Source organism: Dendrobates tinctorius, unplaced genomic scaffold (genome assembly GCF_039654945.1).
Source record: "Dendrobates tinctorius isolate UK_male_01 unplaced genomic scaffold, ASM3965494v1 ptg000394l, whole genome shotgun sequence".
Classification (NCBI taxonomy): Eukaryota; Metazoa; Chordata; class Amphibia; order Anura; family Dendrobatidae; genus Dendrobates; species Dendrobates tinctorius.
Genome location: NW_027362060.1, coordinates 2195234 through 2339412, shown reverse-complemented (window position 1 = coordinate 2339412; position 144179 = coordinate 2195234).

Genomic DNA, 144179 nt, shown 5'->3' with positions numbered 1-144179 from the left:
TCACTATCTTTCTGTTTATAGTTATCCTGGATTCTTCTATTCCCTTAATAGGACAGTGAAGAACAGTTGATGTTACATTTCCTTTGTCAGAGAAAACAGATGCAAAATAGGAATTTAAAAGTTCAGCCTTCTCAGCATCCTGTCTTACCATTTCATCATTTTCATTCTGTAAAAATCCTATAGCATCTTTGACTTTTCTTTTACTTTTGACATATCCCCAAAATCCTTTATTATTGCTTTTGACATCTCTTGCAAGCCTCAATTCATTTTCAGCTTTAGATAATCTGATCTATGCCCTGCAGGTTCTGCAGACAGTATTATATTCTTCTTTAGATATGCCTCCCTCCTTCCATTTTATAAACATTTTTTCTTCCTTTTTAGCATGTGCTTAAGTTCTGTGTTCATCCATCCTGGTTTCCTTAAATGCTTCCTATTCTTCCCTCTTTTCGGAATTGTTAACAACTGTGCTTTGAGAATTTCATTTTTCAAGATTTCCCATCCTTCCTGGACATTTTTGTCTTTAAGGATATCCAGCCATTGGATCCCTCCAATTCTCTTTCTGAATCCCTTAAAATCTGCCTTTCTGAAATCTAACCTTGACGTCTTCACAGGTCTTCCGCCTCTAGTTATGCAAAATTCTAAAATAGCATGGTCGCTACCTCCTAGGGTCCCAGCCACTTTTACCTCCTCAACCATTTCCTCCCTGTTTATAAGGATTAGATCCAAGGTAGCATTTCCTCTTGTTTTCTCCCCTACCTTTTGGAAGATAAAGTTGTCAGCAAGAGAGGATAAGAATTTCCTTGACCTGTTAGTTTTGCCTGAGAGAGATTCCTAACAAATGTCTGGATAGTTGAAATCTCCCATGACAACTATGTCATATTTTTTGGAGAACTTGGCCATTTGATGCATAAAGAGTCCATCCATATCTTCAGCTTGCACAGGCGGCCTGTAGTAAATGCCTACAATGGTGTCCTTTCCATTGTTCTGTGCTTGTATTCTTACCCAAACAGTTTCCACAGAACTCCCAGTCTCTGAAGCTTCAATCTCTGTGCAGATATACGCGTTTCTAACATACAATGCGACACCTCCTCCTCGTTTATCAAGTCTGTTTCTTGCAAATAAGTTGTATCCTTCTAGTCTTGTATTCCAATCATGTGTAGCGTCCCACCAAGTTTCAGTGATTCCAATGACATCATATTTCTTTTCCTGTGTTAGTAGTTCCAATTCTCCTTGTTTGTTGCCCATGCTTTGTGCATTAGTATAGAAACATTTTAGTTTGTGATAGGTTTCTCTTTCTCCAATATTTTTATTAATTAGATTCTTTTGTCTTTGTTCTTCCTTTCCACTTCTAATAGCAGAGTTCTCAATAGCATTTGTCAGGTGTATGGCTTTTTCTGGTCTTTTGCTTCCCTTTCCATGTTGTTCTAGTTTAAATCTCTCCTTACAAGTGTAGCAAGGCGACTTCCAAATACATGCTTTCCAGTCTTCGTAAGGTGCACCCCATCTCTAGCAAGTAGTCCATCGTATAAGTAATTCACTCCGTGATCCAGAAATCCAAATAGTTGCTGACGGCACCATCGACGTAGCCAGTTGTTCACCTGCAGAATCTTATTCCACCTCCTTGTTCCATGGCCATCCACTGGGAGGATGGAAGAGAAGACCACCTGCGCTCCCAGTTCTTTTACTTTCTTGCCTAAGTCTTCAAAGTCTCTGCAGATGGTTTCCAGGTCATTTCTTGCGGTGTCATTTGTCCCCACATGTAGTAGCAGGAATGGGTATTCATCTGTAGGTCTGAAGAGTCCTGATATTCTGTCAGACACATCTTTAATTCTTGCACCTGGAAGACAGCACATTTCTCTTGAAGTTATATCTGGTCTGCAGATAGCGGCCTCTGTTCCTCTCAACAGGGAATCCCCCATGACCACCACTCTCCGTTTCTTCTTCACAACATTTTTCTTTCTCCATCCAGGAGGACTCTGAAGGCGTACAAGGTTGCTGTTTGTTGGCAAAGTCTTATCCTGATGTATTTCTTCATCGTTTTCCTGCGTGAGAGCCTGGTACTGGTTCCTGAGAAGTATGGGTGCTGACTGCCTCCTGATCCTCCTGCTTCTCTGGGTCACATGTCTCCATTCCTCTGTTTCTTCAGGTGCACTACGAATTTCTTCTCTTTCTGTAACATGAAGAGATAATTCTGCTCTGTCCAAGAACTCTTCACCTTCCTTAATGATCTTCAACGTAGCTAACCTCTCTTCGAGATTTTGCAACTTTTCCTCCAACAGGGACACAAGCTTGCATTTGTGGCATGTGAAGTTTGGCTTTTCCACTGGTAAGTCTGTGAACATGTAGCATGAAATGCAGCTCACCAAATGGCTCCTGGCCTCTTCCATATTGAGATTTCTTAAAAACAATGAAAGATGAGCCAAAATTTGCGCGCCGATAGGCGCGCGGTTTTCCGATTTCCTCTTTTCAGCTGCAACGGCCAAAACCCAGTGATCGTTGAGCTCGCGGAGACTCTTCACTTATCCCAGAAGGCACTGGGAATATGCAAATGATCTCCTCAAGACTCTTCCCCTGGTTTTCCGATTTCCTCTTTTCAGCTGCAACGGCCAAAACCCAGTGATCGTTGAGCTCGCGGAGACTCTTCACTTATCCCAGAAGGCACTGGGAATATGCAAATGATCTCCTCAAGACTCTTCCCCTGGTTTTCTGATTTCCTCTTTTCAGCTGCAACGGCCAAAACCCAGTGATCGTTGAGGTTGCGGAGACTCTTCACTTATCCCAGAAGACACTGGGAATATGCAAATGATCTCCTCAAGACTCTTCCCCTGGTTTTGGAGAGCCCCTGATGTGCCTAAACAGTGGAAACCCTCCACAAGTGACCCCATTTTGGAAACTAGACCCCCCTAGGAACTTATCTAGATATATGGTGAAAACTTTGAACCCCCAAGGGCTTCACAGAAGTTTATAGCGTACAGCCGTAAAATTAAAAAATCATATTTTTTTCCACAAAAATGAACTTTTCACCCCTAATTTTTATTTTCCCAAGGGTAACAGAACCCTAAAAGTTATTGTGCAATTTTTTCTGAGTACGCTGATACCCCATATGTGGGTGTAAATGACTATTTGGGCACATGGCAGAGCTAGGAAGGGAAGCAACGCCATTTGACTTTTTTGGCTGGAATTGAGATGGGACGCCATGTCGCGCTTGGAAAGCCCCTGATGTGCCAAAACATTGAAAATACCCCATAAATGACACCATTTTGGAAACTAGACCCCCCAAGGAACTTATCTAGATGTGTGGTGAGAATTTGAACCTCCCAGGGCTTCACAGAAGTTTATAAAGTACAGCCGTAAAATTAAAAAATCGTATCTTTTCCACAAAAATGATCTTTTCACCCCCAATTTTTATAATCCCAAGGTTAACAGGACCCCAAAAGTTATTGTTCAGTTTGTCCTGAGTACACTGATACCGACATGTGGGGGTAAACCACTATTTGGGCGCATGGCAGAGCTCCGAAGGGAAGCAGCGCCATTTGACTATTTTGGCTAGAATTGGGATCGGACGCCATGCCACGTTTGTAATGCCCCTGATGTGCCTAAACAGTGGAAACCCCTCACAAATGACACCATTTTGGAAACTAGACCCCCCAAGGAACTTATCTAGTTGTGTGGTGAGCACTTTGAACCCCAAGGGCTTCACAGAAGTTTATAACGCCAGGACGTGAAAATTAAAAAAAACATATTTTTTCCAGAAGCATGATCTTTTAGTCCGCAATTTTTTTATTTTTCCAAGGGTAACAGGAGAAATTGGACCCCAAACTTGTTGTCCAATTTGTAGTGAGTACACTGATACCCCATATGTGGGAGAAAACTACTGTATGGGCACACATCGGGGCTTGGAAGGGAAGTAGTGACATTTTGGAATGCAGATTTTCATGGAATGGTCTGAGGGTGTCATGTTGCGTGTGGAGAGCCTCTGATGTGCCTAAACTGTTGAAACCCCCCACAAGTGACCCCATTTTGGAAACTAGACCCCCCACGGAACTTATCTAGATGAGTGGTGAGCACTTTTAACCTCTCGGGGCTTCACAGAAGTTTTTAACGTACAGCCGTAAAATTAAAAAATCACATTTTATCCAAAAAAAGATCTTTTCACCCCCAATTTTTATTTTCCCAAGGTTAACAGGACCACAGAAGTTATTGTGCAATTTGTCCTGAGTACACTGATATACCACATGTGGGGGTAAACCACTATTTGGGCGCATGGCAGAGCTCCAAAGGGAAGCAGCGCCATTTGACTTTTTTGGCTGGAATTGGGATCGGACTCCATGCCGCGTTTGGAAAGCCCCTGATGTGCCTAAACAGTGGGATCCCCCCACAAATGACACCATTTTGGAAGCTAGACCCCCCCCAGGGAACTTATCTAGATGTGTGGTGAGCACTTTGAACCCCCAAGGGCTTCACAGAAGTTTATAACGCCTGGGCGTGCAAATAAAAAAATCATATTTTTTCCAGAAACATGATCTTTTAGTCCTCAATTTTTTTTTGCCAAGGGTAACAGGATAAATAGGACCCCAAAGCTTGTTGTCCAATTTGTACTGAGTACACTGATACCCCTTATGTGGGAGAAAACTACTGTATGGGCACATGTCGGGGCCTGGAAGGGAAGTAGTGACATATTGTAATGCAGATTTTGATGGAATGGTCTGAGGGTGTCATGTCACGTTTGGAGAGCCTCTGATGTACCTAAACTGTTGAAACCCCCCACAAGTGACCCCATTTTGTAAACTAGACCCCCAAGTAACTTATCTAGATGTGTCTAGATGTGACTAGATAAGTGAGTCTTCAGCAGAAATGAGAGGAGAGGGAGGAGGTGCTCTGGGATGGAGTAGAGAATTGAAAGTGTTGAAGAGCTGTTTAGGGTTGTGAGACAGTGAGGATATGAGAGATGCAAAGTAAGTTTGTTTTGCGGCAGAGAGCGTGTACTTGAAGCTGGCAAGGGACTGCTTGTATGCACTAAAGTGCTCAGTAGAACGGGTTCTCTTCCATCTCCGCTCAGCGGCCCTGGAAGCCCATCTCAGTTCTTTAGTCAGGCTGGTCAGCCAGGGCTGCCTGTTGATTGTTCGAGCTTTGCTCTGCGTGAGGGGGGCAGCCGAATCAAGTGTTGCTGTTATTGTTGTGGGTTATAAAGAGTGGCAGTGGCATCTGTGTCATGAAGGGAAGCTATGTCTGTAAGAGGGAGAAGGGACTCAGAGAGTGATTGTAAATTGAGGTGTTTGAGATTCCTGCGAGGGTGAGCGAGTTTATGGAGCGGGGGTTGCACAGTAGGAGAGGAGAGGGAAGAGAATGTCAGTAGGTTGTGATCAGACAGGGGGAGGGGTGAGTTATTGAGATTAGTGAGGGAACAGAGACGGGTGAAGATAAGGTCCAGCGTGTGACCATCTTTGTGAGTGGCCGCAGAGGACCATTAAGTGAGGCTGAGGGAAGCCGTGAGCGATATAAATTTAGAGGCAGCCGGGGTGGAAGTGTCAATGGGGATGTTGAAGTCGCCCATGATGATGGTGGGGATGTCAGCAGAAAGGAAATGGAGTAGCCAGGTGGTGAAGTTGAGAAAGGTGGAGATGGCTAGTTCTGGGGGGTGGTAGATGACAGCCAGTTGGAGGTTGGAGGGGGAATAGATGCGGACGGAGTGCACCTCCAATGAGGGAAGAGTATATATGTCTGAGAGTATTTTATGGGTGTTACTGCTATATGGCTGATACTATTTTATGAGTTTTACTATGTAGCTGACCATACTATTTCAGCATTTTGTATCTGATATTGCTTGGCACTACTTTATTGCTGGTATAATATGTGTACTTCTACTGTATGTAGCTTTCAATATCAGGAGTGTGATTTAATAGCTTCTAGACATTTCCAGTTAGGCAGTAACGTTATCGTGTTTGCACCCCTTGTTCTAGACAAGGCTGAATTAGCCAACTATAAAACCAAACCAGAATGGTTATCTAAAAATATCCATAATATTATGCCAGGCCAGCTATACAACAGTAATTAAAGATGAACGCACACATAAAGCTCTTACAATAATAATAACAACATCATGATACCAGTACAAGTCTTATTGATACTTGTTAATGCTGTTTTTAATTGGACAAAGACACTAAAATGTTAAATGCCCCAAAGTAGTAAAAGATAGGTCAAGGAACAAACTCTACAACTCATCATAAGTCCAGAAAGACCATTAAACCCTAAATAAATATGCAACCAATAAAACGTAAACTCTATGGACACATGTGGGAACTATTTTTACTGTATGATCCCTATTGTAGACTAATAATATACATTTTTTAACAGCACTATCCTGACGATAGTGAGGTACACTGATGGATTTCACACTGAATGGGATGAGCTGAGTGTAATGTATGAGAATACATGCACTCTATAGGATACAGGGTGCATCTTTAATAAGCTTACATAGGTAGAATTCAAAGAATAAAAATAATTCTTATGGTGTTTGGCCTTGAACATTTGTTATAATTCACTAAAACCTGATTATGAACTGTACATGTGTGTGAATTACAACCAGAAACCTTTATTGAGGCAGTATTATTACCTAATAATATATTATTGTACATCCCTGATTCTATATATAAAGCAAGAACCTGCACCACAATTAGAGATCATATGTATAAAGCCTACAACTATCTGCTGTTTTAACAACTTCGTATGACGCTTCTAATAAAATTTGCTATAAAGTCCCCCATACCATCAAGTTTCACCTAAAGCTTCTAAGTCAAGGGCTCCCACAGCTGTGGGCCTACTGACATGAACAAGTGGACATCTTCTTCAGGATGGACAGAAGAGAGAATAAAGAGAGTCAAAACTAGCAATCTTGATAGTCAAGGCAACATGAGCTCTTAATGGAGTCAAAGTTGTCCATCAGAAATCTGCCAAAAAAAGCAGATTGTCTGTCTGAGCTTGGGACATTCTGCATTTATGCATGACTAGAAATGCATGAATGTTTAAAATAACTGGGTTTATAGAATATATGTCATAAAAAAAATTAAAGCATCTTTTATTAAAAATTTGTGCTGTGCCATTCCTCTGTTATTTCTCCTTTAAGTAGGAATTAACAACATTTTCATACCGTTAGAGGTACATTATCCTGTGTAGCAATGGTGGGTTACCATGGATCACAAACTTATACAGTATGAATTCTAACCATGCATACACTAGATCCTGTAATAAACAACTGTTTGTGAAAGATTAGAAAAGGGTTTAATCTTATAGTTCAGGAGTAAAACTGTAATCTTATTGTTACCCTCACTTGCTCTTTGGTATAAGTTATTACTCACTACTGTTCCTTAAAAATAGTTTTTATTATGTTTTAGGTTATGAAAATACATAAAACATGAAATTAGATTACAAGATAATGAAGCTGCTACAATAAAATGTGTAATCCTAGCACAGAGAGAAACGAGAACATAAATAAATGTAAGTCAATAAATCATAGAATGTCGAAATAACATCCAGCATTTTTGTAATGACTATAGGAAATGAACCATTTTAATGGAAGTTTTCCTAGGATTTGGGACCAGTGTAAACAAAGGATTCTATGTAATGATGATCAAAGAGCATTTATGATCAAATTGAGGCTTGGCTGTGCTAAAGACCTTTCTTTGTTGTGTGAAACATTTTCTCATTTCAGCCTGTCGTTTTCCTAACCTCTATTTCTTTTAGCTAGGTCTATATGCCCACCATACACATAATATCATTCAGTCTGAAGTCATCTTGACCATCTCTGCCATACATATAATAGCTCATTTGACAGAGCATTCTTGTGTCCTATAAGAGAAAGTCACTGTCAGATATGTCTAGCAGCACCTTATGTCCAGGAAATCAAATCAATAGGCCAACTAGTTGCCGGGTAGATGATATGCCTGATCGTCATCTACGCCAAAAATCCATTGGCTGGCGCCATTATGTTCATTGCAGTGTTTTTCAAAACCGTTGATATTGGTGAGTCCAGCTGACATGAGTCAATTTATATAGGCGGCTTAAAAAGTAACTAAGCTAAAGGGTTATTCCTATTTCAGCTATATCAGCTTCTGTGCACTGGCAATAGGTGGTCTGGGCTATGGACACAGCTGAAAAATAATAACTAAAAGCCTTTAATTGAACTGTTGGTATGCAGCTGAGTTACAAAGTCATTTTAAATTCCATATAACTTAACTATTTATTGGACATACAACGTATTGTTACTAGGATTTGGTACATATGGCCTGTTTTACTGTGACATGTTTTAATTTGCTAGGAAAATAGTAAAGAGCGTTCAGCAGGTTATGAAGTTCAAAACATTTTAACTTTTCAGTCACAAGTTTTTTCAAACATGGTTGAAACGTCATATCCTGTGCATGGCAGAATAAATGTTTTGATCTTTATCTACTGCTGGACGCTGTCTACTATTTTCCTGTGCATGCTATATCCAAGTGGATTCCTTGGATTTTGTACCTTGTGTCTTTATACAGGAGAAAGCCCTTATCTGCTCATTTGTCTTTTGAAGAATGCTGCGAGCTAACCCTACACGTTTGGTAAATGGATTTGGTGTCCTTTTCAATGAAACAACACCTTGGAGACCCAGGACATCTCCAAACAAACCAAGGAAAAAGTTATTAGAAAGTATAAGTTAGTGTTGGGTTATAAAAACAAATCTCAATCTCTGATGATCCTCCGGAACAACCTGAAATCCAATACCATCAAATGGAAAAGAAATAGTACCCACAACAAACCTGCCAAGAGAGGGTCACCCACCAAAACTTTCAGCCTGGGCAAGGAGGTCATTAATCAGAGAGGCAGCATAGAGACCAGAGGTAACCCTGAAGGAGCTGCAGGGTAATATAGTAACATAGTAACATAGTAATTAAGGTTGAAGGGAGACTTTAAGTCCATCTAGTTCAACCCATCCTATCCTAACTTGCCCTAACATGTTGATCCAGAGGAAGGCAAAAAAAACCCATGTGGCAAACAGTAAGCTTCACATTGGGGAAATAAATTCCTTCCCGACTCCACATACGGCAATTAGACTAGCTCCCTGGATCAACGCAACACTAAGGAAACTAGTGTATATACCCTGTAATATTATACTTTTCAAGAAAGGCATCCAGTCCCTTCTCAAATTTTAGTAGGGAATCACTCATTACAACATCATATGGCAGAGAGTTCCATAGTCTCACTGCTCTTACAGTAAAGAATCCGCGTCTGTTAGTATGCTTAAACCTTCTTTCCTCCAGACGTAGAGGATGTCCCCTTGTCCCCGTCACAGGTCTAAGAGTAAAAAGATCATTAGATAGGTCTTGGTATTGTCCCCTCATATATTTATACATTGTAAGAAGATCACCCCTAAGCCTTCGATTCTCCAAACTAAATAACCCCAAGTGTAATAACCTGTCTTGGTATTGCAGACCCCCCAGTTCCCTAATAACCTTGGTCGCTCTTCTCTGCACCCGCTCCAGTTCAGCTATGTCTTTCTTATACACCGGAGACCAGAACTGTACACAGTATTCTAAGTGTGGTCGCACTAGTGACTTATATAGAGGTAAAATTATGTTCTCCTCCTGAGCATCTATGCCTCTTTTAATGCATCCCATTATTTTATTTGCCTTTGCAGCAGCTGCCTGACACTGGCCACTAAATGTGAGTTTGTCGTCCACCCTTACACCCAGGTCTTTTTCAGTGACAGTTTTGCCCAGTGTTTTACAATTAAGCACATAATTATACATCTTGTTCGTTCTACCCAAGTGCATGACCTTACATTTATCCCCATTAAAGCTCATTTGCCATTTATCAGCCCAAGCTTCTAGTTTACATAAATCCTCCTGTAATATAAAATTGTCCTACTCTGAATTGATTACCCTGCAGAGTTTAGTGTCATCTGCAAATATTGAAATTCTACTCTCTATGCCCCTTACAAGGTCATTAATAAATATGTTAAAAAGAAGCGGGCCCAAAACTGACCCTGTGGTAACCCACTGCTAACCGTGACCCAGTCCGAGTGTGCTCCTTTAATAACCACCCTTTGTTTCCTATCCCTGAGCCAGCTCTTAACCCACCTACACATATTTTCCCCTATCCCCATTGTTCTCATTTTATGTATCAACCTTTTGTGTGGCACCGTATCAAAAGCTTTTGAAAAGTCCATATACACCACGTCCACTGCATTCCCTTGGTCCAGTCCAGAACTTACCTCTTCATAAAAGCTTATCAGATTAGTCTGACAGGAACGGTCCCTTGTAAACCCATGTTGATATTGGGTCATAAGTTTATTCTTCTCCAGATACTCCAGTATAGTATCTCTTAGAAAACCCTCCAGGATTTTACCCACAGTTGAGGTTAAACTTACTGGCCTATAATTTCCAAGTTCAGTTTTTGTCCCCTTTTTGAATATTGGCACCACATTTGCTATACGCCAGTCCTGTGGTACAGACCCTGTTATTATGGAATCTTTAAAGATTAAAAATAATGGTCTATCTATGACTGTGCTTAATTCCTGCAGTACTCGGGGGTGTATCCCATCCGGGCCCGGGAATTTGTCAATTTTAGTGATTTTTAGACGCCGCCGTACTTCCTGCTGGGTTAAGCAGGTGACATTTAATGGACAATTTTTATCCCTGATCATGTTATCCGTCATGGGATTTTCTTGTGTAAACACTGTTGAAAAAAAGTCATTTAGCATATTGGCTTTTTCCTCATCCTCCTCCACCATTTCACCCAGACTATTTTTAAGGGGGCCAACATTATCATTTTTTAGCTTTTTACTATTTGTGTAGTTAAAGAATATTTTGGGATTATTTTTACTTTCTCTGGCAATGAGTCTCTCTGTCTCAAACTTTGCTGTTTTGATTTGCTTTTTACAGAATTTATTTAATCTTCTGTATTTAGTTAATGCCTCATCACTACCTACTTGCTTTAATTCTCTAAATGCTTTATTTTTATCTCTTATTGCTCCCCTTACAGCACTATTTAGCCATAGTGGTTTCCTCCTATTTCTAGCATGTTTATTCCCATACGGTATATATTGTGCACAGGTCCTATTCAGAATGCTAATAAACGTCTCCCATTTTCTTTGTGTATTTATATGTCTCAGGTTATCGTCCCAGTTAATTGCACCAAGATCATCTCTCATCCGTTGGAAATTTGCTTTCCTGAAGTTTAGTGTCCTTGTAACCCCTCTACTACACATCTTATTAAAGGATACATGAAAACTTATTAATTTGTGATCACTATTACCCAAGTGACCCCCAACCCTTACATTTGATATGCGGTCTGGCCTGTTGGTGAATATTAGGTCTAGCAGTGCCCCCCCCTTGTTGGGTCCTGAACCAGTTGTGAAAGGTAATTGTCTCTCATAGTTGTCAAAAACCTATTACCTTTGCTGGAACTGCAGGTTTCGGTTTCCCAATGTATTTCAGGGTAGTTGAAGTCCCCCATAATAATGACTTCTCCTTGAGTCGCTGCTTCATCTATTTGCTTTATGAGGATATTCTCTATTGCTTCCATTATTTTTGGAGACTTATAACAAACCCCTATCAGTAATTTATTATTTTTCCCCCCTCCCCTTATCTCTACCCACAGGGACTCTACATTTTCATTAGATTCATATATATTATCACGAAGGATGGGTTGTAAGGATGATTTTACATATAAACACACGCCTCCCCCTCGTTTATTAGTACGGTCATTTCTGAACAGACTATAGCCCTGTAAATTAACCGCCCAGTCATGGCTCTCGTCCAGCCATGTTTCAGATATCCCACCATGTCATAATTATGCTCCAACAACATTAACTCCAATTCCTCCAACTTGTTGGCGAGGCTTCTGGCATTAGTATGCATGCACTTTATGTATCTCTCTGTACCTCTATTCTTTCTTAAATTATTAACTGTTCTAATCCCACCCCCCATGCCACCCCCACCCCAATCTCATTATTTGTGCCCAGGTCTCTATCTGCACTGTCTTCCCCTCCTATAAAAGGAATACCCTCCCGCCTGTCCCTAGTTTAAACACTCCTCCAACCTTCTAGCCACTTTCTCCCCAGCACAGCTGCACCCTCCCCATTGAGGTGCAGCCCGTCCCTAGTGTAGAGCCTGTAGCCAACTGAGAAGTCGGCCCAGTTCTGCAGGAACCCAAACCCCTCCTTCCTACACCAATTCCTGAGCCACTTATTAACCTCCCTAATCTCCCGTTGCCTCTCTAATGTGGCACGTGGTACAGGAAGTATTTCAGAAAATACCACCTTGGAGGTCCTTGCTTTAAGCTTACAGCCTAATTCCCTGAAATCATCTTTAAGGACCTTCCACCTACTTCTAACTTTATCATTTGTGCCAATGTGCACCATGACCGCTGGATCCTCACCAGCCCCTCCCAGTAATCTGTCAACCCGATCAGCGATGTGTCGGACTCGAGCGCCAGGTAGGCAGCACACCGTTCGACGATCCCTGTCTTTGTGACAGATTGCCCTATCTGTTCCCCTAATAATTGAGTCTCCCACTACCAGAACCTGTCTGGCCTGCCCTGCTCTCCTATTTCCCCCCTTACTGGAGCAGACACTCCTCTGGCTTTCAGAGGGCATGCCTTGCTGCAGCAGTGCTACTCCTGCACTAACACTCCCCTCATCTGCCAACTTAGCAAACTTATTGGGGTGTGCCAGATCAGGACTAGCCTCCCTGGTGCTCTTCCCTCTACCCCGCCTTCTAACTGTCACCCAGCTAGCTGCTTCATTGTCCTGCAGCTCCAACCTAGCATCCCCCCCTCATCTATCCCATTGAGCGTCTGCTCAGTGAGCAGAAGACCCTTTCCATATTGTCTATGGATCTCAGTGTTGCCAGCTGCACATTTAGATCCAGTATCTGGGCTTCCAAATGCACAACGTGCTCACATCTCGCACAGCAGTATGCACCCTCGACCGGCTGTTCAAGGATTTCATACGTTCCCAAGCAGAGGCTGGAGTATCTGTCCATACTACTACAATAAAGTGTACACGCCATAAAGATGGCCTATATGAAAAAGTGGACAGAAAAAATCCCATACTTACACACAAAAGTTGTAAGGCTTGTTTTGATTTAGAGGAAGGTACTGTGGTCAGATGAGAACAAAATTGAACTTTTTGGCCACCAAATTAAACGATATGTCTGGGGTCAAATTATCAAAGCTCATTGCCCCAAGAACACAATCTCCACAGTGAAACATGGTGGTGCCAGCATCATGATCTGGTGATGATTTTAAGTAGCAGGGACAGGAAAAATGGTCTGAGTGGAGAGGAACATAGATGGTAAAAAATAAAGGGATATTCTTGAGAAAAACCTGTTTCAGTCTGTCAGTGACTTAAAATTGGGACAGAGGTTCACCTTCAACAAGACAATGTGTTACCGCCGCTGCTCGGTCCTCCTCCGGTGCCACCCCTGCTCAGTCCGTTGCTGTTGCTCCAGCATCCCGGTACACTGCTGATGGCTGATTTCACAATGTTTCCCCTGCACTTCCGGTCTCGGAGGCAGCGGCGAGATTCTGGCATTCGAGTGTGCTCCCTGGACAGCATATGATGCGTGTGCACGCGTCACTTGCTTTTTGTAGGTCTGACATGGCCTGACCCGGAAGCACCATCCAGCCTATGGGGGTTTAGAAATGGGTATATCAGGCTGCCTCTTCTTGGAGGAGGTGCCTGATTATTGCATGGTTTCCCTGCTAATACTTGGGTCCCGGTTTTTCCACCATTGCGCTGCGTTACTTATGTGCTATTGTTATTCAGTTTGTTTTTGTTCTGCCCACAGAGCCTGTCTCCATTTCCTGCCTCTGTTGCCAGTCTCCATGTGACTCCCTGGTGGTCCTCAGACTCTGTTCCCGTCCTGCTGGACCACATCCCTGGCCCTTAAGCCCTCTCCTCCTTCATCTCCAGTACCCCTAGTCCACCTACATTTTCCCTGTCTTCTCCTGGATCCCCAATCTGCTATCCCATCCTACCCTTAGCTTCCTATGAGCTGCTCCTCTTGGTATCGGCTGCCGTGGTACTAGAGTCCCCTGGGCTTTCCCCTGATGGTCCCTGTATAGGGATCTGTTCCACTAGGCCCAGCTCACCCGGGGAGGGTCAGTTCCATGGTTCAGAGGGTCCACTCTAGGTAGTTTGCCTCCCTGAGGCATCACACAATGACCCAAAGCATACTGCTAAAGCAACACTTGAGTGGTTTAAGGGGAAATATGTAAATGTTTTGGAGTGACCTAGTCAAAGCCTCAAAGCCCAGACCTTTATCCAATTGAGAATCTGTGGTCAGACTTGAAGATTGCTGCTCACCAGAGGAAACCATCTACACGTATCTTGAAAGAGCTGGAGTAATTTAGCCTTGAGAAACGGCCAAAAATCACAGTGGCAAGATGTGGAAAGCTCATAGAGACTTATTCAAATTGACTGTCAGCTTAATATTGGCTGGGTATCAAAAATAGAGGGGTCCCAACACAATATTTTTTAATTAGTTAAATAAAAAATAACTTAAAAAATGGCAAGGGGTTCCCCTATTTTTGACAACTAGCCAAGTTAAAGCAGACTGGTAAGGGGTCATGGATACTGGCCCTCCCCAGGCTAAAAATATCAGCCGGCAGCCACCCCAGAAGAGGCGCATCTATTAGATGTGCCAATTCTGGCAGTTTGCCAATCTCTTCCCACTTTCCCTGGTGCAGTGGCAAGTGGGGTAATAGTTGTGGGGTTGATGTCAACTGTTTTATGGATACTGACATCAAGACCACAGGTTAGTAATGGAGAGGTGTCTATAAGATGCCCCATCCCTAACCTCATAGTCAGATTGTATAAAGACACAAGAATAAAGTCCTTTATTTGAAATAACATGTTCCATTCCCCATCTTTTACCCATTTATTTAAATAAATAAAAAAGCAAAGTTATACTCACATGTCCAATAAGAAGATAATCCACCAATGTCCATGTCCCCTGGAAAAGACAAAAAAAGACTCCATATTCCTCACCTGCACAAAGAGAAGATAATCAATATCTGTCCCACAATGATCCTGAAGATGTCACTGATGTGACTGCTCCCCACGCAAGTGGAAACACACTGAGGCAGGAGTGTGAGAAGCGATGCCTGTCTGTGACTGGCGGTGATGTCATTGAAGATACCACCTGTCAGAGGCAAAGCTTCTTAATAGCCAGCTAAGAGAAAGGTGATGTAGTACTCATCTGACGGCATGGGAACCATAGCGCTCTACCAGCAGTATTGCACTTACCGCCTATCAAAGCACAGAGATGACAGCATGGGAAACAGCTGATGTTTGGGCTGCTGAACCCAATCAGTAACATGATCTTCCTGGAGATATACGTGTTTGGGGCCCATGCACAGACACTAAGTGTTCGGTACAGACCCAGAACTTTACTGTTCTGATTCGCTCATCACTATTCATGACATCTGTTCCATCTCTAACTTCTGCCACTGGTCTCTGTTGACAGGCTGCAGCAGTGACAACACAAATACAATGTATATGACCTCTGAAATCAAACACTGGGCTCATCGGTCTCCTTGCTATCACGGCTATCTACAGTGATTAACTGCAGAGGTCAAGTGAAGTGAAATCATGTCACTAGTACAGGTTGTCTATAAAAACATAAAGGTAGGTTTGGAGAGATAGTGCTGGAGCAAGGGTAGATTAATAAAGTTCTGTTTGCTATTTTTAAACAGTGGAAACATATTGTGTAAAAGAAAATAAATCATGAAAAAACCCTTTAAGGTGTTCCCGGAAAAAACACATTTCTTATTCATTTTCCTTTTTCTTCTTTTTTTGGTGAAGGCAAACCTAATCCTGCAACAATTTGTAGGTAACATACCTGATTTCTATGGAAGCACAAAAATAAATCTCTGAACTGACTACAAACGAGTACATAAAACCATATGAGGCATGACAGAATTAAAGTCTTTGAGTCAGAGACTCAGATATGGCACATAGCCAGCTGTGCCACTGCCAGTTAGGCTCTGCACATTACCATGACAATTATATTGAGGGGAAATGATTTCATTCAAAGGGTATGGTCTGAATATTAAAAATTCCTTATAGAAAATGAAAGGCACATAGCCTCCCAGTAGAAAAAGTGCATAACATGTTTAGTTTTATTTCAACATTGCACTCTAACAGATGTACTGGTAAGCAAAGGAAATTGATGAGTCCCAGTTTCATGTTGCACAGCCCTAACTGATTGGAGGACAGATTTACAACACATGTAAGAAACAATTAGACTCCACTGACAACAAAGCTTGAAATAAATTCTTCTAATGAGAGGAAAAAATATAAGGTAAAAATGATCTATGTACACGCTTAAAACCTAATATCAGAAAACCCCTTGTTTCTGAGAATTGCACTCGGCAACAGATGGTGTTCAGATTAGGTTCATTTTTGCTCTTTTTCCTCACCATCCCTCTTTTATTTTATTGTTTCTTCTCCCATAGACATGGATTTTTTTTTCTAAAGACTGGTGCTATTTATTGGCTGTCAGGTGATAATTTTAATTGTTTGGAAAGAGAGAGGGCAAAATAGTTTGCAGAGATTTAACACTTTTCAGAAGTTTTTCAGATCACTTTTTGTATGGAAACAAATGCCACATGCAGTTTGTAACTGTCATGTTGTCTGACAACTCGTATGTTATATAGAGAAATATTAAAAAAAACATTCCTTCACCAGTATTACATGTATTTAAGCTTGGTTTACATGTTGTATGGCCTAGGTATGCTATTTTTTTTAAAACAGCAAAAAGACGAGCGCTATGCTTGTTATATGTTCAGATCAGGCCATTGGATTGTGCAACTAAGGTTTTTGGCTAGAATGCCACTTTTATATGTAGTGACCCGGTCCAGACTAGGTATGTCCCTTTAAGTAATCCTGGACCGTGAGTAGCTCCTGTACACTGCAACTCACTCCTAAGTTATCCCTTTACTGTTATATGGTTTAAATGAATCAAAATCTCATTAATCTCATATATTCCTCAGGTAGGTGTTTCAGTGTTCTATTAAGTGCACTTTTCATTTGGTGTGTTCCAGCAACATATTGCTGTGAAATGCATGATTTATATATTAATCTCACAATGTGAAGTCTGACACAAGAATTGCGAGTTATCCTATTGGTCAGTGACTCTGCCACCAAGGTTCAATGGGAGAAGCTACCTCCAGTCTCTGTGGAGACAACACAGGGTTCTGGAAAGTTCCCTGAGGAGCCTGGTACAAGATGTGACTCAGAGCAGACCTCATGTGAGGGGTCTCCTGACCCCCTCCAGGCTCAATGCCTGTAGGTTCATCTTTCTCTTCATCTCAAGACTTATAGCCAGGTCTAATTGCCTGGATCTTCCCCTGACTTCCACAGCCAATATGGTTAAAGGGAATCTGCCACCCTTTATTTGGCCTTTCAGCTGCCGGCATAGACATCGGGGGCTTATCTATAGCATTCTGTAATACTGTAGATAAGCCTCCGATGTAACCTGAAAGAGAAGAAAAACACGTTATATTATACTCACGGAGGTGGGTGGTCGAGTCCGATTGGTGTCGCCTTCCTGTCTGGCACCTCCCTTCTTCATGCGATGACGTCCTCTTCTCCCATCCTGTAATGGCTCCGGCGCAAGCGCACTGCTCTGCCCTGTTGAGGGCAAAGCAGAGTCCTGCAGTGAGCAGGAGTCAGGAGAGGTCTGGCGCCTGCGCACTGTAGAATTCTGTTCTGCCCTCAACAGGGCAGAGCAATGCACCTGCGCCAGAGCCATTTAAGGATGGGAAAAGAGGACGTCATCGCATGAAGAAGGGAGGAGTCGGACCGGACCACAACACCCATTGGACCGGACCGCCCACCTCGGGGAGTATAATATAATGTGTTTCTCTTCTCTTTCAGGTTACATCGGGGGCTTAACTACATCATTACAGAATGCTGTAGATAAGCCCCCAATGTCTATGCCAGCAGCTAATAGGGCAAAAAAGGGTTACAGATTCCCTTTAACGACTTTTAAAGCTTTTTATCCTTGATCCCCGCTGTCCACTTTAAGGTGTGTTTCTCCAGCATTAGGTTGTACTAAATGAGTTCAGAAGAACCTATTGCTCTGCATGTTGAGGAAATTGAGGGTCCACCGCCTCACCGAAAACTACTCATTATTTACTTCAAGTATATTTCTGCATGTACCTTGACCAGCTGAGAAAATGAATACGGGATTTCAGGTTTGTAGTACATATTGCCATATATTCCCTATTCTGCCTTTATGCTACCTAGAGACTTTGAACTCTCTTATAATTACCTGCAAGTACTGCTCCTAACTAAAACAGGTTCTTAAAGGTCCAGTACCTCAATTCTGTGTCAGAATCCAATCCTGAACTGTATTGGCCGTGGATTACCCACGTGAGCTTTAAACTGCTATTTCCATGTTATATCTCCCGTTCTGCTAACGTAAAGCAGCTGTTTAGCCCTGAGACCTGTTGTCTGTGGTTATTAAATCGGCTGTGGACACTGCATGGGGGTGGATAACAGAGAAAGGAATAGCCCCATACCAGGGCTGTTGCATATACTTTACAGTCTATTTTATCTAAGACAGTGACAGCTGATCATGTAGTTAAAGGGGATGACCATAAAGATCATTCCATAATATTGCCAAAGTAAATCACGTTATTAACCCCTTTCCGACATCAGGCGTACATTCCAGCAATGGCGCTGGAAATACGTTCACCGGTGACAAGCGTCAAGTGATCACGGGTCACTGATGTGTTGGCATGACATCCGGAGGTCTCCTGGAGACCTCTATGGTTGTCAGTGCTGGCTTGATGTGAGCTCCACCAAGTGGTCGGCGTTCATAGCAATTGAGTAAATATGAGCTGATCAGGTTGTGGCAGCTTCTAGTCTCCCATGGAGACTATTGAAGCATGTCAAAAGTAAAAAGAAAATGTTTTTAGAATATAAAAAAATGAAAAAGAAAATAAAAGTTCAAATCACCCCCCTTTCGCTCCATTCAAAGTAAAATAATAAAAATAAAATCAAACATACACATATTTGGTATCGCCGCATTCAGAATCGCCCGATCTATCAACAAAAAAAGAGGTTAACCTGATCGCTAAATGGCATAGAGAGAAAAAAAGTAAAAATGCAAGAATTACTTTTCTTGGCCGCCACAACATTGCATTAAAATGCAAAAAATTGTACCTGCACCCAAATGGCATCATTAAAAACATCAGCTCAGCGCACAAAAAATAAGCCCTCACCCAATCTAAGATCACGATAAATGGAGACGCTACGGGTATTGTAAAATGACGCAATTTTTTTAACCAAGTTTGGAATTTTTTTTCACCACTTAGATAAAAAAGAACCTAGACATGTTTGGTGTATATGAGCTCATAATGACATGGAGATTCTTAATGGCAGGTCAGTTTTAGCATTTAGTGAACCTAGTAAAAAACCCAAACAAAAAAGGAGTGTGGGATTGCACTTTTTGCAATTTCACTGCACTTGATATTTTTTTCCTGTTTTCTAGTACATGATAAAACCAGTGGTGTCATTCAAAAGTACAACTCGGCCCGCAAAAAACAAGCCCTAACACCTCACATGGCCACATTGACGGAAAAATAAAATATCGAAAATGCAAAATCTAAAAAACTTCCGGGGGTTAAGGTGTTAAGGGTTTGCTCACATTAGAATTCAGTCCTTGTGTTGCTCCTGAAAAGTTGGACGAGTGGAATCTGCATGGTTGAATTTATGTCATGTGAGTGCAATACAATTTTTTTCTCCCCTAGCATCCTTATGACATCAGTATGACATGCATATGCAATCAATTTCTATAATCATCTTTTACATACTTAATTCTCTAAGTATTTTAAAGCTAGTTTACAAACTAAAAATAAAGCAATCTTATGTACAAAGATAGATAGATAGATAGATAGATAGATAGATAGATAGATAGATAGATAGATAGAAAAGACGGATAGCAGCACAAACTTGAGCAGATTTTGGATGCAATACTTCCTGAGTAATGAGGTTGTCCAACGCAAAAATAAAAATGGAAAAAAATCATGCAACACTCCAGTTCAAGGAAAAATTGTGGGCTTTAATCCATAACCAAGTGGTGCAACGTTTCGACCTCACAACATGGTCTTTGTCAAGTTGCTTGACAAAAACCATGTTGTGAGGTCAAAACGTTCCACCACTTGGTGCTGGATTAAAGCCCACAATTTTTCCTTGAACTGGAGTGCTGCCTGATTTTTTTTCCATTTAGATAGATAGATGTTCTATAGATATATAATGTCATAATGCCCCCTACATATAACAAACTTTGACCCTTTAGTGCCTTTCATGTGGCAATAAAGGGTGTTTTCACCTTATTTAACCTATTAAATAAAAAATTTTAAAAAATGACATGGGGTCCTGCGTATTTATGATAACCATCCAAGGTAAAGCAGACATTTCATAGAATCATAGAATCGTAGAGTTGGAAGGGACCTCCTGGGCCATCTGGTCCAACCCCCTGCTCAAAGCAGGATTTGCTAAATCATCCCAGTCAGATGTCTGTCCAGCCTCTGTTTGAAGACTTCCATTGAAGGAGAACTCACCACTTCTCATGGCAGCCTGTTCCACTCATTGATCACTCTAACTGTCAAAAAGTTTTTTCTAATATCTAATCTGTGTCTCATCCCATTCAGTTTCATCCCATTGTTTCTAGTCTTTCCTTGTGCAAATGAGAATAAAGTTGATCCTTATACAATGTGACAGCCCTTTAGATATTTGTAGACAGCTATTAAGTCTCCTCTCAGTCTTCTCTTTTGCAAACTAAACAAATAAATTTGTCAGCTTATATTATCAGGCTGGAAAGGTCCCTCGTTTTGGGGCTTTTCCCAGCCTAAAAATACAAGCCCACAGCCCCCCAGAATTGGCGCATCACATTAGATATGCCAATTCTGGTGCTTTGTCCAGGTCTTCCCAATTCCCTGGTGCAGTGGCAATTGGGGTAATTGTAGTTGGGGTTGATGACAGATGTGATTTGTCAAAAATTACAGCTGCCATCAAGCCCTGGGGTTATTACTGGAGAAGTGTCTACCAAACACCCCCATTACTAACCCAGTACTCAAAAATAAAAGCGCACACACAAAAAACTTTCTTTGAATAAAGATTCCCCCAGACTGACTATCTCATGCAGGTCCGTCTTAAACCACCGAATCTGATGTAGCCCAGAAATGGATACCTGAAAAACATAAAAATACAGAAAGAAAAACATAAGAGTCCCTCATTCACCAGTTTATTACCAAAAATGTTTCCACCAAGCTCCACTGGCATTGTGTAGTGATGACAACACTCATCAGAGCCGCCGGTATGTCCCAATACCCTGTAGCTTGTAAACTTGTGAGGACAGGGTTCTTTCCCCCTTTTTACCTGTCTGACAATCTGTTTACTAAAAATGTGTTTATATACAGTATGTTATGCACGTAACCCCTTTTTCACATGTATAACATCCTGGAATAAAGAGTGCTTTAAAAATAAATAATAATTACAATAGTTAGCATTGTGTACCCAAACACTGTGACATTGTCCAATCATTGCTGCAAGAGTCAGACGCTATTTACAAGAGGAATTGTAATACCTAATTGTCAGTCCATTCATAAGAGGAATGGCACAATGTAGAGTTCTAAGAAAAGATGTTCCCAAATTATTATTTCATAATGAATACAAGTATTTTCAGTTAATTATTGAAAAAAAGATTATTTGTTTTGATATTACAATGCAGTATGTGAATAATGTTAAGCATTTATTATGTTATGTGATTTTATTATGCATTATGTAAAAATTGCGGTCATTTGAAAATGTTAATATTTTTTACCAGTATTTCCAGAATTTTTCATATGTTAATAACAAAGATAAAAAATTGAGATTTTTTTAGAACATATCTTGAGGCTGTGGCAGTTGTCCTGGAATTATATAGAGTGATTTACACAGTCACACGCTTTTTTATGCACTTAGGTAAAAAGTGGAATTACGTACTATATCAATTAACAGTCAAACAATACAGAGAGATCAACATCACATCAAAGTCACATTAGTACAGGAAGTACCCTGCTATGAAAACAAATCCATCCATTGTTCTAATCATATAGAAGAAAGGGCGGCATATGAGCAAGAAGTGGCGTGTGCATACCGGATTGTTCAGGCAGTGCTTCACCAGATTGGTGTCAGCTGGGTTTGGCCTTAAGGTTGCAGTCCCCTGAGGCACTACAAATGGAAACTGCTTAACACAGACACACAAAAGAAATGAGCCACTAAAGCAGCAGGTGGCCTTACTGAGGTAATCAGGATCACATTCAGCTGAAAAGCAGTCTCAATTTCCAAACTAGTGTCTGTTGAGGGGCCTTCTATGCCTTTCTAATGCTACAGGGAACACGTGGGATACATTGACTGCTCTAATTGTCCTCACTCCTTCACAGCTGAATGAATTATATGTTGCCACTTCAGAATAAAGCAAACACCTATCACAACAAGCATGTCATTAGCGTGCAAATGTTAGCTGCTCTGCTGAGCAGTCTGAGGATACTTTATTGTTTCTTCTAAAATGGATTACAGGAGGATGAGAGGTTTTTTTTTGTTTATATAACCGTTACGTTATGTCTCGATTTTCAACGTGTGACCCTTATAATGTAGAATTAAATAGGGCTAGATGCATGTTTTGCAATTTTTAGTACTCTATGATTCTTTGGCTAGGTAACAAGAAATATCCAGCTAAATATTAGTAGTATAAGCGCCACAAAATATAATATATTACCATAATGATCTAGATAATAATCTCCCCATAGACAGTCGCTTATTTTTATAGGGTCTACAGACAATCTAATATGTATAGGGACTAGTAGACAATCGCCTGAGGACTATTGTCAGGGGACACATATATTGGTGGAGTTCGATTTTGTCTTGTCTGATCTTATTGTAAAGACAAGAAGTGTCTGGTGCTGCTTATCTCCACAGAATGACCATTCATCTGAGATTCTCATGGTTGATAATTACTTTATCTATATGGTCAGCAAGACCTCCTAAGGGGTAAAGACTGTCTGCACCATTTGAAATGTAAATGAGTTTCCCTTTGAAAAGTGTCAAGTAGTTTGAATGAAACACACAAACATCTTTCTCCATAGATATATTAGAGCAGATCTATTTTTATAGATTTTAATTTAATCTGCAAGTATATCAAAAAAGATAATTCAACAATGCAATCCTATGGAATAAAATAAATGTTAAGGTCATGGCAGACTCAATAACACTTTGATTTGCAGAGATAGTAAATAGTATGTGTCTGGGGTTTGGTGTGGCTGCAAAAATCCATTATATGCTGTGTCCGTACATTACAAGGGTAATATAAAGGAAATATTGCAGTCAGGGAAACATTTATTATATTTAATGACAGTCCAATAGTTTTGGACTAGGTTTAATATTTTTGCTCCAAATTTTTTTGATCCTCATCTAATGAAAATCTACCATTAAGGTACTGTCACACTTAGCGATGCACCAGCGATCCCGACCAGCGATATGACGGGATCAGGATCGCTGGTGCATCGCTAAGTGGTCACTAGTGAGCTGCCACACAGGCAGATCTCACCAGCGACATAGCAGCGGTCGGGGGTCGCTACTTACCTGTCAGACGAGGCGATCCTGACGTCCTCCCGCTCGCGTCCACGCGTCGCTCGTCTCCACAGCAGGAAGCCCAGCCGGAAACTGACGACGAGAAATGGTCCAGGACGTTCTCGCGCGATCAGCGATAACCAGCGGGGGAGCGGTCGGAGGTAAGTATCACACATAGCGATATCGCTAGCAATATCGCTATAACGTCACAAAAACCAAAAACTATTGCTTAGTGTGACAGGCCCTTTAGTTTACTTCACTTATTTCAATCACAATTGATTCAAGATGAAACCTTTAAACTCTGATTCAATGTTTTATTTTTAGCAGTTTTTGGTATTTTTTGCCTGATTTTTATCTGCATCTAATTCTTTTTGCAATTTCCAACTTTTTAAAAAATATACTTAACATATGTTTGCCTGTTTTTTTTCTTATACTTGCAATTGTGGGAGGACTTTGGGATTTCCAAATGTTTTATCAACAACTTTTTAAAAAGAGGCAAAATTTAGAGCAAGTGTATTCCGGTTCCCCATGGCAGGGATTTTAAGTATGCCAGTTATTTTGGCGCAATCTTGGAGCCGTTTTACAAATTACATGTACCGCCCAATAGAACCCATACCAACTGTGATGGCATTACAGTACTTTATCCTTTATGCTCATGTACATGAACTCAAAGTCCCCTAGAAATAATATGATATACCAATAGATCTATCATGATCTTTTTTTTTCTTTCTGAAGAGCATGCATCTCACTGATAGATTTTTTCAGTTGTACTTGAGTCAAGCAAATTAAGCAATGTACGAGTACATCATGGCAATTGTTTTTATATTTATAGTACTGTGCAAAAGTTATAGACATTTGTGGAAAATTGTGAGCACTCCTGTGCATGGGAGAGTTAGCTGAGATGGATGTCCACTGAGCTGTCGGCTGAAGCACTGTTTGCCAGACAGCCATGTAATGTGTATGGCCAGCTTTAGAGAATTAGAGAACTAGTCATAGATCTGTAGATAGAGGCTTATGCATGACATTCTGTCTGTTCATGTAATCCCAAGCAAATTTAATAATATTGAGATCAGGCTTCTGTGTGGGACATATTATTCCTCAACGTAAAGGTCGTGGAATTAGGAAAGTCACAGGATTGGTAGTTATATTAATGATATGCAAATTATGAAAAAATCTGAACAAAACATTCAAAATATCTTGATTTACTCAGTATTGAGTATAATCACCATGTGCCAAAATAAACTCATTTACACGCCTTGGCATGTTATCAATGAAGTTATAAATGGTTGTCTGCGGAATATTCTATCATGCTAGTCTTCACGCCAAGATAAATGTTACTTGTAGAACAGTTAGCTGCCTGCATAACCTAAACTTGCTTCCATGGACTGCATCATCTTTGGACATATTTCCTAATGAGCACATCTAGGACATCATTAGTCAAAAATTGCAAAGGTGGATCATTAGTCGAAAATTGCAAAGGAAGCTGCCAGCAGCAGATCTTGATTATTGTGTCCCAGAGTGAATTCTATGTAGCAGAACATTCCCCCAATGCTCATTAATAGCCTCATTGATAGCATACTCAATACTGAATAGTCGAGATGTTTAGAAACTTTTTTCATATTTTTTATCACTTGTCACTTGCATATAATCAACATGTGTTTCAATCCTGTGATTTCCATGATTGTTTGCCATTGGTATTGCATTTAATGTTGACTAGTATATACAGTATATGCACAGTAGCTTGCAAAAGTATTTAACTCTCTTGCCATTTTTTGTGTTTTGTTTCCTCACAACCTGTAATTTCATTGTTTATTTGATGGTTTGTATCAGTTCATGTTTAGAACATGCCTACAACTGTAAACATTTGGTTTTCTTTCTATTGTGAAGCAAACAAAAAATACAACAAAATAACGAAAAACTTCAGTGTGCATTACTATTCACCCCCCTAAAGGCAGTACTTTGTAGAGCCTCCTTTTGTGGCAATTACAGCTGCAAGTCACTCTAGAAAAATCTCTATGCACTTTCCACATATTGCAACTGGGATTGTTGTTCAATCCTCAAGGCAAAACTAATCCAGCTCCTTCAATTTAGATGGTTACCTTCAAGTCTGACCACAGATCGTCAATTGGATTTGATCTGGGTTTTGACTAGGCCACCCCAAAGCATTTACACATTTCCCCTTAAATCACTCATGTGTTGCTTTAGCAGTATGCTTTGGGTCATTTCCTTGCTGGAAGGTGAACTTCCCTTCCAGTCTCAAATCACTGACAGACTGAAACAGGTTTTGCTCAAGAATATCCCTATATTTTACACCATCCATCTTCCCTTTGACTTGGAGCATTCTATCTGTCCCTGTTGCCGAAAATGTCCTCACCACCTGATGCTGTCACCACCATGTTTCACTGTGGGGATGGTGTTCTTGGGGTGGTAAGCTGTGTTGGTTTTGCACCAGACATAGCATTTGCCTTGGTGGCCAAAAGGTTCAATTTTGGCCTCATCTAACCAGAAGCCTTACAATTTTTGTGTGTAAGTAAAGGCTTTTTTTCTACCCACTCTTCCATAATGGCCACATCAATGAAGTGTATGGCTTATTGTGGTCTAATGGACAGATACTCCAGTCTCTGCTTGGGAACTCTGAAGCTCCTTCAGGGTTACCTTCAGTCTCTGTGCTGCCTCTCTGATTAATGCCCTCCTTGCCTGGGATGAGAGTTTTGGCGGACTGCCCTCTCATGGTTGATTTGTTGTGGTACCATGTTCTTTCCATTTGATGATAATGGATTTGATGGCGCTCACGGGGATCATCAGAGATTGGGACCTTTTTTTTATAGCTCAACCCTGACTTGTACTTCTCAACAACTTTGTCCATAACTTGTTTGGAGATCTCTTCATGGTGTTGTTTGGTTAGTGGTGCCTCTTGCTTAATGGTGTTGCAGGCTCTGTGGCCTTTCAGAAAGGTGTGTATATATTACACACAAGTGGACTTCCTTTCATTAAGCATGTGACTTATAAAGGCAATTGCTTGCACTAGAAATTTTTAGAGTCTTCATAGCAAAAGGGGTGAATACATAAGCACATGCCAAGTTTTAGTTGTATGGTCCCATAAATTAAATTTGTGCCTTTATTTTTCTCACTTCACTTCATGGGCAACATGGTGGCTCAGTGGTTAACAGCCTTACAGTGCTGAAGTCCTGGGTTCCAACCCCATCAAGGACAGCATCTGCAAAGAGTTTGTATGTTCTCCCAGTGTTGGAGTGGGTTTCCTATGAGTACTCCGGTTTACTCCCCCATTTCAAAGACATACTAAGAGGTAATTCAGAATGTGAACCCCAGCGGGGACAGCAATGACAATGTATCTAAAGCACTGCAGAATATGACAGCACTAAATCAGCAATGCATAATAAATAAACAACTTAGTGCTAATGCGCCACAAACGAATTGGATTATAAAAATGTTTAAACACAAGTTGTAATGTAAGAAAATAGGTAAAAAAGCCAAGAGGGTGAATACTGCCACAAGTCACTGTATAAATAACTACTGTTGCTTTTAATTGTCTTTTTTATACCTGATTTGAGGTGCATAAGGACAAAATACACAATTAAACTTGTAAATCTGATGATTGTGATCTGGCATATCATAGTGGAGACCCAGCATCTGAGAGAGACTAAATTAATTTAGTGAACGTAGTTCATCCTTTTTGTGACTATTCAACTATTTTAGTTAGAATTCACTGCACCATGACATTAAATAGAAATACCCTCTTCACAGCACAAATATCACAGCACACCACTAATGCTTTTTACCTTTTTTCCTTTCAGCCTCAACCTAAGATAAATCAAATTCAAATATTCTACACGGCTATTTTTAAGTATAAGTCACTTTAAATAAAGTTTAGAGGCAGTAAATCAATATATAAATGAATTATATAGTATTAATTTGTACTGTTCAAAAATAGCAATATTCACATTTAAAAATCATCCTTAATGTGTTCAGGAAACCACTCATTGGAAATGTTCCGGCTTCAATGTCAACCAGCGCAATACTATTTGACAGCAAGCAAGCTATAGTGTGTTAGCTGCAAGGATATTACCAGCTTTCCTTATGGAAGGAAAGAATAGTTCTTTCATTTGAAAATCATTAGTTCTATTCCAGTAACATACAACCTCACCACTAGATGCAAAATACAATCAACCATATTAAAGGGATGTCCACATTTTTTACTGTTTCAGTCCATATTTAAATAACAGATGCAAATAAATTGTGTTATTTAATGAACAGATAACTTTCTTTTCTTACACGGATGAGACGTTAATAAATCTATATTTGGTTCTGTCCCCACTTTCATTCATGATTAAAAGTGGTTGGTTTCCAAATAATGAACAGAGATAGCTCGCATTGGAAGCAATATCTGCCCTGTTCGGAAGTCAACTGCTGCAAGTTGTGATTAGCTGCAGCGGTCAGGTGGGTAGAAGAGGGTGGAATCAGGGAAACATTCAGTGACGCGCTTTTGTATTCTTTTACTTCTGAACAGCGTTCTTCCAGAGCTGGTGCAGACCTCCGGATCTGACTGCACTGTATCTGTAGGAATTTTTTTCCTAGATGTTTTCTTGTTCAAAAAAACACATGAAAGTTTTATGAATGTTGAAACCATGCTCTGTATTGTTGAGACCTTTGTCTAGAACTTAAGTGATACAACATAGTGAACTTTGGGTGACTTGACAGAGTGATGAAGAAATGTTCACAGTAGAATTATTGTACTCCAAGGATTTGCTAGTTCAATGATTTTGTGAGATGTTCTATATTCAGCTGCAAAGTAGAAAAAATATTGTCCTTTTTTATGCTGCGGAGCTGCAAAGTGTTCCTGACAGCAGTTGCAATGGAGAAGCATATGTCATTCAACCGGTCAGACCCCCTCAAAGCTGTATGCTTCAAGTATACTAGTTAAGTAATAGGCCCAAAGGGTGCATTACAGAATTTTATTGAACAGCAGTAAATATACTGTTAAGAGGCATGTAAAACCAACACATTGTCCCAAGAGTACATTAAATCGTACACCTTCTTTTACGAAAACTTATCAGTGATTTTCTTGTTTTTCTTTTCAACTGGGCTTATGGTTTGCACATTAGAGCTCAGCAGGACGTGGAAGTTTCTGTTCATTGTGGACAACAATCTAATGCACTCTAGCAGTTCATCACCTAAAATACTCTAAATGCAGGTTACTCCTTTCACATACCAAATGTATACATTGAATAAAATAGCACATAAAGTGAGGAGCATTTATTTGAAAACGCCATCTGTTTTATATAGTAGGATGAACTTTTAACTATTATTGAAGGGGTTTTCACGGTATAAAAAATAAAAATAAAAAGCGATCCAGCTGTCCTTATGAATCCCAAAATCCTTATTTTTTTTTAGCTCTCCTTTAACCCCTGCAGCCATCCTTTGTAGTTTCTTATTGTTTATATCCTGAACTTCCTGCCAGCTCTCTCGCTGTACCTCTTGACTACATTTCTCATGAGGAAGAGCTCTACGGGTTCCACATGTCAAACACTCCCACCCACAATACCCACCCACTCCATCCACAAAACACAATTTAAAGACTTCTATACAGTCACAGGATGGATAAATTGCTGCCCACAACTTCGTATTTTTAACATTCTTCACATTTCAGCTAGTATGTGCTGTCTCGAGACTGTCCTGCAGTTACCAATGTTACATGTGCTGACACTGGGGGCTCCATGTGCTATGGGGAGCAATGGGTAAGATAATGTAGTCATGTATTATATTATAATCTAGCACTCTTGAATACTCAGCACCATCCCTTCTAGCCAAAGTCACAAATTGAGAAGATTGCCCTTATCAAATATTTTCCCTATCTTCAAAAATGGAAAGAAGATGGGGCCAGGAAATTACAGCCTAAAGGGCCTGTCACACTAAGCGATATCGCTAGCAATATCGCTATAACGTCACTGGTTTTGACGTTATAGCGATATTGCTAGCGATATCGCTATGTCTGATACTTACCTCCGACTGCTCCCCCGCTGGTTATCGCTGATTGCGCGAGAACAGCCTGGACCGTTTCTTGTCGTCAGCTTCCTGCTGGGCTTCCTGTGGCGCCGACGAGCGACGCGTGGATGCGGGTGGGAGGACATCAGGATCGCCTCATCTGACAGGTAAGTAACGACCTTCGACCGCTGCTATGTCGCTGGTGAGATCTGCCTGTGTGGCAGCTTACTAGCGACCACTTAGCGATGCATCAGCGATCCTGACCACATCATATCGCTGGTCGGGATCGCTGGTGCATCGCTAAGTGTGACAGTACCTTTACTTTTACACAAGGAAAGATATTTGAACAAATTATTAAGCTGCATGTATGTAAGTACTTGAATAAGAACACAGTAATTAACCAGAGCCAGCATGGGTTTGTAGCAAACAAGTCATTCCAGACTAATCTAATTTCCTTCTATGATAGAATCACTGACTGGCTGGATCAGGGAAATTCAGGAGGTATAGTGCATCTTGACTTCAGCAAAGCATTTGATAAAGTATCCAGTTCTGGGTACCACATTTTAAAAAAGACATTGAAAAACTGGAGCAAGTTCAGACAAGAGCTGTCAGGATGGTGAGCAAAATGCAAAGTATGTCCTGCAAGGAATGGTTAAAGGATTTGGAAATGTCTAGCTTGCAAAAAAAAGGCTAAGAGGAGACTTAATAGCTGTCTACAAATATCTGAAGGGATGTCACAGTGTAGAGTGATCCTCATTTTTCACACTTGCACATGGAAACACGAGAAGCAATGGAGTAAAACTGAAAGGGAGAAGACACAGACTAGATATTAGAAAAAAAATTTTGATGGTGAGGGTGATCAATGAGTGGAACAGGCTGCCATGAGAGGTGGTGTGTTCTCCTTCAGTGGAAGTTTTCAAACAGAGGCTGGACATACATCTGTCTGAGATGGTTTAGTGAATCCTGCATTGAGCAGGGGGTTGGACACGATGACCCTTGAGGTCCCTTCTAACTCTAACATTCTATGATTCTGTGATTGCTAGTTCTATGTGGAGCCACCCATGACTCTGAGCTCTCACTCCCTTTTTTAACGCATCCCCTGTTATTCACAACTTGGTGAGGATTGCAGGCTATGTTCCTCATGGCATTTCTGTTTAGAGAAAACTACAATGCTGTTGCCTGAGCCATTCAAGGGGCAGGCAGGAAATCACTATAATCTATGCTTTGATTGGACTGTAAAAGGTTTTCACACTGTACGTTTGTTATGCTCTTAGGACTGGGGATACCCCACAGCATAATAAAGAACATTCATTTTACAGACAATAACTTCACTGCAAATTGAATTTCTAAAGAAAATCACCACGATTTGGCAATTTCAAATTTTGTGAGATCTGCTCAATTCTAGCGGCAACCAAAGCAAAGTTTTAAAACTTGAGCTTTCCTAGGAACCTTAGTCAGCAGAACCTACATGGTCCACTAATTTGACTGGGTCCACTAATTTTACTGTACAATCATTTCCATCTAGCTTTTGGATAATTTTTTCACCACTTTTGGATATTATCTTCCCCTAAGAAATCCATACTCAAGCCATTGCCTCCATATGCAGGTTGCATCTATGAAGTACCTATATTCACAGTTATAGAATATTGAGCAGACAAAAAAACACAAACATATTGTTGCATGCTTCAATGTGGCATGATCCATTGTGTGCAGTATAACTTCTAGGAAAAAATACTTTTGGTATATAGTTCTCCATTAAGCATCATGCAGTTAGAAGCCACAGTGCCATTGTGCCTCTGTCATTGTGGTCTAGCATGACAAAAGTAAAGCATAAACTAGCAAAGTAGTGACCTAGTAAAAAGCAAACACTTTATAAAATCCTCAGATGTAGCTGTAATTATAGGGTACAAGACATTTAATTATTCTAATTATTATTACTCTCTGCAAACTTTGATTATGGAGACAATTGTGTGATAATTGTTCTGTATCACATGAATCACCTGCATTAACAATTACAACTATATCTCATCCATCTCTAGAGAATCAAATGTTAAAATGTTTTTTTCCAGTGGTTTTGGCCAGTATCATCTATCACTATAAGTTACTGTATTAAGAAAAGACATTTGGGGAATCCATCCCTCTGGCTCCTAGTGAAAATGGTACTATGTGTCTCTTGCCTCACAGTTTTAAAAGCAGTTGACAATTTGACATTCTTACTGTTAAGTGTCCCTGACTGAGGCACATCAACAAAAGAACATTTTTATGAACCCTGGCAGAAATCATAGCCACTGCCTGATGCAAAGTGATCACTTCCATTTGTTTCCAGAAGGGTGAAGGCAATTGTATTTCAGTTGTTCTACTGTTCAACTATAAGTGAGGAAGTTGCTTAAATATTATACAAAAAAACTTGTGTTCATTTCTATCCATCTCAGTCATTGGATTGCAAATTCTTTAAACACAGGGTATAGTCGAATAATATCTCCTAATTTTACTAAGGCTTCAAAGTCTCATATATGATTAGTCTCAGATGTTTTTTACATATAAGATGTTAAATGCTGGTGTAGGGATAAAAGAAAATTGCAAGTGCCACTGTGCTTGCCAATTATCTTTTCACTCCACTCAAGATTTCCTCTTAGTCCCTGTTCAAGTATCAAACTGCAGCAATAAGACTGTTTGCACAATGAGAATATTGAATTGACCTTTCACTTTTTGGAAGCGGCCGGATTACATGTGCTGCATGGGAACAGAGCTAAATCTGAGTTACAAAGCATAACTTGGCCCAGATAGAATTAAATGTGACTAAGCTGTAGGGAGATTTTGCAGGTAATGTTTCTGTAAATGATTTGTATAATAGAATTGTTATCATGTTTCAGGAGCGGTAGCAAAAAAAAATTTGAACACTATGGAACATAGGCTTATTGATATGACTCCATATGCCAATGTTAGAAAGTGCTTTCGACGAACGACCTTGATTCGTCTTTGCCTGTTTTCCAGAACAACGGTTATGGTGCTTCTTCCCAGAACATATGGAAGAATTCAATAAAAATTACATTTCCAATCCTGTATTTAAAAAAAACAAACAGTTAATCAGGCAGTTAATAAATAAAAATTTCTTTTCAGCTGCCGTCATGTTACTGGCTTGTTGACAAAGTGAGCAAACTGACATATAAAAGGTGGAAGCTGAGACAAGTGACTGTACCTTTCCCTAAAGTGGTGATGCATTTTTTTTTTTAAAGTATGCCACATAAAACATGGAGCGAGCGCTGTAATTTCATTAAGAAAGCAATTACCTTCCCCTTTTCACTGCACTCTTTTCAGCAAAATTATAGCCTGCCTTGCACTCAGCAAAACTTTAAAACATCGTTAATAAAATGACACAACATAAAAATCAGCACAAGCGTTCTTTTAGCTGAAGTCCACCGGTTGATAAATGCGAGAATGGTGGCTGGAAACTTTAAACTAATGCTTTCTTCCTTCTTACGTGTACTAGATCGAAAGCAATTTTTATTTTTGGGAGATTTCAGTCTCTCCCTATTAGACAGACATTATCTTGTGGCTGTCTTTTCTCGTACTGTATGTAATCATTTGGCATTGAATAGGAAACACCTGCAGAGGTCCCATTCCTTACAGCTGACTTTTTTCATCTCTTCCTTGACTTAAGGTCAGCTTCGACAGACAGGTGTTTCTCTTCAGAATGGCCAGCTTGTCAGGGTAAGAATGGATCAAAAATAGGCGAATAGCACTTCCAGAGGTCATGGGGCAAACACAGCAGCACCAGGTCTCCAAAGCACTAAGACTTACCAGGTGTTTAATATTCACAAAGGTTATTGGCTGAAAAATGTGATAAAGTGTTTTCTGCATTTCAAAATAAATTGTAATGAGACCCTCCTTTTCCTTAAAAAAAAGTCTGTACATTAGAGGATGTCTGCTCAATAGACAAAGAGGTTAAAGTTAATTCAATAAGGCACATGTACTTTCACCCTAAAACAAGAACACGTACTCTCAGCGGCTTAGCTCCATTTGTTGAAATTTTTTGTTTCATTCCCATTTGCAAGAAATATAACTACTTACATATGGAAGCAATAAATAAGAGCAGTCATTAACATTTCTTTAATTTAGAAAGGAAAATCTTAATGAAGTAATTTCTTAGCCAAGGAAGGCAGAAATGTAAATTAGATGTTTTAAGGGAGACCTATTAAAGCTATTACAATGTACTGTTTTTCTTGCGTAATGAATTTATGAATTGCCAGTTGTTAAGTAAACATACTTTTTTAATTTTCTACGTAATCCATTAAATAGTAAAAGGGCACTCATCTAGGAACAATGAAACCCAAATAATGTTCCATGCATAATAGGGAGGCTCTTAATTCATAAATCAGGGCACTAAAAATGCCATGTTGCGATTATACTTCTATAAATTGGATCATTTTTTCCATCACTGAATATATATGTATCTAAATAGCTAGGCATTTTGGATTCTACCTTGTAACTAAAGCATGGTTTTATTTCTTGAAAATGAACACAATTCCATTAAAACAGGATGAATGCAGGACTGTTAATTAGATCCCTTAATTAGTGTAATGATGGGCTGTCACCTGATTGAAAAACCAGGTCTAATATTGACGGCAGCATAAGCAACTGGCACAAAATACGGACATGATACTTTTTCTCAGTCTTTGCAGAGCACATTTTTTAAGCTATGAATCTGACCTCATTTTATAGATTTTTTAAAAAAAAGATAGTTTAACCTGCAATATGTAATCTACATTTTCTTATAATTGTTAAAGGCATACAGAATTGACTTTTCTGTCAAAATTAGGACTCAAGGTTGTGAAAGGTGTGCAAATCACATGTATCTTGCCTGTTGATATATGTTTATAAAGCCCCCTTCACACATAGCAAGATCGCTAGCGATGTTGCTAAAGTGTCACCGATTTTGTGACACAACAGCGATATCGCTAGCAATCTCGCTAAATGTGACACGTACCTGCAACCCGGCCCCCCGCTGGATATCGCTGATCGCGCGCGAACGTCCAGGGCCATTTTCTTCTAGCTGGTGTACCGCTGGCATCCCGCTGGCACCGACTAGCAATGCATGGACGCAGGCGGAAGTCGTCATCATCACTGCGTGTGACAGGTAAGTAACGACCGCCGACGGGCTGCTGCGTCGCTAGTGAGATCTGCTTGTTTGGCAGCTCACTAGCGACCATTTAGCGATACACCAGTGATCCTGACCGGGTCGTATCATTGTCGGGATCGCTGGTGCATCAGTAAATGTAACGGGACCCTTAGGGCTCATGCAGACAGCTGTAGATTCTCTCATTTGAGAGAATAGGGCTGATTATGCAGATGACAATCTGATCAAACTCTGATCTGAGTTTGATCCGAGTGTCAGCATAGTATGAATTCTCTGTATGCACTCAGATGTGATCTGGGTGCAATCCCATGATTTTCATGCAGTCAGAATATCAGATCAAACTGAGACATGCTGCAATTTACATTTATTAGTTGCAATACATTTACTATGCTTTGGGGTATGATGATACCACAGATCATAATAAGGGACATTAAAGCCACAAAGAATAAGTTATCTGTGAATCAAATTTCCCATGAAAATCCACACAAACAGGTGAATTTGAATCTTGCCTGATCCACTCATCTCTAAACAATGTGAAGGAAGTCATCAAGAAGCTGCTAAAATTTGTGACAATAGTGACATTACCTAGAACTATACGTCACTCAAAAATTGATGAAAAGGCAAAAAGAAAATTGGTCTGGGAGGATAACCAAAAGGTCTTCATCAACATTAACGGCGCTGCAGGAATTTCTGGCAAGTGTTGGTTGTATGCTGCATGTGAGAAAAATCTCCAGAATTCTTCATATGTCAGGCCTGTGGGGTAGGTGGCAAGACAAAAGCCTTTTCTTACAAAGAAAAACATCAAACCACAACTATGTTTTACTAAAATTTATATTCAGTCTGCCAAAAAGCATGTGGGAAAACATGTTATGGTCTGATTAGACCAAGATTTAATTTTTTTGCTATATATTTCCAAAATGTATGTTTAGAGCAATTTCAACACTGTGTATCACCAAAAGAACACCATACCCACAGTGAAGCATGTTTGACGCAGCATTAACTATGGGGCGGATTATTGGTAGCTGGAACTGAGACTTTTGTCAAGGTATAGGGAATTATGAACAGTTCCAAATATCAGTAAATTTTGCATCAAAACCTTCAATTCTCTGCTAGACAGGTGAAGATGAAAAGGAATTTGACCATTCAGCACCACAATGACCCTAAGCATATCTCAAATTCAACTAAAGAATCATTTCACCAGCTGAATGTTATAGTTTTGGAATGGCCTAGGCAGAGCCCAGACCTGAACCAATTAAAAATCTGTGGGTTGACCTGAAGAGGGCACTGTACACAGGAGATACCCTCACAATCTTGCAGATTTGAAGCGTTACTGCAAGTAAGAGTATGCAAAGAATGCTAATTCTAGATATGCCATGCTGATACACTCCCACCCAAAAACACTGAAATTCAAAGGAAAATCAAAAAATAATTAGTTTAAGTGTATTCAGCCACATTTAGTTCTTTATTTCTCTTTTTGCAACCAAAAAAAATTCAGTTTATTTTTTAATTAATTTATACAGATTAAAATACACATTAATGGTGGAAAAAGTCCTGCAATTATTCTTCTAGGTAGGATTTTATTTTTGCATTGCGTCTTGAAATTGTGTACACGTTTTAGACATACATTTATGAATAGAGATGGGCACACACTTGGATGTTTGGGTCTGACGGGTTCAGCTGAACAGCTACAAAAAGTTCAGTTTTGGGTGCCAGAAAAGTAGCTGGACCCAAACCCAAACCCGGACCCCATTCACTTGAATGTGGGGTCCGAACATCCAGTGTTTGCCACACTGTCATGTGCTTGGCAGCGCGGCAAACACTTCTTCTGATCTGCAGGGAAATCATCACCTCAGGACAGAGAGCCACAGTTCCCATGCTGTCAAAAGACACCATGAGCACTCAGCTGTGATCTGAGGTATAAAGTTTACCTCCGGTCACTGGTGTCAGCTAATGGGACTACTGATCCCATTTTTCAATACCTGCTACCGCTAATAACAGTGAGAGCAGGAGCGGCGGATGGGAGTATTCATTAGCTGCTCCTGCGCTGTAAATAAATAATTTTTTAAAAAAATGGCGTGTGTTCCCCTGTATTTTTGCTAACCAGCCAGACAAAACTCACAGCTGGGGGCTGCAACCCTCAGCTGTCAGCTTCATCAAGGCTAGTTATCAGGAATAGAGGGGTCACCATGCTGTTTTTTAAATTATTTAAATAAATAATTTAAAAAAACAGGGCGGGGTTCCCCCCATTTTTGACAACCAGCCTTGCTAAAGCAGACAGCTGGGGGCAGATAGATGAGGCGTCTGACGGAGATACCACACTGTTCAATATGTGGCCTGTATTTTTTGCTTTTTAATACAAAATAATGTATAAAACTAGGGTAACAGACAGCCAAAGCATTTGAATGGAGGTCTCAAATGCCACAATTTGTAGCCCACGATAGATGAGGAGTCTGACTGAGATAGACACAACAAAATAATTCTATGGAGGCCTGAAATGGCAGACATAATCCATGTGGCAGATAAAACCCAGTGTAAAATATCTGCCCTGTACGAAATATTTTTTGGCAGCTAAATATTTTTTTGGGCAGCAAATTGGTGTCAAGAAATTATATAACATACTCCAAAAATTTTTTACAGTACCACAAAAATGGCAGAATTTTCTGTGCACTCAGATGTGATGGCTGGGACAGTCAAACCCGTTTAAAATAGCTGGATTTTCACGTAGTGCTATGAAGAGGATCTGGCTGTATTCTGCAGTGTCAACAAGCAAATGGAGAAAAAAGGGGGCTCTGGATTGCTTTGGAATAAAATAATCCAGGTTAAGATGGAAAAAGATATTCCTGGCCACCGATACCTGTTGCTATGTATATATGGTCAATATATGTAATAGGCAACATCAGCAGACAGTAATGGAATGGACCTTCTTGATTTATGCAATGAAGTATGCCACATACGATGCCTGCCTGCTACTGATATCTATATAACTACAGAAACTCACTGCCTACCTAGCACTGCAATCTGTATACGCTGTAATTAGTCCTTAGAAGGACTGTTGATTAAGCTGGATTTGTGTATTCTACTGTATTATGGTATACCCACACAAACTTATAAACCCTCAAATCTGACCCGATCTCACCAGAAACTCTCCCTACGCTGTCTGATTCCGGATGTGACTGTGATAAGCAGGGTGGCGACAGGTCTCATATAGACCTGATGAAGCTGTGTGGCCAGCCAATCACTGTAATGCCACAACCAACATGGCTGCGGTATTACAGTGCGTGGCAGACAATCTCTGCATGTTGATTGGTGCTCTAAAGAGCGCCAAACATGCAGGGCGGGGACTCGAACTCCCGCCGAGCAAACTCGGAAATGCTCGGGGCTCGCCAAGTACCACGAGTACAGCGATGCTCAGATGAGTAACAAGCATTGTGGGGCATTACCGAATATGCTCGCTCATCACTAATACACATAATAAAATATAAATTTGTTCTGTTACTATCATGCTCCAAAAATTTGGCTACATCTGAGGCTGTAATTCTTTTGTGCTCAGATTCTGCTGTATCTATGGCTCGTCCATAGTAAAATATCTAATGTTTTCTATTACTACCATGCTACATAAAGCAGACCCTATTTTATCTTTTAATTATTTTGGGCTGGTATTTATTTATTATGCTTTTCTTATATAGTGCTACCTTATTCTGCAGTGGTTTACATACATTATCATCTCTGTCCCTTATGGAGCTCACAATCTAAATTACCTATCAGAATGTCTTTGGTGTTTGGGAGGAAACCAGAGTACCCGGAGGAAACCCACACAAGCACGGGGAGAACATAAAAACTCATTGCAGATGATGTCCTTGGTAGGATTAGAACATTTCACAATATAAATTCTTTGTGCTAATAGCATTGTCCTTAAACCATGCCACATTTAAGCATTGGACAGGGCTTGGAGCAGGATTTTTTGCTTAAAGTTGGTGCTCTGAGATCTGTGCCAAATTCATGTAACACAAATGAAGGAGACCCAACTTGGAGAGAAAATATTTCCACAAATGTTGGGCAGATACCACAAATAAGTGGCATCAATTTCTATTTATTTACTTTTTAATCAGTTATATAGCACCAATAATTCCACATCGCTGTACAGACATCAGTGGCACTATCCCCTTTGGGACTCACAATCTAAATTTCTAGTCAGTATGTCTTTGTAGTGTGGGAAGAAAAATGAGTACTGGGAGGAAACCCTAGTAAACACGGGGAGAACATACAAACTCTTTGCACATGTTGTCCTTGGTGGGGTTGGAACCCAGGACTCTAACATTGTAAGGCCGATAATGTTTTGCATTGACAACTCAACATTCCTAGGGTTGAAAGTCTATCATGGTGATGTACACTGTGTGCCTCACTGTTATCTTGGGGAAAACCACTGTCAATACTGTCTTCAAGCACGTTTTCATACTGCAGCATGGGCATGTCCCTTTCCAGGGGGGAAGCAACTGACAAAATTTACTTTTGTACCATGCATACAACAGACTGGCAACCCAGAAGTCAGCACTTTTTAGATTCCTAACAATACGGGCAACAATCATGTTGCAGATAATGCTGCATGAAGGCACTCATGGGTCACTATTAATTTTCCACCCTCAGATTATAACACATGGAATATATGCTTTTACTGCCGTATTATCATTGTTAACTTCACGATAATCCCAAATTCCTCACTGCCACCACCAATCCTGTTTTTTAAAAAATAAATAAATACAAGCCCATTGGACGCCATTCTTCTTTGGAGGTTCACATCATCAGGGTCTTCCATCCCCTCTCACTCAGAGTAGCAGTCATATGCAGTCCACCATACTCACCCACCCACTTCATTGACCACTTTTCTGCCTTGAGGCCAGACATCATGCCCTCAGAATAGCCAACCCTTATCCTGGGAGACTTCAGCAGCCCCACCTCCCCAACTGCATCCCAGCTTCTAACTCTAGCCACTTCTCATGGCCTCTAACAAATTTCAACCTCTGCAACAGTAACACCACTGATCTAGTCTTTGTCCAGCTCAGTTAAATCTCCTACCCAGATAACTCATCTCTTACCCATGAAATTAGGAGTATAACCACAACTTACACATTTTTAGGCGTTCCCTAAAACACATCTGCTTAGGGCGGCCTATCACCTTCCCTAATCAAAGTCCTTTTTATATATAGCCTATTCTCTAATTCTCTGAACGTAATTCACCATCAAACTGAACCGTAAACAAAAACAAAAGCATCATGCAGCCTTTATCTACCCCAATTTCCTCAAGATGGTTGGACAATCATAAATAAGCACCTGTACTTTGTGCTACTCCCACTCATTGTAGATTGTAAGCTCTGAAAAGCAGGGTTATTATTACTTTTGCTTTAATTTTTTGATTATCGTAAACTTTAACTTTTAACTGTTTGGTTTGAACTGCTGATTTGTAAAGGTCTGCAGAATTTGTTTGTGACATAAATAAAGGTGAAGATGGTGAAGTTCAAGCTCTTAGCTTTGGCATGTGTAGGAGGAAACAATATTTACGTAAGCACAACTGCATAAACGAGGGCTGGCTGCTGTTCTGACAGATGGTGGAGTAGGGTAAACACAACAAACTGCTGGACTGTGAGAGAGGTGCAGGCGGAGATGTTACAGTAGGTTGAGAAAGATGAGGTGTTCTTTGTATCTAAGATCAGTCAAATCAGCATGCATGTCCACTTTCGTATCAGCTGACGTGCTCTCACTCATCCCGACTGTAGCGTGTAAACAAGTGAAGGTTCTGTGGCCGGAGAAATGTGTGACAATAGTTGCCACTGTGAGTGAAGAGGAAGAAACAGAAGATGCAGTTGATGGAGTGGACGGTGGTTGGCGAAGCCTGCAAGTCTGCATTTTAGACATTGCAGTGAGATTCCCAGATTAATCACAGTTCATGCATGTAGTAGTCAAATTATTTTTAACTCTACGCTGTCGTTTTTAGTAAAGTTGGCAGATAACATGATTTGTGTCTGTTTTGGCATTCTGAAAGAGAGACCAAGGCAGGCAATTGCAGACTCACAAATGCTGCTGGCCACTGACAGAGTTGGGACTGAGGATGCATTGCTTGGCACGGTTGCAAAACTCTGTGTCTGCGGGAAGCGTCTGATGTACTGAGCTACATGCCTCTGGGTTTACACCAAGTGGAATCTACTAACTCACTGTCATACTCTCTGTTCTCCCACTCCTCACCCTAAGAGTCATCCTCCTCCTGTTCCTGCTCTGACAGCACAGTACAGTCCATGTGAGCCTCAAGTATCTGAGTTTCATCAGGATCACCTCCACTCCCCAGGGTTATCGTCTGTTGACGATGGTTTGGATTTTGCTAGGACCTTACTTTGTCCGACCCTGGATCAATTTGAAATTTTTTTTTGCATCGGTGGAGATGAGTTGCTCCTCTTGACTGTGTGAATCTTTGGAGTACACTTCCGATGCCCATGGCATAGAAAGTGTGAACAGATCTGCAGACCATTTGTGGTTCCCTACTTTCAGTCTGGCGGTTGGAGAGTTGTGACGTGGGGGAAAACAAGGGAAATTGGGGTTCCACCTCTGAGAACTGTACTGGGTGTGATGTTAAGGTGGAGGAAAAGGAGCGGAGGCCACTTGATGCAGCGCTTGACAACTACTGGAACACATGTTCTTTCTGGCCCTCATCTACAAAGCGTACCGCTGTGTGGCTTACTAAGAAAGTGTAGAGTAGCACGTCCAGTAACAGAAATTGTAAAAATGCTGCGCAATTGCTCACTGCAGCAAAACAAACCTACTTCTCATCTCTCATATCAATCCTGTACCTTCACAACCCTAAGCAGCTATTCAATACTTTCAATTTTCTCCTCTGTCCACCAGCTCCCCCTCCCTCTCCTCTCATCTCAGATGAAGACTTAGCCTCACTACCTCTGAACTTGATCCAATAATGCCCCACTTCATTCCAAACCTTACCACAGTCTTCATACCAAGCCTAACCCACCTCTTTTTTACATTTCAGTGGTCAGTTTACTGAAGACTGAAGGTATAATAACACCAACAAGAATAATCAGAGTCAATTAACGAAGCACATGAGGGTGTAATGTATAAAACATTAAGGTACAGAATTACTGCACTGCACTCAATAGCAGTTGCATTGCTACTATAAAAAGTATTGGAGACATCGGGCAGCCTTGTCACATACCGTTTTTGATGGTCAACACGTCTGTTAAAGAGTCATTGATTCTAATACGAGCTGAAGGATCTTTGTACATCTTCATTATGGCCAAAACCAGCTGTTGTGGGAAGCCAAAACAAAGTAATGCTTCCTCTAGTCAAGTCCAGTCCACCCTGTCGAAGTCTTTCTCTGCATCAGTTCCAAGAAGCACATAGTGCATAAGGTGAAATAATTTATGTGCGTTGTCCTTCCCTTCTCTCCCCCCCACAAAACCCATTTGGTTCAAAGAGATTAATTCTGAAAGAAACTCAGCAATTCTTTGCGCAAGCATACAGTACTAGCAATTAGCTTTAAGTCGACATTTAATAAAGAAATCGGCCAAAAGCTGTTGCATAGTTCCTGGTCCTTGCCATCTTTATATATTAGTGATATTCTGGCTTCCAGGGCCTGGACAGGGAATTGGTTGTCCCTCAGTGCAGAATTACACATATTTAACAAGCGAGGGAGAATGATTGAGGGGAAGGATTTATAATAAATGGATGGGAGTCCATTCGGGCCCGGTGCCTTGCCAGATGGGCACATCGACAGGGTAGACCAGAGCTCGTCCAATCGGAAAGCTTTGGTTAGCTGTTGCCGTTGTGAGTCTGATAATCTTGGTAAACTTAGTTAGGACAGGAAGGATTTAATGGTTTGTTTTCTATTTATCTTTTCTTGAGTAGATTCAAGTGGGCGTAGATTGTAAAGTTGTCTATAATAAATAAAAAATTCTGAATCTATCTGATCATAATTATAGGTACGGAGGCCATTTAAGTTTTTAATCGAGTGGATGTACAGTATGTGCGGGCTTGACATTGCCGTATTCTTGTGAGCATGATCTTAGAAGCTTTGTCTCCATGAACGTACATTCTAACCTGCCACGAGGAATACCATTTTGCGGATTTTACGCTCAAAATATCTTTTAGCTGTTGCTTTTTCTGAGGTAATTGAGATAATGTTTGTGGTTCCGTCTGTTTCTTATGTTGGGTCTCGAGGGCGGCTGTTTTGGTATATAATGTGGTTATCTGTTATTGTTTGTGGAAATCGAGATAAATTCCCCTCTAACTACCGATTTGTGCGCTTCCCATAGAATTGGACCTGAGACCTCCCCATTATCATTTTGGTCAAAGTAGTGATTTAGCACCTTGGTAATTCGGTCACGAGTTGAGGGGGAATTCAGCACAGCCTCATTGAGTTGCCACGATCTACAGGTAGAGAAGAGTTTAATCAGCGTCATTTCAAGAGTAACAATAGAATGATCTGAGTATATATTATGTAATATATTGGAACTTTTTGCATTAGGAAGAAATCTTTTAGGGATAAAAATATAGTCTAGTCTGTGGTAAGACTTATGGGGATGAAAGTAAAGTCACGGTCGGTCGGATGTAAGTATCTCCGTATATCTATTATTTGCAAGGATTGGATCTGCGTTTTTATTCTACTAAGATCTTTTGAAGAGACCGCACTTTTCTCTTTTGTTGTATCTATCAAAGGTTCTAGCGCCACATTGAGATCACCTCCTATGATAAGGGGACCTTCTCTAATATTTTCAGTTTTTCTTAACGTTGCTAATAACCATTTCAAGAGTTTCTTGTGAGGGGCATATAGACTGCAAATTATGACCAGATTCCAGGCCAGAAGACCCTTAACTAGCATATATCGCCCCATAGGGTCTGCCAATATTTTTTGCGCCTGAAAGGGCACTCCTCTCGCTATCGCCACTGAGGCGCCTCTCGAGCCTGACTGTGTGGTAGTAGCATGGAACCATGTATCATAATGTGCACGCTCAAAGTTGGGGAATTTATCAGGTTTAAAGTAGGTTTCTTGCACTAGCAGAATATCTGCTTTTTGTTTTTTGATATAGAGGAGTGCTAAATCCACAGGGATGAAGCGACACAGAACATCACGCAGAGGTTCATCCTGCCTTGGGGTGAAGTGATCTATGCACTCGAAAGAGCTCAAGGTCTCTGGGGTCATCATGAAGCAATAGATTGCCAAAAATCTCTTTTGCAGCTTTGGCCAGGGCATCATATGCTATTTATTCCAGGAGAACTTTGAGGTGAATATTGTTTCTATGTTCGCGATTCTCATGGTCTTAAACCGTAGATTGAATGTCATGTAGCTGGTTTTCATGCACCTTTAAACAATCAAGCAGATTGTTGGCATGATGTGTCATAGTTGTCTGGCCTTGCTCCACCGCCTCCAATCTATGCCCTTGTGGTGATAGGTCAAGCTTTATTTTGGCCAGTTCTTTTCCAATGGGTTCAAGCGCCTTGAACAAGATGCTTTTAATGAAAGAGCGTGTCACTAAATTGTCTCTCGAAGCCCCTCCAGTGTCAGAGTCGCTTTCAGGGTGTGAGTCTTCTTCTATATGTGAGTCAACTTGCCACTGGGATCTGGTAGGGTCTGGAAGGGTAGTTTGCTTTTTAAAAAACTTATCCACATCGGCTTGTGTAATGGATTTCATGGATTTAGACATGGTTCATTGAGTTTTCACACCAGATTTCCCCATCTTTGTCTACAGTGGGCTATAGGTTTTTTGCTAATGTATTTTAAACATGTGCCTCCCCTTGCCTACAAGTAGGAAGGAATCTATTTAAGCATGTCCATTGCACAGTATAGGGTTAGAGAAAAGACTTAAAGGCAGTTTACTATTTTGTGCTTTATGGGATTAAGTTTAGGCTGTTTTGCTGTGAAAGCAACAGTTTGCCTGGACTCATGGCTTGTCTTGTAGTGTTCTGCAAAACCAATTCCCATATTTTCTGTTGTTTCTGCTCCCCTTGGTCAGGGATGTTTCATACAAGTGGTGCATAATTTTTGTCTTCACATTGGGGTCCTTCATAAGGAACGCATTTTTAGCTATATGCTTGACGTTCTAGCTACTTTGGATCTCCCATGGTTAGTTATGCATAACCCAGTTGTAGATTGGTAGTCTAGAGAAATAGCAAAGTGATATGATTTCTGTAACACTAACTGTTTTAATACCTTCTCTCTACTGCTGCCATCAAAAACCCTACCCTCTTTTTTGTCAATTTTTGAGGATGTGTTCTCTAAAGAGTAGTGCTAGGAACTGCCTCTTCATCTGGCTTATGACGGTCCCATTTAATTTGCTTCCTGGAGCAAAATTACCCAAATCCAGGTTATACAATCTTTAAGGTCCAGAAAGACGGGTTATAAAAGAGTATATTGTGAAAAGTCTTGCCAATGGACATATCAGACCTTCATCTTCCCCCATTGCTGCAAGTTTCTTTTTTGTCAAGAAAGGTCTGCGACCTTGTCTTTATTTTCGGGAGTTAAATTGGGTTACTATATGGGACCATTATCCCTTTCTACTGATTTGTTTAATCAGAATGTTGGAGCAAAATGGTTCTCCAAGTTGAATCTTAGGAGGCCTATAATCTGATTAGAATCGGCGTTTAACACCCTTGATGGGCATTTTGAAAACTTTGTCATGCCATTTGGTCTGACTAATGCCCCTGCCATTTTTTCAACATTTTATTAATGACATCTTCTGTCATCTGGTGGGCAAATTTGTGGTAGTGTACCTCAATGAAATTTTAATTTACGCACCTGATTTAAGTACACATCAGGGACACGCCAGACAAGTACTACAAATATCACAAGATAATAAATTGTATGGTAAGCCTGAGAAATATGTGTTCGCCATTCAGGAGGTTCAGTTCCTGGGTTACCTGGTGTTTGCTTCAGGTTTCCAGATAGATCCTGAGAAGGTCCGTGCAGAATTGGAACGGTACCTTCAGGGAAATCTTGAAACACTTCAATGCTTTCTGGGGTTTCCTAAGTATTATTGAACTTTTTTCCGGAAATTCTCATCTATTGTCAAACCACTTACGGATGTGAACAAAAAGGGTATAGCTTTTTCTGTCTGATCTGACCCTGCCCATCAGGCATTTATCTCTCAAAAAAAAAATTTTTTCCCTCAGCTCCAGTACTCATTGAACCTGATGTTTCACAGCAGTTTATTGTGAAGGTGGATGTGTCTGACGTGTGGATTGGGGACCATCTTATCACAGGGATCATCTCCTGGGTAATGGCACCCATGCACATTCCTCTCTAAGAAACTGTCACTGGCAAAAAGTAATAATGCATACATAATACATAACATTTGGCCATTAAGTTCGCTTCTGAGGAGTGGCATCATTTTATGGAGGGGCAACGCATCCTGTTATGGTAATTACTGACCATAAAAATTTGTTGTATTTAGAATCCATGAAATGTCTCACTCTGAGACAATCTAGGGATCTTTATTTTTTACCAGGTTTAATTTCTATGTCACCTATCTTCCTGGGATTAAAACGTCAAGGCTGATGCCTTGTCCCGGAGATTCCCTGGGGGAGCTTGTACTGAGTGCTTATTCTGCAAAAGGAGTGGTTATTTCTGCCATATCTTCTGATCATGAGGGTGAGGTATTGAAATCTCATGGGGACATTCCAGCTTCCTGTCTTTCAGGGAAATTATTTGTTTCATAATATTTACTTTTAAAAATTTTAGGAGAACATCATCACTTGGTTCTTGCAGGTCACCCAGGTAGCAGGGCTACAGTGGAACTGGACTCTCATCATTTTGGGTAGCCCAGGCTGGGTCGAGATGTTGTTGATTTTGTGTCTACCTGTAATACTTGTGCACGTTCCAAGACTCTGCATACTTGCCTGTCTGAGCCTCTCCTGTCTTTAGTCCATCGACTCATCTATCCATAGATTTTATTACTGATCTTCCACTATCCAGGTAATACAGTGATTTTAGTTGTGGTGGATAAAATAAAAAAAAGGCACATTTTTTTTCCCTTACCAGCTCTGCCAAATGCTAAAACGTTGGCTCAGGTGTTCATCAGTGAGATCATGAAGGGATGAGTATATGTGCTCTGTGGTTCTCAGATATCACTCAAGTATTTGAGTGCTCGGATGTGCTCATTGCTCGGTGAACAATGGACGATGCTCAATTTCATGCTCTAATGCGCATCACTCTAATGCCGTAGTCATCTTGGTTTTGGAATTACTGTGATTGGCAGGCCATGTGATATCATATAAAACACAGATGCCACCTGGCTCGGCACACTGACGTCCTTGCACAGCTCTTTGACAGTTCATATTGGAGGGCGAGGGGACGGTCACCAACAGATCCCACTGTGCACAGCCTTATCCACCACTAAACCCTGGGTATCAGCGCTACTGTAAGTAAAGGATTACATTTAATAATGACTCCTTTTTACACTTCTCAGAAACGGGTTTTCATTGATGCTATTGGTAGTGATGATATATGGCAATTTTCCCATGCAAAGGACATATCATCTGCATGCACCTTTTACTTTCCCTTTTTACAAGTGTGAACACTGACTTGTCCTCTTTGATATCTTGGGCAGATATTTTTATTGCCTCGGTTAAGAAACATATATGTAATTAAGGGATTTATTAACCCTATGTACAATTGAGCTATTCATTTTAGGAGGTCTTTTTGTCAGATTCAGTTTGCCAAGGGTGTATGTTTTATGTTTCACAGTGCACACTATTACCATTATGTTATATTTATAGCTGGTCACTCTCCCCACCTCTTTTTTGGAGGCTCTTTTCTGCCCTGTCTTTTTAACCTGTATCTCTAATTTTATAATTGTTATTTAATAAGGTATCATTTTTTAATATCCTTTGTTTCCTCACTTCTTATCAATGTGGCACCATACCATGATAGATTATGTACACCATGTAAAAGCACCAGGTCTGGAATATTCTCAGAGCAGGATAGCCTGATAATATCGATAGAGAAGGAGGTTTGATGTGCTCCAGCAGTAGCACAACGCAGGGCGCTGTTGCACAGCGCTGCTAAGGGTTAGTACCTGAGGTAGGTAAAAGGTGTGTTGTCTAGCTTCAGGTACCAAGGGCCAGGTTGGAATAATTGGCCCTATGAGGGGTGCGCAGGGAAGAGCTGATGATAAGTTTAAGTACTCATCTCCGTGTTCTCTACTGCTTTGTTTTGTGCAGGAGCTCTTCACATGACTGCTAACTGCCGTGTGGGTGGGCAGGAGCTGCACTGTAATTGAGTCCGTGGCTTCAGCGGAAGTGTAGACCCCACTCAAGGCCAGCGTTTGTCTCGGGTCCCTCAGGGGTCTCCGGCGTTCTAGCACGGCCCGCTTGGCATCACTCCCCACAGGGCTAATGGATCTCTCTCCTGGCGAACCCAGACAAGACAGAGTGGGCCAGTGGTAAATGGAGACAGTCCCACAGAGCACCACTCCTGTCAACAAGAGGCAAATGACAAATCCCACCTTAACCCGCTCGGAGGGGAATCGTGCAGCCAGCAGCTCCAGCTGTATAGTGCACTGGCTAACAAAACCACTACAAGAAGGACCATTGCTGAGAACTTCTCAGGCAATGGGAGGCGGGAGAAAGTCGCGACAGGGATGGCAGGGGACACACGGGAGACAGCCTCCGTGGCTACCTGAACAGCAACTGCGGTAACATCCACAGCTGAGGCTGAGCGCTCGAGAGCCACCAAAATGCCCTCCAGCTGATGGATGTACCGATACAGTCGCTGTTCATCCGCCATTACTAGCCAGACCCTGGTGCTAGTATACTGTTAGGACTAGCGGAACGCACCAAGTAATAATATGATATCAAGGTGCATTCGCAGCCCGGTGTCCACCGTGCAGAGATATTACCTGCTGCTTGGTAATGGCAGATGCAGTAAGGTAATAAGATAGCTGAACTCAGACGGGTTAATGTCACCCGGTGTGTACAGCGGCGGATTCTGTTGCGGCACAGAACTGCAGAACATAAACGCCGGAGCCTGTTATCACTCACAGAGCCCAGCAAGGAGAGCGCTAGTGTAGAGTCACAGGACTCTGCCCCAAGGACACAGGGCTAGAGTCCCTCTAGACTCACTAGCGTGCAGCAACGCAACTGCGATGCCAAGAGAACGTACATAGAGTAAACCACTACTGGAGCATGCAGCACTGCACTGGTGGATGCCACTAACCAACCTAAGCTTAGAGCTGGTAAGCGCACTATCTGCGCACGGCGCTGCTCTGACGGACGCCGCAGTATATGTGGTACAGTGGTGCCTTGTGCTGAATGGCACACTCTGGAGCTAGCATGTGTAAGGAGCATGTGCCACAACTCGGTGCTGACTCTGACTCTACAAATCCTATCTCATGCACAACCAAGGGAGGGAGTCATAATGAGTCAGTCACCTGTCACAAGCATCCATCATCACACACACACTTAGAGTCTATACTATACCGAGCGGCCATGCAAGCCTTTTATAACAGCATCCTTCCGGGACCTTCCTGATGGTCAAATCTGAGCTGCTTAAGGACCTGAGCATGTGACCTCCTACCTCCAATGAGAGGTCGTCCCATGGGCATGTTCAGTAGGCTGCAAAGAAGACTTACTCTGGAGCTGCTTGCTGCTGACTAGTGCGGATTGCAAAAGCTGACCCAGAGGTGTTAGCAGCAACCAACCTGACAGCACTAGCTTAATCAAGATGCTGGGATCAATGCATTTGCTAAGCAGTGTTAGGTCTGAGTCTCAGGACTCCGCATATCAGATGATTTCCGAATTGAGTAGAGCTTCGATCGGAGCAAGGTGATGGACTAAAGAACACAGACACAAGTATCTGAAGCCAAGTTGTCGCATAGCCTTTAATGGATTAGTGGTTTGGGTTATATCTACCATTAGGTAGGCGTATACATTACATCATCTTACATGTATATCAGAATTAATTAGTGATTCATTAATTATGGTGAAATGTTCTAAAATACATTAGTAAGCTGGTAAACATACAGATAACCATTTTCTTATCATCAGGTGGCTCTGAGAGTCTAAAGTCTAATCATCATCATTAGCCTTCATAGTTACCAAGTCTTCATCTAATTAATTATATGCTAACTGTCATTAGCTACCTCAATCGATACTGTGATAAGTGGTGACTAGCATTAATCAGTTAGGAGCTAGGAGAAAGGTCTTATGCTATGTCCAACTCATCTAGATGATTCAAAGGTCATTGTTAGCAAACATTATCTTGAATCAATAGGTATGATTCTAGCTATGAGAGCCATATTGTATAAGAGACATCTTAAAAGGGTCTATAAGTGTGTGTTAGAAGGGTCCCTGAATACCCTATCAGTCCCCCCTTTTGAGAACAGATATGATTCTACCCTTAGCCTATAGGTACATTCAAAGGCTTAGTGCCAATGTCGGACTTCCTAACTTTTCTTCTGCCGAATTCTCCATATCGCGGGGAGATCATATCCTATTCTCAACTACAGTATGTAGTCATAATCATTACTGCGTGGTCTCAGTCCAATATACATAGTCTTGGTAATCGATGCATCTATTAGTTTCTGGAGCAGTCCTCTGATGCATGGAATACAGCAGCATCCGCAGGTCACAAGGATAGCAGTGATGACTGCTAGGGAGATGAGAAGACTGGATACAAGGTGCTTCCATCTTCCCAACCATGATTCCAACCAATTGGTGAAGGTGTTGTCGATACCAGAATTTTCTGCCAGTTCATCAGATAATGACGTGAGACCCTCCAATGCCTTTGTGATGCTTCCATCGGGAGCTGTGTTATTTGGGATGTGCAACAATAAGTTCCAAAAATTTTACAGACTCCTCCCTTTTCCGCTAGCAACATATCTAACGCCATTCTTTTCTGCCATGTCATTAAAGAAGTTGGGGCTAATTGTTCAGCTATCCCCTTTATTGCATCCCTAGTGTAGTTTATAAATCTTTGCTGATTATAATAAATATAATTTATCCAATCCACATTCTTATTTAGAGTCACCCACCAAAAGAAAACTGATTCAAATCCTGCTGCAATCTGATTCCTAGCTTTGTACTCATCTGGTACCCCTCTAGGAACTCCTATGCTGTCTATGTAGATTCTTGGATCAAAGGCTCCAGCAGGTGTTGACCTTTTGTTTCTATGTAGAGTCTTAACATCTATGGTACCCTTTTTTATTTCTTCTGATGAAATTATTTGAAATGGCATGAGTACCTGGGCTAGTGCACAGCTGCCAACCCAGGTTGTTGGTAACCAGGCTCTCATTCTCATGTCCCCCCTAGCCACCATATGTCACTTCTTGCTGCAGTCTGATTTTTGAGCCACATAGCTTTGTAACCATTTGTATCTGTGTCTATGGGAATGGTGTTTCCACAAAACTCAGAGGTTAGATTTCCTACCCACTTCCCTGTCCCCATCCCTTCCCTAAGGAAACACGTGTAGTTACCTGGGTATGCAAAAACCCTAGGAGGTACTTGTTCCACCTTCGCTATTGGATACAGGGCTGAGAGAGCATTACATAAGGTGTTATCAGTAGGGTCATATGAGGCATTAAACAGTGCTACCATACATTGCAGATCTGTCTGATCTTGGTCTGAAATTCTAAAGGGAATTGTCCCTAAATGGGGTTTGGCTGTTGCACATGCAATGCAATTAAATTTATTATTCTGCTCTGCTGTATACTTCATCCACATAAGCCGTTCATTCCTTTCTGTATAACCTGTCTCTATGGCTAACTTCTCCTCATAACTCATCATATCCCCAAATACTTCAAGCTTTGGTTTTTCTACTGCTGGCTCTAGGGGGTTTTCTTCCTTATTTCCATTGTCCTGTGGAGGAGAAACCTTTAACCAGAATTCTCCTTGCAGTACAGTCTTTCATGGGCGATACAATCCTAGGACATAGAGACCTTCATCTCCATGAGAGGGTTCATCTATGGTTATGACAATGGGGTTACAAGACAATCCCACAGTAAACACATCCGGATCGCAATCTGTTCTTGGAGAAACTATGGCTATTTTCATCCTTTCGAGAAGAGACTTTCCGGATTGGCTAACACGAGTCACAGCTTCCTCCGGCTTATATCCCCATGTAGTCCCTGAATTTCAGGCTGCATCTGACCAGGAATCACAATCTTCATTCCCAGGTCTAGTTACACAAATATAGACTGCAGCTCCCGAAATCCTTGTTAGGAATTTCTAGTTACGATTACTTCTTTTTCTACCAAATTTAAGATTCCATGAGCATTTTACTACTTTACACAAATCAAATCTAAAAGCGTTTGATGTCTCAGAAGTATCAAACCACAGGATCGTGTCCATTTCATTTTGGGTTATCTTTGAAGCTTTCTGTCCATCCTGTGGTAGGCTTGTCAACATCATCAGAAGCAGGATCATCATTCTACCGCTCCAGGATCTTGTAGTGGTTTGCATGGCTCAGATTAGGTTTTTCCAATTTTAGTGGTATGGCTGTAGTAAGGAGAACTTGAAAAGGACTGTCAGTCTCCTGGAAACAGAATCAAAAACTTGTTTACGCACAGATGTGAGTCTCCTTTGGAGGCTCTGGATACAGCTAATGAGGCTGTTGGCTGTTGCACTGGAGGTGCGATGTCTTGTGGGGAACTACAGGCCTAAACTTGCTATGTGGCCTACGTGACTCTCAAGATATACATGATATTCTGCATTACCTCTCCATCAGAAGGGGGTCATTCTGCTGTAGTGGTTCTGGCATCAGGAGGGCTTGTGATCACCCTGGAAAGAGATCAACACACACGAGCGCACACATACATTCCTACCTGGGGGTAGTTGTATGAAGTCAGTCTGCGGTCATTGAAACGAGTAGAGGAGCCTCCTCTGTGGCCGGAACAGAATGGGAGACTGCAGACGGCAAGGCTTCCTCCCATGCAGTGGCAGGAACCCGATGCCTAATACTCTGGTGAAATTGATGCCACTGGTAGTGTCTGTGCTACGAATGGGTCACCGAGGAGGATGGCAGGAACAGGCTAAGCCACCAGGAAACCAGAGAGGTTGGTAACTCAGTGGATTGCAGACCCCTGATCCTAACAACACAATTAGCAGTAGCCGTGGAGTGTTCCTACGATGCCCTAGACGCCTAGACACAGCCGGAGAACTAACTAAGCCTAAAGCCAGAAAGGTGAAATCTAAACTGCCCCGGAGCAGATCCCCAAAGGAATAGACATCCCCCAAACATATATTGTCGGTGAGACAAGATAAAACACAAACACAGGCAGAAAATAGACTGAGCAAATGATGGGGCCCAAACTGTCTAGATAGGACAGGGCAGAAGATACTGTCTGCAATCACACAAAAACCCTAAAAAATCCAACACATCTGGTATATAAAAAACCTGAGGCCACACGACCTCATCCCCACTAGATCAGCACTCTGGTGTGAACTGGAAGCAAAGCAAAAGATACTAATATAACAGGGGACTGAACAAACCAACACAAGCTGTAGCATATAGAGCGGGGCCCAGCGCTGCCCCCAGCAGGGAGTACACTGAACCCTCGCAACAAACCAGAAAGCAAAAAAAGGCACAACCAGATTAGATGCAAAGGATTAGCAAAAGAATCACTTAACTGAACCATGCAGATCAGGCAGGAGACTGAAGAGCTCAAAATGCACAAGGAGGAAATCACCAGCAACCACTAAAGGAAGCCTGCTCACTTATATGCTCCCAGCCAGTAATCCCAGATTCCCAATCATCATCGTCAGGTGGCAAACTTCCATCAGACTGGCCAGCTCCACTACTCCCAGTAACCACCAGAGGGAACTCCAGCTCAGAAGTCCGAGCAAGGGAATTCACAACAGTCTGTCAATAATATTTGAAATGTGTAGACTCCTGGTTGGGTCTCCTTCATGTGTTTTGCCTGTACCAGTAGGCATCCAAGACTGTCAGGCCTCCACTTTTAGTCAACTACCCGTTTTACTATCCTTAGATTTTTCTGACAATAGTAGTCTATGAAACTGATATTTGTGCCACCTGATCATGGCTGAGCATAAAAGCATATTGAACTGTTGCGTGTGGTCTCATGGCTCCCAGAACAGCAGGCCTACACCAATGCCTCACCCACCTCGTCTTAATTTGAAGTTCAATTCAAACCTCTAAATGCTGGCCCAGACCCTGAAAATGAATGCATGGCTGGTTGCTGCCGTGCCATTCCAGAATTTGTAATGTGGGTGAATTGAGGCCACTTTCCACCAACAATTTGACGAATATTGCAAATTCAGCTATCGTAATCCAAACTGATTATTGATATATTTGCTTATCCCTAATAATAAGCCTTTCACCCATTGTTATAAAGATGTAAGAAAAAAATAGCTCCCTTACATAAGGAGGTTAGTAGGAAAATGATTCAATGTATATGCATGTAAAATCAAATGTAATAAAGTGTAACTATTTAATGCCTCATCATGCCCAGCCATTACCTTGCTTTCTATAGACATAGAACGATGACATTTCATATAAAAATATCATTTTTTGTTAATGACTCCACTGTGCTGCAATGTTTTGGCCAATAACTTAAGATTTCATATTTTTTCTATCTTGCAGGTCATAGAAATGTCATGAATATTTAATACATTTTATTTATGTTTATTATAATGTACAAAAACACATGGTTTATAAATCTACAATAGCAGATTTCCATATTAATATTGATGCTGTGTAGAATGGATAGGTCCATTGAATGAACTGGCACTCAGTAAGGGAGACAGAAATAAGTTCATTTGCATGAACACTAAATAATTCACCTACATAAATTATATATCAAACCCTTCTTCATGCTCAATGGAATAATATCTCTGTTTTCTAGCTCACTGTTTAATATTTGAGCTCGGTACTAATTTTTCTATAAACCTATAGAGTTTTTTTTGTTTTACACATGTACTGACAATTAATTACTATGAAAACAACTTGTGATGAATGACAAAAGATCATAGCAACACCACAGTAACTATTCTAGGTCGTTGCTCTTTCAAATTATCTCATTAATAGGATGTACAATATATGACAATAAACCAGAAATCTAAATTGGCCACTGTTATTATTATTCTTACTACTGTACCAATGTTAATTGTATTGGTAATAGTAAAATAAAATAATAAAAAAGAAACATAAATCAATCAAAATTGATAGATCTTTCATAGTTTTTTTCAATGCGTCATACATTATAGAGTATTTTGTATAATAATAATAATAATATTAATAATAATAAATAATAAGTAATTTTGATGGTATGAAAGGGGCTGCCCAGGACTGATATATTGATATCCTTTTATTAGAATAGGTAATCAATAAGAGAACAGAGGCGTTCAATACCCAGCACCTCATCTATCTATTCTAGGGGAATTGGGATGCAAAAAGTGTACATTGAATAGGAGCAGCTGAGGTGTAGAACACAAGATCAGTCATTACACTGTGTAAAGAGTTGCACTGTTCTGATTCCATGCACGGTTTACACCCAGCTACCATTGGTGCTGATAACAGTTGATTTGGCAGTGTGACATGTGGTGTTGAGCAGATTGATCCATGGAAGATCAAGACAAATTTCCTGAAATTTGATGATCCCAAAAAATTGATTTATGATGATTGACCATTTCCCCCCAAAAAAAGCCTTCCTCCATTTTGCACAATGTTGAAGACTAAGAGAATGGACTACTGACATCCGGTGCGGATGTGTGGGATTCCCCACAATGCACTGTAGCCATTATATCACATGGTCTAGTGCAGCCAATCAGTTGGGCTATTACAGCCATTATGAAACATGGGGGCCAGCCAAGGAGCACCATTTTATGATTCTACAGTGCAGGTATAGGAGGTCAGAGCGCTAGTTTCAGTCTGTGAATACTAATTCAAAGGTTCAAGTTATATATAAAGAAGCACCACTGCAGCCAGGGGTGTTGCTAAGGTCCTAAAACATCAGCACTCCAAGCCCCAAAGTGCATGTCTCCTCATATGGCCTTCCCCCACCATTTAAAGAGGATCTATATATTGTGATAAAGTCACTGTCAAAGCGCTGAAGGAGAGATATGTCTCACTGAGTCTATTAGCTTCAGTGATTTGAAACCCAGAAGTTTGATCCAGCACACTGTGCATTGAGAGGGGTTAAGTGGCCATTTTAAGGGCTGGGTTTTTGTGAATAAACATGGTTCATGTGAATAAACAAATAGCGGGTACAATCAATATCATCCAAACTACAAAAAATTTGATGACACCCAATTGTGTCATTTTACATAGTAATAGACTATAAATTGAGGACACTCCACTAAGACTATATACTTTCAAGAAACATAGACTTCAAAGTCCAAAATTGTAGAAACATATAAACAAGCTTTATTACAGAAGTAATAACAATACTCACATGATAAAAAGTGGAAGGAAATGGCACACAGTGTCAAAAGATATCCATTGCACAAATCCACCAAAATACTGGGCATGAGATATGTGACGTGCAACTAGCAAAATGTCCTTGTAATAAATAATACAATCTATAATGATATCTGGATTATAATAGATAATCCAAGCTGCCAAAGATAAAAATAACCAAAAACAGGGATGTATACACAATGAATATGTGTCACAGCATATAGTAGGGTACATAGTCTCAAAAATGCTCTTATAATGAGAAAAATAGTTACACCCTATGTTAAATGTAACCTGGTCATGGCAAGCATACACAGATAGAAGGACATCTCACCCATTGTAACCCATTAGTGGCAGTGCATTAGATAGCAGCCCCAATGCGTGTTTCGCGTGGGCTTCCTCGGGGGGTCCTGTGACTCCATGTGTGAAGTGCCATATATAAATAGGGACATCTTATTAGGGCTAATTACCATCAGGTACATCAGAGCTCACCTCTAATTTTTCTGAGGAGAACGGGTGGGGAACCGGCGCATGCGCAGTGGGTGTCAGTGTAAACATTGACGCTGCTTCCAGCATTCGTAGTGACTAAGCGGGCAGGGAAAATCCTCAGTGACGTCAAGATCCTGCGAGAGTCACAGCCGAGTATCTTCAGTAGCGCAATAACCACCTCAGTACACCACGCATGCGTCCAACCAGGACTGCATATTGGAAGGGGGCAAAGTGCCAGCAATATAAGTAATGATACAAATAAATATACAAAAACCTTATCCGAACCATATATTCTGATGGGGGCATAGAACCACTATTAACAGTAAAGTGACACAGTGCATTAAAGTGGCAGTGCAAAAATAGTCAGACAATTATTTTTGTTCCTTTTTATTGTTTAATTTGTAATTATATTGTTTTTTTATGCTAATTAATATGTATGACGAAATTCATCATCTTGAATATAAGTATCACAATGGCTTAATCACCTGACTATTTTTTAGAGAGCCAATGAACATGCAGGGATTATCTGTCACACACTGTAATGCTGCAGCCATGTTGGTTGTGGAATTACAGTGTTTGGCTGGCAGCAGAGCTTCATAAGGTCTATATCAGACCTGGCACCACCATGCTCGTCACAGTCTACTGCGGAATCAAGCAGTGTCGGGAGAGTTGCTGCTGAGCTAGGAAGATATTTGCTTGATTCTTAGTTAGTGTGGGTATACCAAATATTATACACATATCCATCCTTCTTAGGACTAATAAAGATGCATATCAGTGCTAGGCAGGCAGTGTATGTGGCAGACTGCAGTGCATATAGCAAGAGGGTCCATTACAGTTCTGTCTGCTGCTGCTGCTGCTATTACAGATATTTCTAGACATAGGACCTAGGTATCAGGGGCAAGGAATTATTTCTTTTACAGGCCAGTTATTTCAAACTGTGGTTTGTCCGTCACACGGATCAGAGATAAAAAGTGCACTCAAAATTCTGCCATTTCTGGCCTCCCTTTAAATTTTGTTGCAGTGTGTTAGTGAAGTTATGTACAGCAGTTTGCTAGTAAAAATAGTTACTTACAGGCCAGCTTTTTACAATGGTGGTTTGTCCGTCACATGGATCAGAGATAAAAAGTGCGCTCAAATCTCTGCCATTTCTGGCCTCCTTTTAAATTTTGTTGCAGTGTGTTAGCAAAGTTATTGACACCAGTTTGCTGGTAAAAATAGTTACCTACTGGCCTATTCTTTCAAACTGAGGTTTGTCCGTCACAGGAATCACATATAAGTTCGTGCCAAATTCAGCCATTTGTAGTGAACGTGGAAAATATTTTCCTCCATTTTAAATGGGCAAGGTGTGTGGCAGAGGACAGGGAACTGGACGTGATAGTGATATTAATGGTGCATGCAGAGGCCAAGCCCATGAGCAAGCTGAAATTGTGCCACAAAGAACACCCACATCTTCTCACCCAACATTCCTGTCCAAATTTAATAAAGGGGATGGGGGAACTACAATACCCAGAGAGATTAGCAAAATTAGGATTATTTAGTCTAGAAAAAAGATGACTGAGGGGCGATCTAATAACCATGTATAAGTATATAAGGGGACAATACAAATATCTCTCTGAGGATTTGTTTATACCAATTAAGGTGATGGTCACTGCGTCTGGAGGAGAGAAGGTTTTTCCACCAACATAGAAGAGGATTCTTTACTGTTAGGGCAGAGAGAATCTGGAATTCCTTGCCTGAGGAGGCCTGGAAGTCTTCCTGGAGCATTACAAAATTGTATCTTAAGGGCCTGTCACACTAAGCGATATCGCTAGCAATATCGCTATAACGTCACTGGTTTTTGTGATGTTATAGCGATATTGCTAGCGATATCACTATGTCTGATACTTACCTCCAACCAGCTCCCCCACTGGTTATCCCTGATCGTGTGAGAAAGTCCTGGTCCGTTTTTCGTTGTCAGCTTCCTGTGGCGCCGACGAGCGACGCGTGGACGCGGGCGGGAGGACGTCAGGATCGTCTCGTCTGACAGGTAAGTAGCGACCCCCGACCCCTGCTATGTCGCTGGTGAGATCTGCCTGTTTGGCAGCTCACTAGCGACCACTTAGCGATGCACCAGCGATCCTGATCGTGTCATATCGCTGGTCGGGATCGCTGGTGCATCGCTAAGTGTGACAGTACCTTTACAGTTGTTAGGATCTTTAGAAGGATTTGGATCTAGGGACTTATTCTGCCAGAATATAGGCTGAATTGGATGGACAAATGTCTTTATTCAGCCTTGCTATGTTACTATGTTACAATGAATTACTAGGGGACCCCTGCACACCACTATTGAACCCAGAGCAGTGTGAAAAGGTTGTTGGTTGGATAGCGAATAATGATTCCAGTCACTTTGCCACCACCACCATCACCCTGTTTTCCACACGGTCAAGTCTCAGTGGCCATGAGTCTGGACCGCATATTCCTCACCCTGATCCTCCTTCCTCCCACCATGCCGAATGCCCAGAGACAACTGATCCCACACTTGGACACTCCAAAGAGCTGTTCACTTTTCCATTGATGCCACTTGAGGCAGGGCAAGAGGAAATTGCATGTAGCCATGCCCAAATATTTGAGCAGCGACAGTCACATGAAGGTGATGGTGGGAAAAGTGTCACAAAAGGTGGGTGATGATGAGACACAATTGCCAGAAAGTCAGGAGAAGGACCTGGGTGTGGAAGTGGAAGACAAGATAGTGGATGATATAGTAACTGACCCAACCTGGCAGGAGGACATGCAGAGCGAGGACAGAAGCACACAAGGGGAGGGAGGCGTAGCACCCCAACAGGCAGGAAGAAACAGTATGATGGCTGCAGACAGACGGCAGGCAACCGTTCCCCGTAACACCAACACAACAGAAGTTGCCAGTCCAACTGTTAGGTCTTCCTGAGTCTGGTTGCTTTTTAAAGACTCTGCCAATAACCCCAAAGAGGCCATTTGCACCACCTGTCAGGCCATCATCAGCAGGGGTAGCAAAACTACCAGCCTAACCACCACCAGCATGACCAGGCACATGGCAGCAAAGCACCCGACTTTGTGGGCTGAACCCCAGGGTCCAGGAACAGTGTCTGTGGGTGACACCGCTGCTTATTCTGCTGTTGTATGTGCAAGCCAATCCCCTGTCCATGGTGCATGCAAAGATGCCTCCTGCCCTGCACCTGTCATTGCACACACTCAACTAGAACCATCAGCAAGCACGTCCAGGTCCTTGCCCCAGCGCAGCGTTCAGTTGTCCATATCCCAGTCCTTGGAAAACAAGCACAAATACACAGCCAATGCCCCACAGGCCACACTACTAAATTCATACATTTTGCAACTGCTTGCACTCAAAATGTTGCCTTTAAGGCTCGTGGAGGCAGAAGCTTTCCACAACCTGATGGTGGCAGCTGTCTCTCGGTACTCATTTCCCAGCCGCCACTATTTTGCCCAGTGTGCCGTCCCTGCATTACACAAGCATGTGTCCCCCAACATTAGCTATGCCCTCAATAACTTTCAAAGTCCACCTAACCATGGACATGTGGACAAGTGCTTGTAGACAGGGACGGTGCATCTCGCTGACAGCACACTGGGTTAACAGAGTGCAAGCCGGGGCCCAGTTGGACTTTGGGATGGAATATATCCTCCTGACACCCAGGATTGCGGGCCCTAGGTCAATCAGGCTTGCCCCGACTTCCTACAGCTCCTGCACCTCCTCCTCCTCCCCTTCAGCTTGCATCTCCAAAATTACTACATCAGTCACAAGCTGGAAACACTGCAGCACTGCCTCAGCCAAGCGGTAACAGTCTGTACTGAAGCTAATATTCTTTGGTGAGAAACCGCAAAATGCTGGAGTTGAGGACAGCTCTGAAAGAGCAGACAGATCTGTGGCTGACACTGCTGAACCTAAAACCAGGCATGGTCATGTGTGATAATGGCCAGAACCTGGTGGTGGCACTGAGGCGAAGCAAGCTCACACACGTTCCATGCCTGACCCATGTGCTTAACCTCATGGTTCAGCGGTTTCTCAAAACCTACCCGGAGCTGCCGGACCTGCTTGTCAAAGTATGCCACCTTTGCCCCCATTTTAGAAAGTCAGCTCTAGCTTCTGCCTGTCAGGGTCCTGACAGCGCTGGTGAACAGCATCCGCTAAGCAGGGACTCACCCGCACAGTAGGGACCCCTGGGGACAAGAACAGCTGGAAAATAAAGATACACAGGACCTGAATGTAGAAGTTTAGCAAGCCAAACAGGACCTACGGTCATGTGACTGCAAGGGGCGGGGCTTAGCATCCTGCTTTCAGAGAAGATAGAAAACTCAGAGTCGGGCAAAGCGGAGGTCATGCACAATACAGGCAAGCGAGGTACAGGAGGGATAAACTAACGGGAGGTCAGACAAAGCCAAAAGGTCATACACAAGATATCAGTAAAGTACCAGGGATGATACAGAACGGATAGTCAGGGCCAAGCAGAGATCAAAACCAAACAGACTTAGAAGGTACCAAGCAGAATCCAAAGCAATATCCAGAGAACAGACCGAGTCATACACAGAGAATCATGCAACCAGAACACAGCACTAACCCACTCAGGGGTCAACACACAATGCCAAGGGTGAAAGTATAACTGACTGGGGATGGGAGCTTCCTGAGGCTATAAGAAGCCTCCCCAGAACCAATGAGAGGCCACCATAATAGGTCCCAGGTGTGCAGGTGAGAGTCTGCACTGAGATCAGAACATTAACCCCAGAAGTGCCGGTCACCCAGCACTGGTGTCATGACAATGCCGCCCTGGCCATTCTTCAGCAGCATTTGCAGCTTCTGGCTCACTGACTGGTATGTGATGTCCCCACGTGTTGGAACTCTACACTGCAGATGTTAGAAAAGATTTGTGAGCAGAATAGGGCATTTATTGACTACCAGCATCAACAGGGCCTTTGGTATCCAGCTCCGACTCCACACATAAGACTTCAGGGGTGGACATGGATGTCAGACAAAAGTACCATCATCCAAAACTTTGAGGACTCCACCAAGTTGTTGAGCGGCGATGACGCAATAATTAGCATCACCATCCCACTTCTCTTTGTTCTGAATTGCTTTCTGCTCACAAAGAGGATGCTTTGCAGGTGGAGCATGATGAGATGGAGCAAGGAACCATACAGGGTTATTACACACAGCCCAACCTCATCTCATCCCAACATGGATTGGGAGACAATGAGGAAGAGGAGTAGGAGGAAGAACAGGAGCTTGTTTCATGCACTATAGACAGTACTACCTGGATAACTGTCATACCGTCTGTTCAGCATGGATGGCCCGAGGAGCAGGAGAGCATGGTCAGTCATCTTCTTGGTGATGACACTGAATTCTTGCCTGTTAGCAGTCTGGCACTCATGGCTGAGTTTATGTGATGCTGCGTTTCCCATGACCCTCGCATTCTCAAAATTTTGTGTGACAGTCATTACTGGTTGGTAACACTTCTAGAACCATGCTACAAGGCGAACTTTCTATCTCTTATTCCAGAGGCAGACAGGTCCACTAAAATGGGGCAGTATCAGAGGGCCCTTGTTGCGGAATTATTAAAAAAATTCCTATCTGAAATCACTGGCGGCAGAGGTCACAGTTCATTAAACAACTAAGGAGTACAAGCGGGAGAGACACAAATCCAATCCAGCAGAGGCAGGGAAACACTGTCAAAGTTCTGGGAGAGTTTTCTCAGACTCTCCCATCACACAGGCCCTGAGGCGCGGGGTACTTTCACAAGGAGTGCAAAGTTTGGGAAGATGCTGAGGGAGTACTTTGCTGACTGTAACAATGTCCTCCGTGATTTCTCTGTGCCTAATAATTATTGGATATCCAAGCAGGACACATGGCATGAACTGGCTTTCTACGCCTTGGAGGTCCTGGCCTGCCCTGCCGCTAGCATTTTGTCAAAGCTGGTTTTTAGTGCCGCTGGTGGAATTGCAACTGATAAGCGCACCTGCCTGTCAACTGAAATTGCTGACAGGCTTACTCTTATAAAAATGAACAAGGGCTTGATTAGGCAAGACTTCACAACATGACCGAATGATAGCAGCGAAACATAAACTCAAATCCAGTGTCTTTTTTTGGGAGGTCTATTCCCATGCACCTCTTCACACCTACACATGTGTATACTCTTCCTGATTTTGGCTATTTGCTGTTGTCCCCCTCCTTCTCCTCATCCTCATCCTCCACCACCTTATCACCAGGGTGACCATGGTCCATGATGCAACACCCACATATTTGTTTAAAGGGTGTTTATAATGCACAAAAAGAAAAATTGGTACACAGTAGTTCATGTATACCCCCAGGGGTAAATGTTTGTCAGTCCATACACTTAGTGCATGGGCATGACAAGTATAGGAGACACACTCCTTTCTAATGGGAACATTTTTTATGAGGCCCTCCTGTACGTCTCATCAAAGGGTTATTGTGGTGCGTCCAAATTTTTGGTAGCCCTTGCATTCACTAAATAGGCATACACTATGGGAGACCTGCTTCCTAATAAGGGGAGCATTGTTTTTAGGAAACGCTTCTGTACGTCTCTTCAAAGAGGTATTGGGGTGCATCCAAATTTTGGGTAGCCCTGCCACTCACTACATAGGCAAACACTATGGGAGACCACTTCCTAATAATGTGTACATTTTTTCATGAGGCCTTCCTGTACATCTCATCAAAAGGGTATTGGGATGCGTGCAAATTTTTGGCAGCCCCTGCATTCACTGCATAGGCAAACACTATGGGTGACCACTTCCTTATAATGGGAACATTATTTTAAGGAGGCCCTCTTGTTCATCTCTTCAAAGAGATATTGGGGTGCGTCCAAATTTTGGGCAGCCCTGTCACTCACTGCATAGGCAAACACTATGGGAGGCCCACTTCCTAATAACGGGAACATTTTTTATGAGGCCCTCCTCTGCATCTCTTCAAAGGAGTATTGGAGTGCCTTCAAATTTGTGGAAGCCCTTGCATTCACAGCATAGGCAAACAGTATGGGAGACCCACTTCCTAATAATGGTAACATTGTTTTCAGGAGACCCTCCTGTACATCTCTTCAAAGGGTTATTGGTGTGCGTTCAAATTTTGGGCAGCCCTGCCACTCACTGCATACGCAATAACAGTATAGGAGACCCACTGTTTAATAATGGGAGCAACAAAGCATAGCTGGCTGATGGCTCTCTAAGAATAGTGAGGGCCCACTGCTGGCCCTTTAAGAATGGTAAAGGCCGCCTGATGGCCCTATAAAAATAGGCTTTGTGACTTTCAGAGTACCTCCTTCACAAATGAAACAGGATATTTCTGATGATGTGTCACACACCACATGGCCAGATGAGGTTGTAAAATATAAAAATGACATTTCCCAGTGAATGCATTTGTCTTGGATGAAAGCAATGTTAAAGTTCAAAAACACATCAAAAACGTTACATGTGAACATAGCCCAAGGTGTGGAGGAGCATTTCTGTTTTGGTTATTTATTTTGCCTTACAAACAAGTCATTACCCTGGAAAGGATGTCCCTTAACATATTTCCCAGGAAAATCCATTTTAGTTTTGTTTTTGTATGTTTTATTGCAAGTTTGTGAGGGGTTGCACGCATTCAGCAAAGCATCGCATTAGCTAAGCATCCAGCAATAGACTGGTACTCCATGACAAAAAATTGACATCCACCTTCTCTCTTCTCTCTTCACACAGGTAATCATGTCATTCAACTTCTGATGTGAACCAGCCTGTATGTATTTCACTCCACTCCATGTTAGCAAGCAGTGTGAATGGTAATCATGTCATTCAACTTCTGATTTGAACCAGCCTGCATGTATTTCACTTCATTCAATGTTAGTAAGCAGTGTGAATGGTAATCATGTCATTCAACTTCTTGGCTATAATTCATCTGTTACATTGTTCTCAGTACTTACTGTTGCATACCCATGGGAGGCGAACTCTGTAGATGTTATCTCAGGAGAGGTGTTTTAGCATAGAGATGGAATCAGGACTGCATCTCTGATCATCTTTTGCACACCAGGATGTGTTGAGCAGCTGTTGCTAATTTATAACTAAGCAGCTCCCACAATCCCTCTCTCCTGGCCCTGTAGTGGGGTGTATAAATTTAGATTCATTCTAAGGGGAACATGCATGTGGGGGGTCACAAACATTCAGCAAAGCATCGCATTAGCTAAGCATCCAGCAAAAGACAGTTACTCTATGACAGTTAGTCAGGGCAGGAGTCATGTAACTCACACTTTGTTCTCCCTTTTAACGATGTGCTTTATTTCTATCCTCATGTGTTCCCTTGCCATCCACAATCACCGCCCCATACCTCCTCCATCACGACTCATACACATCAGCCCCTCTATGCTTCCCTCTCCCATGTACAGCTCCCAGGATAGGAAAAATGTGGTCAGACAATCTGTGCTGCGAATCACTAAAAACTCGGATTATTAATACAGTGGTCTTTATTCTATGCGTTTCAGAGTCTCACAAAACTCCTTAGGAAGGAGTTCTGTGAGACTCTGAAACACGTAAAATAAAGACCACTGTATTAATAATCCAAGTTTTTAGTGATTCGCAGTGCGGATTGTCTGACCACATTTTTCCCATCCTGAATCTTCTATGTTGGTCCTTCGTGGATCTGTGGTTCTACAGCAGCGAATCCTCCATTGCCTGTTACAAAACTCCATTTGGTGAGGGCATTAATTGTAATTATTATATGCACACCGGATAATGCACTATTGCACTATTTCTCTTTTACAGCTATCTTAATGTACAGCTCCCATGCACTTCTCGCCTTCCTGAAAAACCTCAGCCCATCTTGCCCAAACACATTGCACAAAAAAACTTCTAACATTTCAAAGAACTACTTGCTCTTTATGTTCCTACTCCTACTGATTTCAGATATCTCCCCCAACCCCGGTCCACAATCCCCCAACCTCAACCCCTACCCTATCCCATATCAAAACCATAATAATCTTATTAATATTACTTGCATTATTTCATCTCCTTCTTTCAATTGTGCCCTACGGAATCCAAGGTCTGTATGTAACAAACTTCCTATCCTGCACAACTATTTTCTGAACAACTCTCTGAATCTGTTGGCCCTCACTGAAACCTGGATTCAGGACTCTGACACTGTCTCCCCTGCTGCCATTTCCCATAGTGGCTTACAATTCACCCATTCCCTGAGACCCACAAGCAGACCTGGTGGTGGAGTCGGCATACTCCTGTCCCCACAATGCACTTTCCAGGTTATCCCCCAGTTCCATCACCCTCATTCACTTCTTTTGCGGTCCATACCATCAGGCTCTTCCGTCCCCTCCCCCTCAGAGTAGCGGTCATATACCGGCCACCAGGCTCACCCACCCACTTCCTTGACCGCTTCTCAGCCTGGCTGCTGCACTTCATGTCCTCAGAACTACCAACCCTTATCCTGGGAGACTTCAACATCCCCATTAACAGCCCCACTTCCACAGCTGCATCCCAGCTTCTATTACTAACCACTTCTCTAGGCCTCTCACACCCTTAAACCTCTGAGACATAGAAGGACGGTAACACCCTCGACCTGATCTTTGTCCGGCTGTGCTCAATTTCCTACTTAAAAAACTCACCACTTCCCCTCTCTGACCACAGCATTCTCTCCTTCATGCTCACAAATCCTCGCCCACCCCAGCATACTCCTACCTATCACACATTCAGAAATCTACAAGCCATTAACCCTCAGACACTTTCAGACTCCCTACAATCTTTCCTGTCCCCAATCTTTTTCCTGTTCTGATCTGGCTGTTCATCACTACAACAACACTGTTAGAAGCACCCTTGACCAGGTAGCGCCCCACACCCTCAGAACGTCCAAACACAGAGTAAAACAGCCCTGGCTCACATTGCAAACTTGACTTCTCCAGCGATGCTCTAGGAATGCTGAACGCCGATGGAGAAAAATCCGCACACCAGCAGACTTCATCCACTTCAAATTTATGTTAAGAACCTATAACTCTGCCTTTCACCTCATCAAACAGACCTACTTCACCACCCTGATCTCCTCACTAGCCAACAACCCAAAGAAACTTTTTGACACCTTTCACTCTCTCCTCAGGCCAAAAGCACAAGCCCCTATCACAGATATTTGTGAAGATGACCTTGCCTCCCACTTTATAGAGAAAGATAATATCCGTCAGGAAATCCGTTCCCAACCACCAAGTACTGTGACTCCCATCCCTCCCTGCAATTCCCCTGGCTCACTTTCCACATTTGATCCCATCACAGAAGTAGTCTTCAGACTCCTCTCTTCTTCTCGTCCAACTACAGGCACTACCGACCCCATTCCCTCACATCTCCTCCAGTCTCTCTCTCCAGGTCACAACTCACCTAACTACAATCTTTAATCTCTCCCTCTCCTCAGGCATTTTCACATCCTCGTTCAAAGACTCTACCGTTACTCTATTACTAAAGAAATCCGCTCTCGACCCATCCTGCAAAACAGCTACAGACCAGTCTCCAATCTCCCCTTCATCTCTAAACTTTTGAAGTGCCTAGTCTACTCCCACCTTACCTGTTACCTCTCCACTCACTTCCGCCTCCTACATTCGACTGAAACTGCACTCAAAGTTACCAATGACCTTCTGACAGCAAAATGTAATGGTGAACCCTCTCTGCTCATTCTTCTCGACCTTTCTGCCGCTTTTGACACTGCTGACCACTGTCTCCTACTCTCTAGCCTCCAGTCACTAGGCACATTAAGGACACCGCTCTCATCATCTCCTTTTCCTCTCGCTGTCAGGCTACCTCAGGGCTCAGTCCTTGGCCCCCTTCTCTGCTCTCTCTACACAGCCCCAATTGGACAGACCATCAGCAGATTTGGCTTTCAGTACCATCTTTATGCTGATGACACACAACTATACACAACATCCCCTGACCTTACTCGCACATCACTACAGAACACCAGTGACTGTCCACAGTCTCTAACATTATGTCCGCTCTCTATCTGAAACTTAACCTCTCAAAAACTGAACTTCTGCTGCTCCCGCCGTCTACTAACCTCCCTAAATCTGACATTTCCCTCTCCGTGGGTGGCACCATAATAACATCCTGGCAGCAGGCGCGCTGTCTGGGTGTTATGCTTGACACCAATCTCTCCTTCACATCCCATATACAATCTCTTGCCCGCTCTTGCCACTTACACCTATAGAACATCTCCAGAATCAGCCCTTTTCTCACCATGGAAACAACAAAAACCCACACTGTCACATTCATCCACTCCTGCCTGGACTACTGCAATGCTCTATTAATTGGCCTCCCCGTTACTCAACTATCCCCTCTCCAGTCCATACTTAATGCAGCAGTGAGGGTCATCCATCTGGCTAATCGGTACTCGGACACGTCCGCTCTTCTCCAATCATTACACTGGCTGCCCATTTATTATAGGATCCAATTCAAAGTACTTGTTCTCACCCATAAAGCTCTCCATAGTGCGGCACCCCCCTACATCTCCTCCCTCATTTCTGTCTATCGGCCTAACCGACCGCTGCACTCTGCAAATGACTTTTGACTAACCTCTGCACTAATCCGCACCTCTAACTCCCGACTCCAAGACTTCTCCCGCGCTGCGCCAATCCTCTGGAATGCTCTACCCCAAGAAATTAGGACTATCCACAATTTGCAGTTTTAGGTGCTCCCTCAAAATGCATTTGTTTGGAGCGGCCTATCACGTTCACTAATCAAAGTCATTTTATGTGTAAGTGTGCGTACGTAGCCCATTCACTAACTCCATCTATCCCTCAATCCCTCAAGATGGCTGGACCATCATTGTAAATACATCATTGTAAATACACACCTGTACTCTGTATCTCCCCTACCTCATTGTAGATTGTAAGCTCTCATGAGCAGGGTCATCTTATTTTGCTTTAATTATTGTATTGTTAATGCTGTTACTTATGACTTGTGTTTTGAAACTGTTAAACTGCAAAGCGCTGTGGAATATGTTGGCGCTATATAAATAAAGATATTATTATTATGTCTGCAAAAGTGATGTAAGTCTCTGACAACGTTGTTCACAGCAGTGACCTGGGAGTCAGAAATGCTTCCAGGGGTCTTCCCATGCTATTCCCATGTCATTTGAGCACTGTTCACATCGATTTCCGCAATTTCTAGTCCCTCTGCAGACCGCCGGGGGATGGGGGGCGCTGGAAAAATGCTGGAGTTTCCCATAGACTTACATTGGGCTTGTTGCATTCCAATTTGCTCTACCTGAGCAATGAGCACCCGAGCATTTTAGTGCTCACCCATCACTACAAATAATGAGTGCTATTTTGCTACCAAAATCCCTGAATTCAAGGCGCAATTATACTATATATATATATATACACATATACATACAGTATATTTAAATATATATATATCTATAGTAGGGATTCACTCTCTCTGGTAGGCATTAGGCCTTACGTAGTGTTCACACAAGCAATGCAGTTTTGGTCCAAGCACATGCAGTTTTTGTTTCTTTCCACTGGTTGCACAGTACCATAAACTCATAAACATAAATCTCTAGCCTTATCCAAGCGCTAACTAAACAGAACACACCCTGGTTACTCATACACAGCTGAGCCAGCCTTAGCTCGGTCAGACAAAACAGCTATTGTCCAAAGCAACCAGCAATATTTGTGGTTCTCTGCACATGGCCCGGGCAGACTCTTCTTCAGTCACAGGACACATCCAGTCTGGTCAGCTTCCCTGAGCCGACTGACTGAGCAGAACAGCTGGCTATATGCAGGGCTAACCACATGATCTAATCAGAACTTGTAGATATGGGATTTAACTCTAGCCTACTGTCACGAGTGTGTCACGTTGACCTGGGAGTTCTGGGGGTAGAAGATCACTGCATATTGAGAATTGCAGATCTTCCATTTAGCCTGTGTGTTTGGATCCCATATTAAATGAATTTGGTCTGTTGATGATGGGGCTCACAATCTGAATTCCCTATCAGTATGTCTTTGGAATGTGGGAGGAAACCGGAGTACCCAGAGGAAACCCACGCAAACACGGGGAGAGCATACAAACTCCTTGCAGATGTTGTCCTCGGTGGGATTCGGACCAAGGACTCCAGCGCTACAAGGCTGCAGTGCTATCCACTGAGCCACCGTGCTGCCCCCTATAAAAACTGGCCAGACCATCTCTGTCTTTTCACATCACTAATTCCACAGATCAACCTCATTCTTTTTAGTTATTCAGGTAACGTGCTACCAAGTGGTTTTAAAGCTTGAAAACCTGGTGTAGAAAATCCATATGGCTGACAAATTTGCTGCTGCCCATCATACGCAACTAGCCCGCTGACTCATTGTGAACTGCAACGTAAAATTGTTCTGAGGGAAAATGCATAGAATCTTATGGCTGCCTTACTGTTAGGTAAAGTAACTGAAGCTGCATACATTGCTTATATTCTGAATTTAATTGTGTAACATTTCTTTCACAATTATACCCACTTGAGGAAGGTGGCCAGGAAAGTGTCAATTCATTTGCAAAGATCTTATGTGCCAAAGAATGCCCTCCTGGCTTGCAAAATAAAACAGTCTGTAAGAGTGCCACATGGCTTGCAATGTCAAAGCCCACTGGAATTTGACAAATTTTATGTTGTGGTATCTGGAAGAACTGCATAAAGTTGTGACGTACAACATTATGCATCAGGCTACTAAAGCCCTTCAAAGAGACAACAAAATTATTTGGCAGCAGGGACAGGTATGGAAGTGACAATGTCATCCACCTTATATGTGTGCTGAAAAAACACTCACCAAAATGTAAGAACAGCAACTTTGCCTGTTTACTACCACCATCTTTCTGTTGAGTACTCTCAAGGTTCATGTTATATGCTGCAGGATTTGGAAAAGAGGAGGACGATGAGAAGGAGCAGCAGCAGGTGGATGTGGATCGGTACATAGAGTACTCAAAGGCAAGGAATGCAGCTGACTATCAAGGATTTGTGGGATGATCTGCCCCCAGGTGTCAGGAATTTATATATTATATATAGGGTCAGGTGATATATAAATCCCCACAACTTATGTTTACACTTTCAGTTCTGCTTAGGAACTTGCAGCTCTCTTGTGCCCTCCTTATCCTCAGGTCAGTCAGGGAACTGCACCTAGGTTAAGTAGTCTCCAGAAAGGCTGCCTAGCTGTGTACTGGATATTGGGCACTCTGCAGTGAGGGCGGTATGTATATCACTAGTCTCAGGCAGGAAATACACACATAAACCTCTGATCCATCACGGCTAGGGTTTCTCAATACCCAATAACACTTTGCTGCCACCAGTTCCTCGTTTGATACTAAAGATTATATCGGTCAGGAACCAACCAGCAGGTAGCGCAATTTGACGTGCAGTACATGTCGGTTCGATCATAGAGCAAGGAAAACAAAGCTAGTACATTTTTAAATTTACTCCAGAAAATATAGGCAGTGTTTACAAAAATACAAAAGATATTACAAAAGGAGACAAAATACAGTATGTACAGACAGTTACAAATAAAAGGGATTAAAATAAGAAACTTACTCTATCTCAGTCACAGACATGACATGTTGTTAAAGGGGAGGAGGACCTTCCCAGGGCAAAGGGCCCTTCATCACAGCTTTGTGTGCTGGTTCTCCAGGCATCTGACACCTTGCTCGCTGAGTGTCAGAGCTTTATGCTTTTCTCTTGCTGACCTCACTTGATGGGCTGAGTTAGAGAATGTACACCCCTTTTGAACAGTTATTAAATCTTCTACTTGCCATATCTCTGGCTGGGGAACTCACAGAGTAACGACAGGAGTATTATATTTTCTCTTAATGAAATTATCTTTCATTTGAAACCAAACAAGACATGTCTGGGTGTCACTAGGGGGGGCAGAAACTGTTTTCTTGGTTTATGATGGGCGCACGGGCTGCAAAACGTTGCTGTGTGTAGCCTAAATTATACCGATTCTGAAAATATATTTTTCCTGTCTGTCGGATTATTGCGTGTTAATAAATTCAACCTGGAATAGAAAAAGGAAACCTTGCTTTGGAAAAACCGTACTTAACTGGCAAAACGCAGTAACAGTGACCATGTGCTGAGGGGAGGGGAACGGTGAACATTTCACAGGAGGGACAGGGAGTGGAGAGACGGAGCAGGATTTCACAGAGGGATAAGCAGTGACTTACAGCTGTGTGATTGCATGGGGGGAGGGTCACTTGTGAGCTCATGCTAGGCTCAGTTTTACACTGCACAAACCAAATGGGGGTGAGGCAGCAGGAGCTCGGTATGTGCACCTAGGACATTTAGGAAATACTCAGATTTTCCTGACACTGACTATCAGAGTGAATATTATAATGATAATGACTCCAACCAGCTGTGCCAGCAGGGAAATGAAATTTAACCATTGGAGCTTTTGGTGCTGGCAAGCTGTATACAGGAATGCTTGTGAGATTTCAGTAGTTTTGTTAATATCAAGCAAAGTAATAACTATTGGGTAGCCACACTTTAAGACTGTCACTATAAAAGAAAAATGAAGAGATTTTCTTCTATTTATGCAGTTAACATTGGCTCATTACCAGGATAAGCTGTGTTATATACTGTATTTTGAAAAGCTCTCACAGAGCAAACACCCACTGCTTATACGACAGCCCAGTAAACTAATAATAATGATCTTTATTTATATAGCTCCAACATATTCCACAGTGCTTTACAGTTTAACAGTTTCAAAACACAAGTCATAAGTAACAATGTTAACAATGCAACAATTAAAGCAAAATAAGAGCTTACAATCTGCAATGAGGTGGGGGAGATACAGAGTACAGGTGTGTATTTACAATGATGTATTAACAATGATGGTCCAGCCATCTTGAGGGAGTGAAGGATAGATGGAGATAGTGAATAGGCTACACACGCACACTTACACATAAAATGACTTTGATTAGTGAACGTGATAGGCCGCTCCACACAAATGCATTTTGAGGGAGCACCTAAAACTGCAAATTGTGGATAGTCCTAATTTCTTGGGGTAGAGCATTCCAGAGGATTGGCGCAGCGCGGGAGAAGTCTTGAAGTCGGGACTTGGAGGTGCGGATTAGTGCGGAGGTTAGTCAAAAGTCGTTTGCAGAGCGCAGCGGTTGGTTAGGCCGATAGACAGGAATGAGGGAGTAGATGTAGGGGGGTGTCGCACTGTGGAGAGCTTTGTGGGTGAGAGCAAGTACTTTTGAATTGGATCCTATAATGAATGGGCAGCTAGTGTAACGATTGGCGAAGAGCGGACGTGTCCAAGTACCAATTAGCCAGATGGATGACCCTGGCTGCTGCATTAAGTATGGACTGTAGAGGGGAAATTCGAGTAACGGGGAGGCCAATTAATAGAGCATTGCAGTAATCCAGGCGGGAGTGGATCAATGCGACAGTGAGGGTATTTGCTGTTTCCATGATAAGAAAAGGGCAGACTTTGGAGATGTTCTATAGGTGTAAGCGGCAAGAGCAGGCAAGAGATTGTATATGGGATGTGAAGGAGAGATTGGTGTCAAACATAACACCCAGACAGTGCATCTGCTGCTGGGGCGTTATTATGGTGCCACCCACGGAGAGGGAATTGTCAGTTTTAAGGAGGTTAGTAGATGATGGGAGCAGAAGAAGTTCAATTTCTGAGAGGTTAATTTTCAGATAGAGAGCGGACATGATGTTGGAGACTACGGACAGACAGTGACTGGTGTTCTGTAGTACCGTGGGGTAAGGACAGGGGATGACGTGTATAGTTGTGTGTCGTCAGCATATGGTACTGAAAGCCAAATCTGCTGAAAAAAAAGGAACAGATATGGAGTGATAGGGACCCACTAAGAGGTTGCTGTGACATGGCAGTAAGCTTCATACAGTCTGATCAGAATGTTAAACTAAGAACCTAATGTTCAGTTATACAATATATATTTTTGCCTAGCGGCATTAGATCAATGTATGATTTTTGGAGGTGCTGTCCATTTTCTTTCTCAGCATATTGCATGATCTGTCCTTTTTTTTCTTTGGATGTGCACTCCTTCTTTTGGTACAGGTGATTATAAATTAGCAGGAGACTGCAAAGAAAGGAGTCTAGCCCATTTTTGCTCTCAATGGAGAGCTTGAGGAAGGTTAGTTTCAATGCTTCTTTCATTTATTGTGGGTGCAGTGTGGGTGCAGTGTAGCAGCCATTGTTGCTGGTGTTTTTTGCTGGTGGGGTGGCACATTCTGGAGTCAAGGAGGCTTAGTCTTGCAGCATGGGTGCTGTGAGGCACTGGGCCATCTGTCCTACTGGTGCATTGTCTCTGCGGCGGTGGTCGGTGCACTGCTCCATTCCATTAGGAGGTTTGCTGTGATGAGGCAGTGGGCTTCATACAGTCTGATCTGAATGTTAAACTAATAACCTCATGTTTAGTTGTACTATATATAGTTTTGCCTAGCACCATTAGATCAATGTATGATTGCAAGACTTCCGGGCCATAGAACATAATGGCGTATGTCAGCGCATGCACAATAATGATTTTATGCTTTGCCCACAGTTGAGCAAAGCATACTGTGCATGCGCTGGAAGACATTTGAATGCGCACACATGCTAAATCTACATGAACGCAGGTATTACACCAAATAAATGGAGGGGGGAGAGAGGAACAATAAGCCCCACCCATAGGACCAGACTGAGGAGATTTACATACACCGCAGGAAGAATATAAAAGGTAATTATTGATCAAAGGTGGGGAGTCAAGGGGTATGAAAAGTATTGGTATAATGCATAGTTGACACTGAATCCAATCTTTTTTATTTGAAATGAGAAAAAAGTGGTGACAGATTCCCTTTAATGTTGATGATTATGGCTTACAGCCAATGAAAACCCAAAAGTCATTATCTCAGTAAATTAGAATACTTTATAACACCAGCTTGAAAAATGATTTTAAAATTCGAAATGTTGGCCTACTGAAATGTATGTTCAGTAAATGCATGCAATACTTGGTCAGGGCTCCTTTTGCATCAATTACTGCATCAATGCGGCGTGACATGGAGGTGATCAGCCTGTAACACTGCTGAGATGCTACAGAAGCCCAGGTTGCTTTGATAGCAGCCTTCAGCTCGTCTGCATTGTGGGGACTGGTGTCTCTCATCTTCCTCTTGACAATTCTCCATAGATTCTCTATGAGGCTAAGGTCAGGCGAGGTTGCTTGCCAATCAAGCACAGTGATACGGTTGTGTTTAGCCAGGTGTTGGTACTTTTGGCAATGTGGACAGGTGCCAAGCCCTGCTGGAGAATGACATTCCCATCTCCAAAAAGCTTGTTGGCAGAGGGAAGTATGAAGTGCTCTAAAATTTCCTGGTAGATGGCTGCGCTGACTTTGGTCTTGATAAAACACAGTGGAACTTCACGAGCAGATGACATGACACCCCAAACCTTCACTGATTGTAGAAACTTCACACTAGTCCTCAAGCAGCTTGTATTGTGTGCCTATCCACTCTTCCTCCAGACTCTCGGACCTTGATTTCCAAATTAATTGAAAAATTTAATTTAATCTGAATACAACACCTTGGACCACTGAGCAACACTCTAGATCTTTTCAAACTTGAACCAGATAAGATGCTTCTGGCGTTGTATTTTGGTCATAAGTGGCTGGATACAAGGAATGTTACACTTGTAGCCCACTTGTACCTTACTCCAGTCCTCTATGGTCCAATCCTTATGGTCTTTGGCAAACTTCAGCCTGACTCTCCTTTGATTCTCATTGATGAAAGGCTTTTTCCTACCTTTACATGACTTGAGCCCTGGCTCTAAGAGCCTGTTACGAACTGCTCTTGCCGTGCACTTCACCTCAGCTGCCATTTGCCATTCCTTTTGTAGGTCACTTGATGTCATCCTGCGGTTCTTGAGTGACATTTGAATAAGATGACATTCATACTGGTCAGTGGAAAGTTGTTTTTGCCCTCTGCCGATCTGTAGCTTTGTTGTCCGCATTGTCTGCTGCTTGACCTTGTTGTAATGGACTGCCGTCTTAGAAATTTTAAGGATGGAGGCAATATGACGCTCACTGTATCCCTCTGCTAGTAAAGCCAGAATTGAACCCTTCTTTTCCTCACTCAAGACTTTTCTTTTCAACTCCTTTGGCATAGTTAAAAATAATTTTTTCATTCTTTTTACTTTTGGGATATTACTACCACTTGTTTTGCCATCCAGATTGTCTTATTGCAAGAGGATTGTGAACACCACAGCAGGGTTTTTTTATACTTTCCTTCATTAAATAAGATTTGGTGGAGGTGATCACCTAATCAGAAGCATATTAAGTAGAGTGAGGTGTACTCTGGTTGGAATTCAACTGACACTAGAATGGAATGGCTGTCAGACATGTAGAGAAGCTGATTTTTATAAAACTGTGCAGTGGTCTCTTAATTGTTTTGTTTAGAGCGATGAACAATATGAATTTATTCTCATTCTATAAAGAGAATTTACATCATAGCTAGTTGTCAGATGCTACACCCAGATGTATACAGTGTTCCAGAAAATAAAGTATCTCTCCCAAAAATGTATTGCAATTACAGCGCACATTTTTTGTTACACACACGTTTATTTCCTTTGTATGTATTGGAACAACAGAATAAAACAGGAAAAAAAGGCAAATAGGGCGTAATTTCACATAAAACCCGAAAAATGGGCAGGACATAATTGGTGGCAAGCTCAGCTTAATATTTGTTTTCACATTAGAATAAATAACTGCTATCAATCACTTCCTATAAATATCAACAAGCTTCTTAAACCTGTCAACTGGAATTTTGGACCATTTTTCTTTTGCAAACTGCTCCAGGTCTCTCATATTTGAAGGGTGCCTTATCCCAGTAGCAAATTTAAGGTGTTCAAAGGTATTTAGATCCGGACCCATTGCTGGCCCCTTCAGAACTCTCCAATGCTTTGTTTTCATCCATTTGTATGTGCTTAATGAAGTATGTTTGGGTTATAGTCCTTCTGGAAGACCAATGACATAGGAAGCAAATCCGTCGACATTTGAATGAAAATAAATGCTATGGCAAGTGACCCAAGAAGAATCCACTGCTGACACAAAGACATAAAAAAGCTAGATTGCAGTTTGCTAAAGTGTAAGTGAGTAAGCTCAAATCCTTCAGGGAAAGCATTTTGTGAACAGATGAGACCAAGATAGAGCTTTTTGGTAAAGCACATTTTTCTTTTGTTAGCCGAAAAAATGGAATGATGCTTGCAAAGAACACATTACCTACAGTCAAATATGGAGGAGGTTCAAAGATGTTTTAGAGTTGTTCTGCTGCCTCTGGCACTGGGTGCCTTGACTGCATGCAAGGCATCATGAAATCTGAAGAGTACTAAAGAATTTTGGGTAGCAATATAGTGCCCAGTGTTAGAAAGGTGGGTTTGCTTCTCTGTAAATTGAAAGCCTCTTATTATTCTCTGGGGACCCTACAGACACTTTAAACTCCACCACGCCCCTTCATCGAGATTAGTGTGAATGTTGGAATTTCATACATGTCACTATCAAAAAGACATATTAAATAATGTTAGAGTATTACTTATGCCCCATGGGTAGCACAGTATAAAGTATATAAAAAAAAAAGAAAACAAAATTGCAGAAAATGTTTTTTTCGGTCTTCTATATTTCACAAAAATATGCATTGCATATAAATCTACCCCAAAATCTTTTATTAAAAAGATATGTAGTTTATAATGTTATTTAATTAAATTAAGCATTTTGTTCTTAGGGGCCAAGAAACAGCTGAAAGCTGTTTTACACAATTAGATAAACTTAACTTTTCATTTTACTGACTTTGTAACTACTCTACTTTTATCCATAGGCTATGATTTGGTATTAAAACTCAAACTTTTTCAAGTGAACAGGGATAGGGTGTAATAGCAGTTGCAAACCATAGACTGTAAAGTTGCTGTTTTGTAGAGAATAAACAAACTTTTTTTTTATAATGTCATACAACTCATTGAGCTACAAGAAAAAGATCCTAAAAAATACTGCAACATGTAAATTAAATGCAATTGAACATTTCTATTAAGTAGAATAGATTAGATTTACTATATATGATAAAAAACTAGATTGCTAAAAAAAGACATTCCAAAACATATTAAACAATAGTGACATCACTCCAAAAGAGGCCAACCCCCCAAAATAAAGGTTAATCTGACTCCAAATGATCTAATTACATGGCATATTTGGCGTATTATGGGTTTGTTCATAGTAGCTGAAATATTTGTGAAGAGTAATAAAAATAGTAACATTTTAAACCTCATGTCCTTAGGGTCCTGACTTGGAAACCTTTGCCTGCTGATATAATGAATGGAATTTTAATTACATGCTGCTTATATCTACATATTATAAGATTTTTTACAATTCTTTTACATAACTCTTTATAAAATAATCAGCATAATATATTTTTAATCATATTTAGCAAAACTGATTTATACATTAGTGATGTAAATAATTTTGATGACTAGCAGTAAAAAAACAACTGAGAAATGCTGGCAGTTGTAAGACTATTTTCATTTTAATATGAGCTACTATATTACCTAATGCTGCCTCCCAGTGGCACAGGTACACTGCTGAAATACAGTCATGTATGGTATTCCTCTATTGCTTCAATTTCATGAGATATTTCAGAAGTGAATGGATGTTATTACAATATTTATTTCTCTTTGCAATATGCAATGTAAAACAATATTACACAAAATGGCTCTTATTCTGATATTGCAAAGACAACTAGCATGGCAGTTTGCATTAATAATATAGAATCCACATACTTAAATTTTTATACACAATCACAGCTAAATATTTTTATTGTCTTCATACATCTAAAATACAACAATACATAGCTCTGCAACAAATCTTGATTAGAAATTAGACTATGCATATCTCTGACCAATTTTGCGACGCAGCAGCGACCTTGCCAGCATTCTCGCTACATGTGACACGCAGTGGCGACCACCCCCCCGCTGGATATCGCTGATCGTGCTCGAATGTCCTAGGCCATTGTTTCACCGTCGGTGTCCCGCTGGCCAGCGCATCACTGTGTTTGACCCGACGAGCAACCTCATTGGCAACACAGAACTCAGGGATGCAGGCTGGAATAGTTCAGAAAAGCTGCTGTGTGGCAGGGAGGAGCCACCGCCGAGGATCGCTGGATCGTTGCTGCATTGCTGAAGAGATCTGCCTGTTTGGCAGCTTACTAGTGACCATTAAGCAATGCACCAGCGATCCTTACCAGGTGTAACAACCCAAAAAAAAAGGAGTACACAAAGCTGTTTTCAAAATATTATTTTATGTAATAAAAATATTAATATTATATAATATACAATTGTGTAACTGAATGCAAATAAAGTGAAAAAGTGCATAGCCCCCTGAGGAGGCCGACACGAAACGCGCGTTGGGGCTGCTACACACTTGGTACACTAGGACTTATCTGGGTAAGAAAGAAAAAAATCTTTTCCCCCCCTTTGTTTTTGTGCACTTTTACACATTTTCGGTGTTTAATATTGAAGGTCTTTTGGAGTTACCTAGATAGATTATCTTTCATATTGATTATAGTCAAATGTGCACTTTTTCACTTTATTTGCACTCAGTTACACAATTCTTTAATTGTTTTAGTGTTCATTATTTTTACACTGGGGTTATGATGGACCCGGTCCTTTAAATCGATATCATGTACCATTTTATGCATCACTGCTTATGTCCTTTGCAATAATGTCCAGTTAATGCTTTTATATGTATCTTATATAATATTAATATTTTTATTAAATAAAATAATATTTTGATATTTTGAAAACAGCTTTGTGTACTCCTTTTCTTTTGGGTTGTTATACTTATTTTGAGTATTGCTGTTGCCTTGTATGGCGATATTATAACATTTGTTTCTTTTTGGTGTTATAAGATCCTTACCAGGTGGTATCGTTGTCAGGATCACTGGTGCGTCGCTAAGTGAAACGGGACCCTAAGGGTGTTCTTACACCAGAAGACTGGCAGCTTTAAATGATCACCAGCCAGCTAAATACTTACTGATTGTCGGTCACACAGGCAAACCACGCTTCAGATCTGCACTATACAATCTGTAGTAGATCATTCAGTACACATAGGCTGCCAGTATTTTCATCAGCACAGATAATGTTTACATAGGTTGATGCGCTGCCGAGAATGATGATATTTTAAGCAAACAAAAAGATTATTGCACCCCACAAATGAATATTTTGCTAATTTATCAGGTATAATCAGTAGCCTGTTTACACTGCCTGATAATAAGGAAGAAAGAGTTCCTATATACTGTATGCTTACAGGTGGCTTTCTCTCTTAAAGTCAGCTGATTGCCAAGAGTAAAAGAGGAGAGGCATTTACTTATTAAAAATGAGCTGTCTTTATAGTCAAACCCCATCGATCCTATAGTAGTCATCAATCATCTCACATAAATCCCTTAAATTAATTGATCAGGCCTGGGGCTCAAGGCTTTGGTCACTCTATGTGACTACAGACTTGTGAATCCTCACAGCATTCACTGTGTGCTTTCAAGATTCTCTAGTGCCTTTGCCCAGATTTCCTCCATTGATGGCAGTGACGTGGATTTCCATTTTGAGGCTAAACCCTCCCTGGCTGCTGTTAATATTAGTGAGCAGACCTATCTTGTGCTGTAGGGGAGGTCCATGACTCTGATATTTAACAAACTAGGGCCGGGTTGGGGGGAGTATAAGTTTCAATGCAGCATGAAATGGCATCAAAGATTTTTTTCCAATATTGCAATGTTGAGAACATGAGTTTCAACATGAGTTTCAATGCAGCACGAAATGGCATCAAAGATTTTTTCCCAATATTGCAATGCTAATGGACAGGACTACCATACGCACCATATGTGTAAGAGTGATCCCACCTCTCCACAGCCAACAAAGTTGAGAACATGTGAGGAACATGTAAGCAATGCGCTTGGGAGCTAAGTACCATCTGTGATGGATTTTTTGATAATCTCTAAATGGTTTATGCAGGCTGAGGATTTGGTAGACCATGTTATTGCTAATTGCCATTGTTCATGTGAAAATGACAAACCGCAAGTGGATGAGCCGAGACAGGGTCACCAGTTTCCAGTGCCCTTTAAGGTGGGAACTATCGGGGCTGTCACCACTGCTGCTGGGGGAGGGTTCTTCTGGGAGGGAATGACCTTCACGCTGGACAGGAGGGGGTGCGGGGAGTATAAAGAGGACTGAGTGCGGGAACGAGAGTGACTTGGCGGAAAAGCGACAGGAGAAGGTTGACTACCTCTCCGCTGTTCTAGTTAACTCCACGACACCCTTCCCATAGAGTGCTGACTCCACAATTGACTTTGATGCTATTGAGTTATCATCTGAACTTGTTCTTGTGGACAGCCCAGCCCTGCCTGTGGTGACTGATAAGATGACTTGCTTCGTTCCTAGAGACTATCCCAGAGAACCGCCAGCAACTGTGGTCTGTGAACGGGCACAGGGTTCATGTTCGGCGCCATCGCTGAGGAATCCACACAAAGGACTGTTTCTACAATCCAGTGTACTCAAGCCAAGCAGGACCGTATCCATCTGCATCGCTGGAAGACAGTGCTTCTTGTTCCTCCATAATAGAGCCAGAGACTTTGTTCACGATTTATGTCGTCAGGAGATTTTCCAGCCTTTCTCCTACAAGAACTGCAAGCGATAAGTTATCCCGTTTTTTGCATATCTTTCTATAATGCATGGTGGTTGTGCTTAATAACCGTAGTTGCTATTGTTAATCTTGTCTCCCTGCATGGTGTATTCGTTGTTTAACTTCCTGTACAGTAAACCTTTGTTAACCCCTTCTCAACCTCCAGCTCTCCACTACATTTGACGAACCCTCTCTCTTTTACCCTGGCATCCTTTTTTCCTCAAAATGATGAGTAGTGTAACAGAAGGTGGACTTTGCGTCAAGATCTCAGGGCAGGAGGATAGAAGACTTTGTAAATGTATATACTGGAAATAGAAATGTTGAGGGAGATTAAATGATTCTGATAGGTCCTCAAAGGTTCTGAGTTCTCTTCCCATTGTTACTGTTAGGCATCGGGTTCCTGTCGCTGCACAGCAGGAATCTTGAGCCTTGCCTTCGGTGGTCTCCATTTCTCTCCGGCCGCAGAAGAGCCTGCTCAGCAGACTCATCGATCCCGGCGCTCTGCTCAGACTAGCATTGTGGGTCTATTTGCTGCTGCCACCTCTGGTTCAGCTGTGGCAGCATATGCTGGTCAGCAGCGAACAACTCCAGGGACTAAGTCCTCCTTTCCGTCCACTGAGCATGCCCGTGGGACAATCTCTTATTGGAGATCAGAGGTCACGTGCTCAGGTCCTTCTCCAGCTCGGACTGGACCATCAGGAAGGTCCCGGAAGGACGCTGCCATAAAAGGATCGCATGGCTGCCCCGCCATACGCTATGATAGACTTTGAATCTATATTGTTTAGTAGTGTGTGATGATGGATGTATGAGACTGGTGACTGACTCATTAAGACTCCCTCCCTTTGATACGCATGAGTTAGGGTCTTGGAATCAGAGTTAACACCTAGCACTAGCACTGCTTAGCGCCGCAGTGTAGTCAGCTCTCCTTCCTGTAGCACCTGTGGGCGTCGGTCAGTACAGGCATCACATACCGCTGATACCACAGTGTCTGCCAGTGTGACGCCGTGCATAGTTACGTGCGCTTTCCAGCACTGTTCTTGCTGGTTAGTGGCGACTGCCAGGGTAGACATTGTAATCGCTCTGAGCAGTAGTTTGCACTGAGTCGTCACCTGTGATGCTTAACAGGTCACGCTTATACGCCGGCTGGTACAGACTCTGTGAAGTAACTGAGTCTGTCTTTGCACACACCGGGTCAGAGGTTACCTGCCGGTGTCCGGCTACATCCCATTCGTCATTGCCTAACTACAGTTTACATCTCTGCACGGTGGACCCCGGGCTGCGAATGCACCATATACCATCTTCATTATTTGGTGCGTTCCGCCAGCCCTTAACATTATCATAGCGCCAGGGTCTGGCTAGCATGAAGGACGATCAGCGTCTGCAGAGATATGTCCAGCAGCTGGAAGGCAGGTTGTCAGCTCTCGAGCGGTCAGCCTCAGCTGTGGATGTCACTGCAGTCACTGTTCAGGCAGCTGCAGAGGCTGTCTCCCGTGCCTCCATGTCCATTCCTGTCCCGACGTTGTCCTGTCTCCCGCTGCCCAATAAGTTTTCGGGTGACAGCGCCTCCTGCAGGGGTTTCGTGAGCCAGTGCTCTATTCAGCTTGAGCTGCTGGCTACACGATTCCCCTCAGAATGGGCTAAGGTGGGATTCATTATCTCACTCCTGTCGGGCAGGGCTCTGGAATGGGCCACCCCACTGTGGGAGCGTGGTGACCCCGTGGTACAGAGTGCCTCCCAGTTCCTTGTCTCTTTGAAACAGGTCTTTCTGGGGCCACAGGTCACACATGATACCGCACTTCTATTGTTGGCACTGGTACAGGGATCCTTCTCGGTCAGCCATTATGCCGTCCGGTTCCGGACACTGGCTTTCGAGTTGGAATGGCTTACAACAGTGTTCTGGAGGGGTTTGGCGGAGCACGTCAAGGACGCTCTGGCCACCAGGGAGGTTCCTGTTACTCTGGAGGAGCTTATTTCCATCTCCACCTGCAAAGATCTCCGTTTCATGGAGCGCGGGTTGGAGTGCTCCCAGTCAACATCAAGGGTTAGGTTGGCTCCCACCTTCTCTAAACCTCTGGAACCTCCCGATCGGGTGATCGAGCCTCCTGAGGCCATGGAGGTGTCTCGCATGGGCTCCAAGTTCCACTCAGAGCACACTCCCATACTCTTTTTCCAGTGTTGACAGCCTGGTCACCTGGCTAACAGGTGACAACAGTGGTCGGGAAACGCCCACGTCTAGTGGTAATCGGAGAAGACCAACTAGACACTGGAACTTTCTACTCCAAGCTGGCCTTTAAAGGTACGTTAGAGTTTGGTCCTTCTACCTTGGTGGTAGAGGTTTGCGTGGACTCTGGGGCAGAAGGCAATTTTATGTCTTCAGCCTTCGCCCAACGGCACGCAATCCCCTTGGTTCCGCTACCTCACCCAATTACTATCACGGTAGGGAATGGCTCAACACTATCCTCACAAATTACACATCAGACTGCTCCCTTTAAGCTCTCACTGGTCTTTTCCCACCACTAGACCTTGTCTCTCCTGGTTATGCCAGAGGGCATCGATCGGGTTCTCTTAGGAGTTCCCTGGTTGTGTTGCCACTCTCCTCACAGAGTGGTCCTCGGGGAGAATTCTAGGCTGGAGCAAGTCCTGTGAGGGAAGATGCGTGAGGGAGTGTGTACAGGTAGCTTCCACTGAGATCCCCGCAGATCTTTCCTCGCTCTCTAAGCACTATCAGCAGTACTCGGACATATTCTCCAAAAAGGCGGCAGAGACCCTTCCCCCGCACCACCCCTATGACTATCCTATAGACCTCTTGTCTGGTGAGGAGCCTCCTCAGAGTTGTGTGTATCCCCTGTCTCTCCCGGAGATGGAGGCCATGTCACAATATATCACAGAGAATCTGGAAAGAGGGTTTATTAGGAAGTCAGTGTCACCAGCAGGGGTGGGATTCTTCTTCGTGCAGAAGAAGAGTGGAGAGCTTTATCCTTGTATTGATTACAGGGTTCTTAACACCATAGCCGTTAAAAACAAATACCCTCTGCCCCTGATTTCTGAGCTGTTTGATAGGTTGTGTGGAGTGAGGATTTTCTCCAAGTTAGATCTATGAGGGACCTATAACCTGATATGTATTTGTGTCGGGGACGAATGGAAGACAGCCTTTAACACCAGGGTTGGCCACTATGAGTATCTGGTCATGCCTTTCGGCCTCTGTAATGCCCCAGCCGTCTTCCAAGACTTTGTAAATAATGTCTTCCTAGATATGCTCTCCACCTCATTGGTGGTCTATCTGGACGACATCCTTATCTTCTCTCCAGATTTGGACTCCCACCGGAGAGACGTTTGCAAGGTCTTCGACCACTTGCGAGGGAACTCCCTTTACACCAAGTTGTAGAAGTGTCAGTTTGAGCAGGAGTCCTTGCCTTTCCAGGGCTATATCATCTCGGCCCAGGGTTTGGCTATGGATCCTGCCAAATTGCAGGCAGTAATGGACTGGCAAGAACCCCACTCCCTTAAGGTAGTGCAGCGCTTTTTGGGGTTCGTTAACTACTATCGCCAGTTCATTCCCCACTTCTCCACCTTATAGGCTCCTTTGGTTACCCTCACCAAGAAGGGAGCCAATCCTAAGGTATGGTCGGAACAGGTCTCTGAGGCCTTCTCCTCCATCAAGACCCATTTTGCTGGCACTCCCATCCTCCACCGTCCCGATGTGGATAAACCATTTATCCTGGAGGTAGATGCCTTGTCCGTCGGTGCCAGAGCGGTCCTTTATCAAAAGGACGCCCAAGGTCGGAAGCATCCTTGCTTCTTCTTCTCTAAGACCTTTTCACTGGCGAAGAGGAACTATTCCATCGGGGACAGGGAGTTGCTGGCAATGAAGTTGGCTTTTTCTGAGTGGAGACACCCCCTGGAGGGAGCGCGGTTCCCCTTCCAGGTATACACCGACCATAAAAACCAGGTATATCTGCAAAAGGCCCAGCGGCTGAATTGTCACCAGGCCAGATGGTCACTGTTTTTCTCCCGCTTCCGGTTCACCCTTCACTGTCTGATGAGAGGAACATCCAGGCCTATGCTCTCTCTCGCTCCATGGTGTCCTTGGAGGAGGAGGAGACTGAGCCTCGGTTAATTGTCCCATCCGAGAGCTGGAGGACTGTGGCTCTGGTCACTCTTGAATCGGGCAAGACCTTTGTCCCCGCCCGTCTGAGACCAGAGGTTCTCTCTTGGGCCCACACGTCCAGGGTGGAAGGTCGCTTTGGGACAAAGCGGAACACCGAACTCCTGGCGAGGACATATCGGTGACCGCATATGGCCCGGGACGTGGGAGATTACAATCAGGCATGTGTCTCCTGCACCCAGAACAGGCCTTTTCATCAGAGTCCTGTCGGGCTACTTTACCCTCTGTAGACAGACCTTGGGAGATGGTCAGCATGGACTTTGTGGTCAGTCTGCTCAAGTCCAGTGGCAGTACGGTCATCTGGGTTGTCACTGATCATTTTTCTAAAATGGTGCACCTGGTGCCACTCTCGCGGCTACCTTCTGCATGGGGTCTGGCAGCGTTATTCATAAAACACATCTTTCGCTTGCATGGTATGCCGGACAAGATAGTCAGTGACCATGGTCCCCAGTTTGCGTCTCAGTTCTGGAGAGAGCCCTGTAGTCTGCTCAGTATTGAGCTAAATCTCTCCTCGACCTATCACCCCGAGATGAACGGGTTGGTTGAGAGAGCCAATCAGACCCTGGTCACATACCTACGACAGTTTGTCTCGGCCAGGAAGGATGACTTGGCATCCTTGCTACTATGGTCGGAATTTGCTTTGAACAACTCTGTGGCCGATTCCACCAGTCAGCTCCCGTTCTTCTTTAATTATGGTCAGCATCTGCATGTCCCTGTCCCTATGCCAGTGTCGTCCACTGATTCCAGGGTGACAGACTGGGCGGTGGAGGCTCGTGACATTTGGGATCACACTCAGGATGCCATCCGGGCCTCTAAGGAGAGAATGAGGTCTTATGCCGACACGCACCGGCACCCCGCTCCGACTTTTGCTCCTGACAGCTTAGTGTGGCTCTCCGTCCGTAATATCAGGCTGCGGGTCGAGTCCACTAAGTTTGCACCTCGCTACATTGGCCCCTTCAAGGTCCTTGAGCAGATCAATCCAGTGGTCTACCGCCTGGCCCTTCCACCACACTTGGCTATCTCTGACACCTTCCACGTGTCCCTCCTTAAGCCTGTTCACATGTCCCAGTTCTCTGAGTCATCAGACCTGTCTTCGGGCGAGTTTGAGGTCAATGCCATCGTGGAATGTAGGGTGGTGCATGGTAAAAAGTTTTATTTGGTGGACTGGAAGGTTCATGGTCCTGAGGCTTGGACCTGGGATCCAGTGGAGAACATCCACGCTCTGCTTCTCATTGCGTCATTTGAGCGTAGCGAGGCTCAGAGAGGAGGGGACCCTAGGAGGGGAGGTAATGTTAGGTGTCGGGTTCCTGTCGCTGCACAGCAGTAATCTCGAGCCTTGCCTTCGGTGGTCTCCATTTCTCTCCGGCCACAGAGGAGCCTGCTAAGCAGACTCATCGATCCCGGCACTATGCTCAGACTAGCATTATCGGTCTAGTTGCTGCTGTCACCTCTGGTCCAGCTATGGCAACACATGCTGGTTAGCAGCGAACAACTCCAGGGACTAAGTCCTCCTTTCGGTCCACTGAGCATGCCCGTGGGATTATCTCTCATTGGAGATCGAAGGTCGCATGCTCAGGTCCTTCTCCAGCTCAGATTGGACCATCAGGAAGGTCCTGGAAGGACGCTGCTATAAAAGGTTTGCATGGCCGCCCCGCCATGCGCTCTGATAGATTTTGATTCTATATTGTTTAGTAGTGTGTGATGATGGATGTATGAGACTGGTGAATGACTCATTAAGACTCATTAAGACTCCCTCCCTTTGATACGCACGAGTTGGGGTCTTGGAATCAGAGTTAGCACCTAGCACTAGCACTGCATAGCGCCGCAGTGTAGCCAGCTCTCCTTCCTGTAGCACCTGTGGGCATCGGTCAGTACAGGCATCACATACCGCTGATACTGCATTGTATGCTAGAGCAGTTACAGGGGTTGGACAAAATAATGGAAACACCTAACGTTTTGGCATCATAATCTTCGAACATGTTGTAAACATGCAAACCATGACATATGGTAATGTATTGTAGTTGATTATTTGTGTTATGTGATATGTGTATGTAAATTAGCTGTTTGTTTTGCAGAATTTTAAGAACCTTGATGAAAACCTGATACCAGTGGCAGACCTCTCGGATTTTCAAAGAGGCCAAATTGTTGGTGCTCGTATGGCAGGCACTAGTGTAACAGAAAGTGCCCGAATGCTTGGCGTGTCAAGAGGTACTGTCTCCAAATTAATGACTGCGCTTGAAAGAGAAGGAAAAACGTCTGCAGCAAAGCACATGTCCGGACGAAAGTTGAAGTTGACTGAGAGAGACCATTGAACTCTAAAGCAAATTGTGAGAGAGGATCGCAAGACCACGGCTCTGAAAATCACTCCTGAGTAGAGTTGAGCGATACCGTCCGATACTTCAAAATATCGGATCGGAATGGATCGGCCGATCTTTAAAAAAAGTATCGGTATCGCCGATGCCGATACCGGAAGTCCCATTCAAGTCTATGAGACTTCCGGTATCGGAATTGGAAAAACCCTTTCCTGCCCTTGTACAGCCTCTCGGGGGTCTGTACAGGCCTTCCGGGGGTCTCTGCCGGCCTGCCGGGGGGCTGTGCCGGCCTGCCGGTGGGCTGTGCGGACTGCCCGGGGTCTGTGCACCCTGTGGGGGTCTGTACCGGCCTGCCGGGGGGCTGTGTGGACTGCCCGGGGTCTGTACCGGCCTGCCGGGGGGCTGTGCACCCTGTGGGGGTCTGTACCGGCCTGCCGGGGGGCTGTGTGGACTGCCCGGGGTCTGTACCGGCCTGCCGGGGGGCTGTGCCGACCTGCCGGGGGGCTGTGCACCCTGTGGGGGTCTGTACCGGCCTGCCGGGGGGCTGCGCTGATGTCCGGGGGTCCGTGCAGGCATCGTCCGATGGGACTACAAGTCCCATCGGGCGATGCCTGCTACCATGACAGTGATTGACACATTAGCCAATGATGGGACAGTAGTAGTCCCATCATCCGGCTAATGTGTTAAATATAAAAAAAATAAATAAATACTACATACATACATACTACATGCATGCTACATACATACTACATATATACTACATGCATGCTACATACATACTACATGCTACATACATACTACATACATACTACATGCATGCTACATACTGCATGCTACATATATACTACATGCATGCTACATATATATTACATGCATGCTACATATATACTACATGCATGCTACATATATACTACATGCATGCTACATATATACTACATGCATGCTACATACATACTACATGCATGCTACATACATACTACATGCTACATACATACTACATACATACTACATACATGCTACATACATACTACATGCTACATACATACTACATATATACTACATGCATGCTACATACTACATGCTACATATATACTACATGCATGCTACATATATACTACATGCATGCTACATATATACTACATGCATGCTACATATATACTACATGCATGCTACATATATACTACATGCATGCTACATATATACTACATGCATGCTACATACTACATGCATGCTACATATATACTACATGCATGCTACATATATACTACATGCATGCTACATATATACTACATGCATGCTACATACTACATGCATGCTACATATATACTACATGCATGCTACATACTACATGCATGCTACATATATACTACATGCATGCTACATACTACATGCTACATACATACTACATGCATGCTACATACATACTACATGCTACATATATACTACATACATACTACATACATACCACATGCATGCTACATACATACTACATGCTACATACATACTACATGCTACATACATACCACATATATACTACATACATACTACATGCATGCTACATACATACTACATGCTACATATACTACATACATACTACATGCATGCTACATACATACTACATGCTACATACATACTACATGCTACATACATACTACATACATACTACATACATACTACATGCATACTACATGCTACATACATACCACATATATACTACATGCATGCTACATACATGCATACTACATACATGCTACATACATACCACATATATACTACATACATACCACATATATACTACATACATACTACATGCATGCTACATACAATACATTCATACAATACATACATAGACATACAGTACATATAACATAGAGTAACATACTTACCAATACTTGTCACATTGTTCCCCGAAGCCATTGTCTTTTACGGAATAAATATTAACATAACAAACCACAAAAATACTCACCCATGATCCGAAGCAGTCCACGAGTGTGTCCCACGACGATCTTGGGTAGAGAACTGCAGCATCAGCTGATGCGACCGCTCTCTACGGGCTGCAGGAATCCAATGACGGAAGGTAGGTATCCTTCCGCACTGTATTCCTCCGCCACTTAAAAAAAAAAAAGTCCCTAGTCTCACTTTATGCCATTGCTGCGTGGGAATTTCCCACACAGCTTTTACCATAAAGTGAGACTAAGGACTTTTTTTTTTTAAGTGGCGGAGGAATACAGTGCGGAAGGATACCTACCTTCCGTCATTGGATTCCTGCAGCCCGTAGAGAGCGGCAGCATCAGCTGATGCTGCAGTTCTCTACCCAAGATCGTCGTGGGACACACTCGTGGACTGCTTTGGATCATGGGTGAGTATTTTTGTGGTTTGTTATGTTAATATTTATTCCGTAAAAGACAATGGCTTCGGGGAACAATGTGACAAGTATTGGTAAGTATGTTACTCTATGTTATATGTACTGTATGTCTATGTATGTATTGTATGAATGTATTGTATGTAGCATGCATGTAGTATGTATGTAGTATGTATGTAGCATGCATGTAGTATGTATGTAGTATGTATGTAGCATGCATGTAGCATGTAGTATGTATGTAGCATGCATGTAGTATGTAGCATGCATGTAGTATGTATGTAGTATGTATGTAGTATGTATGTAGCATGCATGTAGTATATATGTAGTATGTATGTAGCATGTAGTATGTATGTAGCATGCATGTAGTATGTATGTAGTATGTATGTAGTATGTATGTATTGTATGAATGTATTGTATGTAGCATGCATGTAGTATGTTTGTAGTATGTATTTAGTATATATGTGGTATGTATGTAGTATATATGTGGTATGTATGTTGCATGCATGTAGTATGTATGTAGTATGTATGTAGCATGCATGTAGCATGTAGTATGTATGTAGCATGCATGTAGTATGTATGTAGTATGTATGTAGTATGTATGTAGCATGCATGTAGTATATATGTAGTATGTATGTAGCATGTAGTATGTAGCATGCATGTAGTATGTATGTAGTATGTATGTAGTATGTATGTAGCATGCATGTAGCATGTAGTATGTATGTAGCATGCATGTAGTATGTATGTAGTATATTTGTAGTATGTATGTAGCATGCATGTAGTATACAGTATATGTAGTATGTATGTAGCATGTAGTATGTATGTAGCATGCATGTAGTATGTATGTAGTATGTAGTATGTATGTAGCATGCATGTAGCATGTAGTATGTATGTAGCATGCATGTAGTATGTATGTAGTGTATATGTAGTATGTTTGTAGCATGTAGTATGTATGTAGCATGCATGTAGTATATATGTAGTATGTATGTAGCATGCATGTAGTATGTATGTATGTAGTATTTTTTTTTTTTTTTTTTACATTTAACACATTAGCCGGATGATGGGACTACTACTGTCCCATCATTGGCTAATGTGTCAATCACTGTCATGGTAGCAGGCATCGCCCGATGGGACTTGTAGTCCCATCGGACGATGCCTGCACAGACTCCCGGACATCAGCACAGCCCCCCGGCAGGCCGGTACAGACCCCCACAGGGTGCACAGACCACCGGCAGGCCGGCACAGCCCCCCCGGCAGTCCGGTACAGACCCCCACAGGGTGCACAGACCACCGGCAGGCCGGCACAGACCCCCGGCAGGCCGGTACAGACCCCGGGCAGTCCACACAGCCCCCCGGCAGGCCGGCAGAGACCCCCGGAAGGCCCGAAATGACGGCGCATCATGATGCGCACACACCGCGCATCATGATGACGTCATTTCGGCTGTCAATCAACTTTGAACTTCCGATTCCGATTCCGGAATCCGATATGACAAAAGTATCGGAAGTCAGTATCGGAATTCCGATACCGCTAATATCGGCCGATACCCGATACTTGCGGTATCGGAATGCTCAACACTACTCCTGAGCTCAATGAACACCTACAGAACCCAGTTTCCCCGAAAAATATTTGTTGGGAGCTGCACAAATCTGGATTCCACGGAAGAGCTGCAATTCGAAAACCGCTGCGCTTTCCAGCACTGTTCTTGCTGGTTAGTGGCAACCATCATGGTAGACATTGTACCCGCTCTGAGCGGTAGTTTGCACTGACTCGTGACCTGTGACGCTTAACAGGTCATGCTTATATGCCGTCTAGTACGGACTCTGTGAAGTAACTGAGTCTGTCTTTGCACGCACCGGGTCACAGGTTACCCGCCGGTGTATGGCTACATCCCATTCGTCATTGCCTAGCTGCAGTTTACATCTCTGCACAGTGGACGCCGGGCTGTGAACGCACCACATATCATATACCATCTTCATTATTTGGTGCGTTCCACCAGCCCTTAACAGTTACTGATTGCAAGTTGGGAATGCCATGATCATCCCAACATGAGAAGTGAAAGAACAGAATGATCAAGTCAATGCATTTAAAGGATAATTTGGACAATGGTATATGCACTCCTTTTTGGGATACCAGACCCTTCCAGACCTTCAATGTGTTATTTATGCTTGGTAGGATGTATGTGCGAGAACTCCTACATATATATTCTGTCTCCATTAGAAACCTAGTTGACTGACCCTTAACTAGTGACTTTTCCATATGGACCCACTGGTGGGTAGATTTAGGATCCCAACACTCTCTCAAAGAATTGATTATGCATGCTTTGTAGTAAAAAATAGCCATTCAAAAATCCCAGGCCTCCTTCCCTCATTTTATAATATAACATAGAACTATGTACTCTGACCTTCTTACCTCCCCAAATAAAGTTTAACAACAGCAACTGAATTTCATCAAGGAGTTTCCTTGGCATGGAAAGTGGTATGCAGCGTAGGACATATAGAATTTTGGGTAGGAAAGTCATTTTAGTAGTTTGCAGACGTGCCATCCAAGAGATGTCCAGCTTACCTACTCTACAGTTGTGCTCCAAAGTTTACATACCCTGGCAGAATTGTTGCTTTCCTGGCCTTTTTCAGAGAATATGTATGATAACACCAAAACTATTTCTTCATTCATAGTCAGTGGTTGGGTGAAGCCATTTATTGTCAAACTACTGTGTTTTCTCTTTTTAAATCATAATGACAACCCAAAACATCTAAAAAATGATCCTGATTCCTGATCAAAAGTTCACATATCCCATTTCTTAATACCGTGTTTTGACCCTTCTATTATCAATGACAGCTTGAAGTCTTTTTGGTAGTTGTGGATGAGGTTCTTTATTTTCTCAAATGGTAAAGCTTTCCATCCTTCTTGGCAAAAAGCCTCCAGTTTCTGTAAATTCCTGGGCTGTCTAGCATGAACTACGTGGTTGAGATTTCCTCTGAGTAGCTCAATGATATTGAGGTCAGTAAACTGAGATGGCCACTTCAGAACCTTCACTTTGTTCTGCTGTAGCCAAATGACAGGTTGACTTGGCCTTGTGTTTTGGATCGTTGTCTTGTTGGATCGTCCAAGTACGTCCAATGCGCGCTGGTAATTAAGGTAAACGTAGTGTTCCTAAGCGGCGCGCAGCACTTAGAAACCAGATGTGTACCTTAGTTACCAGCGCTGGTGCAGGGAGCTGGTAACGAAGGTACACATCGGGTTTCTAAGTGCTGCGCGCTGCTTAGAAATCCTATGTGTACCTTTGTTACCAGCTCCCTGCACCAGCGCGATGGTAACTAAGGTACACAGTGGGTAACTAAGCGACGTGCGTCGCTTGTTACCCTCCTGTCGCTGGTGCTGATCGCTAGTGAAGCTGCCTGTTTGGCAGCTCACCAGCGATCATGTAGTGACCCACCAACGATCCTGACAAGGTGATATCGTTGTCGGGATCGCTGGTGCGTCGCTATGTGTGATGGGGCCCTTAGACTTTTCTGTTGCTGAGCCTGAGGTTGGGCGTCGATGTTGGTTCATTCACTGATGTCCAGCTTGGCAGGAGTTAACTTTTTGATTTCTGGCTGAGGTTGCTGGGAACGCCTTCTTCCTTTTAGTATGGCCCAGAACATTCCTGGGTGGTATAGCATTTGATTACCTCTTGCAAACCAGTCCACTGTTGGAGTTTCTGTTGTTACTTGTGGCTTCACCTAGGAGTTTGGTGAAGTATACCATATTGTTTAGTTCATTATTAGTGTCGTGTTTATCCCACACGTACATTGTATTGTCTATTACGTTAGCTGTGTGCAGTTGTCTACTTTAACCCCTGTTGTTTTCTATTTTATTATATTCTTTGCTGTACACCTCCTGGGGTGGGGGTTGGGGGCTAAGCTCAGGGTTAAACAGGATAGAGGGACAGGTTGGTGACTTGGGCCTCCCTACCTTCAAGGGTACCCCAAAGTTAAGGACAGATAGGACTAAAGGGGGGCTCTAAGGGCAGTGCAGGAGCACAGTTTCCTCATCTCCTGTTTTCCCGTGACATACCCGAGACAAGTACTGTATTTTTTGGATTATAAGACGCACTTTTGTTCCCCCAAATTTGGGGGGAAAGTGGGGGGGTATGTTTTATAATCCGAATCTGTGTGCTGTAGAGGAGGGGGTGGCTCTGGCGTGGTGTCAGGGGGCTGGGGTGGGCTGGCTGCAGGCTGCAGAGACAGCGGGTGGTCATGTGCTCCCGCTCATTAGGCTCATGTAATATTCACTGCACTCGCTGTCCATCAACTCAGTGCTGAAGCCGAGTTGGTAGACAGGGGAGCAGTGCATATTGCATGTGCCTGCACTCTCCCCCTGCCCCGTCACTATATTCACCTTCCGGTGATGGCTCTGTGCTCTCAGCTCCCCCATGGCTCTTCCTGTGTCTGTGCCGACATCCTCCTCCTGCGAGGGTGCGCAGCAGGAGCTGCTCATTCAGGCACTTCATTGTAGCTTCAGGACCTTCTGTCACGTGACCACTAGGACCTGTAGTCACGTGACTCCCAGTGTGCACTGCGGTCACGTGACAGATTCACAAGTTTCCAATCACATAGATTGACCCTTTATGGTTGCATTATGTTTTATTACGCAAAAATCTGACAGCATAGAGATGCATCATATTGTAGTGAAACCCTCTAACATATCTATTTTATCTGTATTATAAGTTACCACACTCACTTCAATATTTTTATGAATGATTTTGCATGAAAGAACTTCAAACGATGAAGTCACAAACAATTGAATGACAAACTGTAGCTTGCAAAGCACTAATAATTACAATGTGCACCCACTTTATAGCTGATTGTCATTGTGAGCAGCATTACACTTAACTGGGCAGTAGTGCATAATTACATTTCTTTTGGGACCACACAAGAGTTGGTAATTATCTCCCTTGTTGTTATTTAGTATGAAAGTATAATCATCTTAAGACCACGTACTACATGCACCAAGCATTAGTGTTAAACTTTTGCATGAATTTTTAGAATTTTAGATCATTTTAAGTCACTTCAATTTTCTAAAGTTTTCTGTAAAATATGTCATATAAAATCAGCCAATTCAGCTTTTTCTATTGGTTTAAAAACAATGCAATGCATAATAGCAGTGTAATAGTATACACAACCAACTTTTAGCACCTAGGCCTGAAAAGAGCTGTATTATCTTTGGGACCAATTTGTGTCAGTGTGCATCTATGTAAAGTCCATTGGTAACAAGATATTGAAACAGTTTCTATTAAGTTAAAGCTATACACTGCAAAATTCTGCTACCAAATTAGAAAAGTTTTTTTATCCATTCTTTTCAAGAATAATAAACAGCCAAGTTCCTGTGATTAAAATAAAATATTAAACAACCATTGTCTTCACAGACTACACTATTAATACACAATAAGTTGTATGTAATCCCTGGGACCATCAAATAAACATAAATATGTGTATTGTCCATCACACTTATTGTATTGTTGGGATATACGCACATTTCAATATTTATAAGAAACCTTTTCTTAGAAGGTCAACATTATACAGTAATTCAGATACAAATCTAAATGAATCTATGAAGAGTATGTAAGATGATTGCTAATGGACAGTATTATTTTTATGGCTTTATTATTATTTATCCTTCTCATTGGCATACTATCATTACTATTATATTAAAAATAGATTTCCCCATTATATGCAATCTTGATGAATTAATATCTTGATGTCAGGGCCTTCATGTGCTGTAATGTTCATTTAATTGCACTATTGACATTTTCTTCATCTCACTGTGTGAGTCATTGATTTGTAAAGCTCTTGATAAAACATGAATCCACTATTTTTTCCGCACCAAAAAGATTAACCATAAAGGAGTCAGTGATGATTTAATGGAAACATTGAAATGGCAAAGAGAAAGATAGGTAGATACTGTAGCTAGACAGATATTTAAAAACTTTTTTATTGTACCAAGATATTTACAACAGTAAAATTAAGCAATATTGTGAATCTATTACTTTGCGCTCGCTGATAGATTCACTTGCCAAGATCTGCTGTTGCGACATAGTAAAATAAAGGTAGTAACTAAAGGTACAGTATGCAGGCCCTATTTTAGCTATTTTTTCTATTATGCATTTGGGGGTGGGCCCCATCCAAGGCTGAGCACCTTTGTGTCTCTTCTTTAACAAACAATGTTTTAATTATGTCTTGTTTACTTTATCCCATTAGTGACCGAGTCAATTTTGACCTTAATGACCAAGCCAATTTTTACAATTCTGACCACTGTCACTTTATGTGGTAATAACTCTGTAATGCTTCAACAGATCTCAATAATTCTGAAATAGTTTTTTGTAACACATTTTACTTTATGTTATTGGTAATTTTTTTATATGACTTGAGTTTCTTCATGAAAAATGCTAGAAAAAACAAAAATGGAAAGCGCACATAGGGTGTATTGTCTTGAAGAACCACAATAGCAAGCAAGCCCAATCAGTTAGACTCACCTGCTGGAGTTGTGTGAGTCACAGCAAACTGGGAATCACTCATAAAGGTCCGGTCGTCGCTGGTATCCCGCTGTTAGTAAATGAAACAAATCCAAAGTGGAAAATAGAGCCGGGCTGAATAAACCGCACTGACCAGAAAAAAACGCACCTTCGGCAGTCCATATAATAAAAAACTTCTTTAATAAGCCTACGCGTTTCATGGCAAAACCAGCCACTTCATCAGTGCATAAAAAACAATCACAAATTCAGGATATAAATACAATCACAAACTGTTTCAATACACCTTTCTTTGACATCATTTCCTGTGGAAACACCCATATATCATATAAAACCATGTATATAAATAAAAAATGCTTAAATATTGTGATTAAAATCCAATAACATATCTATCAATATCATGGAAATTTTATACACCAAAATAACAAAAAATATATATGATAAAATAAAATGCAAAAAAAATGAACTCGAACCCATCACTTCAGAACAACTCAAAAATGTAGTTTACGTGTCTTAGCCCACTGGACAACACCAAATCCACAAACCCCTTGAGATCCTCATATGTAACAAATACCCCACTCATTTAATTTTGTCACCAAAATATGTCTAAAAAAGGTCACTAATTTCATTTAAACCCATTGGTTGGAGTGTATTTAATTTATATATCCAATAAGTTTCCTTTCTTTTTAAATTTTGTATTCTATTCGGGGTATGAAAAAGGAAAATTTACAAAAATTTAGAAAATTTTCCAATTTTGTATCCTTAAACCAGAGAGCTATGCCATACATAATAGGTCATAAATAACATTTCCCACATGTCTACTTTACATAAGCACAATTTTGGAAGCATAATTGTTTTTGTTAAGAAGCTATAAGTTGACCAGCGATTTCTCATTTTTCAACAAAATTTACAAAACCATATTTTTATGTACTGTATCACATCACATTTGAAGTGACTTTGAGGGGCCTATGTGACAAAAAATACCCAAAATTGGCACCAGAATAAAATCTGCACCCATCAAGGTGCTCAGAACCACACTCAAGAAGTTTATCAACCCTTCAGGTGCTTCACGAGAACTGAAGCAATGTCAAAGGAAAAAATGAACATTTAACTTTTTTCACAAAAGAAAATATATTTTAAATCCAAACTTTTATATTTTTATTTTCACAAGGGTAACAGAAGAAAATGGATGAGACAATTTGTTGTGCAATTTCTCCTGCATGTATTTCACTCCATTCAATGTTAGCAAGCAGCCTGAATGGTAATCAGATCATTCAACTTCTGAACTGATCCAACCTGCATGTATTTCACTCCATTCAATGTTAGCAAGCAGCCTAAATGGTACAACTCCTCACCTCTGCTGGCTGTCTTTTCTGCTGCAAAATATCCTATTGGTAACCAGTTCATTCAACTCCTTTGCTATAATTCATCTGTTACAATGTTCTCAGTACTCACTGTTGTATATCCATGGGGGATCACTGTAGATGTTATCATGGGAGAGGTGATATAGCATAAAGATGAAATCAGGAGACCCACAAACAGACTTGGTTGTGGAGTAGGCATACGCCTGTCTCCATAATGCCCTTTCCAGGTCATCCCCCCAGTTCCATAACTCTCACTCCCTTCTTTTGAGGTCCACACCATCAAACCCTTCCGTCCCTTCTCTCTCAGAGTAGCGGTCATATACCAGCCCCCAGGCTCACCCACCCACTTGCTTGACCACTTCCCAGCCTGGCTGCTGCACTATATGTCCTCAGAACTACCAACCCTTATCCTGGGAGACTTCAACATCCCCATTAACAGCCCCACTTCCATATCTGCATCCCAGCTTCTATCACTAACTGCTTCTCTAGGCCTCTCACAGCTTTAAACCTCTGAGCCGCACAAGGACGGTAACACCCTTGACCTGGTCTTTGTCCGGCTCTGTTCAATCTCCTACCTAAATAACTCACCGCTTCCCCTCTCTGACCACAACATTCTCTACTTCATGCTCACATATCCTCGCCCAACCCAGCACACTCTTACCTACCACACATTCAGAAATCTACAAGCCATTAACACTCAGACACTTTAAGACTCCCTACACTCATCACTGTCCCCTATCTCCTCTTTTTCCTGTCCTGATCTGGCTGTTCACTACAGCGAAACTGTTAGAAGCACCCTTGACCAAGTAGCGCCCCTCACCCTCAAAACCTCCAAACACAGAGTAAAACAGCCCTGGCTCACATTGCAAACTCAACTTCTCCAGCAATGCTCTAGGAGTGCTGAAAGCCCATGGAGAAAAACTGGCACACCAAAAGACTTTATCCACTTCATGTTATGAACCTATAACTCTGCCCTTCACCTCACCAAACAGACCTACTTCACCGCCCTGATCTCCTCACTAGCCAAAAACTCCAAGAAACTTTTTGTCACCTTTCACTCCCTCTTCAGGCCAAAACCACAAGCCCCTGTCACAGACATTTGTGCTGATGATCTGGCCAACCACTTTATAGATAAAATAGATAATATCTGTCAGGAAATACGCTCCCAACCACCAAGTGCTGTGACTCCCATCCCTCCCTACATTTCCCCTCACTCACTTTCCACACTTGATCCCATCACAGAAGAAGAAGTCTCCAAACTCCTCTCTCCTTCTCGTCCAACTACATGCTCTACCGACCCCATTCCCTCTCATCTCCTCCAGTCTCTCTCTCCAGTCATCACTACTCACCTAACTATAATCTTTAATCTCTCCCTTTCCTCAGGCATTTTCCTATCCTCCTTCAATCACTATCGTTACTTCATTACTAAAGAAACCTGCTCTTGACCCATCCTGCACAAACAACTACAGACCAGTCTCCAATCTCCCCTTCATCTCTAAACTTTTGGAGCGCCTAGTCTACTCCCACCTTACACGATACCTCTACACTCACTCCCTCCTAGACCCTTCACAGTGCAGTTTCTGCCCCCTACATTCAACTGAAACTGCACTCATCAAAGCTACTAATGTCCTTCTGACAGCAAAATGTAACGGTGAACACTCTATGCTCATTCTTCTAGACCTTTCTGCAGCTTTCAACAGTGTTGACCACCATCTCCTACTCTCTAGGCTCCAGTTACTAGGCATTAAGAACACTGCTCTCTCCTGGTTCTCTTCTTATCTTTCTGACCACTCCTTCAGTGTTTTATTCGTTGGCACCACGTCATCTCCTTTTCCTCTCGCTGTCTGAGTACCTCAGGACTCAGTCCTTGGCCCCCTTCTCTTCTCTCTCTACACGGCCCCAATTGGACAGACCATCAGCAAGTTTGTCTTCCAGTACCATTTTTATGCTGATGACACACATTATATACGTGATCCCCAGCCTTACCCCCGTTGTACTACAGAACGCCAGTGTCTGTCTGTCTGCAGTCTCCAACATCATGTCCACTCTCTATCTGAAACTCAGCCTTTCCAAAACTGAACTTCTTCTGCTCCCACCATCTAACCATCTACTAACCGCCCTAAATCTGACATTTCCCTCTCCATGGGTGGCACCATAATAGCACCCCAGCAGCAGGTACGCTGTCTGGGTGTTATGTTTGACATTAATCTCTCCTTCACATCCCATGTGTCATGGTCCAGGCTGGATCTGACAAGGTAAATGGAAAAGTGAACTTTTTTCCTTTGGCTAGGTGCCAAAGTGGGGTTGATTGCCCCCGGTGGCCATTAGAATTATTACACGTGGTGTTTCATTCTATGTTGCCTGGTGGTGGTGAGTGGTATCGCACCTTAGTTTTAGGTTTAATGTGCACTTAATTACAAATCAGGTGTTAGACTCTATAAAAGGGAGCCAGGGGTGTTCAATCTCTGTTGGTGATATTGTGTGTCATTTTGCAAGTAAGCCTGGGGGAGGAAGGAGCTGAACATGAGTCCTGTGCAGCCCAGCCAGAGGGGACGAGTGGCAGCTAGGTGGTCTGCAAGAAGGGCTGGCATGGCATGGTGAAGTCACAGTTTATGGTGTTGGCAGGAAGTGCTTGCATGGCTTGGTGGAGTGACGACTATGGAGAGAGTTGCACTCAGCATGTGGGACTTGGTTGCTGAGAGCTGGACTCAAGCATGCTGGACGTTTTGGCAGGAGCTGAACTCATCTTTGGGACTCTGTTACTGGACAGCTGCAATTTGTGGTGGACTCTGCTCCAAGGTTGCACTATGGTGAAGGATCCAGTTATGGTGATGGATCCGGGTGGAGGAGAAGATGCACACAGGTGGTGGGCTCTGTTGCTAGGAGCGTACGCAACAGAGCAAAGCTAAGTGGTGTTTCCCCTGTTTTGTCATCTTTCCTCATGTGTGTTTTAGTGCAGTGGTGGGATTAGTTTCCGCACCGACCAATTCCCTAGTGAGGGTTTAGGTCAGGACGAGCTAGGGTTTTTTAGGTTCCTGTTGCGCGCCCGGTGCGGAACCGGCATAGGGAATGTTAGGAGTGCAGGGACACTGGCTCAGGGGAGCTCAGGAGGTCTCCACTTCCCTATTCCCTATCGCAGGGCCCACCATTGTTAATGTTTCCCAGGTTTCCCTTATTGTTTAAATTTTCCTTACTGGAGGCGGGGTTTCCAGACTTGTATATACGTGTAATGTAAATTCGCCAGTTGGAGGCGGTGTATCCAGCGGCACGTGTTTATTATTTAAATTCGCCCCACTGGAGGCGTTGCATCCAGGGTCATGTGTGTCACATGGTTTCGCCTTGCGGTACACGCTGCGTCCAGACACACGTGACCGTGACACCATATACAATCTCTTGCCCGCTCTTGCTGCTTACACCTAAAGAATATCTCTAGAATCCGCCCTTTTCTCACTATGGAAACATCAAAAACCCTCACTGTCACATTGATCCACTCACACCTGGACTACTGCAATGCTCTATCAATTGGCCACCCCGTTACTCGACTTTCCCCTCTACAGTCCATACTTAATGCAGCAGCCAGGGTCATCAATCTGGCTAATTGTTACTCGGACGTGTGCGCTCTTTACCATTCCTTACATTGGCTGCCCATTCATTATAGGATCCAATTCAAAGTACTTGTCTCACGCACAAAGCTCTCCACAGTGCAGCACCCCTACATCTCCTCCCTCATTTCTGTCTATCGGCCTAACGGACCGCTGCGCTCTGCGAACAACTTTTGACTAACCTCTGCACTAATCCATACTCCCACTCCCGACCCCAAGACTTCTCCCACGCTGCACCAATTCCTCTGGAATGCTCTACCCCAAGAAATTAGGACTATCCACAATTTGCATTGTTTTAGGCGCTTCGTCAAGATGCATTTGTTCAAAGCTGCCTATCACGTTCACTAATCAGTCATTTTATGTGTAAGTGTGCGTGCGTAGCCCATTCACTATCTCCATCTATCCCTCAAGATGGCTGGACCATCATTGTAAATACGCACCTGTACTTTGTATCTCCCTCACCTCATTGTAGATTGTAAGCTTTTGGAAGCAGGGTCATCTTATTTTGCTTTAAATATTGTATTGTTAACGTTACTTATGACTTGTGTCTTGTAACTGTTAAACTGTAAAGGGCTGCGGAATACGCTGGCGCTATATAAATAAAGATTATTATTATTATTTTGGAAACCACACCCCTCAATGATTATATCCTGGGGTATAGTGAGCATTTTGAAAGTACACAGAATTTTATAACATTAGGTTGTCATATTGAATATGTCATTATTAGTGTTGAGCACACGTGCTCGTTACTCCAGTTTTCATCAGGTGCTCGGGTATGCACCAAATATCGCGGGTGTTCGAGTGACATGCTCAAGTCACTGTCCTGCATGTTTTGTGGCCATTAGGCGTCCCAAAAAAACATACGGGATCTGCGATACTCCGTGCATACCAACAACTCAATGCAAACTTGAGTAGCGAGCATTTGTGCTCAAAACTAGCCACCATATCGTCATCATTTCTTATTTTTTACCTTTGAAAAAAAAAAAAACAATTCTAACTCCATCCCTAACATAACCCTAATCCCAAGCCTCCTAACACTAATACAACCCTAACACCAACACTAACCCTAACACAACTCTAAACACAGCCCTAATGCCAAAACTCTAACCCCAACCCCATCTACAAAGAATGGAAAAAGTAAAAAAATATATTTTTTTCTACCTAAGGGGGTGACCAAGGGGGATTTGATTTACTCTTTTTTTATTAGGATCACTTTTATAGGGTCTATCACAGTGGTCAAATGGAACCAATAAGAAAAATTCCTTACTGTTGCCGGGCACCGTCTGTCAAATCTCGGTGGGCGCACTGCACATGCACCCACCATTTTTTTCCAGGAAGGTGATGCTGAAGGTCAGGGACAAAGCAGGAGAGCCCGCGGATGGCAGAGGTCCTGGAGAGGTTGCGGGGATCCCATTTCTCTCTTTTATGTTAAATCATATCAGAGGAGAGAGAAATGAATTTTAAATTGGACTTTTTTGTGATCGCCATTATTCGGTGAATAATGGTGATCACGTAAAATGGGACCATAAAAACCATCTCTGATCATGTTCTCTAGTGTCTCGGCTACCCTGGTAGCCGAGAACCTGGAGATTTTCCAATGATGGGGGGGCTCTATACCCTTACTTCTCAGCACCATTAATCCCTTAACCCCTGAACCATTTTCCGTTTTTGCATTTTCCGTTTTTGCTCCTCTTCTTCCCAAAGCCATAACTTTTTATTTTTCATGCAAAATGGCCATGTGAGGGCATGTTTTTTTGTTGGACAAGTTGTACTTTTGAACAACACCATTTGTTTTAACATATCGTGTACTAGAAAAGGTAAAAAAAATCCAAGTTTGGTGAAACTGCAAAAAAAGTACACTCTTTTATTTAAGTGGTGAAAACAATCCAAACTTTGGTAAAAAAAAAAAAAGGACACATTTTCTGAGACCCGTAGTGTCTCTAGTTTTCATGATTTGGGAATGCATGAGGACTTATTTTTTGCGCAGCCATCTTATGTTTTTATTGTTCCCATTATGCTGTCTATGTGATCTTTGATTGCCTGTTATTACATTTTATTACAATGTAGCTGCGACCAAAAAAACGTAATTCTGGCATTTTGAATTTTTTCTTGTTATGCTTTTTACCGATCAGGTTAATTCTTTTTTTATATTGATAGATCGATCAATTCTGAATTTGGCGATACCAAATACGTGTTTTTTTAATTTTTTATTTTGAATGTGGCGAAAGGGGGGTGATTTGAACTTTTACATTTTTTTCATTTTTATTAATTTTTTTTTACATTTTTTAAAATTTTTGCATGCTTCAATAGTCTCCATGTGAAATTAGAAGCTGCAGTTGTCCGATCAGCTTTGCTACGTACAGGAGATGATCAGATCTCGTGTATGTAGCAGAAATGCTCACTTTCTGTGAGCGCAGACCACCGGTCAAGGTCACGGAGGGGTGAGACTTCCTGCGCACTTGCCGGAAGCGCGAGTTAAATGCCGTTGTCAGAGATTGTCAGCGGCATTTAACGGGTTAACAGCCGCGGGTGTATTGCGATTTTACCTGCGGCTGTTAGAGACACATGTGAGCTGTTCAAAACAGCTGACATGTGCAGGGAAAGATGTGGAATAAGTGCCAGTGCCCACATCAAAGAGAGAGATCCCGACGTGGGCATACTATTACACCCAATGTTGGAAAGGGGTTGAAAAGCAGCGCTGAGGAATAAGTACCCTTAACTGCCACCGTTAAAAGGCATATCAGCGGTCATTAAGTTGTTAACTTCAAAAATTCAGATGAAGTCCAACAGGCACATGGAAAGGTATAATATTACTGATAGGGACAATCCTAAATGAGGTTTCCATGTTGTGGTTGGATGGCATTATGTTTTTTTTTTATAAAAAAGGTAACTAAGTATCTTAATAGCAAGTGAAGTTCATGTGTTTAGTAAGCAACAAGAAATTCATGTATAAATAAAGATCAAGTATGAACATGCATTGCAAAGTTCTCATTTCCCTGCCTGTTTTTAATCAATATTATATCTCAAAGAATTCATCATTTGCTATCTCTTGCTGTAATGTCTGTATACTCTTTTCCTTCCTCCTCTGCCCAGGAGCTGTGGTATAATCAGACCATGTCCCTGTACGGTCATACACAGCAATTACACAGTACACAGCAGGGGCACATTTATAAGATTATCTCAGCACATGAACATTTTTTTAACCCCTTCCTGACATCTGACATACTATTCAGTCCACGGGACCCGGCCCCTATGACCGGGGACGGAATAGTACGTCTTCACGATCAGCGGCGCTCACGAGGGGAGCGCCGCTGACCGCGGCCGGGTGTCAGCTGATTATCACAGCTGACACCCGGCACAATGTGTCAGGGGCAGTCATGGACCGCCCCCAGCACTTTAACCCCTGGCACACTGCGATCAAACACGATCGCAGTGTACCGGCATTTTAGGGAAGCATCGGCAGAGCGGAGGCTCCCTCCGTGCTTCCCTGCGACCCCCATTGCGATGTGCAGCGCTGCTCTGGGGGCCTCCTTCCCTGCAGGTCTCCGGATCCAATATGACCGTGGGGGCCTTCGGGGACAGAGGCGGCTTCCTCATGCCTGCAGAGCGCAGGCAGGAGGAAGCCTTGTGCAGCGCCTGTCAGATCGCTGATCTGTCACAGCGCTGTGTGACGTGTCAGATCAGCGATCTGACACATGACAGTGATGTCCCCCCTGGGACAATGTAATAAAGTAAAAAAAAAAGTGTAAAAATAATTTATAAAAAAATCGCTAAATAAATAAAAAAAAAATGTATTCCCTAATAAATTCATTTTTTGGAAATAAAAAAAAAACAATAAAACTACACATTTAGTATTGTCGCGTCCGTTACGACCAGACCTATAAAACTGTCCCATTAGGTAACCCCTTTAGCGAACCCCTTAAAAAATAAAAATAAAAAGCAAAGTAAAAAATGATGCTTTATTATCATACAACCGAACAAAAAGTGCAATAACGCGCAATCAAAAAGATGGATATAAATAACCATGGTACCACTGAAAACATCATCTTGTCCTGCAAAAAACGAGCCACCATACAGCGTCAGAGAACAAATAAAAAAGTTATAGCTTGCAGAATAAAGCGATGCAAAAATTATTATTTTTTTTATATAAAATTGTTTTCATTGCATAATAGCGCCAAAGCCAATGATGGGACAGTAGTAGTCCCATCATCCGGCTAATGTGTTAAATGTAAAAAAAAAAAAAAAAATACTACATACATACTACATGCATGCTACATACATACTACATGCTACATACATAGTACATATCTACTACATATATACTACTATACTACATGCATGCTACATACATGCTACATGCTACATACATACTACATTCATGCTACATGCATGCTACATACATACTACATGCTACATACATACTACATATATACTACATGCATGCTACATACATACTACATGCTACATACATACGACATATATACTACATGCATGCTACATACATACTACATGCTACATGCATACTACATACATACTACATACATACTACATACATACTACATGCATGCTACATACATACTACATACATACTACATGCTACATACATACTACATATATACTACATGCATGCTACATACATACTACATGCTACATACATACCACATATATACTACATACATACTACATACATGCTACATACATACTACATGCATGCTACATACAATACATTCATACAATACATACATAGACATACAGTACATATAACATAGAGTAACATACTTACCAATACTTGTCACATTGTTCCCCGAAGCCATTGTCTTTTACGGAATACATATTAACATAACAAACCACAAAAATACTCACCCATGATCCGAAGCAGTCCACGAGTGTGTCCCACGACGATCTTGGGTAGAGAACTGCAGCATCAGCTGATGCTGCCGCTCTCTACGGGCTGCTGATGCTGCAGTTCTCTACCCAAGATCGTCGTGGGACACACTCGTGGACTGCTTCGGATCATGGGTGAGTATTTTTGTGGTTTGTTATGTTAATATGTATTCCGTAAAAGACAATGGCTTCGGGGAACAATGTGACAAGTATTGGTAAGTATGTTACTCTATGTTATATGTACTGTATGTCTATGTATGTATTGTATGAATGTATTGTATGTAGAATGCATGTAGTATGTATGTAGCATGCATGTAGTATATATGTGGTATGTATGTAGTATGTATGTAGCATGTAGCATGTATGTAGCATGCATGTAGTATATATGTGGTATGTATGTAGCATGTAGTACGTATGTAGCATGTATGTAGTATGTATGTAGTATGTATGTAGTATGTATGTAGCATGCATGTAGCATGTAGTATGTATGTAGCATGCATGTAGTATTTATGTGGTATGTATGTAGCATGTAGTATGTATGTAGTATGTATGTAGCATGTAGCATGTATGTAGCATGCATGTAATATATATGTGGTATGTATGTAGCATGTAGTATGTATGTAGCATGTATGTAGTTTGTATGTAGTATGTATGTAGTATGTATGTAGCATGCATGTAGCATGTAGTATGTATGTAGCATGCATGTAGTATATATGTAGTATGTATGTAGCATGCAGTATGTATGTAGTATATATGTGGTATGTATGTAGCATGTAGTATGTATGTAGCATGTAGTATGTATGTAGCATGCATGTAGTATATATGTGGTATGTATGTAGCATGTAGTATGTATGTAGCATGCATGTAGTATGTATGCAGCATGTAGTATGTATGTAGCATGCATGTAGTATGTATGTAGCATGCATGCAGTATGTATGTAGCATGCATGTAGTATATATGTAGTATGTGTGTAGTATGTATGTAGCATGTAGTATGTATGATGCATATATGTAGTATGTATGTAGTATGTATGTAGCATGTATGTAGTATGTATGTAGCATGTAGCATGTATGTAGCATGCATGTAGTATATATGTAGTATATATGTACTATGTATGTAGCATGTAGTATGTATGTAGTATTTTTTTTTTTTTTTTTACATTTAACACATTAGCCGGATGATGGGACTACTACTGTCCCATCATTGGCTAATGTGTCAATCACTGTCATGGTAGCAGGCATCGCCCGATGGGACTTGTAGTCCCATCGGACGATGCCTGCACAGACCCCCGGACATCAGCACATCCCCCCGGCAGGCCGGTACAGACCCCCACAGGGTGCACAGACCACCAGCAGGCCGGCACAGCCCCCCGGCAGGCCGGTACAGACCCCCACAGGGTGCACAGACCCCCGGACATCAGCACAGCCCCCCGGCAGGCCGACACAGCCCCCCAGCAGGCCGGTACAGACCCCCACAGGGTGCACAGACCCCGGGCAGTCCGCACAGCCCACCGGCAGGCCAGCACAGCCCCCCGGCAGGCCGTCAGAGACCCCCGGAAGGCCCGTACAGACCCCCGAGAGGCTGTACAAGGGCAGGAAAGGGTTTTTCCAATTCCGATACCGGAAGTCTCATAGACTTGAATGGGACTTCCGGTATCGGCATCGGCGATACCGATACTTTTTTTTAAAGATCGGCCGATCCATTCCGATTCGATATTTTGAAGTATCGGACGGTATCGCTCAACTCTAGTGAGGACTTAATTTTTATTACTTAAAAATGCACATGCTGTGTGTGTACAGTTTATCTATATTTATCTGTCTATATATTTATCTTTCTATATATACTGTATATTCATATACTGTATATACTTGTATATATATTTATACTGCTGATTTTGCAAGTTTTACCACCTACAAAGAGTGGAGCAGACTGTACATTTCAACTGTGAAAGACAGAATCTAAAAATAAAAATCAGAAAATCACTTTGTTGCATAAAATAAGTATTTGATCACTTACCAACCAGCAAGAATTCTGGCCCTCACAGACCCCTTAGTTTTTCTTTAAGAAGTCCTCCTATTCTGCACTCATTATCTGTAATAATTTTACATGTTTTAACACATTACCTGTATAAATGACACCTGTCCATACGCTCAATCACACTCCAACCTCTCCACCATGGCCAAGACCAAAGAGCTGTCTAAGGACACCAGGGACAAAATTGTAGACCTCCACTATGCTGGGATGGGCTACAAGGACAATAGGCAAGCAGTTTGGTGGTAAGGCAACAACTGTTGGCACAATTATTAGAAAATAGAAGAAATGCAATATGACTGTCAATCTTCCTCAGTCTGGGGCTCCATTAAAGATCTCGCCTCGTGGGATAAGGATGATTCTGACAAAGGTCAGAAATCAGCCCAGAAGTACATGCGAGAACCTGGTCAATGACCTGCAGAGAGCTGGGAACACAGGGCACACAAAATACTGCAGGGCACACAAGGTCCCCCTGCTCACACCAACACATGTCCAGGCCCATTTGAAGTAAGCCAATGATCATCATGGGAGAAAGTCATGTGGTCAGATGAGACCAAACTAGAACTTTTTGGTATCAACTTCACTTGTCGTCTCTGGAGTAAGAAGAAGGATTAGTACAACCCCAAGAACACCGTGCCAACCATGAAGCATGGTGGGGGAAACATCATACTTTGGATGTGCTTTCCTGCAAAGGGGACAGAATGACTGCATCATATTGAAGGAAGGATGGATGGGGTTATGCCTCGCAAGATGGTCTTAGGTAGGGGATGGGGCCTCAAACTGTTGACAAGTTTTATTTGGTCGCTTTAAATGTGCATCACATGGTAATTGGTGCCACCTGTGTGTACTAGTTATATTCCCACACCCCTTCCCTTGGAGCTATACTGAGTTTAAGAACTTTTCGTTCGGAACGCGTACAGTGTCTCATCAACCTTCCCTCCAATTTTCCGGTCGGGTTCATGCATTTTTGTATTCTGCATACCTATTTTATGGATATCTAAATAAAATGTTTTGGATTTTATCCTTTTGAGCTGGACCGTCCTTTCAGTATTTTGTCTACTGCCTGACAGAGCTGTGGCCCGTGCTTGAAAGCAACATGGAAGTATAAACGGTGAGCTGAACATTTTTTTTTTCTTGGCCTCAAACTGTCCCTGGAATTGAGACCCAAACTATACCTGTCCCGGGGGTGCTTTTGATGGTAGAGAGGACCAAGTCTCTGACTTCACTATGCTCTTGTTAATCCCTTGACTGCCCTCTCCCCCACCCCATGGAGCCTGGGACAGAAATTTAATGTGAATGCGGTGCACTAGACAAAACAGGGATAAAAGAAACCCTCTATCATACAAAAGCACCAACCAACAATAGGAAGGAGGATAGGAACAAGGAGGAATAAACTAAATGGAAACGGGGACTAAAAGATAAACACACATGTACAACAGAACACCTCTACAACTTCTTTCAAAAACACTAAGCTTAAACACAGAGCACAGGAAGACAAATCTCCATTAGCAACAATGAACTCCTACTCAGCACAGCGTCTCCTAAGTCCAAAAAAGCAGAGCTTTCACTGGCATGGCAGGTTTTATAGGAAGAGTTAATGGCCAGATCAGAAGCAGCTGAAATGGAGCTGAATGTTTCTGCCCAAGATAGAAGAGGTTTTTAACCTTTTCAGCACCCAAGGAAACCAAATTCATTTAATATGGGATGCAAACACCCAGGCTAAAAAGATCTGTGATTCACAATACACAGTGATGTTTTAACCCCAGACCTCCCAGGTTGGCGTGACACACTCGTGACACCTTCCCTCAGTAAGAGCATTGAAACTAAGTCATGACTGAGTGGCTCTGTAAGAAGCATTTCAAGGTCCTGGAGTGGTCTAGCCTGCCTCCAGACCTGAACCCAAAGAAAATCTTTGGAGGGAGCTTAAACTCAATATTACACATCAACCGCCTTGAATCCTGAAAGAGGAGTGGGCCAAAATCTCTGCTTTAGTGTGAGCAAACTTGGTCAAGAACTACAGGAAGCATGTTTACCTCTGTTATTGCAAATAAAGGTTTCTGTACCAAATATTAAGTTCTATTTTTCTACTGTATTAAATACTTATTTTATGCAATAAAATGCAAATTAATTAGGTAAAAATCCTATAATGTGATATATTTACATTGCCCTTTTTATCTGGTTTCAGGTGTAATTTTCATATTACCAATATCTCCTACTTGCCTCAGGTGAGCTTAAACGAGCATCAAATATTTGAAATAAAGTTGTTTACACAATTTTGGAAAGGTGCCAACAATTTTTGTTGGACTATTTCGGGGGTTTTGTGTGAAATTATGTACAATTTGTCTTTTTTCTTTTTTTCTTTTTGTTGTTCCAATACACACAAACAAAATAAACGTGTATAAGAAAACATGTGTAATTGCAATAATTTTCTTGGAGAAATACTTCATTTTCTGGAACAATTTCAAGGTTGCCAACATTTTTGGCCATGACTGTATATAGCATTGACATACTGATGGAGAGTAGCAGTATAAATCAGCGCATCAATAGCGTTTTCAGTGCACCCCAAAAATAAAACACCATCTGGCTGTCCTTGTAATGAGTCTCCAAACACAGAGGTGTACATATAAATTGTGGGGTCCCATAGTGAATGCCTAATTAAGTTCCCCATCCCCTCAAATAAAATAATATCCTTGGAAATATATTGCTGAATTTATACATTAATTTTGCTACTATTGAATCCCTTTACCTCTCTCACCCACTATGATACCCATTTTAAAGCCACCATAGAGTGCAATGCCCCTAAAAATGCACTCACAGTTTGATACCACCCCAGTGAATTCCCCCACAACAAACGATACACGCAAAGTTTTAGACCCACTTGAGTGCCCCTGTCAAGGAAAATGATGCTGTTAAAGTGCTTTCAAAACAGAATGATGTCCTCACAGTGCTCCCAACATTGCATTATGCCCTACAATGAACCAAAATATATCATCTATAGTCCGTGTTTTGCTGATTCTCAGTACACATGGTGCACAGAATACACCATTCTAATGCCAAGCTGTATTGCACATTCTGCTAGCTGTGGTGGTAGGAACAATGTGAGTAGTAGTAGTACTAGCATGCTGAGTCAGGGCAAGTATAGGGATAGGAATCAGGCAGAATGGCTAGTAGCATTGGCCATTTCACACATTGAGGCATCTATGCTCATAATCAGGGATGATGATGCAGATGAGTATGATGATAATTTTGTTGTGGTGGACAAAACCTTGGAACCAGATGGGGTGATGGGGAGGTGAAGCCATCAGAGGAAAGGATTGCTGGCGCTGGCAACGCAGACTGCAGGCACGTAGGATGCAGTAACAGACTGTACACAGACCAAGAGTGAAAGGTGTTTAATATACAGTAGAAACTCCATGCAGCGAGAAAACGGAGGGATAATATTCCCTAATAAAGCAAAAGGATAATTGGGATAACGTAATGAACAGGGACAAGTAAAGCCGACAATACAATAAAATATAACTTATCACTCATGCGCCAGTCACGGTTGTACTTCTGTCTGTGACTGGTGCTGCCTAGATTGCATCGCACTGGGGGTCTGTCACAATCCTGAGGTAAATGATGTAGTATCTTTTGGAGTTGGTGGTGTCCTCCTGTGGTCCTGACGATGGTGGTGAATCCTCGGGGCCCTGATGCGGGTCTTGAGTCCAGCAAAAGAGGTGATGAAGAGGAATACGTCCTTATCCGCAGCGGTGAGTGTCCCAACACTACGGAGATTTGCAGCACTGCCCAAACACAGTTTACAATGGGCAGCCCGGTTCGCTGTGCCGAATCCGCACATGCCTAAGTCCCGTTCACAGATTTTGTCTCTTACGGTAAGTACTGTCAGCGGAGGTCGGCGCTCATAGCAAGTGAGCAATTCTGTTACAAACAGGTGATCTGATCATCACCTGCATGTAGCAGAGGAGATCGGACAAGTGCAGCTTCATCCCCCTTTAGCTCCATTCAAAATAAAACAAGAAAAAAAATCAAACATACACATATTTTGCATCACCGTGTTCATCCGCTCAATGCCAACTTTTATTCCCCATTGACTTGCATTGGGGTCGGGTTTCGGACGAAACTCCGACTTTATTTTTGCCCTAGTCGGACCAGTTTCATCTGAAACAAATTTTGCTTCATGAAACCCGATCTGACCAAAGTCTTTCAACTCTAGTCAGCATGATGAAGGTGCAAGCTACCACTTTTTTATATATATGTGTATCTAGCTTTTGAAAAAACTTCATGCATGATGTAAGGTTTTGTACTCACTCAGTTACGTTTGGAGTAGGCACAGGAAGCAGTTTCATTAAAATATCCAGGCAGGTTTATTTGAACTGCATAAACCGCTTAGCATAAGCAAACAAAAGACAGCCTTCTCCAGCACAAAGTGAAAAACACAGAAACATAAACAGTCCATATAGTAGTGCGGTTTCACCTTCTCAGGTCAGTGTCCTTCAGCAAACACCGTGGAGGCCTCCACACCTCCAAACACAGACACTGAGCTATATGTGCAGGAGCATGCTTTCCCGAGCTTACATCACCGAAGCTACCAACCTCGATGATACTTATCTCCCCTCAAGGACTTGTCCAGAGGCCATTTTACATAGTATACAAATTTGCATCCTTTTCAATAAATAAAGTACGATGGAATTACCCCCATACATCCTTTTCCAGAGAGACTAAAGGTCTGGAAGACTTCCAGATAACTGGGAATCTTCTTTTGCAGGGTTACCTAGATTTTTACTACAACAACTTTATCTGTTGCTACAAAACTTCCCCTAAATTCTGTATGATTTGCGTCAGTAATTACCTATGTGGATATCACTGTGGTTACTGGTTGAATTGCTGTGAAAACTTTGTGAAATACTTTTGTCACATGTGACCATGTCCTTAGGCTAAATGTAATAAATCTCTGATTTGTAATGGTTCAACCATTGGGGCAAAAGTTTTTAATAGTAACACGGGCCATATAGAGTTGGACTTGAGCTATGAATGTGTAGAGGTTGCACAGTCTGAGGATTACATGAAGACTCATTAATAGAAATAGCCATTATGAAATGCAAATGTTTTATATCCAGGAATATCAACAGCTGGGCGTGACTCCAATGAGAATAGCATGTCTGGCTAAGTCATGCACTTCAAAGGGTACATCAAGGACTTTATGAAAAACAAAAAATGTGCCTAAGCACTAACTGACAGGTAGTTGCTACGTACTTGCCTGTTGTGCACTTAATCGATCCTCCCAGGCACACAGATGCTGTCACAGACAGCATCTGCCAGCAATTCATCTGCCTCTGCTGATGCAACAGGGTTTGACTTCCAATGTCATTCTGATTGACAGCTGGCTCCCCCAGTTAGGCAGTGGGAATCTGGCTGTCCTTCAGAATTATGTCGGAAGTCCGATGTCAACAGAGAGGAGTGGAAATAAAGCCTCCATTCTGTTGACGTCAGAAGAGGCAGCTGAATCCCTGGCGCTCTGTGACCGCTCTGTGCCGGGGAAAAACAGTGCAATGTACAACAGGCAGATGACTGTTAGTGCTTTGGTACATTTTTCGTTTTTCACAAAAACCTGAATATACCCTTTAAATACAGTGCAGCAAATGAATATTTTCTTGCAATTTTAAAAACAATTCCAGTTTGCTTTCTAGTAAATTTTCACTCTGCTTTGCCTATATTTGTAATAAAAATTATTACTATTTTGAATTTCTTGAAAACATGCAAAACTCATTTATAATTCACAACACAGCTGATAGTTGATAGATGATTTTTCTTGCCTGTTCCTTCAGCAGATAAACCACATACCTATTTTGTAAAGGTAAAATGTAAACATGTTCTAATCCTTTCTGCTTCCTAAATATTTATAAGTACCATTATCCCACTTTTATTTAAAGCAAGCTGTGATCATGGTTCAAAGTGGAAATAAATGTGGTTTGTGTTTGAATGGAATTGACTGAATACAACTCCTTTATATTCAGCCGCACAACTAAATTTAAATCCTATCTTTCATATCCACTGAAAATTGGAATAGAAAGAACTAAATAAGATTAACAAGGCACAGACGTTTCTAAGAGAACGTTGATAAATGCAGAATATTTAGTAAACATGAACCAAATGTCCAGAAAACATTAACTTAAAAAAATTTTCAACTCACTTTATATATTCAGCAATGTTCATTTAGGACAATGATGTTTATGTCTCGGAAGCAAAATATGTGATAAATATTACAACACATTTAAATTTTTACCCCTTCATGACCCAGCCTATTTTGACCTTAATGACCAGGCCATTTTTTGCAATTCTGACCAGTGTCCCTTTATGAGGTAATAACTCAGGAACGCTTCAACGAATCCTAGAGATCCTGAGACTGCTTTTTTGTGACATATTGGGCTTCATGTTAGTGGTAAGTTTAGGTCAATAATTTTTTTGTTTAACAGATCATTTTTTGTTTATTTGTAAAAAATCAGAAATTTGGCAAAAAATTTGAAAATTTTGCAATTTTCAAATTTTGAATTTTTATTCTTTTAAACCAGAGAGTTATGTGACACAAAATAGTTAATAAATAACATTTCCCACATGTCTACTTTACATCAGCACAATTTTGGAAACAATTTTTTTTTGTTAGGAAGTTATAAGGGTTAAAAGTTGACCAGCGATTTCTCATTTTTACAACAAAATTTACAAAACCACTTTTTTAGGGACCACCTCACATTTGAAGTCAGTTTGAGGGGTCTATATGGCAGAAAATACCCAAACGTGACACTATTCTAAAAACTGCACCCCCCAAGATACTCAAAACGACATTCAAGAAGTTTATTAACCCTTCAGGTGTTTCGCAGCAGCAGAAGTAACATAAAAGGAAAAAACTTTTTAGTCTCAAAAATGATCTTTTAACAACAATTTTTTTATTTCTTTTAGCTGATTGTAGCTAGCTACAATGTGCACACATAAAGTTAGAATTTTTTTTTTTTTTTTACAAGCACGCCGTTCCTCTGGGCTCTCCCGAACACCTTCTCATTATCAAACACATGCCCCATGATCATCATACACCACCACTATCCTAGCCAAAGTGCTCAAAATACTTTAGTGGCAACGCAAATATTTTCCCGCACTTTTAAACGAATGTTACTGAGTTTGTCTGATTTTATAAAAATTTGCTCGTGTTTCCTATCACGAATCTGAATGTGCCATAATCATGCCAAATTTATATTTGGTGATCATTTTTTGGAACGTATTCGCTCATCTCTACTAAAGGGCATCACTTGCAAACAGCATCGTGACACTAACAGTGTGAAGTGAAAAGGAATGCAGGAACAGGTTATGTATCTACAAGTTTAGTCTAAGCTCTCTATTCTCTATTGAGAGTTAAGGTGCATACACACTGAATGATCTATTACTGATCATTATATGTGCATAATAAATGTGCTTTGCCTGTCTAAGTAGGCTATTAATCAACAGCTGATTCGCAATCAGTAGCAGATTGGTAGTCATTTAGTGCATCAAGTTGGGTGAAATAAACACACCTTTATTTTGGTCTGGGGTCTGTAGTAAAAATGGAATCAAACTCTAAGTCATCACCCATCTCCCCTGAACCCCAATCAATCACCCCTGTAACTGTTTCCTATCAATGGTATGTGTCCAGGCTGCAATACCATCATCACCCATCTCTCCTGAACCCCAATCAATCACCCCTGTATCTGTTTCCTATCAATGGTATGTGTCCAGGCTGCAATACCATCATCACCCATCTCTCCGGAACCCCAATCAATCACCCCTGTATCTGTTTCCTATCAATGGTATGTGTCCAGGCTGCAATACCGTCATCACCCATCTCTCCTGAACCCCAATCAATCACTCCTGTATCTGTTTCCTATCAATGCTTTATCTGTCCTTTTAGATCTGACCATTTTTTTTTTCCTTTCTGAGTTCTAATTAATCATCTCCTGTGTCTGGCCAGTCCCCCTAGTGCTCCTCCCTCCTTCTGATCACACCTGGCTTGTTTGATGTGCAATCGACTTCTTATAAATTCAGACTCAGAGGTCTGTCTGTCATTCCAAGGAAGTCTTCTAAGGATAATATCTTAAATAATGCCTGAAATGAGCCTGAAGTGACCAGAAGGTATGACTAAACGCTGCGTTTAACTGTACTAAAATTCTTTTGCCTTCTAAATTACTCTCACCATGCTGACATACGCTCTAACAGTTTTGGCTCCTTTAACCCTCACTCTCCTTCGCTATCCAAAAACCCCAGCACCCGCTAACCAAATAATCTCTCCTTCCCTCTTGCCTCCCCACCTGACCTCTGCTGAACTGCTCCTCAACCTCAGAGCTCTCCTAATAAAATACAAAACAAGCCGCCCACTCTCTTTCTCCCACAAGCTCTCCCTCTCTCTACTTCTCCTCACTGCTGGCGACATATCTCCCAACCCTGGACCCCCACAGCTCATACCTACCATTACTACCCCCTTCTATCATTCCCAAACCAACACAAACACCAGAAATCTTTCCCACCTAAAATCCGTGCCCCTGACAACCACCATCCTGCTTCCACTCTCTGAATCACTCTGGAGTGCTCGCTTGGTCTGCAATAAACTCCATGTGATTCACGACCTCTTTACCTCTCGTAACTTTTCCTTCCTTGGCTTCACCGAAACATGGCTGACCCTCTGACACCGCCTCCACTGCTGCGCTATGTTACAGTGGCCTCCACTTCACCCGCACTCCTTGCCCTGGCAAGCAAACAGTTCAACATAAGTACCAAGGTCATAATCAGATAATATATATAGATGTAACAAGTCCCAATATATTTGGTACAAAAATTATGGACCAAAATATGGACTGATCGCAATGTGGAACACAAAAACAGACAAAAAATACGATCCTTGAGTCCAAATTTAGTATGAAAAATGTATAAAAAATCCTTTATTTATATGAAAGCATACAGGTAAAGTTAAAACACCAGATAGTGAAAACAGCAAAGAAAGCTGATAACGCTGACAAATCACACTGACACCTCATACATATACTATAATATAGCTTGTCATAAATAATCACCCCTGTGTTAAGCTCAATATCATAAATCATGCTGGTAGCCTGAGTTACTTCCCAATATCCGATACCAAATGATTAATTAGAGTCCGTATCCGCCAGCACATGGATAATCACCTGCACCAGAGGACACCAACATGGCAATAGCAACTCAGATGGAAAAACTGTCCTACCTAATTGGGCGACCAACACCAGGGGGCAAGAGGCATCAGCGTTCAGTGTCCAAGCGTTTCCCCGACGCACGTTTTGGAGCACATACATAAAGTGAAATACCATAGATTATATATACAAGGCACATCAGAATAGCACAAGCCAACATAAGGATCAGCTTGACATTACAACATTAAAAAACAAAAAAAAAAAGAAAATTAAAAAAATGATCAGGCTACGTGACCAACCAGGATTAACACTAGAAAGCAGTGGAATAAACCTGCAAATAACAATATACACAACGGGAGGTACGCATATATAAAAACAAAGGTGTAGCTATGCATAACTCTCCCTAACGAAATTATAGCACATATTGCTATGGTGTCGATATATATATATATACAGTGGGGCAAAAAAGTATTTAGTCAGTCAGCAATAGTGCAAGTTGCACCACTTAAAAAGATGAGAGGCGTCTGTAATTTACATAATAGGTAGACCTCAACTATGGGAGACAAACTGAGAAAAAAAAATCCAGAAAATCACATTGTCTGTTTTTTTTTCATTTTATTTGCATATTATGGTGGAAAATAAGTATTTGGTCAGAAACAAAATTTCATCTCAATACTTTGTGATATATCCTTTGTTGGCAATGACAGAGGTCAAACGTTTTCTGTAAGTCTTCACAAGGTTGCCACACACTGTTGTTGGTATGTTGGCCCATTCCTCCATGCAGATCTCCTCTAGAGCAGTGATGTTTTTGGCTTTTCGCTTGGCAACACGGACTTTCAACTCCCTCCAAAGGTTTTCTATAGGGCTGAGATCTGGAGACTGGCTAGGCCACTCCAGGACCTTGAAATGCTTCTTACGAAGCCACTCCTTCGTTGCCCTGGCGGTGTGCTTTGGATCATTGTCATGTTGAAAGACCCAGCCACGTTTCATCTGCAATGCCCTTGCTGATGGAAGGAGGTTTGCACTCAAAATCTCATGATACATGGCCCCATTCATTCTTTCATGTACCCGGATCAGTCGTCCTGGCCCCTTTGCAGATAAACAGCCCCAAAGCATGATGTTTCCACCACCATGCTTTACAGTAGGTATGGTGTTTGATGGATGCAACTCAGTATTCTTTTTCCTCCAAACACGACAAGTTGTGTTTCTACCAAACAGTTCCAGTTTGGTTTCATCAGACCATAGGACATTCTCCCAAAACTCCTCTGGATCATCCAAATGCTCTCTAGCAAACTTCAGACGGGCCCGGACATGTACAGGCTTAAGCAGTGGGACATGTCTGGCACTGCAGGATCTGAGTCCATGGTGGCGTAGTGTGTTACTTATGGTAGGCCTTGTTACATTGGTCCCAGCTCTCTGCAGTTCATTCACTAGGTCTCCCCGCGTGGTTCTGGGATTTTTGCTCACCGTTCTTGTGATCATTCTGACCCCACGGGGTGGGATTTTGTGTGGAGCACCAGATCGAGGGAGATTATCAGTGGTCTTGTATGTCTTCCATTTTCTAATTATTGCTCCCACAGTTGATTTCTTCACTCCAAGCTGGTTGGCTATTGCAGATTCAGTCTTCCCAGCCTGGTGCAGGGCTACAATTTGGTTTCTGGTGTCCTTTGACAGCTCTTTGGTCTTCACCATAGTGGAGTTTGGAGTCAGACTGTTTGAGGGTGTGCACAGGTGTCTTTTTATACTGATAACAAGTTTAAACAGGTGCCATTTCTACAGGTAATGAGTGGAGGAAAGAGGAGACTCTTAAAGAAGAAGTTACAGGTCTGTGAGAGCCAGAAATCTTGATTGCTTGTTTCTGACCAAATACTTATTTTCCACCATAATATGCAAATAAAATGAAAAAAAAACAGACAATGTGATTTTCTGGATTTTTTTTTCTCAGTTTGTCTCCCATAGTTGAGGTCTACCTATGATGTAAATTACAGACGCCTCTCATCTTTTTAAGTGGTGGAACTTGCACTATTGCTGACTGACTAAATACTTTTTTGCCCCACTGTATATATATATACACAATATTACATGCAATAAATTTTGACAATAGTATAGAAAGAATAGCCATCATAGACAATATAAACAATTATGCGCATACTAAGTATAACAATAATTATGTGTACATAATATATCATATAAGTTACAGCATATATAGAATAAAAATTATATACCAGAACCAAAATACAACATGGCTGTATACTGCATATAAGATGATGTAAACAAATATGAGCCTCCATTACTCTCCAGGGATATCCGTGTCGATTCACAGTAGCTGCCATTTTGAAGGATGTCGGATCTCCAAGGAATATATAAGTGACAACTCCGAATAGAGAGCACTCCAACAACCACCTAAAATATCAACATGAAAAGATAAAAACAACGCTGTTTGCACAGAAAAAATATTAACTCAATAGCCGTCATCTGGATCATAGGAAGGGAGCAAAGCTATTATATTTGTTGAGCCCATGTGGATGGAGTGTATTAAGAATCCAAATTCAACGGGATTCTAATTGGGCCAACTTCTGCGATATTCTTCCACCCCGCGGAGTGGCATCAATACAATCGATGCCCCTCACACGAAGCAGGGAGGCATCGCAAGAGTGAGACAGCCAAAAATGACGCGGTATAGTTTTAAGGGAGGATGTCTCCTTGTGGTCGACTGCTGCCAAAATACCTAGAACATGTTCTCTCACACGAACCTTGAAGGGACGTGTGGTCAGACCCACATAAATAAGTCCACAAGGACATGTTGCAAAATAAATGACATTACGAGTATTACATGTAATACTTTTCCTTATGTCATAAGTGCTTCATCTATTGGCATTGTCAACAGACATGGCGGAGGAGTGGGCCTTCTCCTTTCTTCCAACTGCATCTTCAATCCAATCCCACCTCTTCCCTCCCTTGTCCTCCCCTCTTTTGAAGTCCACTCCATCCGCATCTATTCTCCCTCCAACCTCCAAGTGGCCATCAAACACCGACCTCCGAGCCAGACCACTGCCTTCATTGACCAATTCTCTACCTGGCTCCTTCACTTTCTCTCTACTAATATCCCCACCATCATCATGGGTGACTTCAACATCCCCATTGACACCCACCAGTCGGCAGCCTCCAAACTCCTGTCCCTTACTTTATCCTTTGGACTTACTCAGTGGTCCTCCTCAGCCACCCACGCATACACTAAACCTGGTCTTCACCCTCCTCTGCTCTCTTTCTAACTTCACCACCTCCCCTCTCCCTCTATCTGACCACCATCTACTCAGTTTCTCATTCCTGTCCTCCTCACCTGTCACCCGTGTCCAGCAGCATGCGCACCCCCGCAGAAACCTAGCACATCTAGACACTTGCACACTCTCTGACTCTATTCTACCACTGTCCTCCATAGCCTCACTCCACGACACTGACATTGCCACTAGTTTCTACAATACCACTCTTGCATCAGCCATTGACTCAGTCGCCCCTGTCAGGCATAACAGAGTGCGATGAATCAATAGACAACCCTGGCACAATAACACTACTAAAAAGCTTCGACAAGCATTCAGAATTGCAGAACAGTGCTGGAAGAAAACGCATTCACAAGATGACTTCACTGCACTCAAATAAGCAACACTTGCATTCAAATCAGCTTTCACCTCTGCTAAACAGGCCTTCTTTACATCCCTTGTAACTTCCTTATCCCACAACCCCAAACAGTTGCTCAATACTTTTAACTCCCTCCTCCACCCACCACTGCCCCCTCCGACTTCCCTAATCTCTGCCGAGGACTTTGCCGCACACTTCAAAAACAAGATAGACCAAACACGGCAAGTCTTTATTGCTCATCCACCACAACCCCTTTGCATGTCAGACCAATGCCCAAACCCCATAACCTCCTTATCTAACATCACTAAAGGGGAGCTTGCTCATCTTCTCTCCAAATCACACCTCACCACTTGTGCACTTGACCTTATCCCATCCCATCTCCTCCCCAACATCACCACCACTCTTATCCCATCCCTAACCCACCTCTTCAACCTATCACTAACTTCTGGTACCTTCCTTTTTGCTTTCAAACATGCCACAGTCACGCCTATCCTTGAAAAGCCAACCCTCGATCCAACAGCCACGTTCAGCTATCGCCCAATATCGCTGCTCCCATTCGCTTCTAATCTCCTGGAGCAGCATGTCCACACTGAACTTTCCTCCCACCTCTCATCTAACTTGCTCTTTGACAATGTACAATCTGGCTTCCGCCCCATCATTCCACTGAGACAGCCCTGACCAAAATTACCAATGACCTACATACAGCCAAAGCTAACGGACAATACTCTATACTCCTGCTTCTAGACCTGTAGTCTGCTTTCGACACAGTTGACCACTGCCTCCCACTACAGATCCTCTCCTCCTTTGGCATCAAAGACCTCGCCCTATCCTGGATCTCCTCATACCTTTCCAACTGCACATTCAGCATCTCCCACTCCCACACTACCTCCTCATCCCACCCTTTCTCTGTTGGAGTCCCCCAAGGCTCTGTTCTAGGACCTCTACTCTTCTCTATCTACACACTTGGCCTGGGGCAACTCATAAAGTCCCACGGATTCCAGTACCACCTTCATGCCGATGATACTCAGATCTACCTCTCTGGCCAGGACGTCACTTCTCTGCTCTCCAGAATCCCAAAGTGTCTATCAGCCATATCCTCATTGTCCTCTCGCTTCCTCAAACTCAATGTGGACAAATCTGACCTGATCATCTTTCCCCATCTCACAGATCTTCCTTACCCGACCTTTCTATAACAATTGACAACATCACGCTTTCCCCCATACCAGAGGTCCGCTGATTCGGAGTAACCCTTGACTCTGTCCTGTCCTTCAAACCGCACATCCAAGCTCTCTCCACCTCCTGTCACCTGCAGCTCAAAAATATTTCCAGAATCCGTCCCTTCCTCAACCCTCAATCTACTAAAATGCTTGTGCATGCCCTCATCATTTCCCGCCTCGACTATTGCAACCTCCCTTTCTATGGCCCCCCCTGCTAACACCCTTGCACCTCTCCAGTCCATCCACAGCTCTGCCGTTTGTATGTAACCCCTTCTCATGTACAGCACAATGGAACCAATGGTGCTTTATAAATATTATTAATAATAATAATAATAATAATAATAATAATAATAATAATAAGGCCACATTTACACAACAGTATTTTGGTCAGTATTTTACTTCAATATTTGTAAGCCAAAATCAGGAGTGCAACAGTCAGAGGAAAAGTATAATAGATACAACATGTACTGTTTCTGCATTTTTCACCCATTCCTGGCTTTGACTTACAAATACTGATGTAAAATACTGACTAAATACTGAACAAATGAACGTGGCCCTAATCAGAGTCTGAACCATATTCAGACTTGGTGTCAAAGATGCAATCATTTGTTAATACAGCCCTGTACATATATATTATATGCAATGGGAAAGAGCATTACTACTGCATAAAACTTGATTATTCTACTCTCCAGGATCTTAACAAAAACTGCTACATTCACAAAAAGGAGGATTTATGTCTTGCAAGATAAATCAAGCAAAATATGTCTTGTAATGTAAAGAAACAGGAGAATGTAGAACATGTGTACATTCTTTGATATTGTAATCCAATAAGAGCAAGATTTTCTTTCATGCAATTCTCATTGAAGGCTTCCTCCTTCTCTTCCATATGATTTGATACGATCTCAACATTTTTATCAACAGTCATGGATATAATATAATTTTCTGATCTATCTTTCCCTCTTTCTCTGAACACTCAAACATATTTTACTAGTCTGGACTGCAGTATTCATTTACACACATTTTAGGAAATACATGGAATGAACAACTATTATCAGGTCAGAAATGACTACAGAAAGCATTTTTCTCCAATTGACTGAGGTATGCAGTCAAGATAAATGTCCCTTCTTTTATTTCTAATACCCCCAAACATTTCACAAAACCTTTAATCATTGGTGGATTAATGCCAGAACTGACTTACATACTTTAGTCACGGGATAAGCTTATTTTTTCTGCATGGAATGATTTCATCTTTCTGGATTTGTCTCTGCTCTTGAATTACAAGACTTATCGCTAGATCACCTTAGCCACAGTTCTGTGTGTTTTACTAATAAACTATGGAAGTGACTCCTTTTGTCTACCAAACCCCAAAAATATTGGATTACAACTACTGTGTATTTTCTTTGTTATACCAATTCTAACCTAAAAAAAACAAATTGCAGTAAGAATCAAATGTTGTCTGTACTTTTAACCTTATTGTATAGGCATTCTCAGCTAACATTTCATTGTATATTCAATATCTACTCATGTATTCTACTAACTCTCCATAATGTCAATGATTTTTAAACCTATAAAACTCGATAACGTAGGAAAAAAACAGTAAGAAGAAACAGTTTTCTTTTATATGTATGTACTGTATGTATATGTATATATACCTTGAATACAAAACAATTCCTTCTTAAAGCGAACTCATCATCAGAAAAAATGCTATTAACCTGCGGATATTTGGTTAATTTTCAGGTTAATAGTAGAGATGAGCAAATTTGTTCGGATTTTGGCCCCAAATCTGATTTTGACAAATTCGGGCCATATTCGAACACTATTCGTGCCAAATATATGTCTTATGATCAGTTCCGAACATATTTGATTATTTTTATTCCCATTGACTCTAATAACGTTCGGCTATGTTTGACAAATATTGTAAAAACAATATTCCAGTTCCAGCGTATTTGAAACCGAATCCAAACAAATTCGCTCATCTCTAGTTAGTAGCGTTATTAACCTGCCCTGCACCTGCACGAATCTGAATGCTGTGGGAAGGAAGTTAACTTTATTCCAACCAGAAGTGTTCACGTTTCAGCCGCAAGGGTGGCACAAGCACACGTTCAGTCATTGCTCTGAGTATACAGAGTGCCCTCCGTAACCTCACCCCCGGCATTGACTGTCCCTGGCACTGCATTGGGGCTGGCTGTCAGTCAGTACCGTGTACACATTTACAGCTGCCGCTCTGCATTCTCAGAGCCATGACTGAATCTGCTTCGGCGCAGCCCCCATGACTGAAACCCAAACCCTGCTGGGGGGAATAAAGTTAATTTTCTCCCTGCAACATTCGGCTAATTGCGGGCACCGGGCAGGTTAATAACCTTATTGACCTGCAGAATAACCTCATAAATGCAGGCTAATAGTGTTTATTCTGGTGACAAGTTCCCTTTAAAGGGAGAAGGGTCTCTCTCTGAAATTTTTCTTGGTCTTCAAGAACTTTTCTTGACCTCTGCTGTTCCTTTTAACTGCCATTTCTTACTTATTTGCTGCTGTTTAGGTCTGAAAACTTTGTCAAAGTTATCTGAGCACACAAATCTTCAAGTGTGCCCAAACTTTTACATCTGCCTATTTTCCTTTTTGGATTTTTTAGAATGTTAAAAATTATGATATATATTTTTTTGGGCTAAAATACAAAGGAAATGTGTTATATTTAACTTTAGGCCTTTTATAGATCATTTCATCTTCAACTTGCTTAACTGTTCACAATAGCAGTTGAAGAGCCAGAAGAGCCCAAACTTTTACTTGTCACTGTATATTTGTGATTATTATGATTTAACTTGATGCTCTGGAATTGCTTTCACAACAGTAAAGCTTGAAGGTCTAATCTTAATCATCTAATATTAAAATAAGTAGCTATAGGAAAGATATTTTCAGCTTATATTTAACTGTAAAAATGTAACAAAACAAATTCTACACAAAATATTAACCCCTTTATGACCTTTGACATACTATTCCATCCATGTGCCCTGGGCCTTAATGTCTATGGATGGAATAGTATATCATATGCGATCAGCCGTGCTCATGGGGGCAGCTCGGCTAATCTTGGCCAGGTGCCACCTCATTCTCACAGCTGACATCCGGCACTAAGTGCCAGGAGCAGTCACGGACCGCTTCTGGCACTTTAACCCCTGGAACACTACGATCAAACATGATCGCAGCTTTCAGGGAGCAGACAGAGGGACTGTCAGCTGTGACAGCCCTTCTGCCTTTGGGTTGGAGACCCCACGGCATGATGCGGGGTCCTAATTGCTCTGATGGCAACCCAATATCGTCATGACAACATTTGAGTTACCAGAGCTCAAAGACTTCCCGTCATGCACAGTGCATGTCAGGAAGTATCTGAGGTTAGTCAGAAATCCATGCAGCGCTGACAGCTTATATAGCATGCAGATCTGCATGCCATATAAGCGATCAGCCTGCACAAAATGAGTGTCACATAGTGGGACACACTGTAAAAGAGAATGAAATAAAAAAAATTAAATTGTAAAAATATAAAAAAATAAAAATAATAATAAAAAGATAAATATTTATTTCATCAATAAATCAATATTTGAATACAAAATCTAAATAATAAAAGTACACATATTTAGTATCGCCGCGTCCATAACTACCTGACCTATAAGGCTGTCCCACTAGTTAAACCCTTTAGTGAACACCAGTAAAAAAAAACAAGGCAAGCAAAATGCTTTATCATCATACCGCTGAACAAAAATTGGAATAACACGTAATAAAAAATACAGATATAAATAAACATGGTACCGATGATAACATCATCTTGTCCCACAAAAAAAAAGAACCCTTACAGCTCCATCTTTGGAAAAATAAAAAAGTTATAGCTCTCGGAATAAAGCGATGCAAAAATATATTTTTTTTCTATAAAATAGTTTTTATTGTGTAAAAGTGCCAAAGCATAAAAAGGATATAAATGAGGTATCGCTGTCATCGTACTTACCTGAAGAATAAAACTGCTCTTTAATTTTTACCACATGCGGAATGGTGTAAACACCCCTCCCAAAAGAAATTCATGAATTGCTGTTTTTTGTTCATTCTGCCTCCCAAAAATCTAAATAAAAAGTGATCAAAATTTGTCATGTGCCCGAAAATGGTACCAATAAAAATGTCAACTTGTCCCGCAAAAAATAAGACCTCAAATGACTCTGTGGGCCAAAATCTGGAAACATTATAGCTCTCAAAATGTGGTGATGCAAAAACTATTTTTTGCAATAAAAAGCGACTTTTAGTGTGTGATAGCTCCCAAACATAAAAACCTGCTATAAATAGTGAATCAAACCGCCCTTTATCACCCCCTTAGTTAAGGAAAAATAATAAAATAAAAAAATGAATTTGTTTCCATTTTCCCATTAGGGTTAGTGTTTGGCTTAGGGTTAGGGTTGGGGCTAAAGTTAGGGTTAGGGTTGGGATTAGGGTTAAGGTTGGGATAAGGGTTATGGCTGTGTTAGGGTTAGTGTTGTGGTTAGGGGTGTGTTGGGGCTAGGGTTGGAGTTAGAATTGGGGGGTTTCCACTGTTTAGGCACATCAGGGGCTCTCCAACCGTGACATGTGTCTGATCTCAATTCCAGCCAATTCTGCATTGAAAGAGTCAAACGGTGCACTAAATTTGCAGAATGGGTAAAACAAAAATTGGAACAGGACCCTCAGTTTACACAGAACATTATGTTCAGTGATGAGGCAAACTTTTTTGGGTGGGCCATTTATATGGATACACCTAAGTAAAATGGGAATGGTGACAGTTTTCTTGCATAGGGTGTCTTGCATTGAAATCTGCTGCAATGACCCAGGTACTGCGTTCACCAGACATCAACACAATTTCTTGCTGCTCCTCATGTGTTAATCTCTGCGACATGTCAATGTCTGTTAACAAAGAGAAACTTGTTAAAGCTCATAAAATAATAAAGTTACGTTAAAACCAAGCAGACCATTGTTTTTCTTTTGAAATTCTCAAGAAGTTTGATGTGTCACATGACCTTCTTCCCATTGTAGAAAATAAAGTTGGATCCAAAATGGCTGACTTCAAAATGGCCACCATGGTCACTACCCATCTTGAAAATTTTCCCCCTCCCATATACTAATGTGCCGCAAACAGGATGTTGATATCACCTGAGCGAGTGTGAATGAGCTGAGTGTGACCTGAGCGTAAGTGCGAACTGTGGTAAGTGTGTGACTTGAGATTCAGTGAAGAGGTATTTGGAAAACCTATAACAAATACCTGTGTGAGTTGCTGAATTGTAGGTTGCTGAGTGCTTTCTACCTGTTCAATTTTTGGGGGGCTTGGGGGCTTGTTTAACCTATTTTTTCTCTCTACAGGGTTAATGTCTTATTTTACTATCTGTGTTTTTAAGGGTTAACTATATTGCATTTAAATCTTGAGGTGTAACTATATTCACAAGGGGTTAATTAAGGGTGGGAGTTCATACAGTAATTAAGGGTTTATAAGGGGCAGCTGGTTGGGGCTCAACTCCTTTTTAAAGTGCATTGAGCAGCAAGGTGGTGTGCTGGTGAAAGGGAAAAAAAAAAGAAAAAAAAACCTTTTAAATCTTCTGCCTGAGCGAGTGTGAACGAGGCGAGTGTGACCTGAGCATAAGTGCGAACTGTGGTAAGTGTGTGACTTGAGATTCAGTGACTTTGGATTCAGGGAGTTTCCAAGGGAGGTGTTACTGAATTGCTGTTATATTTTATTAATACTTTTTATTTATTTTTGCTTATCTTATTGTCTGGTGCAATCCCCATTAGGATGTGCTCCACTATTGCCAATGCCATCCAGTGCACATCTTGCCGCATGTATGAAATCCTTGAACAGCCGGTCGAGGGTGCATACTGCTGTGCGAGATGTGAGCACGTTGTGCATTTGGAAGCCCAGATACTGGATCTAAATGTGCAGCTGGCAACACTGAGATCCATAGACAATATGGAAAGGAGTCTTCTGCTCACTGCTCAATGGGATAGATGAGGGGGATGCTAGGTTGGAGCTGCAGGACAGTGAAGCAGCTAGCTGGGTGACAGTTAGAAGGAGGGGTAGAGGGAAGAGCACCAGGGAGGCTAGTCCTGATCTGGCACACCCCAATAAGTTTGCTAAGTTGGCAGATGAGGGGAGTGTTAGTGCTGGAGTAGCACTGCTGCAGCAAGGCATGTCCTCTGAAAGCTGGAGGAGTGTCTGCTTCAGTAAGGGGGGAAATAGGAGAGCAGGGCAGGCCAGACAGGTTCTGGTAGTGGGAGACTCAATTATTAGGGGAACAGATAGGGCAATCTGTCACAAAGACAGGGATCGTCAAACGGTGTGATGCCTACCTGGTGCTCGAGTCCGACACATCGCTGATCGGGTTGACAGATTACTGGGAGGGGCTGGTGAGGATCCAACAGTCATGGTGCACATTGGCACAAATGACAAAGTTAGAAGTAGGTGGAAGGTCCTTAAAGATGATTTCAGGGAATTAGGCTCTAAGCTTAAAGCAAGGACCTCCAAGGTGGTATTTTTGGAAATACTTCCTGTACCACCTGCCACGCCAGAGAGGCAACGGGAGATTAGGGAGGTTAATAAGTGGCTCAGGAATTGGTGTATTGTATTCCTTTTATAGGAGGGGAAGACAGTGCAGATAGAGACCTGGGCACAAATAATGACATTGGGGATGGGGGTGGCATGGGGGGTGGGGTTAAAACAGTTAATACTTTAAGAAAGAATAGAGGTACAGAGAGATACATAAAGTGCATGTATACTAATGCCAGAAGCCTCGCCAACAAAATGGAGGAATTGGAGTTAATGTTGTTGGAACATAGTTATGACATGGTGGGGATATCTGAGACATGGCTGGACGAGAGCCATGACTGGGCGGTTAATTTACAGGGCTATAGTCTGTTCAGAAATTACCGTACAAATAAGCGAGGGGGAGGCGTGTGTTTATATGTAAAATCATCCTTAAAACCCATCCTTCGTGATAACATATATGAATCTAATGAAAATGTAGAGTCCATGTCGGTAGAGATAAGGGGAGGGGGGAAAAATAATAAATTACTGATTGGGCTTTGTTATGAGTCTCCAAAAATAATGGAAGCAACAGAGAATATCCACATAAAGCAAATAGATGAAGCTGCGACTCAAGGAGAAGTCATTATTATGGGGGACTTCAACTACCCTGAAATACATTGGGGAACTGAAACCTGCAGTTCCAGCAAAGGTAATAGGTTTTTGACAACTATGAGAGACAATTACCTTTCACAACTGGTTCAGGACCCAACAAGAGGGGGGGCACTGCTAGACCTAATATTAACCAACAGGCCAGACCGCATATCAAATGTAAGGGTTGAGGGTCACTTGGGTAATAGTGATCACAAATTAATAAGTTTTCATGTATCCTTTAATAAGATGTGTAGTAGATGGGTTACAAGGACACTAAACTTCAGGAAGGCAAATTTCCAACGGATATGAGATGATCTTAGTGCAATTAAGTGGGACGATATCCTGAGACATAAAAATACACAAAGAAAATGGGAGACCTTTATTAGCATCCTGAATAGGACCTGTGCACAATATATACTGTATGGGAATAAACATGCTAGAAATAGGAGGAAACCACTATGGCTAAATAGATCTGTAAGGAGTGCAGTAAGAGATAAAAATAAAGCATTTAGAGAATTAAAGCAAGTAGGTAGTGATGAGGCATTAAATAAATACAGAAAATTAAATAAATTCTGTAAAAAGCAAATCAAAACAGCAAAGATTGAGACAGAGAGACTCATTGCCAGAGAACGTAAAAATAATCCCAAAATATTCTTTAACTACATAAATAGTAAGAAACTAAAAAATGATAGTGTTGGCCCCCTTAAAAATAGTCTGGGTGAAATGGTGGATGAGGATGAGGAAAAAGCCAATTTGCTAAATGACTTTTTTTCAACAGTATTTACACAAAAAAATCCCATGACAGATAACATGATCAGGGATAAAAATTCTCCATTTAATGTCACCTGCTTAACCCAGCAGGAAGTACGGCGGCGTCTAAATATCACTAAAATTGACAAATCCCCTGGCCCGGATGGGATACACCCCCGAGTACTGCAGGAATTAAGCACAGTCATAGATAGACCATTATTTTTAATCTTTAAAGATTCCATAATAACAGGGTCTGTACCACAGGACTGGCGTATAGCAAATGTGGTGCCAATATTCAAAAAGGGGACAAAAACTGAACTTGGAAATTATAGGCCAGTAAGTTTAGCCTGAACTGTGAGTAAAATCCTGGAGGGTTTTCTAAGAGATACTATACTGGAGTATCTGGAGAAGAATAACCTTATGACCCAATATCAACATGGATTTACAAGGGACTGTTCCTGTCAGACTAATCTGATAGGCTTTTATGAAGAGGTACGTTCCGGACTGGACCAAGGGAATGCAGTGGACGTGGTGTACATGGACTTTTCAAAAGCTTTTGCTATGGTGCCACACAAAAGGTTGATACATAAAATGAGAACAATGGGGATAGGGGAAAATATGTGTAGGTGGGTTAAGAGCTGGCTCAGGGATAGGAAACAAAGGGTGGTTATTAATGGAGCACACTCGGACTGGGTCACGGTTAGCAGTGGGGTACCACAGGGGTCAGTTTTGGGCCTGCTTCTTTTTAACATATTTATTAATGACCTTGTAGGGGGCATAGAGAGTAGAATTTCAATATTTGCAGATGACACTAAACTCTGCAGGGTAATCAATACAGAGGAGGACAATTTTATATTACAGGAGGATTTATGTAAAGTAGAAGCTTGGGCTGATAAATGGCAAATGAGCTTTAATGGGGATAAATGTAAGGTCATGCACTTGGGTAGAACGAACAAGATGTATAATTATGTGCTTAATTGTAAAATACTGGGCAAAACTGTCACTGAAAAAGACCTGGGTGTATGGGTGGACGACAAACTCACATGTAGTGGCCAGTGTCAGGCAGCTGCTGGAAAGGCAAATAAAATAATGGGATGCATTAAAAGAGGCATAGATGCTCATGAGGAAACCATAATTTTACCTCTATATAAGCCACTAGTGCGACCACACTTAGAATACTGTGTACAGTTCTGGTCTCCAGTGTATAAGAAAGACGTAGCTGAACTGGAGCGGGTACAGAGAAGAGCGACCAAGGTTATTAGGGAACTAGGGGGTCTGCAATGCCAAGACAGGTTATTACACGGGGTTATTTAGTTTGGAGAATCGAAGGCTTAGGGGTGATCTTATTACAATATATAAATATATGCGGGGATAATACAAAGACCTTTCTAATTATCTTTTTACTCTTAGACCTGTGACGGGGACAAGGGGGCATCCTCTACGTCTGGAGGAAAGAAGGTTTAAGCATACTCACAGATGCGGATTTTTTACTGTAAGAGCAGTGAGACTATGGAACTCTCTGCCATATGATGTTGTAATGAGTGATTCCCTACTAAAATTTAAGAAGGGACTGGATGCCTTTCTTGAAAAGTCTAATATTACAGGGTATATACACTAGTTTCCTTAATATTGCGTTGATCCAGGGAGCTAGTCTGATTGCCGTATTTGGAGTCGGGAAGGAATTTTTTTCCCCAATGTGAAGCTTACTGTTTGCCACATGGAGTTTTTTGCCTTCCTCTGGATCAACATGTTAGGGCAAGTTAGGATAGGATATGGGTTGAACTAGATGAACTTAAAGACTCCCTTCAACCTTAATAACTATGTTACTATGTTACTATGTAACCATTCCCATTTTATTTAGGTGTATCAATATACAAGGCCCACCTTGTACTTATAACAGGTGCAGGAGTTCATGAAACCAAAAACTGGCATCTTCTGGCCCCTCCCTGTTGCAGTATCCCCATGACAGTACCTCTTTTTATAGGAGGAACCCCTGGAACCTCAGGGCTGGGTTTACCAGGATGTGTTACGTGAAAAGGCTGGACCAACCCGACTGCGTGGATGTCAGATGCTGGCACCCACATTCTCTTCAGGGTCATAACCCTTCCAGTGTACTAGATAGTGAAGAGATCAATGAACCAAGTAAGAATTAATAATCTTAGCAATCTGAAATACCAAATTCCTATCAACAATGATGGGGGAAGGTGGTGGTGGAGATGGTTCAGAGGAAGAAATGTATTTTTTGAGTAGAGATTCGAGATGAGTGAACCTTTCAAGGTCCCAAAATTCACCGAACAGTTCAGCCAACATGCCCGAAACCTGTTGAATTCAACACATAGACAACACCTTCAGTGGGGCCAAAAAGCCGTCAAAACAGCTCAAATTAGGGGCAGACACTAGGAAACAAGGCATCAATTCACCCAGAGTACAAATAGTATAATTGCCCAGCATGAACACATGGGACAGGGCATGGACCAGCATTTCTAGCTTAAGCATTGATCAGTAACAGATGGATGCGTGACAGGTGTAGGCCTGGTGCTCTGAGAGCCCTGACAAATTTGAGCAACGCAGATGAAGTAGACCCAACTTGGAGTCCAAATATTTCCAAAGATTAAGGGCAGGCACCAGGAAAAGTGGCATCAATTGACCCACAGAAGAAATTTTATAATGGCACAGCAGCAGTTAGGCATGTGCCATTTTTGAGCCATGATCTATGCCAGCATGTATAGGTTTCAATTGAAGTTTCAATTAAGATGAGGTGGGTGAGGGACCGGTGTAAGCTTGCTTTGCTGGGAGCCCTAATACCTCATGCAACAGCTCAAAAAAAATTTTGGCTCAGCCACACTCAGGTGGCACAAATATCAGCTTGGTAGACCACTAATGTTATAAAAATTTAAGGATAGTAATATAGTAACATAGGTATTTGACTGATCAATTCACCTACAGTAAAAAAATTTACAATGTCACAGCAGCAGTCAGCTGTGGGCCATGCATGAGGTATCAGGCTCTGGGGAAGCATTTAGAGCTTTGAATTTAAGTTTAAATTAAGATTCGGTGGGTGAGGGACTGATGTAAGCCTGCTGTGCTGGGAGCCCTGATACCTCAAGCAACAGCTCAAAATTCTTTTCTCCTCAGAAACACTTAGGTGGCAGATATGCTGTATCAGTTTCGTAGACTACTTTTGTTTAAAAAATTCAAGGATAGTAACACAGGTAGTTGACTGAAAGTAAATGCAGGCCTGCTGGTTTGGGAACCCTACTGCTACAGGCAACACACTTGTGCTGTGCTGCTGGGTGGACTAAAAGTTTCAGACACTCTAAGCGAGGGCTGTTGAGCGGAGAGAGGGCTGTTGGAGCACCACTAGGGTGGAGGGTTCCTCGGTACCGGGCCGGTGTCTTAAAGGGATGTGTTGCGGAAGCAGTGACCCACTCCGTGACCCTGAGTGACCATGCAAAATAAGAATTGATGAGGAATGATGTCTATGTGTAGATAAGTTTGTGTTGCCACCAGTGGTACTCGGCAATAAAGGTGTTAGCCAACGCTGCTTGTACAGACCACTGGGGCTGGTGATGATGCAGCAGAGTTGGTTCAGCTCTCCACAGGCAGAGCTTAATCCCAGGGCAGTGTAAGTGCAGGATGGTGGATAACTTTAGTGAAGGGCTGCGTGTGTGATCAATAACTGCAGACACAAGAGTTACTGTTCCCTTTACCTTTTACTGAAGGCTTGAAGTGCAGACCAAAGCACTGGTACAGATGGAAATGGAGATACAGCAGCCTGAAAGCAGATCAGGGTTCCTTGAACCAAGAGTTGTTGGAGGCCTCCTTTCTGCGCTGGTGTCTGAGATCCCTGCAGCTTGAATCTATACTTGATCCTCTGCTCTCTACAGTCCTTAGTACTTGCCCTTATGACAGGAAGCTTGAGCCTCTTCCTCTGTGGCAGCTCCAGTCTCTCATATGCTGCTGTGCCTCTGGGATTTTGATAATGCCAGGAGGCTTGCAGTCTCCTGTTCTCTGGATTTGGCTACTGAGACTGTCATTCCCAGACAGCCATGGACTCCAGTGTCCAGTATCCAGTGTACTGACCTGGGGTGAGCATCCTTACAGCTCCTCTTCCCCAGGCTTTACTTCGCTTTTTCTCCTTTCCTCTCTCTACTTTTGTCTGGGGAGCAGCTCCTTCATGCTTCCTGCTCCTTCTCACTCCCAGACTCAACTAACTCCTCCCCAGCCCAGAACTTGCTGGAAGCTCCCCTAAAACAGGGTTCATAGCTCCCCCTTCTTGCCTAGAGTAGACAAAGTGTTGTGTGTAGTGGATACCTGATCCGGGGAACTCCTCTCTGCTTCCAGGCATGTCATCACACACCCAAGAGGGAGGCAATGCCACTGTGGTAATCGGACACCTGGGGTGCCACATTCCCCCTAGTAAAAATCAGTACTCCGGGACTGAGGAAACAAAAGTATTAAAACGGTATGGCATAATAATTATTTACAAAGTGTCAACAACAAAAATTACAAAAACCAGATTAAAAAATAGTCCAAGTGACGATTAATCCATGCGTCATTGTCCCTTAGTTATTCCTGAGCAATGTGGTTAACTATTTACAGGTATTGTCCTGGTCAGAACAAATCCAGTGACCCATCGTCCATTAAAGCAAGTCAAAAGGATAGCTCAAAAGTTCTTACAGAGTCTCTGTAGGCACAAACTTAATGGTTGCAGTTATAAACATTATTAACTTATTTACATTTCAGATTTACATATACTGTTTGCATTTTAGTTCCTATACCAAGCTGGGATCTCACCTCTTGTACTACGGGTAGGTCTACGTAAAAGACAGTTATGTAGGATAAGTGTGAATTGTTTATTTGGAGAGTCTAGCACCTCATATTTTGCTCTTTGGACCCTATTGTTGATTTATATTATACTAGCTGGAGAGCCCGGCGCTGCCCGGGCATAGTACCTAACTGTTGGTCCCGCTCTTTCCTTAACAGCCCCGCTCTCCACCCGCCATCACACTCTGCCCTTCCACAGTCCTGCTCTCCACCCGCCATCACGCTTTCTCCTTCCACAGCCCCACTCTCCACCTGCCATCCTGTTGCAACCCTCCACAGCCCCGCTCTCTTCCTCCACAGCCCCGCTCTCCCGCTGTATCCCTCCACAGCCCCGCTCTCTTCCTCCACAGGCCTGCTCTCTTCCCCCACAGCCCTGCTCTCCTGCTCTCTCCCTCCACAGCCCCACTCTCTTCCTTCACAGCCTCGCTCTCTCCCTCCACAGCCCTGCTTTCTCCCTCCACAGCCCCACTGTCTTCCTCCACAGCCCTGCTTTCCCCCTCCACAGTCCTGCTCTCTTTCTTCACAGCCCTGCTCTCCCGCTCTCCCTCCACAGCCTTGCTCTCCCGCTCTCTCCCTCCACAGCCCTGCTCTCCCGCTCTCTCTCTCCACAGCCCTGCTCTCTCCCTCCACAGCCCTGCTCTCCCACTCTCTCCCTCCACAGCCCTGCTCTCCCGCTCTCTCCCTCCACAGCCCCGCTCTCCTCCTCCACAGCTCTGCTCTCCCCCTCCACTGCCCTGCTCTCCTGCTCTCTCCCTCCACAGCCCCACTGTCTTCCTCAACAGTGTCAGCCCCGCTCTCCATGCTCCACTCGCGGTTACGCCGTGGCCAGGAGTAAGAGCTGCGCAGATTGTTCATCTGGAGTGGGTGGAGCCAGAGCGGAGCTGCCGCGCGTGTGATTGGGCGGCCTGCGGGGGCATGTGTTGTGAGTTCATTTTTCCCTTCACCATTGAGGTCTGATGAACTCCCTCCTCTAGTGAAGGACGGTAGTGAGACTGATTACCAAACACCTGGGCAGCTAGATGATGACTGGGTGGCTGGAATTGAGGACTGGATATAAGGCTGCTGACGCCCTTCTTCCTGGCTGGTGATTTCCTGCTGGATTCTTGGAGACCAGTCTGATTCCTGCGTCTCAAAGCTAAGTTTTTTTGCTCTGCTTTTTATTCTTCAGTTTTGTTTTTGTTTTGCCTTGTTTTTTGGGAGTTCTGCCTTCCCCGGCCGGGGGTGAGCTGTATTCCATTTTTGTCTCTGATCTGTTGATCTTTTGCTCTGTCTTCAGAATATACTGAGTGCTGATATAGTCTTTTGAAGCCTAGCGACTTCAGGGCCTGTTTTTCCTATCAGTCGGTTGGCTCATTTTGATAGGGTTTTTGCGGATGGCAGACAGCAGCTTTCCTATCCTGTCCTATGTAGTTAGCTTGGGCCCCATTATTTGCTCAACCTATCTTTCTATCTGTGTTAGTGTTTTCATCTTGCTTCACCGCCATTATATGTTGGGGGCTGCCTATTGCTTTGGGGTCTGCTCTGGGGCAGTTTAGTTTTTCCCCTTTCTGTCTTTAGGCTATGTAGTTCTCCGGCTGGATCTAGGGGTCTAGGGCACCGTAGGAACCCCCCACGGCTACTGCTAGTTGTTGTGGATAGGTTCAGGGGTCTGCAATCCGATAGCTGCCAACCTCTCTGGTTTTTCTGGACTTAGCTGGTATTTTGGTTTTTCCTCCTTCGGTGACTCATCATAACAGAATCACCAGCCATACCGCAGATCCTAGGGTACTCAATAGCAGGAGAGAATTGGAAAAAAAAAGGGAAAAAAAAAGGAAAAGTGTCAGAATTTTTTTATTTTGTGTGCATATTTTTTCCTCTATATCTCTGAGGCCGTAGGGGGAATTTTTCTCTCAATGGAGATGAAGCAATTGTCTGATAGTGTGGAGCAGCTCGCTGCTGAAGTGCGGGGAATTTCCGCCTATCTTGCTCATTCACATGCTGCTGAACCAAAGATTCCTACTCCTGATGTGTTTTTTGGGGATAGGTCTAAATTCTTGAATTTCAAGAATAATTGTAAATTATTTTTTGCCTTGAAGCCTAACTCGTCGGGGAACTCCGTGCAGCAGGTTAACATTGTCATCTCTTTGCTGCGTGGCGATCCCCAGGATTGGGCGTTTTCTTTGAAACCTGATGATCCTATTCTGAATAATGTGAACGCATTTTTTCAAGCCTTGGGGTTGTTGTATGATGAACCTAATGCTATTGATCAGGCTGAAAATACCCTGTTGGCATTAAGCCAGGGTCGGGATTCGGCAGAGTTGTACTGTTAAAAATTCCAAAAGTGGGCGGTCCTTACTACCTGGAATGATGGTGCCTTGGCAGCCCTCTTTCGGAAGGGTTTGTCAGAAACTGTAAAAAATACTATGGTGGGATTTCCTGTTCCCTCTGGTCTTGACGATTCTATGTCATTAGCCATTCAGGTGGATCGGCGTTTACGTGAACGCAAAACTACATGAGAGATGTTTCACCTGTTAAACAAATGTCTGAACCTATGCAATGTGATAGAGTTTTGTCTAGGGCGCAATGTCAGGAGTTCAGAAGGCTTAATAAGCTGTGTTTTTTTTGTGGAGATGCCTCGCATATTATTTCTGTCTGCCCTAAACGAGAGAAACGTTGTGCACACACGTTTTCTGTGGGTGATGTTCAACCTAAGTTTCTTCTGGCAATTACTCTGATCTGCTCCCTGTTCACATTTTCCGCCAAGGCTTTTGTGGATTTAGGAGCAGCTCTGAACCTGATGGACTTGGATTTTGCTAAACGTTGTGGATTTCCTATGACACCTCTGCGGACGCCTATCCCTTTGAGGGGTATTGATGCTACTCCTTTGGCAAAGAATAAACCTCAGTTTTGGACCCAGGTGGTAATGCGGGTCGCCCCAGACCATCAAGAAAATTGCAGATTTTTGGTGTTGCATAATTTGCATACCATTGTTCTGGGGTTTCCCTGGTTGCAAATCCATAATCCAGTTCTGGATTGGAAATCTTTGTCTGTGGTGAGTTGGGGTTGTCGGTGTGCCCTTAGTGATGCTCCTGTTTTCTCCACCTCTCCCCAGTCGCATGATGTTCCTGACTATTTGGCTGACTTTTATGATGTATTTAGTGAGAATGAGTCTGCGTCTTTGCCTCCTCATAGGAGTTATGACTGTGCAATTGAGCTGAACCCAGGGTGTAAATTCCCCAAGGGTTGGCTTTTCAATTTATCTGTACCCGAGCATGAGGCTATGCGATCCTATATTAAGGAGGCGTTGGAGAAGGGTCATATTAGACCATCTTCTTCACCCTTATGTGCCGGTTTTTTTTTGTGGCAAAAAAGGATGGTTAATTAAGGCCTTGTATTGATTATCGTGCCATCAACAAAATTACTATTAAATATCAGTATCCGTTACCCCTGATTTCTGATCTATTCTCCAGAGTTAAAGGTGCTTGCTGGTTTACCAAGCTTGACCTCAGGGGGGCGTATAATCTTATTCGCATTAAGCATGAGGATGAATGGAAGACGGCGTTTAATACTCCGGAGGGACATTTTGAGTACCTGGTGATGCCTTTTGGGCTCACTAATGCCCCTTCTGTCTTCCAGTGCTTCATGAGCGATATATTCCGAGACTTTGTGGATAAATTTTTGATTATCTATCTGGATGATATTTTGATCTTCTCCAAGAATTGGGACTCTCATGTGGAACATGTTCGGACTGTGTTCCGGATTTTGAGGGAGAATTCCCTGTATGTCAAGGGATCGAAATGCCTTTTTGGGGTACAGAGGATTTCATTTTTGGGATTTATTTTGTCTCCGTCAACTATTGAAATGGACCCAGCCAAGGTACAGGCCATTTATGCTTGGGTTCAGCCCACTTCTTTGAAGGCCCTCCAGAAGTTTTTGGGTTTTGCTAATTTTTATCGGAAATTTATAGCTAATTTTTCTGGTATTGCCAAGCCATTGACGGATTTGACTAGGAAGGGTGCTGATGTGCTGAATTGGTCTCCGGAGGCTGTTTCTTCCTTTCAGGAGCTGAAGCGAAGATTCACTTCTGCTCCGGTTTTGCGGCAACCTGATGTCTCACTCCCGTTTCAGATGGAGGTGGACGCTTCTGAGATTGGTGCAGGAGCGGTGTTGTCCCAAAAAGATCCTGTGACATCTAAAATGAATCCTTGTGCTTTCTTTTCCCGAAAGTTCTCCCCATCCGAACGTAACTATGATGTGGGGAATCGGGAACTGTTGGCCATGAAATGGGCATTTGAGGAGTGGAGACATTGGTTGGAGGGAGCCAAACACCAAGTCGTGGTCCTTACTGACCACAAGAATTTGATTTACCTGGAGTCGGCCAAGCGCTTGAATCTTAGACAGGCTAGGTGGGCCTTGTTTTTCACACGTTTTGATTTTGTGGTCTCTTTTCTTCCGGGCACTAAGAATGTCAAGGCAGACGCCCTCTCTAGGAGTTTCCTTGCTGATTCTCCTCTTGTGACTAAGCCTGCTACCATCTTAGGTGAGGGGGTAGTTCTTTCTGCCATCTCGCCCGATTTGAGACGTGCTCTGGAAGAGTTTCAGGAGGACAAACCTGAGCGTTGTCCCAGTGGAAAGTTGTATGTTCCTGACCAGTGGAGGAAGAGAGTGATGTCTGAAGTTCATTGCTCTGCATTGGCTGGTCATCCAGGTATTTTTGGTACTAGAGATCTGGTGAGTCGGTCTTTTTGGTGGCCCGCCTTGTCTCGTGATGTCAGGAATTTTGTGCAGTCCTGTGGGACTTGCTACCGGTCTAAACCTTGTTCTCGCTCTAGTGGCTTGTTGATGCCTTTGCTGGTGCCCAGGAGGCCATGGACCCATATTTCAATGGACTTTATCTCTGATATGCCTGTCTCTCAGAGAATGACTGTCATTTGGGTGATTTGTGATAGATTCTCTAAGATGGTCCATCTTGTACCACTCCCTAAGTTGCCATCTTCCTCTGAGTTGGTGCCCTTGTTTTTGCAACAGGTGGTTCGCTTGCACGGGATTCCTGAGAACATTGTATCTGACAGAGGAGTTCAGTTTGTGTCTAGATTTTGGAGGACTTTCTGTTCCAAGCTGGGAATTCAGTTGTCCTTCTCCTCTGCGTTTCACCCTCAGACCAATGGGCAGATGGAGAGACAAACCAGACTTTGGAGTAGTATTTGAGATGTTTTATTTCTGCCGATCAGGATGATTGGGTTTCATTTTTGCCCTTGGCCGAATTTGCTTTAAATAATAGAGCTAGTTCTGCCACTTTGATGTCACCTTTTTTTTGTAACTTTGGTTTTCACCCTCGATTTTCTTCAGGGCAGGTGGAGCCTTCTGCCTGCCCAGGTGTTGACACTGTGGTGGAGAGAATGCACCAGATCTGGGACCAAGTAGTGGATAAGTTGTCGCTCTCCCAGGAAAAGGCCCAGCGGTTTTTCAACCGGCATAGGACCGTTGGTCCCCAGTTTAAGGTGGGTGATATGGTTTGGTTGTCATCAAGAAATATCGCTATGAAGGTGGCTTCTCCTAAGTTTAAGCCTAGATTTATTGGACCTTACAAAATTTTGGAGATTATTAATCCGGTCTCTTTTCGGTTGGCTCTTCCTGTCACATTTAAAATTCATAATGTGTTTCATAAATCCTTGTTGAAGAGGTTTGTTGAACCAGTAGTTCCTGTGGTGGCACCTCCTGACCCTATATTGGTTGAAGGTAACATGGAATATGAGGTAGAGAAGATACTGGATTCCCATCTGGCTAGACGGAGACTCCAGTATTTGGTTAAGTGGAAGGGTTATGGTCAGGAGGATAATTCCTGGGTCTCTGCCTCTGATATTCATGCCGAAAGATTGGTGCGTGCCTTTCATCGGGCTCACCCGGATCGCCCTGGTGGCATGGATGAGGGTTCGGTGACCCCTCCTCAAGGGGGAGGTACTGTTGTGAGTTCATTTTTCCCTTCACCATTGAGGTCTGATGAACTCCCTCCTCTAGTGAAGGAAGGTAGTGAGACAGATTACCAAACACCTGGGCAGCTAGATGATGACTGGGTGGCTGGAATTGAGGACTGGATATAAGGCTGCCGACGCCCTTCTTCCTGGCTGGTGATTTCCTGCTGGATTCTTGGAGACCAGTCTGATTCCTGCGTCTCAAAGCTAAGTTTTTCTGCTCTGCTTTTTACTCTTCAGTTTTGTTTTGCCTTGTTTTTTGGGAGTTCTGCCATCCCTGGCCGGGGGTGAGCTGTATTCCATTTTTGTCTCTGATCTGTTGATCTTTTGCTCTGTCTTCAGAATATACCTGAGTGCTGATATAGTCTTTTGAAGCCTAGCGACTTCAGGGCCTGTTTTTCCTATCAGTCGGTTGGCTCATTTTGATAGGGCTTTTGCGGATGGCAGACAGCAGCTTTCCTATCCTGTCCTATGTAGTTAATTGGGCCCCATAAATTTGCTCAACCTATCTTTCTATCTGTGTTAGTGTTTTCATCTTGCTTCACCGTCATTATATGTTGGGGGCTGCCTATTGCTTTGGGGTCTGCTCTGGGGCAGTTTAGTTTTTCCCCTTTCTGTCTTTAGGCTATGTAGTTCTCCGGGTGTGATCGAGGGGTCTAGGGCACCGTAGGAACCCCCCACGGCTACTGCTAGTTGTTGTGGATAGTTTCAGGGGTCTGCAATCCGATAGCTGCCAACCTCTCTGGTTTTTCTGGACTTAGCTGGTATTTTGTTTTTCCCTCCTTCGGTGACTCATCATAACAAGCATGGCCTAGTGCTGTAGTAGGCCACAGTAGAAACCAGGGACTAAATTTAGGCCAGGAAGCTGCAGGGGAGAGGGGGATAGCGCAGTTGGTGACGGGGAGTGCCGACTGAGCTGGGACAGGGCTGGGAGGCCCCTGTCCTGAAGACTGTCTTCCTCCACAGCCCTGCACTCCATGCACTGTTCTGCTGTAGCTGTATCCGTCCTCAGCCCTGCTCTCCATCCGTGTCCCACTCTGCTGCTTCGTGATTGGTTGGTGATACACACATACATTCGTTTTTATTTATATAGATAACCTTCTCTTAATCATCTTGGCCTCATCAATATGATTAACGGCCCAATCATGAGGATGAGGAGTCAGTTCTTGACATCTTTGTTCCGAAAACATATCCCTGAAGTCAGACAGGTATTCTGGCAGAGACTGATTATTGGTGGACATTACCCCTATAACAGTGCCAGCAGCAGATCCCCCCCATAACAGTGCGTCATGACCACATTTTTTGCTTCAATTTTATTCTATTTTCCTCCCCTAAAACCTAGCTACATCTTATGATCTGGTGCATCTTACAGTCTCAAAAATATGGTATGTTTCTGATGGAATCATATCATGGCTTGAAAGTCCTCAGTAGAAGCCCTGTTAGCTAGTGAAAAGAATAGTCAAAACATGATTCTACTGCTAATGAGAATATAGGATGAAAAGGGTATGAAATGGCAATATGTCTTTCAGTTTCATAAAGCATTGAAAACATATTATAAATACATTTTACTTAAAAAATATTTTTACATTGCATGCATTTCTTGTTTTTACACAATATGAAATATAATACGCAGTCACATAGCCATTCAGAAAATAGAGATACTGATTTCCATATTTATACCATGAAATAAAATTACTACAATATAAGAAATCTGATATCTTGATTTATTCAGATCAAATCTTTTGGAACTGAACCATGCAAATTTGAAATACCCATAGATATAATACATTCCTTACAATATCACTTGGAGTATAGCCAGAGATGGAGCAGAACACAGTCCTATTTAAGACTAAATCAGTGCACTGGAATTATTACTACTCATACATTTTTTAAAATATTCTTGAAGAATTTAACGTTATAAAAAAAAATCTGTGATATAGTAAAGAAGGAGCACAAAGTTCACATTGGAATCAACAATATAATAAAGAAGTACAAAGTTCACATTGGATTTATAAACTAAAATGTTCATACAGGAAGAAATAAGGTAGAAGATTTTGATGTTACATAAAACTATAGTATAATGAATAAGGGTATGAAGCATAAGTTATGCAAATTATAATAATGTTTCTTATGAATGATATAATAAGAAATCCAAATAGGAAAATGTTAGTAGTGACCAGTGTAAATAACCTTCTATTTTTAAATCTGGAACTTGTTTAGCTTAAAACACCGTCATGATCACGGAATACCCATTATAGGGCAAGAGCATGGCACAGAAGGCAGTAAATGAAATCAATATTTGAAAAGAATGTGATCTATAATGGCTAGATGTTTGTTTCAGTTTTAAAATGTGTGTAAAACTAAATTCAATTGCTTCTAACAATGAAGAGAGTTTGAAAAGTTCCAATTTCCTCTAAAAAGTTTTGCTATAGTTGAATGATTCAAAACTCTCTGCACTTTTATCCATAACCCAAATCTGATAAATCTCAAGAAAGTTACTTTTGAGTAATCAGTTGATTTTATAAGCCTAATTTTGCAAAATAATATAAATTGTCCTGATTTTCTTCCACCATAGCCTTCAAAAATAACAATGTGCTCTCATTTAATAAATTATTAGATTTTGCTTATTCTGCCAGACAAGACCATGTGAATAGCCTCCAAAGTTTTATCTTGGTAGGTTTTTCCAACTTTGTGTGAAAAAAATTTAAGTGTGTATATAAAGATATATATAATGAACAAGTGATGTAGAAATCGTTATCGCTAAGCACTACAATGTGTCTGCAGATTTTTTGTCTGTCACCCTTCAAGTGATATTCAGGATCAAAAAGCTAGATTTAACCCAATTTATCATGATGCCCAACA